The sequence below is a fragment of the Pungitius pungitius genome, chromosome 13 (assembly GCF_949316345.1).
Source record: "Pungitius pungitius chromosome 13, fPunPun2.1, whole genome shotgun sequence".
In the NCBI taxonomy this organism is placed as follows: Eukaryota; Metazoa; Chordata; class Actinopteri; order Perciformes; family Gasterosteidae; genus Pungitius; species Pungitius pungitius.
In genome coordinates, this window is record NC_084912.1 from 7705496 (window position 1) to 7841518 (window position 136023).

The 136023-nt window shown below is 43.5% G+C and overlaps 13 protein-coding genes and 1 long non-coding RNA gene across 17 annotated transcripts; 9 read left to right on the forward strand and 5 right to left on the reverse strand.

Annotated features, from left to right (window-relative positions):
* Window positions 1-6938: 6938 nt before the first annotated feature.
* Window positions 6939-10467, reverse strand: rps24 (ribosomal protein S24). 2 transcript variants are annotated; one of them, XM_037466357.2, is made up of 6 exons: window positions 10355-10467; window positions 9536-9601; window positions 9220-9429; window positions 8281-8394; window positions 7541-7561; window positions 6967-7015 (listed from the first exon to the last, which is right to left on the reverse strand). In XM_037466357.2, the coding sequence occupies exons 1-5, from the start codon at window positions 10355-10357 to the stop codon at window positions 7556-7558; spliced, it is 399 nt and encodes a 132-aa protein (XP_037322254.1). In that variant the 5' UTR covers window positions 10358-10467; the 3' UTR covers window positions 6967-7015; window positions 7541-7555. The 2 variants fall into 2 exon arrangements, with proteins under 2 accessions (XP_037322255.1, XP_037322254.1); XM_037466358.2 differs by lacking the exon at window positions 7541-7561 and having other exon boundaries at window positions 6939-7015; window positions 10355-10463.
* A 1707-nt stretch (window positions 10468-12174) lies between these two features.
* On the reverse strand, window positions 12175-15945 carry eif4ebp2 (eukaryotic translation initiation factor 4E binding protein 2). The gene is made up of 3 exons (XM_037465408.2): window positions 15621-15945; window positions 14110-14289; window positions 12175-13756 (listed from the first exon to the last, which is right to left on the reverse strand). The coding sequence occupies exons 1-3, from the start codon at window positions 15751-15753 to the stop codon at window positions 13725-13727; spliced, it is 345 nt and encodes a 114-aa protein (XP_037321305.1). The 5' UTR covers window positions 15754-15945; the 3' UTR covers window positions 12175-13724.
* A 3403-nt stretch (window positions 15946-19348) lies between these two features.
* ppa1b (inorganic pyrophosphatase 1b) lies at window positions 19349-22980 on the forward strand. Its single transcript, XM_037465407.2, has 11 exons — window positions 19349-19514; window positions 20406-20470; window positions 20874-20927; window positions 21135-21254; window positions 21387-21473; window positions 21644-21770; window positions 21861-21988; window positions 22120-22205; window positions 22307-22382; window positions 22492-22531; window positions 22632-22980. The coding sequence occupies exons 1-11, from the start codon at window positions 19454-19456 to the stop codon at window positions 22661-22663; spliced, it is 876 nt and encodes a 291-aa protein (XP_037321304.2). The 5' UTR covers window positions 19349-19453; the 3' UTR covers window positions 22664-22980.
* Window positions 22981-23588: 608 nt separating this feature from the next.
* On the forward strand, window positions 23589-27426 carry sar1ab (secretion associated, Ras related GTPase 1Ab). Its single transcript, XM_037465348.2, has 7 exons — window positions 23589-23723; window positions 24772-24833; window positions 25220-25339; window positions 25429-25494; window positions 25575-25678; window positions 25757-25888; window positions 26206-27426. Exons 2-7 carry the CDS (start codon window positions 24776-24778, stop codon window positions 26320-26322), a joined length of 597 nt encoding a protein of 198 aa, XP_037321245.1. The 5' UTR covers window positions 23589-23723; window positions 24772-24775; the 3' UTR covers window positions 26323-27426.
* A 127-nt stretch (window positions 27427-27553) lies between these two features.
* On the forward strand, window positions 27554-30639 carry tysnd1 (trypsin like peroxisomal matrix peptidase 1). Its single transcript, XM_037465344.2, has 4 exons — window positions 27554-29042; window positions 29596-29726; window positions 29848-30033; window positions 30227-30639. Exons 1-4 carry the CDS (start codon window positions 27973-27975, stop codon window positions 30427-30429), a joined length of 1590 nt encoding a protein of 529 aa, XP_037321241.2. The 5' UTR covers window positions 27554-27972; the 3' UTR covers window positions 30430-30639.
* A 1038-nt stretch (window positions 30640-31677) lies between these two features.
* Window positions 31678-53140, reverse strand: spock2 (SPARC (osteonectin), cwcv and kazal like domains proteoglycan 2). Its single transcript, XM_037465347.2, has 10 exons — window positions 52886-53140; window positions 42982-43027; window positions 37684-37798; window positions 37303-37408; window positions 35525-35633; window positions 35236-35370; window positions 34625-34843; window positions 34158-34220; window positions 33234-33365; window positions 31678-32662 (listed from the first exon to the last, which is right to left on the reverse strand). The coding sequence occupies exons 1-10, from the start codon at window positions 53075-53077 to the stop codon at window positions 32517-32519; spliced, it is 1263 nt and encodes a 420-aa protein (XP_037321244.2). The 5' UTR covers window positions 53078-53140; the 3' UTR covers window positions 31678-32516.
* Window positions 53141-58795: 5655 nt separating this feature from the next.
* On the forward strand, window positions 58796-60126 carry LOC119214213 (DNA damage-inducible transcript 4 protein-like). Its single transcript, XM_037465825.2, has 2 exons — window positions 58796-59058; window positions 59268-60126. Exons 1-2 carry the CDS (start codon window positions 58890-58892, stop codon window positions 59771-59773), a joined length of 675 nt encoding a protein of 224 aa, XP_037321722.1. The 5' UTR covers window positions 58796-58889; the 3' UTR covers window positions 59774-60126.
* Window positions 60127-60523: 397 nt separating this feature from the next.
* dnajb12a (DnaJ heat shock protein family (Hsp40) member B12a) lies at window positions 60524-64764 on the reverse strand. Its single transcript, XM_037466211.2, has 9 exons — window positions 64511-64764; window positions 63985-64165; window positions 63433-63578; window positions 63166-63336; window positions 62859-62938; window positions 62632-62741; window positions 62370-62542; window positions 62046-62188; window positions 60524-61153 (listed from the first exon to the last, which is right to left on the reverse strand). The coding sequence occupies exons 1-8, from the start codon at window positions 64641-64643 to the stop codon at window positions 62067-62069; spliced, it is 1116 nt and encodes a 371-aa protein (XP_037322108.1). The 5' UTR covers window positions 64644-64764; the 3' UTR covers window positions 60524-61153; window positions 62046-62066.
* A 52-nt stretch (window positions 64765-64816) lies between these two features.
* Window positions 64817-67349, forward strand: trmt2b (tRNA methyltransferase 2 homolog B). Its single transcript, XM_037466209.2, has 2 exons — window positions 64817-65789; window positions 66508-67349. Exons 1-2 carry the CDS (start codon window positions 64881-64883, stop codon window positions 67129-67131), a joined length of 1533 nt encoding a protein of 510 aa, XP_037322106.2. The 5' UTR covers window positions 64817-64880; the 3' UTR covers window positions 67132-67349.
* Window positions 67350-68694: 1345 nt separating this feature from the next.
* scdb (stearoyl-CoA desaturase b) lies at window positions 68695-75508 on the forward strand. The gene is made up of 6 exons (XM_037465418.2): window positions 68695-68852; window positions 69841-70091; window positions 70947-71077; window positions 71563-71768; window positions 72444-72676; window positions 73848-75508. Exons 2-6 carry the CDS (start codon window positions 69857-69859, stop codon window positions 74042-74044), a joined length of 1002 nt encoding a protein of 333 aa, XP_037321315.2. The 5' UTR covers window positions 68695-68852; window positions 69841-69856; the 3' UTR covers window positions 74045-75508.
* A 2489-nt stretch (window positions 75509-77997) lies between these two features.
* wnt8b (wingless-type MMTV integration site family, member 8b) lies at window positions 77998-83295 on the forward strand. The gene is made up of 6 exons (XM_037464770.2): window positions 77998-78187; window positions 79041-79074; window positions 79995-80133; window positions 80657-80782; window positions 80909-81051; window positions 82151-83295. Exons 1-6 carry the CDS (start codon window positions 78117-78119, stop codon window positions 82718-82720), a joined length of 1083 nt encoding a protein of 360 aa, XP_037320667.2. The 5' UTR covers window positions 77998-78116; the 3' UTR covers window positions 82721-83295.
* A 3919-nt stretch (window positions 83296-87214) lies between these two features.
* Window positions 87215-93467, forward strand: hif1an (hypoxia inducible factor 1 subunit alpha inhibitor). The gene is made up of 8 exons (XM_037465070.2): window positions 87215-87605; window positions 89307-89557; window positions 89979-90127; window positions 90219-90364; window positions 90711-90817; window positions 91072-91135; window positions 91243-91353; window positions 91646-93467. The coding sequence occupies exons 1-8, from the start codon at window positions 87426-87428 to the stop codon at window positions 91700-91702; spliced, it is 1065 nt and encodes a 354-aa protein (XP_037320967.2). The 5' UTR covers window positions 87215-87425; the 3' UTR covers window positions 91703-93467.
* A 115-nt stretch (window positions 93468-93582) lies between these two features.
* cuedc2 (CUE domain containing 2) lies at window positions 93583-97275 on the reverse strand. Of its 3 annotated transcripts, none has more exons than XM_037465072.2 (9): window positions 97104-97275; window positions 96355-96440; window positions 96107-96250; window positions 95956-96020; window positions 95625-95746; window positions 95303-95470; window positions 95158-95222; window positions 95011-95071; window positions 93583-94905 (listed from the first exon to the last, which is right to left on the reverse strand). In XM_037465072.2, the coding sequence occupies exons 2-9, from the start codon at window positions 96426-96428 to the stop codon at window positions 94759-94761; spliced, it is 846 nt and encodes a 281-aa protein (XP_037320969.1). In that variant the 5' UTR covers window positions 96429-96440; window positions 97104-97275; the 3' UTR covers window positions 93583-94758. The 3 variants fall into 3 exon arrangements, with proteins under 3 accessions (XP_037320969.1, XP_037320968.1, XP_037320970.1); XM_037465071.2 differs by having other exon boundaries at window positions 96355-96445; window positions 97104-97274; XM_037465073.2 differs by having other exon boundaries at window positions 95959-96020; window positions 96355-96445; window positions 97104-97271.
* Window positions 96452-107264, forward strand: LOC119213877 (uncharacterized). Its single transcript, XR_005119912.2, has 3 exons — window positions 96452-96778; window positions 103183-103314; window positions 106269-107264. It is a non-coding gene; the product is annotated as an uncharacterized LOC119213877 (long non-coding RNA).
* Window positions 107265-136023: the final 28759 nt, after the last annotated feature.

Below are 136023 nucleotides of genomic sequence, written 5' to 3' on the forward strand. Positions count from 1 at the left end.
AGCGCTTCATGAAGACAATTATGGCACTGTTCTAATGTGATGCCAGAGAGAGAGAGAGAGAGATCACTGTGTACTCATTACGACCTTTGTTGCCTTCAGTAACTGTGTTTACACATGACCTTGAGTAGAAATGATTACAGGCTTTCAGACTACTGAAGCAAGATGATTTTTAATCACAAAATCCACAAACTGATTTAGAAATACACACAGCTTCTGATTCTTGGAATCGTTTGTTGTGAGTCCCACGTGGCATCAATAAACCAGCGATTGAGCCTTTTTCGGTTAACTTTCCTGAACTGCTCTCTTCCTGTATCCATATTTCATAAGCACTCCTCACCGTTCATCCCCCCTGCTCCTCAATCCCAGCTCTATTTTGCGCGCGGTGCAGTTGACTGCACAACGGGGAGCAGCTAATATTCTGGGTTCCTCTTAATTATTAATGGGCTTCTCGACACGAAGCCTAATCCATCGACACAACTTGAAATACTGACACGAGGAGCGATCACTCCTTCTCAAGGGTAACCTTGAGATTGGAGGCTGACTCAATGTCACATGGTTTTACAGCGTCTCTGGAATTATGGTGATTGGCTGGCAGCCTATTTAAACAAGAAAATAAGAAAGAGAATATTTATTTTTGGGTTGTAAATTCATAACTTCAATGCTGACAAGAGGAAATCCTTTACTTAGATGACGTCTAACCTGTTTGTGATTCAAAGTAAATCTGAACACTGGGGTTCATGGTAGCTGGGTCCAGGTCACGTTTTGCCGGATAGTTATAGACACAAATATTGCAAACAAATTTTCACCTCTTAAGTTCATGCCTGTTAGCATGCTGACATTTTCTAATAAGTAAGAAACATTTAAAACCAAGGGCTGATGGGAATTCAGGTATTTTCTCATTAAATATTGGACAAATAAGTTTGGGGATCACCAAAGTCATCAAGAGAACGCCATTAATGTCCGTGCAAAATGTGCTGGCAAAGGGATATTTCAGTCTGCTGGTGTGCCTCAACACAAGTAAAAACAAGCTGTTCTGAGCAGCATTCAGGTGCTTTGCAATGAAATACAGTTCATTTCAATTAGAAACACTAGAAATATAAAACACAAAGAAAATGTAGAAAGGAATACGTATTCATATTTTAGCATTCACGCTTTGCACATTAACTGCTGGTGTGACATCAGCTTAACTCACATTGTCCACCACTGCCCCCCCCCCCCCCCGCCCCCCACCACCGTGTTGACTAATGGTCTTAGTGCTTAGACAGTGGAGGACACTGTGTCCTGATGGGCCCCCCGACATATCCTGGGACAGCGGTAAGGTCGGAGCCTATTGATTTCCAACACTGCTCAATAAGACAGCAGGCCGCTCGGTTCCAAGAGACACCACTACAGAGCCGGCCTCAGCTCGGTTTACACCGCCTGCTACAACCGCTTCGTGTCGGCGCTCTGTAATGAAAAAGCAATACGGGGGGGGGGGGGGGGATCTCTATATGATTGGCTTTCCGCCCGGATGCTTTCGTCCATTTTATCTCTCTGATCAGCAATCACCTTGAAGAAGAAAGGCGGCAGAAAGAGGAAAGCCCTCCATCGCGGCGGCGCGTGCTGCAGTGGAGCAGCCGGGGCTGCGGGCCTGTGTGTGAGGTACAGTAAAGGCGGGGGGGGGGGCAAAGTGGGGCACAGGGGGGAGGGTGGGGGGGTCTTTTTCTGTGCAGGGTGGAATTATATATCCTTTTAATCATGCTCCCCCACCCAGCAGCAGTTTAGGGCGAGAGTGACGGAGAGCCAACACGGAGCTAATTCCGCCCCTGTCACATCCGATCCGTCTCTTACCTCGCAAATGAGCAGCAGTAATGGCACTCGCCTGATGGCCCATGCTCATGCACATTTGCGGAGGGGGGGGGGGGGGGGGGGGGGGGGTTGGGGTAATGTTTGATAGAAATCAATCCGTGATAATATGGTGGATGGCAGCGGCGAGGTGATCTTGTGAAGACGGGATGTGTCCGGTGCCGTGGTTCTGGAGCCGGGGATGTCTATTTTGTATTTTGACTTCAGTTTGCAAATAATGTGATTTTTCCTTATGCTATTCATCAGTGCGACTTTCATATGATTGTGAATAATAAAAACTATTTATTGAATTGAATTGAAATGATTCTAATAAGCTTGTATTGTATGTTAAATGACGGTAAAAATGTGTTAATGGAGAACCTGGACAAGTCTCAAATCTGCCAAGCAATCGCACAGCGAACGAATAATCCATTTTAGAGGGCTAAACAGAAAACATACCCCATTATATTGGGTCAGCAGATGTAACCGTATCAGTACCATAGTGCAACCGCTATCCAAACTACCAGAAATGATGTGACCAATCACGATTCAGTACCACAGACAATCAGCAGGTCCTCCTAGAAAAAGTACATTAAAGATATCTTCTCCAGGCTGGCAGCATAAATGTCATTAAAAAATGCATTAAAATATGGCTTCATTTTACAAAATGCTTGACCTTGAAAAGCTAAGGCTGATATTTACAGCCACTTTCTCCACAAACAAATGTTTAGTCCGGTGCTGTGAGATTTATCCAGGCCTGTCAATGTGATAGACCACAAAATGTACCAGTGACTAAATGATCAAGGGAATATGAACAGGAATAATAGGATTTATGACTTCATAATGACTGGGACTTATTAAAAGACTGCTGAGCAAGTCTGCAACTTAAACAGGTCACATCAATTATTCCAACACGACCAGATATGACGATGATGAGTTGATGAGACGATCAATTTGACTTCTTCCCCATTCATTTCACATAGCTTCGTGTACTGTATGTGTAGATTTGTTGAGAGCCACTAACAACTCCACAAATTATGGATTTTTTCCAGCGACAGAACATATTAGGAGATCTGAGAGGCAATATGAGCAAATCTCCCTCTTTATTCACGCCGGTGCTGTTTAATGAATCACTGGGAGATTGCTCTCACTGTTGCCATTAATCAGAGCTTCTCCGTTGCTGATTGAAGAGGGTAATATTAACAGGAATACCAATGAGTGGAAGAGTGTGCACGGGCGGAATAAAACGGCAGAATAACTCAGCCTGCGTGCAGCCCAGACGCAAGCTTGTCCCATCCTTACAAGGAATTAGGCCCATTAGCATTTGCTCTGCTGCGAGACGGAGAACGCATGGAGTCTGGTGCATCAGGAGCCGCACGCTGCGACGCCAACACACCAAACACAAATTGTTTCATTGATTGAAAACTGAACCAGGCTTGAGGGAGCATTTGGTTCATAAATTGAATTTTATGTGTCAATGAATGCAGTTGATGTCTCTATACGATTGTGGGTTTGTGGGATGTCATTTCATCAGGATTCATATGGATGTTGTTTTTGGCCTTTGCAACAAACTGTGATTGATATTTGAAGAGGTGAGGGCCAAGAATAGTATGGGAACAGTTTTGGTATTTTGGGATATGTCCTTATTTGCTTTAAGAGTTGGATGAGAAATATTCTCACCTTTTCACCAGAAAGAAATTGAATATGCAAATGATTACAAAAGAATATTAAAATTATGTTCAGAATAGAGCAGGGCTACAAATGTATACATTTGCTATTAGAACAGGGATGGGGAGGGGAGGGGGGGGGATGTACTGCATCAGTTACCTAGCATTTGGTATAATTTAATTTAATCTGAAAGTTGATGGACTATGATGAATCGCCCCGAGAATGATGTGCATATAACAACATTTTTTGCACAAAGCTGATATCCTTTCTCTAAAACTCAAGGACACACACGTGCGCACACAATTCCTCAATGACTGCACACACACACACACACACACACACACAAACAGGCACACACCTCCCGGTCTGCAGAGTACAGCATGGCCATCACACAAAGCATTCCATCATACTGTCACTCACATCTGCTGCCCTTTCTCATTACCGCTGCCTCACAACTCTCCCTCTCTCCTTTCAGCTCCCCTCCGGGCCGAACCCCAGTCGTTTCTCTCCTCCTTCCAGAACCGTCCCCATTTCTTCTCCCCTCCCTTTCGCGCTATTCAAACGTCCTTTCCGTGCCAGCGAAAAAGACGAACCCGATTCCCGGGGACATGGATGGGGCGTGGAGGCCGCTGGGCCCGACACGCTCCCACACCGTGTCTGATGTCCTCCGAGCCTCGGACAGCACGTTAGCAGTCTGAAGGGAAAAAAAGGAAAAAGTGCTTGAGATGTGATTTTTTTTTTTTTTTGGCACGTGCACACTGGTCTGTGGAGACAGAGTCAGACAGCAGGTTGTCAGGTTTTCTTTTTTTTTTTACTCACCCATACCTGAACCTGTGTACATGAGTTAATGGAAAATACCATTTTAGCCTTCCTACAAATGCAGTATTTGCTGCAATCTCTGCACCCCCCCCCCCCTTCCAGAGAGGGATAAATGACAAAACCGTGTCTTGTCTGGTGATGCAAAGAGGATAATTAGGATTCACGAAACACAGTTTGTCCTCGAAAGCGAATCACTTCCCTGTTGCTCAGGGGGCTGCAGAGGCACAGATCATTTTATAAATCAGCACCTAGCAACTGGCAGATGGACTGAACTTAGTGCAGGCTGCCAAAGCCGATAGGACACTGCAGGACTGCAAAATGAGCTGTGATGATTCCCCTGCTGAGGCCAACAAGAGAGACGTACCTCATTAAGATGCATGGCATCCTCGAAAAAGCCCAGGCGCACTTTACAGCACCAAGTCGCTGCCATCGAAAAAACAGGGTGGAAAAAGCAAACACCAGCCAGGTCGGTAACAATAAACTCGAAAGTGCTAGAACATCAAATAGGAAATAGAAATGGAATGTATGCTGAATTGTTAAATAATATCCAGTGTTGGCCATTGGTAAACTGGTAAATAAATGGGAAAACAGCCATCAATATGAGCACGCACGTGGGAACCCATAATGCAACTCAGCCCTCTGCACTGGGAGAGGGAGAGGGAGAGAGGGAGAGAGAGAGAGAGAGAGAGAGCGAGAGAGAGAGAGAGACGGGTCATTAAAACCCCACCTGTTGCGCGGGTTTGCAAACATGTGTCGCTCACCATCTCTCATAAATCTGACAGAAGAAACGACACAAACGTCCTTTCTCCCGAAGGTGAATATGTTGCTTTATCATGTTGTATTGGCCATTGATTTCTTTAAGTTGTGTTCTTCCCAGACATTCTCCCAACAAAGAGCCTGCATTATCTTAAATTATTATGGCATCTTCCTTAAAAGAAACAGGAAAGAAGATTTTCACTCATCAAACAACGGAAAACGATTTGCACATCAGAGAAACGGAAGAAGAAGAGGAGGAGAGGGACAAAGACAGAGGCAGAGGCTCCTGGGACGGACCAAAAGGGGCCGTGGAGAGAGCAGCTTAATTTACCGGCACCATCTGCTACCGTGGCCCGGGTCGAAAGCTCCACTTATGTCAAACCTCCCACTACCGAACACCAGGGGAGCCGTGGGAGACCCCTGCTGCTGCTGCCTCCTCCTCGTCGGTCCCCTGCACAGGATACCTCCTCCACACCAACCCCCCCCCCCCACACACACACACACACACACACACACACTTTAAAGGAGATAAATGAATGTGCCGTTATCTGGGTCATGGAGGGGTTTGAGATTCTGTACAGGAGAAAATAAGGCATGAGTACTCGGGCAGCACCTTGTTAGAAGCACTTAAGTGTTCTCCAGGAAAATGAATTTTGCTTTCATTTATTCATGAATATATGAAAGCAGAGCGGCTTCATGCGAGGTCACTGTCCACCCAGTGGGGTCGCGGGGTCGAAATGATCTTCATGAACTGTTGGGTGTTTCATCGTAGCCGGCTGGCATCGATCGAAGCAAAGCCCAAAGGGAACGCTGGGTATAAATATAGGCCCCTCTGCTGGGGAAACAAGGGCCCACAATTCAAAATGTGTCAATGGGAGTGCCTCCAAGCCAATGTTCTTCCTAACGGAGGACTGTGCCGGTGTGAAGGGTCTGGCCTACATTCGAGACTTTGTGTAGGCATGGAAATGTCAAATTGCAGGGAAGACAATTGCATGTGTGCTGCATGAAGCTAAAGTGCAGAATCAAATAAAGAAATAGAAATTGAGTCAGAAGGGAACATTTTCAGCACTCTAGTGCGGCAGATTTGTTTTATAGAGCATGTACTTATTCGTCCTCACAGGGCTTCAGGGCAGACCTGCTCTCAGCTCCTGCATCCACAGCATGGAGGAAACTGATATCCATAAAAGAACAGGAGACGTGTGTATGGGGGGTGGGGGGCAGTTTACCCCCAGTTGTGCATTTTCATAAGTGAGGGGAGGCTCCATGTGGCCAGGTGAATTACTACAGTCTACTCCTGCACTACGTTGTCTGCCGTCATGCACCAACCACCAAGTCAAATTCCATGCATGTCTGACATATTATGGCAATAAACGATTCCTGATTCCTAATATTTAAATACAATTCAAACATCACTGAAGTATTCAGGTCAAAAGTTTCTGTACCTGATGAGACAAACTACCAATAAAAACATTCAAATTAAGTGTAGCTATGTACAGAATCCGGAGAAAGCCGCCAAGTGGTCAGCCTATGTTGAGGAAGACTACAACAATTAGAAGCACTTTATAAAACCAGTAACTCATTAAAAACCGTAAACTAAAGTTTGTTAAAAGTCAAATATGAACTAAAAAACAGAGGTACCCGAGGATAGACGACTTGCACCGACAAGCCAGTCTGGGTTTCTTACAAATGTAACACACGAATGTTGAGATCGAGTCACTGAGTCGGAAATAATGGGCGCCAAAATGACTTTACAGACACCATCAAATCCACAGACTAGATTTACAGCTGTAGGCCCTTAAGGATGCAAGCTCAACACACAAATATAGATATGTATATTATAGGATAAATGAATGAACCCAAAGATAGATTTTTTTTTCCCAAAGTTTATTTGATGACAATATACAAGAACATCTTGAGCACGGAGTCCCTCCCTGGTTGTCCGGTCTCACTGTGAGGAGGAAATAGCACAATTAATAACAGACATTTACTTACAACAAACCTACTACAAAACTTCCATAACAATGCAAGTAATATTAAGTTGAAGACCACACACACTGAGCGAGCAAACATAATTACATCATAGTCTCATTGTAAAACATGACTGGAGAAAGACATGTTCAGGAAAGAATTCTGGGAAAATTCACATATTGGCAGGCTTTTAGTTTAACAAAACCACACTCCACATTAAAAACCTAAGATCCACATGCTACTCAGGTTTTGCTTCTATTGATGAGATCTGAAGCATCAAAGCACTTGTGTGTGTGTTTAAATGTACATAAGATTTGACCAGGCCTAATGGAATGGCCCATCGTAGTGCTACAAAGGAAGGGCAGAGGGAAAAAAACCTATTAGCTGGGAGTTTGATAAGGCATGAGTAAGAGGTTGGGTAGGTAAGGCAAGACATGCATAGCTTAGGCCTTTCAGCATTCGATGTGCAACACAATGGCACACCATGCTTGTTCAGCTTCTATACCTGCACACTGACTGTTCACTTCTGCAAAAGAAATCCATGGGAAGCAAAATCAAGAGCAACAGATGGAAAAGGGTAAATGTTAAATAAAATTATAACATGAAATAGAAAAGATCTGAATTATTTGTCAGAGTATGAATGTTTGCGCCGTTGGTATTACAGATGCAGCCGTTCGTACAGCTGCGTGATGTCATTTGGGATCTATTCTAGCCAAGTTTAGAACAGCAACTTGGGCCATAAAGGGTATTAAACCACGAGTTTTCACAAACACTACGTTTTAAGTCATCTCTTTTGAGGCGATGGATCTCACATCAAAACAGTGTGTACAATACTATAGCGTTCAGGTTATGCTAGTAGTTATTAGTTTAAAGAGAAGGCTACGGCACAGGGTTGGGCATTAGGGCTTTGGCTCTCGTGTGGGTATGTGAGGGGGTAAAGGAAGGAGATTTCTACATAACTACTGGATTGTCTGCATACTACAGGTATCTATGCACAACCGTTACCTTCTACAGTTCCCAAAGAAAATGTCATACGTTCAGGAAGATGGAAAAGGAAATGAAGAGTAAGTATCGGGAGAAAAATAGCAAGGAATAAGAATATTTAACAAAATATCCTGGTTTTACCAGATTCATTTAGCAGTAGGTTCTATTTCCCCATAATATGCTCTCTGAGGACATCAACAGAGCAGACAGGAGATGCACACATTTAGTGACTGTTTAGAGTATGTCAAACGGTCACATTACCTTTTTGCCAGCAGCGCCCACACTGGCCTTCTTGGTGCCTCGTACTTTCTTCATTCTGTTCTTGCGTTCCTTGCGCTGTTTCCTTGAGGTCTTCTTTTTCTCATAGAGACCATGCTAAGGAACAAAAATGAACAGCGGGTTAATTTGACTTTACTTGGGCAATCATAACAGTGTGACGTTAAGAATATATTCAAATATCACATCACTTTTAAGTCGACGTAAAGTTTTCCCTCACATGCATTCATTTATTTATACTCTGCCTTTAAATAGTTCTACATTTTTGGAAGCAGTTGCCTGCTAAAAAGTTCCAGGGGAGTGACATGGGGTCACAGGGGGATGCAGAGGGACCGGGAATCAAACCACCAACATTGTGGTTTAAAGAACAACCTACTGAACTCCTGAGTCAAAACCACTGCTAATATTGCCAACCCATAGGATTAAGGTGGTGGCAGACAGACATTTTTAACAAAATAGGTGTACTGGATCATCACTGATGGTTAATCATGAGAAGTTGTGTGCTTTGTAATGATTATAATAATTAGGGGTCTATAATGGGCTTTGGCTGCTAACCCTAATAAAAATTAAATACAAATAAGCATACTCAAAAGGTAACCTGCCTTCAAATAACTGGCCTATTCCCACATTATTCACCATTGAATTGTAACAATAGTTATGGATATGCTATCTTTTCATACCATCGAGAGCTGATTCAACATGCTGTACATGCAAAACAGGGCATATTCAGGTGCTGACCCCTCTGAGGGGAGTTAAGAGCATCTGCAACACATGCAAAGACAGTCCAATAGTTTCCCATAAAACTGCCTTTGAGGTGCAAGATAATTCATCAGTTTAGATAAGCTGATTAGGCTATGCTTTGCGCAGTAGGACACTTGTCTGTCTCTTTGACCTCACATGGACTCAAAAAGGGACAATACTCACTCTGGCCAGTCTGTGTTTGGGCTCATTCTTCTTAGCGTAGTCTAGGGAATCGTACACCATTGCAAAGCCTGTTGTCTTGCCGCCACCGAACTGAGTCCTGAAGCCAAATGCGAACACGACATCAGGGGTGGTCTTGTACATCTTGGCGAGCTTCTCCCTGATTTCAGTCTTGGGGACTGTGGCTTTGCCAGGATGCAGGACATCGACGACCTAGAGAGAGGAAAAGGCGGCGAATACATGACTGCGTCACAGAAACTCATCTCATGGTGCCATCAACAAGGTAAGCAGTAGAAGTAAGAGTGTTCAAAACGCTTACCATTTGCTTCCTCTGAAGCAGCCGGTTCGTCATGAACTTGCGGGTCCTGACTGTCACTGTGTCATTCTGGAGGTGGGAGAAAACAGAAGATGATGCACATTAATGGACAATATTTCAACAACTAGTTACTTTACAGGCTAGAACTACTGATCAATAGAAACAACAACAAACAAGCCACGCCAGGCATTACATTGCATTTTGCCTCGCCAGGTTTCACTCAATGCTGTCACACTACCCTTTTTTCCTCAATCAACTAACCAGCTAATACAGCAACTATAAGCTAACCAGGAAATGCATAACGTTAAGCTCCCACGGCCTCAATTCAGTTTAATCTATAAACCACCGTGTGCAAGTTGACATAGCTTACTAATTCTACAGCAGTTTAATTTCCCCGTTCATGCAACATGAGGGCCTCGCCATTGCTACCGCTGTAGTGTATGCTAACGTGAGTCGCTAGGAGCTACACGTTGTTTAATTTAAATCTAATAACGGTCCGCATACGTTAGAGCGTCTTTTCAGCAGCCGTGTAGTTTAACTCGTATTCATTGCGAAAAAGAGGCCTTGAAAACAGAAAGGGGAAAGTATGTATTCCATCCGAAAGGAGGTAAATAAGACTCGATAGCGTCCTGGCGAGCAACTGGGTTAGCATTTGGATGCTGGCGCTTAATTTCATTTCAACTAGCGTCAAACCTCCTCAATATCGGGATTATACTTTAGTGCACACTTAAACCAACACTTATGGGGAATGTAATGGTTTAAGAACAACGGATGGCCTCGATGATAAACGGATTTTACTTAATATTTGACCACCAGACTCACCATCTTTGACGCCGGGCTCGCTCGGGGACGTAGAAAAGGAGGAAGGACCAGCAGGCGACCGGATTAATGCCTGCACAAAATCGATTAGGTACCTCCTTTTCTTGCCTGGTGTAAAAACGTAAACATAACGTTAATTTAAGAACTCCGCGGAATTGTTTTATTGTTTTTCTTATAGCAAGCGTAATATATAGCTCGTACATGTGATAGGATTTATACAACTTTATAAAGAAATAACTTATAGCGTTTGCGTATTTTAGCAAAACCGGATGCCTTTTTCCGCCCCCCAAACACTTTTTATTTCTGCGTTCATGCTGACAAATTAATGGAATACATGAAGTTCGAGATGAAAACACAACCTGGGTTATTTAGATGAGCAAATTGTAAACGTGTGAAAGTACTGTGGATATACACACATGTTCGGAAAACGTCAACTGCGGTTAATTTATTTTCCACCAGAGGTCAGTAGTGGACGTCTGAATAGTAGGAGTGCCATTCAGTTTGAATGATGAGGAAGCACGATGTCAATAACCACAGTATTCCTTATTAAGATAAGTAATCATGATAAAGTATGCGTTGTGCTTGTGTAAAAGCACAGCATTGTTTGAACGTGTATGTCTGCATGCACCTGGTATAGTGGTCCAGGGCCATGAGTTGATGTGGACCCTCACCTGTCACCCACTGTGCACGTACCCTGCAGCCTTCATGCTTCCGTGGACTATGAATGGCAGCTTTTTACTGTGCCTGGACATCCAGAAAACAACTTTATTATATTAGTTCATTCATTTGATTAAACACATTTTTATCTAGTGATTTGAAGACAAGATCAAATTTAGTTCTAAGTCTTAAAGAATCCTGCTAAATATATAAAACTATATATTGGCAAAAGGGCCCTTCTACGAGACAGTTGGTTTTGTCCTGCACTGTTTTAATGCATTGCAATTCTGCAATTAATCAAATTATCAAAAGAAGTAAATATTTAACTTGCACCATTTTATTATTTGATCAACTTTCACATAGGTTCAAAAGTTTTGCCGGTCGTAAGTTTTGTAATACCCAACTTTAAACAATCGTAACAACCTGAACAGTCTTTAACTTGCACATTTTTAGCCAATGTGCAGATTGTTGGTCTGCCTGACAAATACATTGCCTCTACAGTTAAATAAAGTGCTGTTAATAGAATCATGAATCAGTGCTGTAACAAAGTCTGTGTGAAGAGATTTTATTTGTAGTTTGCTAATGATTACTAGTGATGTGACATTTGTGATGTGGAAAGGACGATGTGGTTACAAAGAAAACATTGAGAAATATTGACACATGAGAATATTGGACGTCACATATTCATGTTAACTGATGCCCTCTATGTTCGTGTCACATTAAAAAGAATACCAAACGGATAATTAACAACACAACATCTTATTTACTTTGTTACGGAACTTTATTGATCTTTCAGCAACAGAGTCCACTGGCATTGGCGTTTCATTTAAAATAAGGTACTTGAAATAAGAGCAGAAAGTTACAGTAAGTTTTGTTGCAAATCTCCTTCAACACACAATGTTAAGCCCTCATTGCCAAACCAAACTGACTGGAAATAAATCTGCAATCTGAATTATGATGCTTTTGCTAAAATGTTCAACGCAAATTGGGTTGAAGCAACCCCTGAATGTAGTGTTCACAAAACGTGGCCAGAATAAAATACGAAGCCAAAAAGAAAAAGAAGCAAACCTTTGATAGACATCGTTTGAGCCAGTTACTGGTTCCCCTCGTACAGAGAAACTAGCTGGTGTTGTGAAGAATTTTGAGTAAAAAATGGAAACTTCCTGGTGATTTATTTTCCAAGTGAATAAATGTTACTTGGAAACAGTACAATTAACAGAAGGGACTGTGTCTATGATGGTGCAACACAAGCACACAAACAAATTGGATTGGAATTTAGACTAAATGAGCACAAAGTTATTTAAACCGTCTGAACTTCAGAATCCCCAAATGAAATGTGTGCTGCCACTCTCAACAAGAATAATAAAAAAATAAACGAATAAAACCTATTTGCTTTGCCAAATTGCCAAGAACAATGTTACCAGTTCAACGTCACAGTGAAAAAATAAACATCTGTTGGAAAATACAAATCGATGGCTAGGAACCTAATTGTAGTTACTGCATTTGATGTAAAGTAAGGCATGGACAGACGTGACACATTGGAGGAGTAGGGGGATGTCCGATGGGTCGAGGACACGGGGGACCTGATGTAAACAATGTCTTCTGGTTCTTTGACACTTCATCCAAAGGCTCGACATTGCTGATGCCCAAGTAATTAACCTCAATACCCAGACGTTGCGTAAAAAAAATAAGAATGCATATAAGACATCAGAGTATTTGTATAAAATCGTATTTTTCACCCGAAAAATGATATTGTGATATTAACCATTTCCAAAATCGAATTATTGATCTGGTCTGGATATTGAAAAAGACACCTGACAGATGTTTTGATCATGAACAAAAAGTGAGGAAAAGTGTATCGACTTTGTCAGCAGGAGGAACACAATTTCTATGAAGGTCACATTAGTGATATTGTTAAACTGTTCTGAAAGTGAATTGCCATTGAGAAGCTTGTTTTTTATATTACGAGGTTTATAATTAGATTCAAGTGATAGTAGGTAATAGTAGTCCTTAGATAAGACCGTAATTTGACAACTACAAAACTATCTAAAATGAACTGGAATAAGTTGATGAGACTCGCCGATGCTTTTGTTGGTAGTGGAAATTGAAATATTGGAATGGCATTTTCACCTAATTACAAAATGAAAACAAAATAAGTGCATCCCTTTGCATTCCATCACAGGAAACTAAACAGACACAACCATCAATTTTAGATTGTGGGGTTTTTCAAGTCCTTCAGAAAAAAAAGACAATATAATCCCTCAAACAACAAGCTGTAGAGGGTTCTCAAAACAAAACCAAAGACTGATGAATATCAAAGAGTTTGATTGATTCCAAGGCTAGTGCTTCCAATATTTTCTGTTTCATAGTGTGCTCTGCCTAACATCCCGACTCACAGAAAGCTGGAAGATCAGCGCTGCAATCTGCTAATTGGACAAAGTGTCTGGGTACAGAATATTCAGGCCGGCTTCCTCATTGTGTGGTTTGTACAGCGACTGGTAACCATGGAAATCGACACAAATAAACATCATTTCCAGAGTAGATGTATGCGTGATACGCGGAATCCCCGTGGTTTACAAACATTACATTCAGCTGCGGGACAGAGAGCTAACAAAGATGGCTGCCATGAGGGCTCACAACATGGGTTTCTACAAGCCAAGCCACTGGCACGTGGGATGCCAGGTCATTTGCTTCGTGCTGGTGGGTCTCCAGTCTGTTAGATGTCCATTTCAAACTGGGCATCATCCCCTTGAAAGGAAAACAAAGGCAACACGGTGTTGAGGCGGGTCTGGAACAGAGCCGAGTGGTTTAATGGCCGAGGCGGTTATTAAAGCTGCACTGTGTGATGCCCGTCTGCACGCTCCAAATAAGGAGCCTCTTTAACTGGGTGTGTATATATAACCTAAGTTTACATAATGTTTAGATCAAAACTCTGGGATTACCCATTAGACCTTTCAGTGGAATAATCATAGTACATCAACAGAGTAAGTGAGTGTGTGTGAGTGTCACATGATAGAGAGGAAAAGGGCTGGTGATGACAATACCAACAAAACACTCCCCGTTACATAAGAAGATCTCTTGATCCATATCGTAATTCTTACCGGTCGCGGGCTTGCCGTCATGTTTGTTGATGTGGTTGTTGGCTTCGTTCTTCTTGTTCTCTCTCAGGACATTTTGGCTCGTCACTCCAGGGATGACGGGCAGGTGAGCCGGGGGAGTCTGGGCAATGGGAGAATTACGCCTGTCAAGCAGGAACTTGCGATCATAGATGATTCGGGTCCCTGAAAAAACAAAACAAACCCCACATATACGATTCAGTTACTCGTTGTCTTTAGAGGGGGAAGTATGGAATGTGGGCCCTATAAAAAGGTGATAGGAGTCAACGCTGGCTTTCATGCAGAGGGTCCAAATCACAGCAGGGCTCTGATAATAAAAGCAAATAAATGAAATAAACCCCAAAGAATCGAAAGAAGAAAAAGGAAAAGTGAACAATAAAGAACTTGGACCATTCAGTCGAGTCCGTGACTCACACACTTTTAATTTAGCCTTCTAAGGAAACAAGCAAAACATCCAAACTGGTAAACTGCTTCATTTTGTTTCCTTTTCCACACTCCTCATAAGGTTGCTTTCTAGCATCACAGCACTTGTGTACTTATATTTATTATTTTTAATTTACAACTCCAACATAAACCAGTTCGGCTTTCACAGCGGGGAAAAAAGAAAAGCACAGGTTTAAGTATTAACAATGGCTCAGTTACAGAGGTTATTGCTATTATAATATAGCAATTACTTGGATTATAACAACCTGTTTGAAAGGTCAAAGTGTTTGCCGAAACCAAAGGTTGTTTAGGTTTTGCTTTGCTTCACACCTTTCTCGGGTTATTGCAATTGCTCCATGACCTAAGTTTAGAAACCACTGCTTTAGAAAATACTTATGATAATGAAACAGGGCTGTGTTTTTTCATATGAAAATTCCACTCCTGCTTCTCTGAAGTGCCGGTTTTTCACAGGTTTGTATCATGGTAAACTTAAAATTCTTTGATGTTTGCTCCGTGGTGCGCTGAGAACCGCAAGGTTGGTGGTTCGAATCCCGGCTGCTCCCGGGCCCCTGAGCAAGACACCAAATTGCTCCCCAGGCAAAATGTAACGCATGGGCTATAATGCAATGCAAGTCGCTTTGGATAAAAGCGTCAGTTAAATGACATGTCATGTAAATGTAATGGACATAAAATATTAAAAAACACTGTGTTCAAATCACCAGATGATGGGTTTACGGTTTGCTTTCTTGATTTATAGCACGTCCTCGTCTGAAAGGGACTTCGACACACTAGAATACCTCATATAGGGAATATAACTATACTGACATATTCATTATTGGCTTTAGGTTGCCGCACAATGCACTTATCAAAATCTCTGCGCTGCAAACCGGCCAATCGGATAGCCGCGAGGGAGAGCAGGAGGCGGGACTTCGCTTTGTTTTTGTTTTGATCGCGATGACACGGTAGGCCACGGTGACATAACACTGAGACGTTTCGGTGAGAATGCAAACATCTACGCCCTCCGTTTTTGTTTGTCAAATGGAAAAAAAAGAGACGGGTCGCCGTTGTCTTACCCCCGGGAGTGGTGGAGAATAAAGTGCCTCCGGGGGTGGTGCAATAGTCGTGAGGTAGCTGCGTTGTGTCGTTGATCAACACCGTCCTGCTCGGGATGGCCCTGCACTCGCTAAGCTGACGACTGGTCGACATTTTTCTGCGCCGGTGACGGAGACGAATCTAGCAGAAACGGAAAATGTTTGTTTGTTTTTCACCCCCGAAGGACGGTGCAAACCCCGGGGCCGAATCCCACTCTCTTTATCTTCCCTAAAAGCTTTCTGGTCTCTCCGGTCGTCCTCCCAGCCGTCAGCAGCGTCCCTCAGCAAAGGCAGGAAGCGCGGAAAGCAGTGGGCGGATATGACGTCTGCGGAGCATCAGCGCCGCTTTGGATCCCTCGATACATTCAGGACTGTATGCATATATAACATGACACATTACCAACAAAACACGTTGATGTTCCTTTGTTGCCACATATAGTGGGATATATACACTCACCGGCCACTTTATTAGGTACCCCATGCTAGTAACGGGTTGGACCCCCTTTTGCCTTCAGAACTGCCTCAATTCTTCGTGGCATAGATTCAACAAGGTGCTGGAAGCATTCCTCAGGGAGTTTGGTCCATATTGACATGATGGCATCACACAGTTGCCGCAGATTTGTCGGCTGCACATCCATGATGCGAATCTCCCGTTCCACCACATCCCAAAGATGCTCTATTGGATTGAGATCTGGTGATTGTGGAGGCCATTTGAGTACAGCGAACTCATTGTCATGTTCAAGAAACCAGTCTGAGATGATTCCAGCTTTATGACATGGCGCATTATCCTGCTGAAAGTAGCCATCAGAAGTTGGGTACATTGTGGTCATAAAGGGATGGACATGGTCAGCAACAATACTCAGGTAGGCTGTGGCGTTGCAACGATGCTCAATTGGTACCAAGGGGCCCAAAGAGTGCCAAGAAAATATTCCCCACACCATGACACCACCACCACCAGCCTGAACCGTTGATACAAGGCAGGATGGATCCATGCTTTCATGTTGTAGACGCCAAATTCTGACCCTACCATCCGAATGTCGCAGCAGAAATCGAGACTCATCAGACCAGGCAACGTTTTTCCAATCTTCTATTGTCCAATTTCGATGAGCTTGTGCAAATTGTAGCCTCAGTTTCCTGTTCTTAGCTGAAAGGAGTGGCACCCGGTGTGGTCTTCTGCTGCTGTAGCCCATCTGCCTCAAAGTTCAACGTACTGTGCGTTCAGAGATGCTCTTATGCCCACCTTGGTTGTAACGGGTGGTTATTTGAGTCACTGTTGCCCTTCTATCAGCTCGAACCAGTCTGGCCATTCTCCTCTGACCTCTGGCATCAACAAGGCATTTCCGCCCACAGAACTGCCGCTCACTGGATGTTTTTTCTTTTTCGGACCATTCTCTGTAAACCCTAGAGATGGTTGTGCGTGAAAATCCCAGTAGATTAGCAGTTTCTGAAATACTCAGACCAGCCCTTCTGGCACCAACAATCATGCCACGTTCAAAGTCACTCAAATCACCTTTCTTCCCCATACTGATGCTCGGTTTGAACTGCAGGAGATTGTCTTGACAATGTCTACATGCCTAAATGCACTGAGTTGCCGCCATGTGATTGGCTGCTTAGAAATTAAGTGTTAACGAGCAGTTGGACAGGTGTACCTAATAAAGTGGCCGGTGAGATATATATATATATATATAGACCAGGGCAAAGGGGGCACTGTATGCTCCTAAATGTAAACAGCATGTGTGCTGTGTTCCTATCTGTGCCATAAATAAAACGGAGGTGTTTTCCCGTACGTATAAGCCTGCCTGTGATTGCACAGCTTGACACAAGAAGCTGTTGCACTATTTTCTCTTGCAAGGAATAAAAAGAGAAAGATGACTTTGATTCAGAGACCTCAGTCTTTATTCCCGATTTCTGTGCAAATCTTAACCTCTGACTTGCCCCTAATAAACTTCAGAGAAAGTCATCTGGCAGAGTTTAGTTTTCCCGAGCACAACGTTCTTCGACATTGATGGATTTACTTTGATCCGACCTTTAAATCAACCTACAGTTGAGCAAAAAAGCTTTCACTCTCAACGCATTTAAGCACCTTGAGGGAGGAGCAGACCTCCTCTCTTTGACTGCCTCTCCTCCCAAAGAACATCGCCGACAGACCGAATTGTGGACTAACTGAATATTTCCTGCTTTCTCATGCCCCCCGGCACCTGTCGCTTAGAGAATATACAATGCAGAATATACAGGATATAGGGAAATATTCAAATTTAATCCAGGTTTGATGAAGAGACGGGTGAGTATTCAATTGGAAACAGGAAATGTCCACCCTATATTACGCTAAACACAACAGGTTTAACACAACAGGTTTATTTATAACACAATTAGAAAATTATGTCTTCAGCAAATGCAGGATTCCACATATCATATATATATCAACAATCAAATTAAACTTCATAAAAAACAGTCGACGGAGAAAACAAAGATCATCAAACAGATGATCACGTAATGGAATGACAACGATTGACTATTAAGGAAAAGATTTACTCTTTAATTTACATGTGAACAGTAACCCATGTTCAAACCCTGGATATTTTCCTGTTTTTCACTAGCAGGATGTTGCATGTCTGTAAACATGTCTGTAAACATGTCTGTAAACGTGTCTAAACATGCAACATTCTGTCCCAAACCCATCACATCGGCACAGGTAAAAGGAACGCCGCTGCACCTTCGGTTTAATACTTCGGTGGGGGACCGTCCGACGGGAGCGGGGAGCGGAGGCGCGCTCTGTGTCTGCTGGTGAGCGCGTGCTCTCCTGTGTACGCGCACGTGTCCGTGCCTGCGTCCGTCGGGGCGATAGTGAAAGAACGTGCAGACATTACATTACACCTGACGCTTTTATCCAAAGCGACTTACATTGCATTATAACCCATGTGTTACATTATTTTGCCAAGCGAGCATTTAGGGGTTAGGTGTCTTGCGGTACCGGTCCTAGATTAAATCACATTTTACTATACTGTCTCATATGAGATAAGATTATCCTTTATTAGTCGGGAAAGTTATATGATTTATAGCAGCGTAGATGTTAGAGCCTCGCCCCAAATGAAATGATGTGCAGCATACTGTAAAACACTACAACATACAATTATGTGTACCTTTAGCATCATTACTAAGCCATAAAGAACCCCCCTTACACCAAGAGTGACAAAATACAAATTCAGTAAGACTTCAACTTACTGCATTGAGGGCAGACAACTACTGTAAATGGGAAAATTATATCACTTTAAACTTTAATTGTAAACAATATTTAATTGGTTCTCTGTAGTTTCCAGGCGTGTATGCTGTATGGATTTCAGTGAAAAGCGAGTCCACACAAAGCACAATGTAACTACTGGAGATTTAAAGGTTTAAAGATAGTTATATCATAAAGATAAGATATAACATAGGTGACTGCTTGTCATTTCTTTTCATAAGCATATTTGCACATATTTTACTGTGGGAGTGCTTTCCAGTTTTATATGGTTTTATACAACATTTCATTTAAAGAAAAGACTCGGTCAGGAAATGTCAAAATATTTTCAGCACGTTGTACTATTAACCTGCAATACAACCTTAATATTTTTACAAACACTATACTTGATGACAGAGCACATTTTGGCACGTTCATATGCTAAGTGTTATAATTCCGATGGCTCCTGAAGGCATCAAAACAAAGAGCGCATGCGCCGCGCCCTTTCTTTCAACGCTACCCCATAGCGCGACCCACCATCCCGCACACACGGCTCTTTCCGCCCACCGACCACTTTCCTCCTTCAATCCATCACCCAAACATGAGCTTCACCGTGGAAGAAAGGGGAAACCTCAACTCCCTGAGCTACCGCCTGTTCTTCAGTAAGTAGAAACTGGGTTTCTGACATCGTTAGATACTTTGAGGTCTTTAGCACAAACCCCACCTACTAGCGGCGACCTCCCACGTGCCATTCATTCTGTTTTAGTGCCGATTTGTTTCATCCTGTCAGTGATAGTTTGGGGCTGTTTGTTCTTACACAAATCTCCACTAGTTGCGATAGCCGTAAAGTCTCTGTTTGAGCCCCTTTATGAGGCGCAGGCCAGTATTGGCGGTTCCTCCGGGGTTCCCGGTTATAAAAGCTCAGAGTTTCTGATTTAAAGTCTTTAAAATGTAATTCCTCTCCCATCTTCCTTACCTGGACTCTGGAGAAGGAAGTTGGCTATTTCGAGAAATCCCACAATGTGCTCGTACACGTCATCTGGCGTTAAAAGCACAAACGCGTGGAGTGGGTGCGGCAGCGCCCTCTCTGGTTACACGGTGTCAATGCACCGCCGTTCATTGATAAACACACGGCTGCCAGCTATGGCCGATTAGACCGACGCCCATGCTCACTTTAGTCTCACGTACAGATTATGGGTTACCACTTTCAGGATTTGTAGCTTCCTTCATAGTTTAAAATCAATCCTTTCAAAGATACTATCGTTTCACATTCTTCCCGTCTGTAATACTAGGAGTACTATCACAGATTTGGCATTGAGGCCCTGCCTCTATAGTTCCTTGAGCTAAAAGCGAAAGTAAGCCGTGAAGAACCCATGTACTCTGTTGGCTTCTGTTGCACATGACGGTCTCTGGCATGCTGATGAGAGACAGATGAGAGCCGCCTGTATGCCGCGTTTATTACATTACATTACTTGTCATTTAGCTGACGCTTTTATCCAAAGTGACTTACAATAAGTGCAGTTTATATGGTGTTCCTTCTGACTCTTTTACAGAGAATGATAAGGGAAAGTATGTCTCACCGTTCCATGACATACCAATATATGCTGATGAGAGTCAGGTACGTAGCATCTGTCCCCTTTAACCCAGTATATATTTATATACTCTATGTGTGCATTTAATTTGCTTACCCTTTTAAATAAATCACTGCTCGGGCTGGATTAACAAGAATCTGACAGTGGACTGGTTTAAAAAAGGAGTGATGTCATATTCTGTTTGCTATGGCAATGGCCTTTACTCTTTATTTTCTCAGTGCTGTGTCAATACCCTCTTGTGATTGCACTAGATTAAGTCTTATCTAATCTTTATGAAATAATTATCATACTAATGTCTTGACCAAAGCAATTTCAGTAAATTTCAGATTGTTGCACATTTTATAACCATTTCCTGTGTCATCTTCTGCCGTGTGCTATTTATTTTCAGAGCAGTTAAATATAATTATGACAGATTCTCATTTCTTACAGAACATCTTCCACATGGTTGTCGAAGTACCAAGGTGGACCAACGCAAAGATGGAGGTATGAGTTTCAGATTGGCCAATCTTTCAAGATTAAACATGCGATTTAAAAAATTAGTTTTTAAATGAACTAATTATATTATTATATTTAGTCATGCCATGTATTGTATTGGAACTACATTTAAATGTAAATCTTTAAATCTTTGGTTGGAATAAGACAAGAAATAAATGATGGTGTTTTTAATGGCAATACAATTCTATTTTTTAGATTGCTACAAAAGACCCCTTGAACCCAGTAAAGCAAGATGTGAAGAAAGGCAAGTTACGATTTGTTGCCAATGTTTTCCCACATAAAGGCTACATATGGAATTATGGAGCCATTCCTCAGGTTAGTTTTTTTTCCCAACTTGAATGCCCTTAGAAATTATAATTGTGATCAATCAATTTTGAAGCATTTCGAATGTACAACAGCAAATGTTTAATGTGACTTCATTCTGCTGGCGTGCTATGCTCTGTTCAGACATGGGAAGATCCCTCACACAAAGATGGAGACACCGGCTACTGCGGAGACAACGACCCCATTGATGTCTGTGAGATCGGCAGTAAGGTAAACCGCTAGCCGATGATGTTAGAGCCTCACTTCAATGTTCGTCTTCTTTTGTGAGGTCATTAAGCCACGGTGATTATCGATTTCATTGTTTTGTTTGTATGGATTTATTTAATTGAAGAAAGTCAACGGAAAAGAAAATGACCTGCAAGCTCAAATGTCCTGTCTAGGTTTGTTCCCGTGGGGATGTAATCAAAGTGAAGGTGCTCGGGGTCCTGGCCATGATCGATGAGGGCGAGACTGATTGGAAAGTGATAGCAATCAATGTAGAGGACGCTGAAGCCAACGACTTGAACAGTAAGAACCCTCATATTTGTGCCTCTGAGTGTTGTTGCCGTCCTGCATCGGTCGTACTGGACTGATGATGTTTCCCTCGTGTATGTTCAGACATCAGTGACGTCCAGCGCCTGAAACCTGGTTACCTGGAGTCCACGGTCGACTGGTTCAGGAGATATAAAGTGCCAGATGGGAAGCCAGAGAACCAGTTTGCTTTCAACTGCGAGTTCAAAGACAAGGTGTCCACCCTAACGCACCTTTTCACTGTATCAAATGGTTCTGGATTCATCTGGAACCTTGCTCTCTTTTTTTAATTTTAAACTGCTGACTGTACTTAACTGTTTATTTTTTATTTTATTTTATTTTTTAGGACTTTGCCATCAAAGTGATCAAGAACACTCACAACTTCTGGAAAGATCTAATTTCCCAGAAGTCCGAAGCTGGTGAACTAAACTGGTAAACACTGTTCTTACCAGTTTGACCACGGCTGAAAATACAACTGCTTTTTAGGACGCTTTATCTAAACATAAATTACTGTGTCTTATCATGCAATACAGCAAGAACACGTGTGTCTCGGCCAGTGACAGCCCTTACCACTGCTCAGCGGAGGAGGCTAAAGCTGTTGTCAGTGAAGTAAGTAAAGATTTTGTTGTTCCCTTTCTTCTTTTTTCAACACAACATCACTATGTCACTATGAAGCCCTTTTCCTGACGCATGACTGATGTTTCATTTTCATTTTTAGACTAGTCCTCCTGGAAACGAAGAACCCATCCCTTCATCAGGTAGACTTTCATAGAAATATTCTTGTCAGTATTATAATGATGGTTGTATATCTGCCAAACACGATTGATCTGATGCAAAATTTATGTTTTTCATTTGCAGTAGATAAATGGTTCTACTATGAGCGGAAGTAAACCAGGAGCGGATTGGAGCAGTGAAGCAGTGATCGCTCGTACTTGTAGATAGTGCAACCGATGTGAACTAATGGGGGGGGGCGGGATGTGGATGTTTGGGTCTGGGTTGCTGATACCCTGTAGATGGAGAGATAATGGTTGTGTGCTGTAGAAAATGAAGTAATTATGTCTTGACCAAATCAATTCTTTTATTTAATAAAAAATCTTTTAAGATGTTCTGTGATGAACAAATTAAAAGAACTATTCTTGTAGTTACTGGTATTAATCATGTATGAGAATGTGAACTGCTTAAATAAAGTTTCTCTGGTTAAATTATCATCAAAGTTTGTTTTTCAGTTTATTCTAAATAAATTAAAGGATATAAATTAGGATGCACTAGTTTTTCTACAGATTTTTGCTGTACATGCAACTTACATGCAACTAGTAGGGCAGTACATTTTTTCAAAAGTCTGCACATTTTTTGTAATTAGGCTGCTACCCAGTGTTTAGAATCCTACATTACTTTTCTAGTTTTTATATATTAACGGTTTTCACATTGCTCTTTGTGATATGTTACAATAAGTAATTCTGTGGTCTTTTTTGTGATTAACTTATACTATCAGGTCTATGCTCTTTTACTTTCTTTATTAATGTATCAGGCTAAATAAAGAAATTAAGTTATTGTAGCAAATATTTTTCCATAATATTTTAACTGGGGTAGGGGAGGATGTCTATATAAAATCTACTGACATCCCATTTTTGTTACCACATTAAAAAAAAGCATTTTTAATCGCAATTTAAAAAGTGCTTAAGAAATGTACATTTTAGGTGTAATGTGGCAGAAAATTAATGTATAAAATGTTTCTTGTTGTAAATTCCTGTTATAAAAGACAGCGCGAGCTCATGGTAATGTTTTAAGAAAAGCATTGCTGGCACGTGCGCACCCCCGTCTTTACACATGCCCGGCGCCTAGTGACGTATTTCCGGCTAACTGTCAAACCCGTGGGCTACATGACAGGGGACCGGACAGGTTGGACCGAAAAACCGACTGACGGCTACTTCATAAGTTCGACAGGCAAAGGTAATACTCCCAAATTGTATTTCGATTCGGCGTCTCTTTAGACTCCGCACTTTTCGGTTTAGTTTCCCGCTTTCCTTTCTGACGTTACGAAGGTTTAGTGTAGCGAGTCCTTCCAGATGTCTTTGCGCGCGTGCTGTTTACTAAACGTCTCGTTGTTTACAGTGTGACAGCTGATGTCGTCGCTGCTATAGCTTCATTTGACGTGACACGCCGTCGCAGTTATGGAGAAATCGCTCGCACAGACTTGACTTTGTCGGCCTTTTTTAAATGTTGTAATAACTGTTTTATTTGTTTGGGAATACTAAATGTTTTAAATATGCATAAACTACCCGGCGGGATTTCTGCCTGAACAGTACCGCGCTAATAACTCAAATAAACGCTACGTGCCAACAGACTTCATACTGTTGGATTTAAACGTCCTCCTTCATAAATGGGGTTCACAAATCACCCAATTCCGAAAATATTGTTTGATAAGTAATCAACAGTTGGATATCTTCCCCTAAGCCTTAGTCACTGAAGGCCTCACTATTCACTGCGACAAGCACATATGGAGGGACAGGTGTATATGTGTGTGTGTGGGGGGGGGGGAAACCAGAGGGTGACTGCCGAGATCAAGTGTCCTTGCCACAACCCGTCATAAAAATAGTCAAAGGAAGATCAGTGCAACTTAGTGGAACAGCTAAGGAACTAGCATCTAAAAAAAATCTTCTCAAGGCTGTTTGGTGTTTAGTTTTCCCTCTTTTCCTTTCATGCTTTAAAGCTTGAGTGATTACGCAGAGTTTATACATTCCAGCAGAGTAATCCAGGGTTGGGAACGATGATTAACAATGAGCTTCAGTGCCAGATTTGGTCCCTTTGCAAGGCTACATTAAATGCTATGCATAGCATGCTTATTTTCCACCTTACTGTGTCTTGACGGGCTGTGTTGCTTTCCTCATGGGTGCTTATGAGGGTAGAGGAGGCTTGTGAAGTTGTGACGTACACTGTAACTAACGTAACCACTGTCCTGGGCTGTGTTCTTTAATGTGCTAAAATATTTTGTTTCCAGAGAAATGTCGTTCATTTTTGACTGGATCTACAAGAGCTTCAGCAGTGTCCTGCAACTGTTAGGTAAAGTACTGTGCTCACTGTACATATAAATAATTTAGTGCAGCCAGAATGTTGATGCCGTGTAAAATGATTTGATCTCACTTACTCCAGCACAAATACTCAACTGCAGATATTCAATTTATGTTTTGGTATCATCTATTTCTAAAACTATATACATCGTTATAAAAATAAACCATATAAACACTTCAAAACACGGATACGGTTGAACTCCCATGCTATCCCTGGGTCAGAAAAAAAACATTGTTTATTATGACTGTGGGCCTCCCTTTCCTCCTCCCGCTCTTTATAATGACCTTCCAGACTGAGGTTAAACTTTTCTTTTTTTTACGCTGACCTAATTTGAAATAATTGTTTGTTTTATCTGTTTGTTTTTGTCCTCTCCTCAGGATTGTACAAGAAGAGTGGAAAGCTAGTGTTCCTCGGACTAGATAATGCTGGAAAAACGACACTCCTGCACATGCTCAAAGACGATCGGCTGGGACAACACGTGCCAACTCTACACCCAAGTACACGCAGCAATCTGACACCTTTTCATTTCTGCAGTCAGTTTTGTTTCATCACTCATCTAAAGTCAGTGCTTTTCCTTCGTCCTCAGCGTCTGAGGAGCTGACCATAGCTGGGATGACTTTTACAACGTTTGACCTTGGTGGTCATACACAAGGTATGCAATAAGTCAAAAATGCCGTTTGATGCACCGGTAGCTGTGTGTACATAAATGCTGAAATTGTGTTGCTCTCACAGCACGACGGATCTGGAAGAACTATCTCCCTGCGATTAACGGAATAGTCTACATGGTGGATTGTGCAGACCATGAGCGACTAGCAGAGGCAAAAGTCGAACTGGATGTAAGTCAATCATGTTGGTTTCACGACGTTCAAACCAGGTCTCCTTTAATGTGCGTTTGAAACCCTTTCTGTCTGCAGGCCTTGCTGACGGATGAAACCATCTCAAACGTCCCAGTCCTCATCCTGGGGAATAAGATAGACCGGCCTGAGGCCATCAGCGAGGATGGGCTCAGAGGGATGTTTGGCCTTCATGGACAGACCACTGGAAAGGTAATATACACACAAGTGGTTCAATGATTCCGATTGAATCCTTGTTTGAAAGAGGGAGAAACACAACATGTTTCCAATACCTTCTCTTTAATCTGATAAGAATAAGTAACACATTTGTGTTCATGCTGCCTGTGTGCTTCACAAATCTTTCAAGGCCAGATCAACCCTGCTTTCTCCTCGGAAGAAAAGGGATATTTTAAATTTTTTTATATGATTTAAGATACACAAGTTCCCCCGTCTATGGATAATTAGGGTTAATTGTTTGGGTTGGGAATTAATATCCGTGCTTATGTCTGTGTCTTTTTATTTGCTTTCAGGGCAAAGTGTCACTTAAGGAGCTGAATTTGAGGCCAATGGAGGTTTTCATGTGTAGTGTGCTAAAGAGACAAGGATATGGAGACGGCTTCCGCTGGCTTTCCCAGTACATTGACTGATCCTGTTCTTTTACCGACGCCATTTACAACGCTACTTGAACATGGATAGACATGTTCCTCAAAAAGAAACCACCCGCCACAGATATTCGTCAACTATACCACATTTAGGACTTTGTGCCAGCAGGAAATGAGTGCTTCGTGTTCAACTGATTTTTATTCTTCATGGAGTTCAAAGAAATCTATATTGTATCAATCATAGCACAGCGAGTCCAAGATTAAGTAATGAATTATCCGTCTGTATTGTTGAGATTACGTATGGAGGACAATCTTCACTGTGTGGTTTCCTCCTCAAGTTAAAGCCTTAAAGAATTCTGTCTGCCTATAGAACATGTCATCGCTGTGAACCAGTTTCTGACCCGGGTTTATTTTTAGCTGCTGGTGTAGACTTACAGTGAAGGTCAATTTGGTCAACATTTAGTGTTTGAGAGTGAATATTATAATTATTTTATGTATGCCCTACTTCTTTCAAAGTAGTGGAAATATTGAAAAAATATATATTTTTCACACATTAGGTGTTCTAGACAGTACTGAAGAGATTCTGTGCCATATTTAAGAAAGGTGTTATTACAGTAGGCTGCTACCTCCAAGACACTATCAGTTCTACTGATTTCATGTTGTTTCAATTGTTGGGAAGGGTTTACAACTGCAGGGCAAGTATATGAATGTGACCACAAGTGCATTAGCGGATATGTTTGCTGTGAAGCGCTTTATTTAATAGTACAGGACTGTAATTAATATTTAGTATATGGTAACTGCATAGGCACAGCCAGGTTATCTGACACTACTGGTTTTCAGGGTAGTGTATTGCTGTAAAACAACTTGAGTACTTTGTGATTAATGGCTGCTCAAACAAGCAGTGATATTAGGAGAGTACTTGGGTGTTGCTTACAAATAGGACACACAAAAGATATGCATACAATTACTTCTTAGAGCAATATCATACAATTTGTATATAAGCTCTTTATCTTTTACAATACAAATTTGGCCCGCTTTATGGTACATGAAGCTTTGTGCTCTGACGCAATGTATCTGTCACAAAGGGTATTGTTATTGTTATTAAGTGTGTAAAGTTAGAGCCTAATACATATTTTTGACAATCCTATATATCTTTGTCTTATCCAGTTTTGTGAATTGTTAAAGTGTGATGTAGAAAATTGAACATTGTTTAGCAATTTTGCTATTACACCAGAATGTGATATATAACTATAAACAGGAAACAACCGTTTCACCTTTAGTTAATTAAAAAGGTATGCTTTAGATTTTTTTCTCCCCAAAGGATTTCGAAAACAAACACCAAAAAGTAGACTACTATGCATGAGAGATGTATGTCCCCGCCTTCTCTTTTCCTATTGGCTCATGGTTTTACCATCGATTATTCAGACCAATCAAGCGTCGGTTCTGTGGACCAATGAGACTCAAACCGGAAGTAAAACGACAGAAGTCACGTTAGTAAACACTGCAGCGAGTTTATCAGAAATAGAAGGCAAGTTTACATTTTAATTGAGTTTGCCATTACGCATGTACAGTGTGACGTCATATCTAACCACTTGTCTCGATGCTGCTGATGTCAAACGATTCCCCAGCTTCTTCTACTTGATCAAACGTGTCATCGATTAACTTTGTTTAGCCAAGTGGTAAAAGTTCACATGCATGGAGGTGCGGGAGATAGAGAAGTGGTGCTGTGTCGTCCAGGTGCTCGACGCCTTTTCTTCGGAGAAACCCGCGAGCTGCAGCGGGGTCATCGTCCACCGTCAAACCGGAACAGTGATCTGCTCGGGCGTCCCGTTCGCCCGGTTCGCCACCGACAAACGGTCCCTCTCCTCGGACCACGGCTTCCTGTCGCCGCACAGCTTCAGCGACACACTCAAGATCCGCGTCAGCTTTCCCACCGAGCGAGATGCGTCCCCACCCTCCGCGTGCGAGACGTCACGGCACCGGGAGGTCACGGCCGAGCTGCTGATGCTGGTCAGCTGCCCAGAGTTCAAACGCGCTTTCCGGGCAGTTTTCCAAGAGACTGACAGGTGGCGTTTCCACGCGGACAAGGAGGAGGAGGAGGAGGAGGAGGACGATGAGCTGATGGGAGACGCTCTGTCCCTCAGCTGGTTCGCGGTCCTCAAGGCGAACGTGGGTGCAGCCGGTGGTCCCGACGCGGGAGGGGTCGTCGTACCCTGGCGCGGCGGCTCGTCGCTGCGCAAAGGCCTCCCGGTGGTGGCGTGCGGCTCGCCCTTCGGCTCCCTCTGCGTGGACCTCTTCGGCGCCAGCCTCAGCGCGGGCATCCTCAGCAACCTGTGCGGGGAGGGCAACGCGGTCATCCTCACGGACGCGCGGTGCTTGCCCGGCGCGGAGGGCGGCGGGTTGTTCGCGGCCGAAGCTCCGGACGACGCGCGTCTCCTCGGGCTGATCGTGTCCCCGTTCGGTTGGAAGGCGAACGAGTGGATCGGCCTCACGCTGGCCTGCTCGGTCGACGTCATCTTCAGGAGCGTCGCGCGCTGCCGCGGCGTCGGGGACCCACTGCGAGGCGTTTGGCCCGACCCGAGGGAGGCGGGTCCCCTCGCGGTTCCGTGCGGGACGAGAGGTGCGAGAGGCCCCGCTGTGTGCTTCGTGGACAGCGGGGCGTTCTGGGGCTCAGGGGTCGTCGTCGCCCCTCGGTTGGTGGTGACCTGCCGCCACGTCGTCAACGGGAGGTCAAAAGTCGGCCTGAAGTTCCACCACGGGGACAGGTGTGAGCACGAGTTACCTCCCTCAAAGTGTGGGCTTAAAAAAAATGATGAGGAATGGAACAGTTTCGCTGTTCAGGCCATGTGAAAAATCGTATCAGTCCTCATTTGTGAGCAAAAAAACACTATAAATAAAACCCAGAGGCCCATTTAAAGGCCCATCACACCCTCAATTCACCCACACAGGTGTTTTCACATGCCTGATTGAACTCTCAGGGCTGTGGGTACTGTGTATATTGATGTATCCCTCTTCTTCCACCGAACAAATCTCTTTTTATTTTAACTATTAATTCATCCACAAGTCTTCATTCAATATTTGGGGCTTCACCACATTTGTATTTCTGATTGGAACCTTCCTGCATACTGGTAACTTCTCAAAGTTAGAAGTCTCGTAACTTCTTCTAACTTTGTCAGATGTGGAAGTTAAAGCAGATGAAACATCTGGTGGGTTCTAGGTCTTTCAACATGGTCCTTTTGGCGTTCTGGGCCATTCTGATCACATTGTATTTTCAAACAATGCAGAATATATAATATGTGTTTGACTTTGGATTCACAGAGTCCAAGATGTCTCGGGTGATGTGCTGTTTGCTACCAATGCCGCATCCTCCTATGATTTGGCTTTGGTAAAGCTGAGGGACTCTGTCACAGAGGCTGTCGTCCCTTGCATGACTCAGAGTTACAATCCAGGTTTAATTTCAGTCTTGTTTAGTCAAAATTGTTTTTTTGGGGGGGGGTATCAGTTCTTTTACTCTACCCTGATTAAACTGTTATGCGATTGATGTTCCGCTTGGTTGGTCTGCCTATGCAGGCGAATCTGTACTGGTTGTGGGATACGGTGGCTTGGGTCGGAAATGTGGTCCGTCCCTGACCCGCGGTGTCCTCTCCAAAACCATCCGCTTCAACGACCAGCCTGTCATGCTTCAGACCACTTGTGCAGTACAAGCAGGAACCAGCGGGGGCGCTGTGGTGCGGACACGCACTGGAGAGCTGCTGGGTAAGAAATCCTGCAACAACAGAACCATGTACTCTTTTTGATCAGCGGGGGGCATACGATGACCGTAAACAAAACTATAGTGCAACGATGCACCCCTTTGCAATAACGAGTCAGCCATCCACACCGGGTGGCTCTTTCTGCGCTGCTGTATTTGAATTTTGGCAACTATGAGGTATTATTTTCTGTTTTGCAGGGATTGTGTCCAGCAACACGAGGGACTTTGCTGCCAAAGTGACCTACCCACACCTGAACTTTAGCATCCCAGTGGCTGTCTTCCAGAGATTGTTGCAGCGTTTTCACCAGACAAAGGACGTTAATGTGTTCAGCGTGTTGGATAGCACGGATAAAGAAGTCAGCAGAGTGTGGAGGCTGCAGAGCGCGCAAAGCAAACTATAAGACCCCTGCAGCTTGAGATATGCTGGAGAAACCAATATGGATTGTATGTATAATCATATGAAATACTATAAAATTAGTAATTTATTAGATTAATATCTAATGTTGATACTCTGTTATGCAGTATTGTTAAATATTGACGTTTAACTGACTTTAATACCAGCTCAGATTGTTTTATTAATTGTGTCAATAAGATGGTTCTTACTGGTGACATTTCAGTGTTCTCCGGGTGCATTTCTGTACACCACTACAATCCCAGATACATTTTTAACAATGGGCTGAATAAAGCAGGGTTAAATACCCATATTATTCCTGATGTAAATGCATAAAGAAGATAAAGAAATGGCAGAAAGGTTTCATCCACCATTCAAGCAATAGTTTAACAGTTACAATATGCAGAAATTACTTGATACTTTTATATGTGTGTTTTAATGGAAATCCGTTCCTGTTACATCTGGCTTGAATTCACCAAGCAGGCGGAATAATCAGCCCTGCTTGCTGATAGGCTGCTGAAAATGATTGGTCCCTTTGGGTCACCACGGACACGCTCAGTCAGTATCAGGTATTCACACATCTGTCGGCAGGCGCACCCACTCACAGCTAACACGTTTACGGTTTCACCCACTCAGACGTTACTGGTACCGATATCCATTATCACCAAAATGTGCCACTGAGAAATGACATTTCAGAGGATTGTTTACGGTCAGTTTTTACAATGTGAAGAACAGCTCTCTGGGCCGGAGATCCCAAGAATATTCATTTAGTGAAAAAGACGGTACGGTTTCTATTTCCCTGGTTCCCAGAATCAGTTTGCAGTTGAGATGCTTGAGCAATGTCCCAAGAGGAATGGGGAGCGTTCTCTACAGTGCTATATAAGTGCTGATATACAGACTATTTAATTTCTTCCTTTCCCACAGCTAAAAGCTACACTTCACTGCAGAGGGAGGTGACGATAAGACGTGCTCCTCAGAGGATAAATCACATAGAGAGATTGGTATCTTTCAAATAGCAGTTGTTAAGATGCGCTGTGACTATCTGTTATGATGTTTGTTATTAATATTCAACTTTCAAGTGTAGTTTGACTTAAATGAAAATGTTTACACACATAAACACACACACACACACACACACACACACACACAAACATACACTCACTTGTTCATATTTTTAGTCACCATCTGGAGAAGGGTAAACATGCTACACAACACCATTGCTCACGATTTCACACAAGGAATTGAAGGAGAACAAATGCAGAGTCTTAGATGTACGGTGGCCTGCTGGGCCACATAAACAAGTTTATTTTATTTCATGTTTTTCTTATTAAACACAATAATTGATCCACATTATGATACGACGTATACTTGTCAGCTAAGCAGTATATTCTGCTAGTCTTTCAAGGCATTGATAACAGGACAAATAGGTGACAATCTGTCTTCAAATGCACACATTATATACAAGCAAAAGAGTGATGCGTGATTAACTTTTTTTTTTTTCTTTCATCAAGTCACAAATGACTACTGTCACGTATGAGTCGGAGCAAATGACACGAAAAACAGTACAGTGAAAGGGTGCTTTTCAACATGCTAATGTGGCTTCCTCTCTTTATCGGCTGTTTCCTGCCTGAAATCAAAACTGGTTATCTAACTGGTGTTAATCCGCAGAAATAAAAGATGAAAGAGGCCAATTTGGAATATTGAAATGCACCCAGTCTTTCCACATTTTTCAATGCAAGCACATGACAAGCACCTGCAACTGCTTAAAGTCTCCATTATGCATCAGCTAAAAACTGCTCAAAGATAGTTCAAAGGACTTACAACAGAGAAGAACAAACATTCACAAGTATGGGGGACAAAAGTCTCTAAACCTAGAATTAATGGTGATTCGTCCCCTTCCCCTGCCTGTTTAAAGTACATCCTGTAACACTAAATACGCCCATAACAGATTCCCTCTTCCAACCCGTGTAACCCTCTCCCTTTCGCTTTTTCAAAACTAAGTGTTGAGTGTGAGAGCTTCAACGCGTCCATCTCCTTGCAGGATCTTTGTGTGTGTGTGTGTGTGTGTGGGGGGGGGGGGGGTCTTGGACTACACGTTTACCAGATGTAGCCCCCATCATCCACCTCCCCCACCTCTCCCTCTTCCTCTTCAGCCTCCTCTGCAGTCTCCTCAGCCTCTTTCTCCTCTTCATCTTCCCATCCAACCCCACTGCCAACATCACCTGAATATGCCATTTCATCATCTGTAGAGACGGGCAGAAAACATACGGGGGGGGGGGGGGGGGTGCGGGGAGATTTAATTATCCACTGTGGCGGTCGTGTTCATTGCAATAAATTGTGTCGGGCATGTCTTCCTCTCCACATTGATACAATTCTTTCAATTCATGAGAAAAGCCGACATCAATTCTAATACATTGAGTACATTTGTAAAAGGGGGGGCATGTGTTGCCAGAGGAGCCATTCTTATCATGAGCAAGTTTTAGTCCAGCCGGCCCTGATTTGTCTTGAAAGACTTTTCTCACAGCGACAAAGCGGCGCTTTAGAATGCAAATGACTGCAGACACATGAATGTGGCACTGGTCCCTGTAGTGAGCCATGACGCGTTGGGCCTCAGCCCTTTAACATAAAGAAAGCCTTGTGCAGAAGGAGTGTGGGGGCGCGGTAGAGAAGTGGGCCAACCCATAGCGGACATTTACAGCCTTTTTTCCTGCCACATTCAAGCTTTCAGTTTCGAATGATATTCTTATATTTATATATATATATATACATATATATATACTGTATATATATATAGACAACGTGTAGGGAACTTACCGCAGTCTGGCTTGCCACGCATCGTAGATCCAGACACTTTTCCTCCGTTTTGGTCAACACACCAGCACTCTCCCCTGTCACACTGCTGCTTCCTGTAGTAGCCGTCCTCGTCACAGCTTGGGATGAATCGACCTGGCGTTCACACGAAGGAGTCGGTATGGCAACGAAACACGCAGATGAACACATTGTGCGCGACGCCTCATCAGACACGGGGCAAGGTGAGAATGTAATGCATGCAGCATATGTGGCCGGCAATTCAATATTCCATGAATACAAATATGCTCACGGAGCAAGACGGGGGGAGTATGAAGTTGGGATATCGGGGGGTGTGTGAGTGTGTGTGTGTGTGTGTGTGTGTGAGTGGGTGTGAGAGGGAACAAGATTGGAAAGTTTTCAATTTCTGAACTGCCGCCTGCGTCCACACAGTGCAGAGAAAGCCAAGCACAACATACTGGAGGTGAATGTTTCACCATCCCGTAGGCTGTTGTTCTAAAGAAGAGACAAACCGTCGTACTCGTCAGAGGGGATGACGTCAAACATTTCAGAGAATAATGTAATAATATTAAGGATAGAAAATGCAGAAAACAGAACCGTCCCATCTTTCGAAGGAACATGTGAGCATCGGGCTGGCAGCCTGCTCCGTGTCCTTGGAGAGTCCTGACTCAGAGCCCAGCCCAAATCTGCAGTGCGCACACACACACACACACACACACACACGTTCACATATTCACCCGCTCACACATGCATGTAAGACACGCTGATGGCTGCTTTCCTTTGCCGTCTGTCAGTATCAAGTTCTAATCCACGAGACTGATCAAGGACTAATCCCCGCCTCCTGCTCGTCATCTGCTGGGTGAAATCCCTCGACCCAGGAAGACAGATCCAATGGTGATGAAATGTTTTAATGAGAAGTCAGATACATACCAAACTTCCTCTTGCCGCCGTCTAATACTTGGATCCTCTCGAGTACAGCCAGGCAAGGTGGCTCTAAAGAAGGACAAGAGAACAAAAACACACAATTGAAGTAGAATCTTCTAATCAAGAGTCTAATCAAGATTTCCGAATCACCTCGTGCAATTTTAAAATCAAACCAGGAACTGTAAGAACCAGGGGGCGAACCAGGCTGCCAACAAGCAGCAGAAAGGTTTTAAAGCTGCTCGTGGTGACCGTTTCACCCCTCAGGGGGGACGAGAGGACAAACAGTGATGGACAGAAAACGAGGAATAGCTGCACCTGTGGGGGGGGGGGGGGGGGGGCAGTTCAGCACCTTGAAGTTTGAATGCAAGGGGAATGTGTCGGCACACAGGCGCCTGACACGCACACAAACACACACACACCCACACAGACACACAAACGCTCTTTAAACCTCCCCTCCTCCCCAGTATACTCACTCTCTCTCCAGAAGCAGAGGCACCACTCGGCAGTGGAGACCTTGCCGTCCCTGTAGGAGTCACAGGAGTTGAAGAAGGGCCGGATGCACACCTCGTACTTGTCCAGGTTGATGGCGGCCAGCTCAGCCTGGTCCAGGTACAGGTCGCCGTTTGTGTCCAACTTGGAAAACATCCAGCCTATGGAGTCCTTACAGCTGGCCACCAGGCTCCTGTCCAGCACTGCAAACACACACAAACAAACATTTGGAGACAGCTGAACAGATGGAAAGTGAAACCAAGCCAGTGTGCTGAGAATTATCTCCTCTTCCAAATGCAAATCAGTTTCTTAATTATGTTCCTAGTTTGAACAAAAGAAAAAGTTTCAATTGGGAACAAGCGGCATCAACATTCCGGTGATGACTTGGTGTGTTTTGGTCCTGAGGCTTTTGCTTGGAGGCACAACATGTTATGACATGTTATCTTGATCTTTCAACCCTACAGTATGAAGAGTTTTCTCTCCATGTCCTTAACAAACAAGACTTGTTTATTGACTTTGACTTTTGTTGAGAATTCCGCCTGTAAATGTAGTATCTCCCTCTACACGAAGTCTGGATGTATTTATTAGGTCTCACCTGACGTAGAGCTGGCGGCGGGGTTTCTGGCCCCGGTCTTGCTATTGTTGTTCTGCTTGGCATTGATCTGCAGGAGCTGGAACCAGTCCCTCAGACGCTCTCCGAGATCCGCCAGATCCTGTCCAGTACAGCCCTCTGTGGAGGTCAGAGAGGGGTATTTAGTATGATAAATGTTGCACCCGCTCATGGATTCATAATTGGTGTGTGTGTGTGTGTGTGTAAAAGAGAGAGAAAGACAAACAGAATAAAAGACACGTAGATTGATTGTTTTGTATGTATTTAATCTCACCGTGTGCACTCTCCATGGATGTAGGGGCAGCAGTTGCACAAGGACAGAGACCCGAACACTTCAGGGTAAGATCCTTCCCTATAAGACATGCCTGCTGCTCCAGCTTGCACTACAACACAAACACACACAAATACACGCGCGCACAACACGCACACACAGGCGCCACGGGAGAAAGGGGACACAAAGGTGAAGTGAAATGAGTTATTGCCGCGAGATAGATCAAATATTTATGAGGGGACGGATTGTACGCCTTAATTCAAATGTGAGACTTGCTCCTGAATGTGCTTTACGACCTCTGCCTGCACAGAAGGTCAGGAATAATTACCCAAAAGACAACGCATAAATCACAAAACACACGGGTTACTGCCACCACAAGCCAGCCAGCAATCGGTCGCTCTGAGGCTTTGTATCTCCGCTCTTTGTCTCAGCTTCTCCCACGAGAGTCTCCCCGCTCTCCTCTGCTGTGAATGTGCGAGTTGGATGTCACAATTTATTTTAGCACGTGTAAAAAGCAAAAAGCTGAAGCTGTGAAGCAATGTACCGACACTCGACCAATTTATGAATGTCTGTTTCTTTTGGTTTAATTGCTGTTTTATGGGTGTCAAGACTGTTTTAGAAATTCTATATCACAACATATTTTATCATGAAGCACTCAGAGCACGTGTGATGCTGGAGCCACGGGTACGATATGTTCACTTCTTTATCGAGGCAGATGCTGTAAGACTCCACTGCCAATGCACCCTCCACCTCCACACAAGGGTTAGTTCCCTTTTTTTCCAGATCATTATTTTTCTTTTTCTGTATGTTAAGACATACAAGGCTGCAGCGCTTGTTTTACAAGAGGAACAAGCCGTAAAAACAGAATTGACATTTTAATAACTCGTGAAGTTTTATAGCGAGTGTTTTAGCAAACAGTTGTAAATCCAGAAAACAATGAAGACATTCTTTCAGAGTTGTACTTCTGGCCAGCTGGCGAAAGGAGGTCTAACATTTACGCTCCTTCTTAATTTGCGTTACGGTCCGACAGCTCCTGAGGCAAATATCTGTCTCTTTAGCCGCTAAATGCTTCTTTATGTTTCCCAGCTAGTTGCTAACTCGGTCTGTCTGGTTAGCGCTCGGCATGGATTCTAAAACTCCACAAATAACAGCTTCCATAAAGGACCATACAGTTGAATAAATACCCCCCTAAAGCAGTTTAAACATAAATATGACATTTGGTAGATTTCATAGCAGAGCTAGTGTATTAGACTGTGGTGATGTTCCCTGTTAAATTGACAACTGAGTGTTTACTAATATATATATATATATATATATATATATATATATATATATATATATATATATATATTATATAGCCATAATCATCAAAATGATATCAAATAAAGGCATGAAATATCTCACTTGTATGAGTATGATGTAATGAGTCTATACAATATATTAGTTTCACCTTTTAAGGTGAATTACTGAAAGTAATGAGCTTTTGCACGATATTCTAAGTCACCTGTATAGCAGTATTCAACAAAAATGGATAAAAAACGAAACAAAAACTAATTCAGTTAGTCTGACATTTAGTAATTCTAAACTAGCCATAACCCTGTCCATCTTTCATCTTTCTAGAGCACCTAGCACCTGAATTTCTATTTGCAAAGTGATATAATCACTTTTTCAAATCGCAATTTACTTGAAATCAATCAATTGGACCGCAAATCTTTGTAAAAAGATACATAGGACACATCATACTGAGCTATCCACCAGTGTGTGCGTGTGTTTGCGTGTACCTTGGAGGCGTAGCTGCGACCGTCTGATCCGCACACAGGCCCGGCGGAGGAGATGGGACACGGCTGACAGTTTCCATCAGGAGACCTGAGAGCCGGCTGCTTCAGTCTGCAGGACAGAGGACACGCAAACAACAAGTCACGCCGAGGCGCCGACCGCTGTGTTAATTCACCCGACAGACACAGCGTGCTCCCTCGGTGTCGTCTGAATGTATTAACGTGTCAGTTAACAGCGGGCGGTCGCGCCTCACTGGTGCACAAACGAGCTTTATTTTCGATCATCGCATCCCAAAAATCGGCACGAGCTGATCGTGAACTCGCTGGTGTTGACTTTCATTTTTTTAGTGTTATTTGGGAGTTGTCGCCCAGGGGCTGCACACTCACCTATGCTCGAGTTTCTTGCGGTTGACGCACACGGCTCTCTGGTCTCCCTGGGCGATGCACACCTTGTGTCGGCTGCACTTAACCTTTTGACAGGGGTCCTTGGTGGTGTCTACGTCTGGAGACACAATAGAAAACAAAATGTACAATGAAGTATAATCACTGCTTCGCTCTCTATTCTCTATATTTTGATTCTATTCTACATTCTCTGCTCATTATCTCTCCACTCCCAGTTTTGAATATCAAACCTCTTCGCCTCGATTTTCACCGCACAACTCGAGTCCTTCTAATGTATTAGAATCAACTGTTGGGCTTGCACTGTGACAAATATGTACTTTGAGTACTTTTCAATATAAGTATGTGTGTGCTGGAGTAGAGTGCAATTTCCACACCCCAGTGGAAGATTTCTTCTTCTCATTTTCTCGTTTCAATATGACGTTTTTATTACTTTTAATAGATGGCATGCTGAGACCAATAATTTTTGCAATGTCGGTTAAAGCCTGCACGGCTCGCTCACTCCGCCTTATCCATCCATCCGTCACACTGAGTGTCAGCACCCAACTCACCCTTATATGTCACAGATGTCTGTTCCTAGCATGCCCCCCCTGTGCCCGACCTAGATGTCACCCTCTATTCTCTTCAAATCCCCCCCGGGCCTTTATTCACCTACGCCATCCGTCAGCACAGTGCCCCGGGGCTCGAGGACAGCTACTGCAGGTTCCGTCTGCACGACGCCAGCGTTGGAATTCACCGCCTGCTCTTACTGCATGCTGTTTTACGCCAACATCAGAATTTTGCAGACAGGCTTTGGATCACCTCGCCTGTCCCCTCCGATGGCTGAATAGATTAATGCTGCCAACATCACGGGATTATTGAAGCAAACCGACAAGATATCTGATTCGAGAAGTAAATCCAAAACAATTCACGCCGCTGTGATGGCTGAGCTTGTTGTGTAACCGACTGACTGGTCTAACTGAAAAACAGTGAGGCTCGGAGGAATTAATGCCCAGATGCAGTCCTCATCCATTTAGACTGTCAACGATGTAGCCACACACACACACACGCACACGCTCACACATACACACTCTAATGCACACCAGTGCATCAGCAGAATCAGTGCAGCAGCAAATTAAACCCTCATGACACATCCTGACACAAAAGAGGACGAGGAGATTTAGGCACTAATGGGGAAAAAGCTCATTGAGTAGGGCGGTGATGTACACAAAACGATGTCTTTTGCAATCCATCCAATAAAGATGTAAAACAGTAAACTCAAGGATGGTGGAGGCGGGATGCAGAGCAGGCCGAGCAGATCATCCTGCCTTCTAATAGTAAACATTTGTAATTAAATCTTGTTGGTGGTGAGCGGCTACAATGCTGGCACGCCATTGTGTTGTGAGTACAGAAGCATAAGGTGGCTGCCTGAGCCTCATGTTAACTTAACAGGCTTCCGCGGATTAAAGCAGTGCCTGCAATGATGACGTTTCCATAGCAACAGGCTCTCCGCGGTCCGGGAATCATTTCTGGGTTGACTGTGATTTGCAGCTCAATCTGTTTTTTTTCTGAGAACTCGCTCCCTCTCCGTTCCTGAAATCCCTGTTGTGCGATCGTGTCTCTCGGTCCACCTTTTTCATTCCTTTGTCTCTTCAAATGAGACGGCACCCTCACGTTCTACCCGCTTGAGTATGATTATTTTCCTCATCACATCCATGTGTGTCTATTTAACTCCAGCACCTACCATTTTTACTTTTTGAAAGTCTCTCCTTTGGCATTAAACTAATGCCTGCAGCAGTAAAGCTCTCCTAATTAGGCTCCCCTGCTTCAGTCTAATACAATCCAGATTTGCCTGAAGTTTATCCCTGCAGATTGAGGATAACAGAAGCCGAGCTCAGGCCACATCCTCTTCATCAACCCTCTTATCTACTATTTAAACACTCAGTCGTTAACATCATTAGTGCTGTTTTGTAAGTAGCAGTGAAGCCAGGCATGGACTGTTAATGCAAAAATAGGCTTGAATTCCCACAGAAACTAAAGATGATCAGCAGGGGAAAAAAGTTCAAAACATAAACAGGCATTAATAGATTTTTTGGGCAGATCAACAAGCTGAAAAAGGGGCTTACTTGTAGCAGACATAGACAAATGTGCATTTTATGTTTGGCATGTTTCTGTCTACATAATGCATCCAAGTGCAATTGTGAATTCATTTTTAAAATCAGTTCCACCCACCTGAAAAATGTCAATGTGGATGCTAGAGAAATTCACCTCGTCAAGTGTTCATTAGACTCTTTAAGACACTTTCAACACTGATTTATCGCCAGCTTCAGGCATACCGGTATCATTATTAAGGATATAATTGAAAATCCGTACTGATTTAAAGCCCTAGAAAATAATAATTTAGCAAAATAGGTTTGTGTGTCTATTAAGAGTCCCGCATCCAGCTCCATGCTCACACATTCTGGCAAAGGATAGTTCTATTTGAGCTGAATCTAATCAGGTAATAAGATAGCATGTAACAGATAAATCGAAAAGTGAACCTATCCACTCTCACTGTGATTAAGGAAAAAGGTGATGCTATGTAAAATCAAAATAAATTATCATGCAACACCAAAACAAAGCCCTGTGGATTGTCTGAATACTACAAGAAAACCTTGTTTTGATAGAATAATAACTTTTATTGGATAATAATATATACTATAGTATTATCATACTTTTATGCATTTATGTGTTCATTTTACCTAGTTACTCTGTATAAACATCTGGGGGCCATAGACCCCTCTCTAGATCATTGTATGCAGGGTTTTGGATTTGATGGTAGCAGCCCCGGGCGGGAAGGGGTGACACTCGGCAAATGTGTGGCGTGTGAAGGTGAGAAAGGCAACCGTAGACCCCGGAGGATTGTGGTGGCTACTTATTTGTAAGTCTGTGTGTGTGTGTGTGTGTGTGAGAGAGGTCCAAGCAACGGTATCTATCAATAACCTCAATAGGAATTAAACCGTAGACCTTGTGAGTGTCGACTCAGCAAGTATTTTTCCTTTGTGTCTGCTATTGATCTGAATCCATAGAAGAAAGTGTCTACACCTTTCAACTGGCCTCTCTGGCTGACATTAGCTGGCTGTAATATATATATATAAATAAAATGTTCTTCTGTGTACTCTACACTTAAGTCATTCAGAAAATCCCCAAAATACAATCGTTCTCCTTTAGTGTTTATTTGGCATTAACAGGGAGGCTTTAATCAATTTAATCAGTTGCTGGGTTGAAGTAACCCTGACGTCTCTCTCACTCTGCACCCCGCCGGCTGAAGTGGAGTCCGCCACGACGGTGCCTGCATGCAAATGTCCACCTCAGTCCGCTGTCGGCTGACTGTCTGCTCGGAGTGTTGACAGTTCAAAAGCGCCGCGTGTCTCTCTTTTCCCGGCAGCGCAGCAGTCTGGGCTTCCTGGCTGCGACGTGAGTCTCACCCGAGCTCCGGAGCGGAGACGCTGCGCTGATGTCTCGGAGGGGACACGTTTCCTCTTTTAGCTCTTTTGCTTCATTAGGCCGGGGCATAAAGGAAGGAAGATCAATCGGGAAGGAGGGGGGATTGTACACTCATGTCAAAACTAAATAAAGGATAGATGAGGGGCTTTTCATGGTGGGAAATGAAAAGTGCCATTCATGTGACTACCCGAGGCAAGCATATAAAGCCTCGCTAAAGTGTCATCAAAGCGGAACAGTTGAACACCTATCATAGCAAAGAGCATGAACGTCGAGTAGGTTGATTAACGGGTGCTCCGTCATTGGTACACCTTCATTCATAAGGCCATCTGCTGCCAAGCTGCCTGTCTGTCTACACGTCGTGCACAAACGTGTTGGGCAATACTCCTTGCGTTCTCGGGACTTATTTGTGCTCCTCGTCCCAAATGCCAGAACGGAAAGGGGGAAAAAAGGGCTTTTATGTACTCTGCGCCCTCATGGTGGAATATGTCTCTCCATCTCTTACACTCGCTGCACCTCCCCAGTCTACAATGTCATCCCCACACGGACTTAAGAGTTGGCAGGAATCAAGGCAAATTAGGCCCCACTTCTGCCACTCTCTTCTTGTGCTTTTACTTCCCTCTATGGCCTTTCACTGGAACTCATAATTAGACCTTTATTAAGCCCTCGGAAATTGCGCTAATGGACTCTGCGATTCAGCCGACTTCATTTAAGCTGCAAATCAAGCGGCAGCGGTCGAGGACGCGACTCTGTCATGACTTCATCTTGCCCGAGGCTCAATTAAGTCGTTGAGCCAATGTTTGTAGCCTCTCCTCTGGGACGTATGTCAGCTCTCCTCAAGCAGATGAAACGCAGCGCTAATCCCTTTCAACCTCGTATCACCGAGGAACAACTGCGAGTGTGGAGAGCGGAGGTCCGACCCTGGGACACAAACGCAGCGCAGGCCAACGGCATTTCCTCTGAATTAATCACGAGGCTTTGCTTTCCCCCGCATCAACACGAGAGCGAGATGAGACATTTTCAGCGAGGAAGGATGGATTTGTCACATAAATTGCCAGATTGAATTTAGTACAGTTCTTTCTTTGAATCTTGGATCGATACATGCGGATATACTTGTGGAGGTACTATAAGCTTTGTGTGAACTTTAAGATCCCCGCAACATATTTTACATGAAAACCCACTGTGTCGCAGAGGAATACACGTTTATATATTAATGACAGCAGATGTTGTCTTTATATAGTGGGAGCACTGGTTTGTGCCCATCCCTTTGTCTACAGAGGAAGCATTATGGGTCGTGTGCAGCTCTTAGGTTGAATGAAAAATACAAATGTCCCTATTTTAATCGTGTGTCCCTTTGTCAATTGTTCATTTATCTCTTGGTCTAAATGTAACACTGGTCATTATAAAAGCATTGTTTATGCGTAATTTTCAGTAACGAGACCAATGTGGAGAGAAGTGAAGAGATGCCTTGTCTTCCTTTTCAAAACAAACGCAGCTATGGTCTAATTCATTCATGAGAACATTTAGCTGGCTTTATGTGAACATGCAGATCAACATCCAGCTAGTGATTGCCAGAGATTTTCTGATGGGTCAGCTGGAAGCTGGAGCGCTGGCAGCACTACTTTTTAGGGGCCCATCAAATTTAAAACAGAGGGTCTGACAACAGATGACAACAGAGTGAGTCATTGAAGAAGCTTCTGCACTTAAAACGTTCTCCACCAGGCTACACAACTGTGGATTTACATGAAAATGAAAATATTAAAGGGAATTCAAGGACTTCCCCAACCACAAAGTAAGAAAGAGATGAGATGGTGGGAGACTCACTGTCATTAGATCCTTGATTTTCATCCCCGGTACGGACATAATCATCCTGCAGAAAACATGAGGAAAACAATCATTTATCATCAGAACAACGGAATGAAAGCCTGAGTGCAGTGTGACTGATAGCACATCAACTCCCTGTCGAGCGGAGAAGTGATGTAGTTTACATTATAATTTATTTCACGGCGCACTGAGTATGTGTACATTAGTCTTGCAGCATTACAATAATACGACGAGTGACACAAGAAACAGATTACGACAAGATGCACACAAATGAGCTCAACAAACCTGCACTCAATGTATATGCATATGTATCTATATATACTGTATATACATAGTATATAGACATATGCAACCTTGCCACAAATGCACAAACACTTAAGAACATGAGTCATTCTAATTAAGATGACAAAGGACATTGGAACATTGGACTGGATTGAGGATTATAGATAAAGACACAGAAGCTGACAAGGAAATGAGTCATGAATGAAATAGACACATTTGCAAAGGCTGCTGGAGAAACTGTGTAGAAAATTGGGACAAAACTAACCTCTACCTCCTGGTGAAATGACAGCAGAAGGACAGAAAGGACAGATATTAGTGAAGAACATACTGTAGAAGTCATTTTAGACACAGAATATTACCCTGCTTTCAATGACAATGACAAGGTCGTATGTTCATTTTAAAGCTCAACTAAACAAGCAACAGCGTCAAAGTTGAAAAACATTCTCACTAATAAGTGAATGGTCACTTTTAATAGTTTCAATTGACCAGGACACAAAACTCTTATTTGTGCATCCAAATGCATGGCGTTACAATGGCAAGAAAATAAAAAGTAAAACAAGCATTCAAGAGAGCATTAAAATCCGCATTCATGATTGTATTTACTTGAAACATAAGCACATCCCACAGATGACGCAAAGGTTTCATGAGCATATTGCTGCTCCTGAAATAATAAACATGAGTCATTTTACGATATTTGCAATCAGCCGCCCCCCCTTTTCCTTGGAGATGACTCAGTCATCACCGTAAACATTTACTGTGCTGGAAGCGCGTGCCAAACAGCTCGCAGGGAGGCCGATAAATCCCGACACGACACATGATAAAAAAGGCCTTCGGGAAAGCCGGGACCTCCTTCCGCCATCCGCACACTTCCACTTCGCGGAGGTAGGCCACATATTTTCACCACCTCGGGACTTGAAAGAACTCTTTTTTTCGTCCTCTCATCCCGCCGATAACCCCTTGCAGTGAACCGTCCAGTGTCTGGATTTTCAAACTCAACGTGAGCTTCATGAATGATCGCCGGCTGTGTAGTTTAACCTTGCTGGGGCCCGGTGGACTCACGCCTTCTCGGGATAAGATCTTGCAGGGTTTACGTCCTTGCTGTTAGTCAGACGCCTCCGCCGTCTCCTTTATTGATGCTTCGGCTCCTGCATTATTTAAAAGCCTTTCGGTATCTGTGTGTCGGCCAGGGCCGGTGATGGAAGCGCCGTGCTGTTCTGACAGGACTGGAAATCAATGATTTCATAAAAGAGAGGCTGCAGAATACGCATTCGGGGGGAAATAAATTCTCCTGAGTACACAAGGAAAGTGAGTAAGAGTAGCAGAGCATGCTGACAAGTTTGGCAGGCGTGATACATCACTTGAAAATATCACTCACAAAGTAGAAAACAACAGACTTTTTTTTTCTTTACACGGACGTGATTAGGACGCAAGCTGAGAGCTGAAAACAGAGCTCAGCGATGTACCCGTTAACACCGGGGAGAGTTACCCCTCGACATGCCGCATGGCGGACGGTTCACTCTGACATCATTCATAATGACAGGTCACTACTGAAGCAAAAACAGTATGAAAAGTGAGGGATATCGTGCCCACAACAGGAATATGAGTATCCATCTGCTACTGTAGTGTGTGTGGGTGACTGACAGGTGTTTCTAGGTGAAAGTCTTCTACTGTCAGATGCATTCTGCGGTCACTGTGGTTATCCTGAGGGGTTTGTTGGCGTTGACAAGGACAGCGGAGTGCATCGGTGCCTCGTGGGTGACAAAGGACACGCTAATGACGCCGTCATGTGGAGATGTGTCTGCCAGATACAGGTTCAGACCTGACCTTTTCACACGGTTGACGTTAATAAAAAAAGAGTTGTGATCTCGCCGAGTGCTTTTCTCTCAGAGAGGGAGGAACAAGCAGCTTGGCAGATGCAGAGCGGAGTGAGCGGGTTGGGGTGTAGGGTTTCACCATGTCTTGGAAGATCCATTCACAGCATGGTACGTGAGAACCAATGTTTTGAACTGGATGCGGGCAGCCACTGGTAACCAGTGAGCCCAACCAGATAGAGCCCAATCCCTTATATATGTATATACCAATATTGGTTATCATACCAATATTGCAGCTATGTATATCCTGTATGTTTGTGTCTATAAATATACACATATGGTTTTGGTTGTCTGTTTCTTCATGAAAACCCCAAAAGTTTCATCACAGCCAGTCAGAGAGCTCAATGAGCTGCGTCACTCGGTTTTTTTGACACAATGCGATTTCTTACGCAGAATGAAACTGAGTGCCGCTCTACACTGAAGTTCCCCCTCAGTGTAATCTCCCCCCAGACTTAATTGAGGAACAGGCTGCATGCCCACCATATCTCCAAATGAATTCCAACCTCCTCCCAGTGGATGGTCCTCAGGTAAATGCAGGGGCCCTGAGAGGATTTCTCACTGAGATGAAAGGCATCCTTCGGCGGATCAGCAAGTAATACAACCTCTCAATGAGAACATAATCCATTTTTCTTAACACCGCACTGATGTTATGACACAAGCAAACTCTTTTCAACATTGTTTTAGTATAAAATGTATAAAAACCTTCAAATCCAATAAAACAGCTCAGAGTTAGCCTACAGCGGCGATGCCTCACGCAGCACCGTGTCACTTCCTCCCACCTCGACATTCACACTATCAGCTGCTGTTCACACAACCACTTAGCACTGGTTTACAGATCACATGAGACAAGCCTGAGATGAAACAAACCCCCTACAACAATATTCTCAGCCTGTATGTTCTCCTCTTATCTGCATGCACACGGGGCTGCAGGGCACCAGAAGCAAGAATGCTGATTCCCGTATTTCGCCCCTCACACGGGACTCTGAGCCGATGCTTAGAGATTGCAGAGGCAGAGCATCCGGCAATGAGAATATGGTTTTGCTTGTGCCTTATGTAAGAGAGCTGGGAGGACTGGAAAAGTACAATTTATATAATGTAACCACCCTTACACAGGAATGATGTTGTACCCAAGAAGTGTTTGGAATGAAAGGGAGTAACGGGTTACTGACTGCTCTTTCAAAATGTTCAAATTATATAAACCTGTTTGTTTAGAAGAAATACAAACACAAATTAGCCTCCTTTAAATAATAAAGAAAAACCCTTTGAATATAATATTAAACCAGTTTAACACACACATAACAGCCAGCCTACTTTACAAAAATGTGTGTTTGTCTACTAACTCATTGCTACTATCTGTTTCCATGAAATAAGAAATAATTGTCTTTATTTATAGATATTTCAAACATAGTGCTTAATCTTCAAAGGCTGTTTTTTGTATGGATAGTTTCACCTAAAATGTATTGAAATGAATCGGATTTCTGTTGAGTGGAATATTAATGTTACATAGATAGTTGAATGCAAAGATGGCCAATTGTTAAACAATGGATATAAGGAGCAAATATACTCGGTGGGTTTAATACAAGCAAATTTGAAGAATATTTTTCCATTACATTGATATCCTGATTTATTTCTGAATTGAGTTATCCTCTGTTTTTTGTGTTGTATCGGCAAAGCCGATATTTCTACTGCACGATATTTATAAAATGCAAATCCCACGTAAACCCACCATAATTTGGCACAAAGATTTTTTCCCACTGAGGATTTAATGATGGCAAGCTTGACTTCGTTATTATGGAGCCTTCCATTTCCTATTAATCCCAGAGTCTTCAAATATGATGTTAAACCACCAAACCAAAATCCAGCTTGTGGTCAGTTTTGTGTATTAAAATTAGATTTGTGTGATGAGAAAAGATTTGAAATTTAAACCCACCACTTCCATACGTGGATTGTCATATACTGCATGTGGAAAACATTAGATGCAGTATGTGACTGAATGCTTCAGTTTACAGATAGTTTCCCATTTCTATCACAAAACACACTATAACTATGAGCCTGTTGTCTGCACTGCACTTGTGCTCGCTGTTCCTTACATGAGTAATCTCTTTCATACTGAAGGAGTTGAACCAAGGGTACATTCACCTCTGCACGGAAGTGTGTGACACTTAAATAGAACAGATAATTATCTCTATTATTCCTTATCCCCTGTCTCGCCGAAGAAAGGCTCTTCGTGTACCCTCTTCATCCTCAAGTAGAAAATGAGGCCCGTCAGAAAGGCTTTGACATCAAAGGATGTGTAGAAGGTCAAATACAAAAGCTGGCTGAAAATTGCACTCAATTACGTAATCAGTGAATTGCTTGTTAGCTTCCCCCAAATACATGTGGAAAAGAATGTGCTGAAGTCAGTGAACTTGACAGAAAGTTTGATGCAAAGCTGGAACTTTCTTGTGTTGTCCATAAGGTTTTGTATGTTGTGTGCATAAAGCCATGCACACACAGACACACCTACAGCTGCAGCTTGAAAAAAGCGCACTTCGTCCACCAAGTCTCCGTGCACTTGTGCTAGCCCGGTACTCGATATCTATAAATAAAATCAGCTCTTCTGATTTCAGTGCCCTGCAGTGAATAAAAACACAGTCGGCAACTCACAGGAGAATCTCTTCCACACAGGGGAGGGGGAAACTTCAGACTTCAGCTGGACTCGAGAAGCACACATGCAACTATGGGAAATCAATGGAGTTGCCTTGGTAGGAGCAACAAGGAGGATGAGAATCAGCCAATGATTGGAGACGGGGGAGTCAAAAACAATGTAGTGCAATAAGAGAGTCTTAACCAGATCAGCAGGAACAAAGGACTGAAACCCGGCTCATCGAGTGGAAAAAAGGCCGACCGGCTCCTGTTGCCAGAGATGCACCTTTCTACTATATATAATTCACTAATAATAGATTCACATTACTGTATTTTTTTCTTCAATTATTATTGTTATTATATTATTATTATTATTTTGAACATGCTTGTAGAAGATGTATCGCTCTATCCCCTGTGCTCTCGTATGGCGGCTACAGCATCAGTGCAGAACGTTAGCACCCACCCTCCAGCTCCGCAAAAGGTTTACACTGTTTTGCCGTAGTTTTCACTCTTGGCGCTGTTAGCACCCTTATAAAACACATTGAGAGTTGCTGAGAGGCAATCCAAACGCTCCCAATCACACATCTTGTTTTTTCAAAGGCAATTATATATTTAAAAATAACAAACTTCTTCAAGTTACTTCAACACCTCCTTTGTTAGAGTATTTTCCAACACCTGCAAGCCATCCATTCAGGCACATGGAAGGGTTTACTCCCAGTAAACTTTTCATGCTAGCCTGACATGGTTGAGGTTGGAGCAGACAAACACACCTAATTCCCTTCTATTCTGTTTTTGCTCTTAGAAAGGATGGAAAATGATCAACATGGACAGCCCTCAAAGTATGTTTGATGTTGGTTCTGACACAACCAGGGCTTTTCCAAACAAGCCTCTCCCCTCCCGACACTGTGGGTTTGTGTGCATTCATCTGAATGTGGGTGCGTTTTTCTGTGTTGTGAGGTTTGATTACACTTCACACATCCTCAACCGGCCCACTCAATAGCTCTCAAGCGCGAGATCCAGTTTTGTGCTACTATCATTTGAACCACCTCTGACTTTCCCCTAATTCTCCTGCGCCTGAGCTCATCGCTGTGACTCAGTCCGGCTCAAGCTCAAAGCCCAAAGGAATATAGAAATTACGTTACATAATCTCATAAAGCACAGCGCAGTCTTGTAACAAGTTGGGTACGTTATCAATTGAGGCTTAATCCTAATGATAACCTACATGTAGAGTTACAAACTGGCCTGTTGTGTTTCTGAATTTAAGCATCAACACCATCCTAACAATTTCGGGGGAATTTCCTGCACATGCAGGTTTTCTGACTACAGGAGGTCATTGGAAGAATTCCACAAAGAGCTCATTACATGCGAATTCCTTGTTGTCTGGTGTTCTCTGCATCAAACACTCTGTTTGGCACACCGGTCGCTCCGAGAGGTCATGCGTGTGAGATGCTGGAATGGAGGCATTTCTAGCATCTGCAGCTATTGGTAACAGCTGCGTTCAGTCGTATGAAAAACTGCATCTGCTAAGAAATGTGATATTTATCACCTCTCTCCGCGACTCGGACAATCCGCTGCCTGTCTCCCTCTGCGGCACCTGTGCCCTTCAGCTGTGGCCATTGTGCTGCAGTGAGGAGCAGCTGTGGCCGTGCCGGCGTGGATGAAAAAGCTTCTCCCTCTATTCAATTACAGCCCACCTATAGTGCGCCCCAAAGCCCGGGCAACCGGGCCGACTCTCCCAAAACTGTTGGACGCGATCGAGATCCACCCGCTGACGCCAGCGCAGCTCCGGACGACGCCGGCGCCATTAATGAGTCTGGACTGTATGATAAGAGACGGGCTCGTGCCGAGATGGACTAATGGGTTTGCAATAAGATCTTATCGTCATTCGTAGCTTCGTCGCATCAGTGGCATTCTCCTCTAACATCACAGAGCGCGACTCAGCTTTAGGAAAGCCAGTCTGAGCACAAGGGTGCTGATGATCATTTACGGTTCATCTGGTCTTTAATGGATTACTGGGCACCAGTGCTGCATATGAATGTTTTTGTTCTTTAAAAAAGTGAATGTTTAACAGGTGCAGGCAGGACTGGCAGTGTGTGGTCCAGAGCTGCCTCGGAGGAGAAGCATGTGTTTCTTAAGATAAGGACTTACCAGGCACAGACAGGGGACTTGGTGGGAAGAGGAGAAAACAAAGAGAAATATTTACCAAAACTCACATCAATGAGCTCTTTATTTCATGCCAATGGGGGGGGGGGGATGCTTACGATAAACAGCTTCCTTCCAGGTGAGGTTGCAGTCCTAATCGTTATCCATTTGAGTTATATATCTGAGTTTATCTTGATTCGACAGGAATCCAACACCCCAGACCAATTTCATAGTTTGGTAGTCTCATGGATGCTACCGTAATTATAAGGGAAGTGAGCAAAAAAAAAACTAATTCACTGTTGATTTGCCTTTAGCAGACATACCAAATAGGATCAGCAATGCATAAAATGCATTAGTCTCCAGCCATTTAATCTCACACTGAAAATAGACCAGTCCTCGACTAGGATGATCCCCGTTGACATTTCATTTAGAGTCTCTGAATTTCTGTTTTTTTATTAACCGTCTTGAAAACGGAGCTTGGGTACGTAATGAACAACACAATCTATTTTTATTATTTAATATGTGCGATTTGTTTCTAAAACCGCATGTCTGCATCTTCGATTCATCCGTTATAGAGCTAGTCCATTATTGGAAGTCATTTCCTGGTTGGTTAGAATAATAGAGAGATTATAGTGTATTCCATGTTGTGCCTTTTAAATGTCAAATAACAGTGCTTCATATCTTCTAGTAATGCAGCAAATAACACCAAGTGTTTGGGTTGCAGACTTGCACTCAGTCACCACGGTACCCGGTTCCCCTGTTTTCCTTTTTTTTCTGAGGATTTGGTGCATTAGTGAAATGAAATGTTGAGTGCACCTGTCAGATTAAAGGATTGAAGGTATCCCATTCTATTAAGTGTTGACTGTAACTATTAAATCTAATCGCCTTGTCTTCCTGTGAAATAGATGGAATTGAAGTGTGGGAGCTATTTATATTGGAAGAGAAAGAGCCTCTTACACAGATTTTCTTTGACATTTCATAAGAGCATATTTACATTGCGTGTTCTGTGGCCTATGCGTTGTGTGTTTATGTGTGTGGTGGTTTGTGTGTTTGTGTACATGCAAAAGAGAGAATGAAAGAGGTCGTCTTTCATTCGGTGCAGCTTGGATTATTGCTTTCCAGTGTTGGATTAATATTCAACATCCAGCCCTCAGAGGACTGTGCAAATCAACATTAATTAGTGTCATCTGAATACGTATAACGATGTCATTGGCAGTACTTCATACATAAACCATGTAATTCCGTTCAATTCAGTTGAAGACGTTTGCAGTTTGATTTGGTATGAAGAAACGTAATGAAAGATGTTTCCTCTGATTCCATCCAGAAGCAGGACTGTTGAGGGAGATAGTCATCGAACCCTCAGCGTTGGATGCTCCATATCAACACTCAACGGCTGTTGCTACGGCAGCAAGCAGACATCAAAGGGGTTTCTATCTGCGATCCCCCCCCTGGGGAGATTCAGTGGTTTGCTACTCTGATGTTTCTCCTGTCATCATCACCACCACCACCAGAGACGCCACCACTCCCATCACGCCCCTGACACCCTGACAAAATCCCGCTTATGGCTCACACATAGAATATCCTCCTTGCCCACGCAGATGTGCACATTAAGAAAAAACCTCTGGGAATAATGAACATAAAAGAGTGTATGTGTTGCCCAGCAACCCCCCCCGGGGGGGATCAGAGCAAGTGATATCTTCATACTAGATGGCATCCCTTCAGGCAAACTGTTTAAATCTTGGGAGGCTTCTTGTGTGTGTCTGTTTTTTTATTCACTGTTGGGGGGATTTTGTTGGGCACAATCAATCACAATGCGCTGAATTCAGGGTGAAGTTGCCGCTCTAACGTTTTTGGATCAAAGCTGTGTAAATATGGAGCAGCATCCAGTGAGTTATAATCCCACAATAATTCTGACTAAATCTTTTCATGCCCACAATTTCATTACTTCCCTTAATACATTTTAGTGAGGACATTCTCCTTAAGTAATAACAGAGTGATCCGATTCCAGGAGGAGCGGCTGCCAATTTCCCCGCGTATTTACCTACCTACCGTGTTGAAAAGGACACCAAAGATACGATTGTTTTATTACCTGTAAAGGCTTCTGGTGAGCGTGCATTGTTCTGATTCAAGCTCCAGCCGAGGCCAGCTGCTCACATTCTCAATCTAATAATGACACCCACCACGTGATGGTAACCACCCTGGATCCATTAAAACCCAATTAACAGGAGTTCTAAGGAACATAGTCCAACTGCCCTATTGTCCAAATCCTGCTGGGGTCATTAGTTATCATTTCACAGAGCTCGCAGGCAAAATGATGTCCATACATTCGCAGACACAGCAATGTATCACTGTCCGCAGCCTGCAGGCTTTAATCAATCCGTGCAGCCCAGTTCAGTCTGTTCAGTGAGCAGAAATGCACATCAATCAATCCCCGCCTCTCTGCTTTACGTGCTTATTTCTCTTGTTCGCGAAATCTCCTGGGACACGTTCGGAAGCACATCTGTGGTGGCCCACATTGAGAGCAGTATGACGGAATAGGTCCCTACTGCTCCTGCTGTGCAGGTTGGACTTAAACATGAATCCCTTAATATCAACGAAAGGCCCATTGACTAAAAGTGGTAAGAGTGAAATCATCAAACGGGACAGTTTCCCTTTGGTATCCGATTCACATAAAATATACATTTTTGAAAAATTATTTAAAATCAAGGAATGTGTATATAGGCGAGAGGAAGATGTGAACACTTAAAACACAACAATGTGCTGTTTCCATCCTCCTAATACCGATCGTTCATTGGTTATAACTCATTTCTTTCTTTTTTAAACATTTGTTGGAAAGTGTTCATGTGTTTCTACGGTTTGGGACATGTCCCAACAACAAAACTAAGTGTGTGTGTGTGTGTGTGTATTACACAGGCTAACGAAGTGATAACGCTGTGTCTTCTACCGCATTAGCGCGCACCTCACGCTCCACACGCAGGACTTACATCTCTGAACCGATTCCAGTGCTTGATCTTGCGGCTGTACTGTGAAATGGTGGATAGCCATTGCTCGTCTTCCATGAAGTTCCCCGTTTTTTCCTCCTCTTTGACGCTCTTCACGTCGGCCTGGGAGGTGGACGCCGCGAACACCACCGCCAGCGGGACCAGAAGGCACGCGATATCCGTAAATCCCACCATGGCAGCGGACAAAAAGAAACACCTCGCGCACGGTCCGACTGTCGGCTTTCCTCTGCTGGGAGGGGGGGGGAGGATGCTGAGGGCCACCAGCTGATTAGCCTATGGGATGCTCCTTCTGCAGCTGAGAGGGAGGGAGAGAGAGAGAGAGAGGGAGGGAGGGAGGGAGAGAGAGAGAGAGAGAGAGAGAGAGAGGGAGAGAGAGGTGATGATAGTATTCGTGGTAAGTCCTGGGGTCGGTATTTGGCGTGTTTGTATGAATATGTCACGGATTTATCTGCATTTTAATGTGGTGGTTTAAAAGCGTGAGGCCCTGCACCCCCCACGCATGGTTTGCTTAGGTGGGACAGTTGGTTCGGTACAGAATGTAGGACCGTATGAGCTAAGAGACATTTACTGTTTCTCAGATTAATCATTTGGTCTTTAACCAAATTTTTAAAAATAATAAACATACTTTTTTATACAGGATTGTGTTAGCAATATGTCAATATGGGACTGTTAGCAATATGTCTCAGAGAAGAGCAAAAAAGCCCGTTATTTTCACTTCAAGATTGATTAAAACAATAAACCAATTGTGTTGATTACACTAATTTTCTGACATCAAACAATCGAGTCTCATTAAGAATATGGTAATTATGTTTTTTGTATTGATTATCATTTTATTTTGAATCACAATATTTTACTAATTTAAGGTCCACTTTCAGTCTTCATCTGGAAAGGACTTTGATGGTCGTGTGACCTGCTGTTCAGATTTCATCCATAGCAGCTGAATCATTTATGTTAATCCAAATATGCAGACTCCACTTTTGAGTGAAACTTCGACGTTTCATTCAAAAGTTGTCAATATCAGACGTAAAATGCAATACTATAATTTATTTATTACTGAGTTAAATCATTTCACTGCTTTAAATGACGGCATCTTTCAGAGATGCAATGCAGCCTCCTGTTGCAGGAAGAGACACTATGACAGCGCTGCATCCCAGAATCATACAGCAAGACTTCAAAACACTGGAAAAATGAAGTCTTTGCTGCCTCTTTGCCTCAGAATTCTTACTTGGATTGACACCGAGGCAACACAAAGAGGGGGGTTAGTAGATCAGTCTGCTCTGGGGCTCGGTTCTGCTGTGTGCAGATTGCCCGCAGATAATGGCATCGTTTCTGATACACAATACCGGGAAGCTCCTTTCAGCTCCATATAGTGGCGCGCTTACGCTATCTGACTGTATCTGCCCTGCCCGCTATATCGCTCCTTGCTACAGTCTCACTCGGCTCCCAGAGCGCCGTACTATATCACAGCTTGTAATTGAAATGCTGGATTAACTGATGCCATCTTTATTTCATCCTGGAGAGTGTCTTTGAGGCCCTCTTAATAAAAGCATGCCAGGCAGGAGACAGGGCGTCATCTAATCCCTCTGCTGAAAGCAATCAAGTTCACCGGTGAAGCTAAAGAGAGGGGAAGTTTTTCAAAATGAACACAATGTCAATATCAAATCTGTGTCTGTAAGCAACAAGGCAAATCTATATATTGAGTAAGGCGTAGATGTGACGCTCATTTGCAGCACACACTCAGATTGGGAAAAACAAAATATATGTGTACAAACAAAAAATCTGTATACTGCATGTCTTGTTTGAACTGGATTGTCCTCAGTTTGAACTCTCTGCTACCAAACAACATCACAGCGACATTCATACTGATGCGTTTTAACATGTCGCTCTGCAGCTGCTGCAATCAGCCCGCTTCATCTTCAGCGACAATAATCAAACCAAAAGCAATGAGTCAAATTCGGCCTTTTGATTAACATTGCCCATGCTTTGAGGCACACATTAGGTGGAAACCTTGAGGCGAGTCAGGCACAGGCCCGGTCGTGAACTAACAGCAAGATGTGATGTGACAATCATCCGGAGAGACAGGGGCAGAACGTGGCAGGCCAACAATGTGCAACTCATTTATTGGAGCAAGGTAAAGAGAAAAGGGGGCTGGGTAATCCTATAGAATCACAGAGCCATCGGGGGGGGGGGGTTCAGGTAATCCCTTCATAAAAGGCAGGGAGAATACGTCCCTGTCAGTCACGACAGGGCGGTTGCCCCAGGTCTGATGCTTTGTGAAGCCATCTCATTTTGTTGACAAGAAATGTGAAGATCAGACGCACAATGACAAAGAGACGTTGCCTGGCGCCTTGCATGCTGAGACATAAACTCATGCTTGGCACCCACGGGCCCATCATTGAGTCAAAATCAGTGGTAGAGATTGGGAAGTTGTCGCTTTGTGTTTAAGGAGAAATAGATACCGTAAAAGGAGTAGTTGGATTCAGCTGCTCTTCCCTCCTGTTTCCAACTGGCTGTTAGCGCCAACTTTGTATCCAGTTTAAAAATAGTGGTATTAACGTTCTCATCTAGCTATGAACGACATCCAGTACACACAAAAGCCTTGTTTAATTCCAAACCAAATACAAAAAGCCAAACATTGGCAGCATTGCTAAATAATGCACATGCTTCTAAAATGAGAGCTAGCGCCACTCAGGGACATGTCATGGCGAGAGTAGTCATAAATATTGATCAGGATCCTTTTCTCCGTCTTGATGTCATGTGGTTCATCATATGTGCATCGACTTTCTCCCTCCTGCACCTATCTCTGAGCAACGGAGCCCCGTGTGTGATGACATTCAATCAATATCAATGATAAGACATGATAACACAAACTCCAGACTGCAAATAATCCAGTTCCTTTGGGTGCTTTACGTCAAGTCAGTATTTAGAGAAGAGACAGAAGGGCCCGGTCCACCTAAATGGAACACAGCCATGAACAATAGTAGTAGCTACCCCTCTATTTACCCTGCATTCGCATGGCTGTATGGCTTCTGGGAAAAGGCCCTGTTTTTATATAAATTAAACGGCACTCCTGCCAATCTTCTCTGAATACTTACTTCAAAATGCTCTCAAAGAAGCTCTCAAAATGGCAGAATGATATTGCCTTTATTCAACATGGCCCTTGTCAGCAGCAGCTTGGACCCCTTCACTTCACAGTCTGCTGAGTGGGAGCTTGGTTTACTGTCAATGTGGAAGCCTGTTGGTCAAAAGAAAGGTAAGAAAGGGGAGGGGCCAGAGAAAGGGAGATAAGGGTTTTACCTGAGCCTTGTAACACTCATACTACCACGCTATTAAGTATTCACAATAAAAGTACTTCTCATAACAGTCTGTCAAATGCAAACATGCTACAATGGATGTTTTTTTGCAGGATACAAGCCAGTAGGTATTGTATTGTATGTCAGTTTTGACCCACAATCTTCCGACATATGTCTCGATTGTAATCATACCGCAACATACTTTGTAAAAGCAGGTATAGTTTGTACGAAAAGTTTAACAAAATATAGAATTTGGAGGTAATTTGTCTTAAAGGGCTTTTTGTTGTTGTTCAACCTTAGCTCATAAACCACATTGTTAATTGTTTTTTTAAAATCACGGTCAACCAGAAATGAACTAATTCTCCATGAATCCAGTATCCCCAAAAGTGATGTTTTTTTTTAAAATAGCGTGTAAAGCCTTCAAGATTTGTAGCTGTGTCTTAGCATAACACGCCAAACATCAGTTTCTCTGCCCCCCTTGAGGTCTGTTTCTGCTTCCTCCAGCAATAAATTAAAACCTAAATGGAACGCTGTACAAGCTCCACCCTCCGGCGACGCAATGAGTCCTGCACTTATCTGTAAGGATTTACAGATAAAAACCTGTAGGGATTTACAGATAAACACTTGTAAGGATTTACAGATAAACATGGCTCAGATGACACGTGAATTAGATGAAACATGCTTGAATATTCCTCATGAAGATGTAATGCTACTTTTATTATTAGATTTTACGTTCTTACCTCACTTTTCATGAACAATGATGAGTAATCATAAATAAAGCAACCATGATTATTACACTACAGCTCCGACCCTGCTCACAAATAGCATGCTGTTGCTATAGCTACAGCATGGCAAATACAATCTAGGGACCCTTTACCCCCTCCTGAATTAATTAACAATGTGAGCATGTTTAGGAGTCTGGAGGAGAGGGTTGTATCTGAGCTAAATCAAGTGTAAATATGCTGCATTCTCCATTGAAGTGCTTCATGATTGCTCCGGTTCCTTTCATACCAATTAGCGGAATAGTCCTTTGGAGGGAAACATATAGGACGGTTTTTCTTCGTGGTGCACTACTGAGTACCTCAGCTACAAGAAAGAAATCCATTCTCAACAAACCATTAGGTAGCTGATTTATTATATATGAATCACATAGCCCGAGGCTGGCTCAACTCACAGCTCTCTCGGGCATATCTGTAAAACACAATGCCTGTCAAGCTTTATTCCCTCTTATTCATTTGACTTTTCCCCCCCATGACATCATGTAAATAATGGCTTTTTTTACCCAATAGCGTACGTGGCACGGAAGCTTAAGCTTGGTTAAAAGACACATTTTTGTAGTCATGTGCAGTGCCACACTAGAGAAGCAGAATATACACACAGTTGTAACCATCAGAGTGCACATGCGCGTCAAAGATTGTGTGTTCGGGCACATTCTCTCAAAAACAAAAGGTGCACTCGGGCACGAACATTTAACATCCAGTCATGCACACAGATACTTTGGATTTGAACCTTCTTCATTCTCGGTTTTACAAGCGGTGCAAATGCGCCCCCCCTCTGAGAATGCAGTGTATTACACCAGTAAGGACAGACCCCCCCCCCCCCCCCTCCCAGGTCTAAACACAGTCAACTCAATGTGGCCTTAAAATATGAGCACATTCAAGGTACTGACTCCATCTGCAAATCTCCTCGCGTGTATCACAGTTCGTGTTCATTGTCTTCAGTGAGCGGCAGTAAATTCATGTTTATCTTTATATTTTAGTTTGCGTCATTGAGTTCCGTAAAAGTCCGACTCACAATCTCCACCAAACCACAGAATAAGCAATAATTCAGCTTTAGAAGACAAAGAGAGACCGTATATGCACTATCGATTTTACTAAGCACGCAAATGCAAAAGCAAGAAAAACACGTCAACACGTGGAGCAACGTATGATAAAAAAAAGTTAATGTCAATAATCTACATGTCTGTGTTCGTTATTGACTAATAAAACATGAATAGTTAAACGAATGCTACGAAAGGACATTGCAAGGCGCTGACTTCACTGACCTGCAACTCAAAAGAACTTTATTGAGTGTGGGTCGGTGTCGTAAAGAGGGTCTTTGAGGGACTCGCGAAGCGATTACAATGCATCGATTTACAAAATAAAAGGTCAGCGTGCATGTTTCCGATCAGTTACAGAAGACACGCCACATACGTGCTGTACGTGACAGCTTGAGCTGCAGGAAGGAAACTTTTCACCGCGGGTTCATCACCTTTTGTCCCCCAACTTTGAGGGTGTGTCATAATGTTATTCCTTTGGCATTTTGACCAAAGGGCGCTGATTGGTCCGTCGATTCGGATGTTTAATCCAAGATCTGAGTAAAACTACTTCAGAACAAGAAAAAAAAGTTACAAATATAAGTGTGGTTGGGGGTCGGGTGCCTGCTGGGTCATGTGGCTCATCCTGCCTCACCCCAGGGACCAGAAATGTTGCTAGACTAGATGAAGCGCTGAAGACGTGCGCTGAAACCTCATTGGTTGATAAACACAGAGGGCGGGGCCTCCCGCCCTGTGTATGTATATATAGAGCTTTGTTCCATTGTTGCAGTGTGTTTTCCAGTTGGTTTGACTCAAAAGTGGGGTCCCACCGTTGGGAAGATACCATAGCACTTATTTTTTTTTTAAACAATCAGATCTTTTCCCCCGTTTTAAACAAATGTCTTCTTCTTCCAATTCCTCCCTGGATGGCAGCTTTCCTCCTTCTCCAACGGGGGACCAGGGTGCAAAGCGACTGTCCTGGGGCAGGCTGCTGCAGAGGCTCAATGAGCTGAAGGGGATCAACCAGAGGATCACAGATGACCAACGGTGGAGCAGAAGGGAAACTGGTGAGCGCTGCAGGCTTTTGTATGACGGAGCTCCATTGTGTTCAGTTCAAGATGTCATTTTGGTTTTATTGCAGTTGACTTGAACTTCTACAAAATTATGGATTATGAGCCGACAAAGAGCGAGAGAGTTAAAAAAAAAGGCAGAGGCCTTAATTTGAGTAAGTCCAGCACTACCAGACGAGGCATTGACCTGTATTCTTTTGTTTTAGGGTCGGTGGCGGACGTGTCCTGGTCAGAATCAGACAGCAGTTTATTCTGTTACCCTCTGGAGGAAGCCCTGGCTGCCGACGTCGTGGCAACAATATCGCAGAGTCTCGCCGACGCCTGCCACGTCCTGGGCTGCTCCAAACTCATCTTACCCAACTTACTGCTGCACAACATCAGCCAGCAGCTGCTCCACCTGGCTGTCAGCGAACCCTGCGGCCTCAGGGGAGCAGTCATCGACCTGTGTGTGGACGGCGGGGGCCAGGGCCCCCTGTGCGCCGTGGACCAAATAGCAGTGGATGCCAGCCTGGTCTCCACCTTCCACGTGACCCTGGTGCTGAGGCTCGAGTCCGGTGGACTGTGGCCAAAGGTGCAGAGGCTCTTCAAGGGTCGCAAGTCACCAGAGACATCTGCAAGGCACCAGGGCACGCGGAGGATGAGTGAGAACTTCAGGGCCATCAAGAGGAAACTGTATTGCTCGGGGGCGCTGCTGATTGAGGAGTGTTGCTGACCAAGCGCCTCTGTGCACGACTAGCCGGGCTGAATTCACATGTTGGACTGTAGAAGGAGGCTGGTGGGTTTTAAGTTTTTAAATACAGTATCTTATGGGTTTCATATATGTCAAATACCACATTGTAACCACCAGGTGTACCGAGCTTTTCCTGGAAACCACTTATGACTCACGGCAGCTGCTCACCTGGATGCATGTGACGTGAAACAGCTTCGATTCATGTTTGATCATGTGTTCGTTTCTTTCCTATGATTGTAACCACAACCTCAAAGGAACAACTTACGTATTTGATAGTCAAATGTGACCTAAAACATGCGTTTTGTACTTGAACATATTCAAATAAATATTTTGTTAATGGCTCACTTGTTAGCAGTCAATTACTTCTTATGTCAATGAGTGCTTGTACATGTTTAACCAATAATGGGTCATTAGGGTTGGCAGCATCAGAACACATTGTTGTAACTGATGATCCTTTTACTTTTCATCTTTTGCACTTATCAGGTAAAAATGTGCGCAATACTTTGGTGCAAAACAAGTGACCTTCAGTTGCACTTTGTTTATTGCTGTTTTAAAATGTTCCTGCATGCTGGATTTTGATGGTAAACATAAAAGCCATTACACCTGCATCAGCAAGTTAGCAATGTCAGTATGGGCATGTTTGAATAGCTTAAAGCACCCGCTGCACACAGGTACCGACCACTAGCATGGCTGTAGACTTCTATGGCTTATTTTAAAGAAAAAACGCACTAGTTAACCATTGGACAAATTTAATTCAAAGAAAATTTCATACAATTTTAGCATGTTAATTTAATAAATATGGTTTACTTTTATTTGTGCAATGATTCTCAATACTTATGATCCAACAGGCTACAAGCGAATCCACAAAATAACATTAGAGTAAATGATATTAACTCCAATAAACCCTGCACTGTTAAAAGAAAATGAATATTTACATGGTTAAGAACTATAAAAATTACACACTTTCCTTGTGAGTGGCTCAGACATTTGTCTATGAGAAGGCCATGTGGTTTCTCAAAAATGATTAAGGAAAACAAAAAAGACTGGGACAGAGAAAACTAATCTTAGCAGCTTTGTTTACCGTTCAAACAGACAACTATGCTCTTACTCTCCACCGTGACGCCCAGCGGACTCTCACCATACTGAAGACACCAGAGTGAGAAAATGTCAGCAGGCAACGCAATGCTTCTCACAGTTCTACAGGAAGTCAATCTACAACAAGTAGCAGAGAGGTTCCCTGATCAGGTCTGCGGCCCACTGCACGTAAGGCATTTTTTATTCTCTTTGTTTGCTGCAGAAATACGCTCCAATTTCAGTGGGCTCCGACAGATTTCTTCTAATTAGATTCAAGTCCCGAGAAACCTGCAAAAACAGAAGAAAACAATCACTGATAGCTTTGCAGCTGTCACTACATGAGGTACACTCTGATTAGATTGCTTTACATGCAAAGATAACCAAAAACAACATCAAAAACACATCATTCATTATCACTTCCACGTTTTACACAATTTCAAACCTCTCACGCCTGCGTTCTTTTTCAAATAAAAACAATACTATAAAAACAATACCTTATATCCCATGTTCAAGACAGTTTAAAATCCGGTATCAAAAACAACTTGTAGAACCTTTGTTCAAGACAATAAATCAATGTGACTATTACATTGGCTATGATGGCTTATTTTTTTATATATATATTTTTTAAATCAATCCAAATTTTACTTATGGCAAAGCTGCTGTGAGCAGGACCTGCTATAAAAAAAATCTTTTTGTTGACGCTGTAAAGTGCTTGTAGAAAACACCGACATCTGAGACAACATAGCCAATTCTTAAAGATCAGGTGTCGGTCCTGCTTGCAACTGTATTACCACGAGTCAACAAGTAAAGGAACAGAGTCAATGCTCGCTGCAATTCATTACATACAGGAAGTAAGTCAGGCAAGTAGTCTCATTCAAATGAATGGCATGAGTAGCAAGTAAAGTTAGGATTCAAACCAAAAACCTTTGATATGTTTTGAAAACTGTCAACCATACTGAAGACTGTTTGAATGGGATTAAAAAACATCCTCTAGTTTTTCGCAGTTCATGCACAATATTTTTGGTTTCATATATGTTCTTCATCTTCACTGCTAAATTACTAGCATTGGGCAGCGGCTTTCAGGTAATCTATGTGTATGGCTTCTGTCCCTGTAAAATAAACTATAAATAAATACAGATACCATTATACTGTGAAGAGACTGATGGTAGTGTCAACTTACCCATGTGTGCACAAGTGGTTTCTAACCATCCAATAGAACCTGAATTTCAGATAGTCTGGAACAGCTGGGAGTCCCCATTCTCTGCGCCCTTTGGTACAACTCGGAATCCCCAAAGTAACGAGCACGGTACAGCAGGCCCTCCTCTGAAAGTACAACAGGAGTGGATGTCAGTACGCTACATCCACTCTTATCACTAGTTCAGTGCTAAAATGCTACATTGATCGATGCTCCAGCCACTCCGATGAGAGTGGCAGACATATAAAGTTGTACTGGTTAAATTAGATGTAACGGATTTATTGTTCTGGGGTGCAAGCCAAAACTTACTCTGCTGCTTCTCCTTCCAACAGTTGTTTCTGAGGTTGGAGATGTAGTCTTCTTCGACACTTCTCTCAACATTTTTCATGTTGTTTCCCGAGAATTCTTCATTGAAGCGATCTCCCACATAGAAAAGCACCTTCAGGTTTGATGTATGCCTTTTGTGAATATGTCCAGCTGATCTGATGTATAAAAAAGACATTATAGGAGGGAAAAAAGGTGAGACATGTCAGACAGCCTGAGAACGCTCTCCGAGTGGTGAAACACTTACGGACGGTAGCTAAGGCTGTAGGGAGGCTGGGTGACCATCATTTGGCTAAGAGCAGAAACAATGATGAGGATTAAGATGGGCATCAGCTGAACAAACAGAGCCAGACCTCCCTGTTCAGGGACAAATAAAAAAAAAAAATCATTTGATTATAGTTTCTTTGCAGAGCATCCAGTACATCAGCTGGTATCAAAAGCAAGTGTTAGTACAGGATTTTAAAGAGGACTTACATCTCTCTGCTGTTCTCGTCTTTCTGGCCTATTTTGGTGTGCAAAATGCATTCTTCCATTTCTGTAAACGTGTACGTTACCTGAAAAGAGCGTAAGAAAACACATACAGTAGCGTTGTAATGATTAAAGAGCAAAACTAAGTTCTGTTTTGCACTACTATCCACAAGAGGCTTTTTGCCTTGGAAGATGAAAAGCAAAGACAGTCTAATAAAATCAAGAGATTCACAACACGCAAAAACGCAAACATAATCAAAACTCCTATGCAGAACACATTGAAGAAGGCTGGCCTCATGTGCCCTCTACTTACTTGATGGGAAGCCTCCACCAAAGAACATGTTGAAGAGGTCCTCAGGTGAGATGTCGGCTTCAAAATCCCGGTGGTTTCTCTGCCTGGTTGGGTGTGATTGTTCCTCTCCATACTGGTCATACTGCCTTCGTTTGTCAGTATTACTCAGCAAAGCATAAGCATTGCCAATAGCTGAAAAGGCACAAAAAGGTCCCCATACGTTCACACTTAGTACGCTTATGTCGGTCACGTCTGTCAAAGGACGGCACTGAATTACGTCTATTTTACCTTTAAATGCATCCGTGGCTCCAGGCGCGTGATTTTTATCCGGATGAAATTTTAGAGCCAGCTTTCTGTAAGCTTTTTTAAGATCCTCCTCAGAGGCCGTCTTTTCAACCCCCAGAATTTGGTAATAATCTTTACAACTCTTAATCCTGTAGTATAAACACAAACAAAAGCAGAGAGTTAGGGGATTGAGGAGGAAGACATGTTAAAAAAACGTTAGAAAAAACATCTTACAAGACATGAAATACCTCACTATGGAAGCAGAAATGACACTTTTCATTGAATGAACATCAAGTATTTCTGAGAATGTGAATTGCTCTCCAAGGAAACTAAAGTCTCGCAGTGAACGATCACGCAATGGTGCTAAAATGCTTAGCTTTTTCAATGAAAAAATATCAAATTTGACTTTATCTAAAAGATCACATCAGTTTACCATATAATTGCCGTACCATTTTTGATTTACTGCTTATTTCTTCAGAGACCACATTCACTAGACCCAAAAAAGGTTCGATATGCTTTGTTATTGCTCAAACAAAAGAACACATGTGCAGCTACTTTTTGACAGCGTCGAGCTGATCGGCGGTGTATGGTTTTCCCGAGTCTGTGGCCCCTTGTGCGGACACATTGGGCTCCTCTCCGTGGCTGCTTCGGTGTCTCATTGTGGGTCCGTCTGCGTTCACAGGACCGCCATTCTCATCCGGAGGCTTTCCTTTCTGAGCTAGCAACTCCAATAAGTCTGTAAAGAAGGTTGAGTCGTGTCATTCGAGGCCATCACCTGAGTCTGGTTAATAATCAGATAACGTATTAGCATAGTGAGCTAACGTTTAGCACTGGAACGTTAGCGGCTAACGAGGATGTCAATAATGCAAATGCAACCTGCGAAGAAGGACAATTTAAGACATTCAGTAACCAAATACGTTGCCGGGGGGGGGGGGTGAAAAAACTACAAATACCAGTGTCGGCTTGGAGCAGCTGGTGTAACGTTAAGATGGTTATGCTAACGTTAGCTGATTTGGTTTTCTAGCAATGGCCCACCAAACGACGTTAAATCTCTAACGACACAGGTGTTTGTTCGACGTACTTTTTGCCTTGTCTGTCGGAAACAGCCGCTGTGCTTTCTCCAGGAACTTCCGGGCCTTGTCTGGCTGGTTGTTGCTCACTGAAATTAAGGCTATTTTAATGCACCGCTCCGCTTCGTCCTTGTTTGAGTCCATCTCGACACAGCGGAAGTGTTTACTTGCCCCTGGACGCACGGAGATGACGTGCAGAAGCTCTCGGGCTCTGAAATAACACGTCTTGACGGTTGAATGCAACTAACAGCATGGCGTTCGCACACCCGACTGAGAGGCTTTTTACACTCCGATGTTTGAATTGTCTGGTGTTCATTTGATATATATATATATATATATATATATATATATATATATATATATATATATATATATATATATATGAATATATTGCGGACACTAGCTAACGTTACTTTGGAAGTCGAAATGGCTTCACCAGCTTCACACAGCAGGTCAGTTATATTTGCCAAACGTAACATTCTGTATAACGTTGCAGTGAGGCAAGGCCGTCTGTTGTTTTCAACTAATGACACTATCTCAGATGGCCAGAGGAAACCATCCCCGGAGAAACGGTGGATGAAAAGTCAGAAGAACTCTCCCCGTAGTGATCACCTGTCCTGGGAGGAAAGGCTGGCCGATGTGGTCACCCCTCTGTGGAGGCTGAGTTATGAAGAGCAACTCGAGATCAAGCAAAAGCATCAGCAAAGGATACTCTCTCAGCTCGCCAGGCATCTCACAGGGGACCCACAAGGCTCACCTGTCAGGGGTAGACCTCCCTTCCCCGTCTTGCCTGTTCTGCCCTCGCCAGTCAGGGATGGCTACCGCAACAAGTCCACGTTTTCTGTTAACAGAGGAGTGGATGGAAACCCAAAGACAGTTGGTTTTTACGTGGGCACGGCCCGGAAGGGCGACATTGTCTGCGTCAACGGAGACCACCTGCTCAACATGCCGGAGAAGCACAAACTGGTAGCCCGGTGTTATCAGGACTTCCTCCGCCTCTCGCCTCTGGAGCCCTGCCTGCTGTTCCACAGCGGGGGTCACTGGAGAGAGGTCACAGCCAGGACCAACGCAGAGGGCCACACCATGGCCATAGTGTACTTTCATCCACAGGGGCTCACCCGAGAAGAGGTGGCGGCCCACAAGGCCGACCTGGTGGAATACTTTACGCTGGGGCCGGGGTCGGTCTGTCAGTTGGACTCGCTGTATTTCCAAGAGAGCGCCATGACTCGCTGCACTCACGAGGAATCCCCCTACCAGCTCCTGCATGGTCAGCCACACATATACGAAGAGGTAATATACACCATCGAGGGAAAATGTCAGTGTGCTCGAATGGGACTTTAGTATACAAAATACGTTGCAGCGTGGTGACCATGAAATTGCGTTCAAAGTACAGTAGAATTCTTCCTGTAATTTTTATTTTATTTTTTGTCCTTATTCAAATCTAGGTGCAAAATATAGCTTTCCCATTTCATGGCAATTACAAACCAATTAACACAGTAATTTGTTTCTAATTATGGTTTGATTTGATGACATCATTGGCAAGAAATGTTTCCCAAAATAAACCAATTCCTAACACTGTACTAGTTTGACTAAATTGATGAAGGACACATTAGCAGTGTAGGAGAAGTGTAACCAAAGGTTTTAAATGAAACTAGTCAAGTAAAAAGTGAAATACATCCCTCTAATTACTTTTTAATAAGTACCTAAACAGCTTTTGTTATGTACAGTACTTTGGTAACCGTACGTACATTCCACCACCACCATCTTCCAGACAGACCCGACTCATCTGGTAAATGACTGTCCACGTTGTCTCTTATGCAGAGCTTCTGTGACAGATCAGTCACACAGTTTACTCAAATCATAAACTGTGTTCACTGCCTTTGTTTAACATGACATTGACATGTCAATTACTTCGAAAATACTGCATTTGTTATGATAATAGACATAGGAATGCGGGCACCACAAAATCCATCAAGTTATAGGGGTTTTCTTTTTGTGTTCTTCACAGGTGCTGGGCTACAAATTCCGCATTTCTGCCGATGCCTTTTTCCAGGTAAACCGGGCTGCTGCTGAGGTGCTGTATACCACCGTGAGACACCTGTGCTTCCCTACCCCCGAGGATGGTGGAGGAACAACAAAACCCGGTGGCACTCTCCTGGATGTGTGCTGTGGGACGGGGGCCATCGGCATCACCATTTCTCCCAGAGTGGACCGAATTATTGGTATAGAGCTCATAGAACAGGCAGTGGAAGACGCTCGGCACAACGCAGCTCTAAATAAAGTACTGAACTGCGAGTTTGTCGCCGGGAAGGCGGAGGTCGTGCTTCCTGCCGCCATGTCCCAGTTGAGCGCCGCAGGTGGAGGCCCCCTTGCAGCTGTGGTGAACCCTGCTCGAGCTGGGCTGCATCACAGAGTGGTCCGAGCTTTGCGAAACCAGCCCGCCATCCGCAGGCTGGTCTACGTGTCCTGTAAGCCCGATGGGGAGGCCATGAGGAACTTCCGGGAGCTCTGCTGTGCTCCGGACCCCCGGAAGAAATTCTGGGGAGATGCGTTTTCACCAACTCTGGCTGTGCCTGTGGATATGTTCCCACATACTCCCCATTGTGAAGTGGTGCTTCTCTTTGAGAGGTAGCACGTGTAACCCGACAACAACTACATTATTTCAAAAACAAATTGGGCCTTAAATAATGATATATGCTAAATGACACCCGCGTTCACCCACACAGGCGTATTTTACATTTTTGTTTCAGTACCGTGGTCCTGTGAACACATGTTTTTTGAAAATCTTGTGATCAATCCTGTGAATAAAATGTCAGAAAATCGAGTACAAGGTGTTTTAAAGTTGCTTGTTTTTGACAGACCAACAATCCTGAACTTATACTTATAATATTTTTTTTCTATAATGCTGTTGAAGAGTTAATTCATTTGAGAAGTCAGTGAGCAAATGTTAATCCAGGTTGACTAATCTGCAATACTGTGTAAGCATTTGCAACTCTTTCCATTCAATATAAGCGTTTTGTTAATCTGGTTAGTTCATGGAGTTTAGTGACCTTGTGTGATACAATCTGACATATTGGGCTTCACTACAGCAGATTGACAAGGGGAAGGTGACATTTAGGGTTGAGTCAATGCATTGATCACACAGTGTGTAAACATTATATTAAGCTTCACAAAGTTATCATCTGCAGTTTGCATGAGCTATCACATTGGATTTCATTACAGTGGGTTAGATTTAATGGTGTGCAGCTTGTCGTGTTTCTCCTCGTCCACCTTGTAGTAGACGCACTTGAGCAGCAGATGGCGCCATTACAGCTTGTTTCGGAGGCATCCTTGAGAAGACGTTCCATTTATTCTGGTTCACTTGAGGTCAGTGAAATCATGAGTGTACAGTAGAGGTTACCAACGTTCATCCGAGATGGTACAATTGAAACAAGGCGGCCTTGGCTTTTGAATAGGGAGTTATTTTATCTGTTAAGTAACGGTATGATGATATTGGGTTAGCACAACGACTTGGAAAACCCCCCCAGCAACCCTGGCAAAGCACATTTATCGCACAATCTTCTCATATTTTACTAATTTATGCTTCGGTAAAAGAAAATAATTTGTTCACAATACATGTTCACATACGTGTTTTATTCACCAAAAGTACAAAGTTGAAAAAATATTATATAAATATAATAATCACATCTCTACTGCGAAGTTTCACCAAGCTGTCAAATTGATAAATCAAATTGTCAATAAGACGTTCTGTTCAGTCTTTGTGAGTCTTCACAGGAAAACTGTATTGTGTTTATACCAAAAGTTGGAAAATATTTGACCGGACTTCCCCTCCATTTCAGACCAGACTTTGAAATCGTTAACAGAGGCTTGCAAAACCAAATTTGCCTTTTCACTTGAAAAGGTGACATGCCAGTGGGGCCACAAGGTGCAGTCATACCAATGCAAATGCGTCCATGGGCAAAATGTCAGCGTCACTGGCGCATGACATAATGACATAATGCGAAAGAGTTGACCTGTGTTTACAACATCTTGCAACGTCTCATCTGATTGCAGGGCCATATTAAGATCAAAAGGTAGATATGACAGATATCGGCTATGGGGAAACATGTGAGACATTCGGATGGTGTCCCCCCCCCAAAAAAGGAGGGTGGTTTACATAATAAAACAGCCAATAGGGTATTTCACAGGCTGTGGCATCAATTCCCTCGTCGAGCAGTTCCTTTAAAAAGCACCACAGAAGCCGGCTGCAGCAGCGACGACTTCAGCCACCGGGGACCCACGCACCACCGAGTCGACTCTCGCGCTTCATCCTTTTTTTTTTCCCACCCCTCCTGCCTCTTCTTCCTCCGCACGGTGAGTACACCACACTTAGGCAGACACGGAAGACGGACACACTTGAACGGGCATTAACGGAGACACGACGAGTGTGTCACACGAAAATTGTAAGCGGTATTTGAGTTGTGGCGTCGTTTTTTTTTTAGCCTTTTTTTCCACCGCAGAAAATATTACGACACCGTAACTTAAAAAAAAAAAAATCCGATGAAAACGCTGCTGCGGCGCAACGTTTAACGCTCACGAAAGGGATCCTTGTTTTGTTCTCTCGTTGAACTTTTCATTCAAAGGATACGAGGCTGCCGCTAACGGCCAAACTTTGAGCAACACGCCCACCATTCGGCTAGCTAGCTAGCTATCCGGCTAGCTAGCTAGCTATCCAGCTAGCTTAGCCACCAGAAAAGTTTAGCCCAACCGCCCACAGGACGTGTAGTGTTATTGTATTCACTTGCGGTTCCCCCGTTGTAACCATGGGTGTTTTTTTTTCTTGCGGGGGGGGGGGGGCTATTTTAGATCACTGCTACACAAAAGGTTTAACGTTAGGTACAGGTGCAAAGTGGCATCTTCCGGTGTAACAATTGTGATGACGACGTTACCGGTTTCATGTGAAGAAGTGGCACCAGCCAGGAGGAGTGGCATGTTGCTTTCATGTGTCCATGCCCGCAGCTTTTTTTTCTCTCAAAATTCTGCGTACGACACCAATAAAAATGAGGGGGGGTGGCGGTGTGTGTGTGTGTGTGTGTGTGTGGGGGGGGGGGTGTTAAGGTGGTACCGATATTTTGGGTGACATCCGAGTTCCGAGCCGTCCAGGTCGCATCTGTCATAACCGGGTCAGAATAATCGCGTCAGCCGCTGCGCGCAGAGTTCCTCTTTCCGCGCACCGTGTGCGCAGCAAGCCGCCGTACCTTCCCCTGTTTCTGCATCCCGCCGTGCGCATTTAACTGAGAAACATCCCCCCCCCCCCTCCCCTCCGTTTTTTTTGTCTCCCTGCTGCGCACTACCGTTACAGAACCCCTTCAGCCAAGATGACTGAGACGGTAACCAGGACTCACTGCGATGCCACGCAACAGATCGCGGGGGCCATGGCAGACCGCTCGACGGTGGAGGATGTTTTTGACGTAACCTACAAAGAGAAAGATGGACCCAAGCCGCCGACCGCTCTGGTGTGGAGAAATATCGTGCTGATGTCCGTCCTTCATGCCGCCGCTCTTTACGGACTGGTTCTTCTTCCATCTGCGTCAGTTCCAACTCTTGCATGGAGTAAGTGTTTACTATGCTGCGGGAGGGTGTAGTATTTTATTGTGTCCTTTTTTTCCTTTTTTCTTTTTCAACCTCTGGGTCGCAGTAGAGAATTTGCTGATGTTGTCATTGCTAACTACAATACATGAGTCTGGGGGGGGGGCGACTGCTGCTGTTGTTGCTGTCATGCCTGTTGGGGAATGAGTCACTCTGGGATTTGTAAAATAAAAATCCCAATCTCCAGTTTTAACCTGCTTCTGAGGCCCTCAAACATGTGGCTGATGTGAGATGGTTGCACTTGTTGCAATGTTTTGACTGTTCAAAAATAGATGCATTTTTATTTCACTGGTGACACAAAACCGTTAGCTGCATAATTACAATTTGTCCCCCATAGATGCTATGTCTATTAATGCATTACTTGATTTTTTTTTTTTTTAACAGTATCAACTTTGTTTTCATTTTGGCACTGCATAATCCCCCTCCTATCTTTGCAATGCTGAGCTGCATGTTATTTCACCGGGGAAGACAAAGCACAATCACCATTCCCATAGACATCCCATTGTGAGCAGTGTGGCACCACAACAGAATGCTCTTTGGCAGTCCGAAGCCCCCGGGTCTCAAATCCTGGGCCGTCTTGTCTGGGCACCACATTGGAACACATTCAGCAGTTTAGAACAACAAACGTGTGAGGGCCAACCTGCGTGCTCCCACTGTCCCCATCTCCCCTCATAGATGACTTTTTTTTTTTTTTCTCTGAACAAAGAGGCCAGAGTGTAATGGAAAGAACATGGTGACTTTGACTCTGCTCTCACGGGTGTAAAATTAATCTTTGTGGTGGTGACTGTTTCAAAAATCTTTCTCTTTGCTTCCTTCCAGCTGCAGTGTGCTACTTGATCAGTGCCCTCGGTGTGACTGCGGGGGCACACAGATTATGGAGCCACAGATCCTACAAGGCCGCTTTCCCTCTGCGAGTCTTCCTCGCTCTCGCCAACTCCATGGCCTTTCAGGTAGGACGGGAACAAATTAAGATGTTATGTTGCACTTTTGTCGATCTCCAAAAGTGGAAATTTGGCGTTTGCAGAAGCGCAATGTTTCCATGTGTATTCATTGGCAGCTGATGCTTCATCTTCAAATCTCCCGTAACTCATAACTAATGAGGGGAAAATGGGTTGATCCAATTTGGACCCTTTTTAAAATCCGGTTATTGAAGGAAAAAAAACACCTGAACACAAAGTATTGCTGAAAGCCGATCATTTCTATATATCCTAAAAGATGCCAAATGGAGATCTTAAAGTTACTTCAAGGCTTAACATCCCGCTCGAACAATAATAAATGAGCAACAATGCTGGGCTTTCAGTAAGCAAGCAATCTGAGTGCCATGCATTTATTGTTTTGTTACCACTGTTATCTCTGGCCTTAATCTGATTATCTGAGGAAAAAACCATCCCTATCGGTTTGTGCCTCACCTAATCCTCTATCTCTGTGTGAGCAGAATGACATATACGAGTGGGCAAGGGACCACCGTGTCCACCACAAGTACTCTGAGACGGATGCAGACCCCCACAATGCCACGCGCGGCTTCTTCTTCTCCCACGTCGGTTGGCTGATGGTCCGCAAACATCCGGACGTCATTGAAAAGGGCAAAAAACTGGAGCTGTCGGACTTGAAGGCTGATAAAGTGGTTATGTTCCAGAGACGGTGAGCCAATGTTGCCAATAGTTTCTGTGGTAGTTTTTATTTTTTCATACTGCTCTCAGCTGTCTCTCTCAAAAGGGAGCTAAAAGACGCTGACTTAACATTTGGATTCTATAACTGAGATGCTATCAAAACTATAATCTTTGCTCTAGCTGCTCGACCATTGCTCTTATCTTATGTAAAGTAAATCACTGGGCGGGGCTATCTGATACAAGATTCAATAATTAGTGGAGTCCCCTTGTTTGTGTGTGTGTGTGTGTGTGTGCGCACGTGTTTGAGCGAACTGCCTGTGCAAATAAAGCAGGGATGTGGCACCATTAAAAGGAATTTCCCCTTTTGGCTCAGTCGGTGCAGCTTGTTGTTCGGATTATTTTGATCAGCATAACACCTGGTATCACAATCTGATACGCGGTGCATTTTGGACCACAGACCAAAACCCTTTTGGACCTTTGGGGCCCACCGTCAACACGCCAACTTTTCTGGCCACAGTCTCAGATTTTCCTTATTAATTAATTTCCTTTTAACATGTATGAGTAAAGTTTGGTAAATCACATGCAGTATTAATTCAACCGTTGTGTGTGTGTGCATATACATCAGCTACCCGAAAAAATTGTCATGCAATTTAATCTGTTTGTGTGAGAATGGATCCAAATGAGACCCGGTGTTCTTTAAATCCAGGCACTACAAGCTCTCCGTGGTGATCCTTTGCTTCCTCCTGCCCACCATTGTGCCCTGGTACTTCTGGGGGGAGTCCTTGACCGTGGGATACTTCGTCCCTGGGCTGCTAAGATACGCTGTGATGCTCAACGCCACCTGGCTGGTCAACAGCGCTGCGCACCTCTGGGGCAACAGGCCATATGACCAGACCATTAACCCAAGGGAAAATCGACTGGTGGCTTTCAGTGCCATAGGTAAGGAAACCACCTGTTTCTATGTGTCTACAGTAGTGTGTCACTGGGGGTTGCCTGATGGGCCGTGTTGAAAGCATGTCTCGTCAAGTCAGCTGCAGTGCGTTTGCTTTTTTTTTTTTTTTTTTTTTAAAGCAGATTCCGCCCGGCATCTGTAGTGGGTGGGTTTGCTAATCCAGCGCTCCATGTTTATTTTGGGCCGGTTTAAGCTTTTGAGCTGTGTATTTAAATGTTTGCTAAGAGATGAACACTGGGTTATTTCAGTGTCTTTGTCTTCCACGAGTCAAGACTTTTTTTATTTGTGGTGGCTGACACCGTGGGGGTGTGATGCTGCAAACAGCAAAGAGCATTGTTTTAGCAAAACTGCAACAAAGTCAACCGCTAACTAGCGATTGTACAGGAATACACAATTCTGGGAGAATTTTCTTTCAATTGGATATCCATGCATCATCGGCCGACCCATTTATCTTCGATGATTGTAATATATAGTTTGCTAGATTTTGTATTGCAAACTAAACGTTGACCTGAGAGCTAATGGAGGAATGATTTAATTGGAACAATTGGATTTTTCACCTTTTTTATAAAAAATGGTACCTTTCCTACTCTCCCGGAACAGCTGTCATAAATGCACTCTTATTAAATGGATGCCTAGAGACTGTTGCTTGGAAGCATTTTCCACCAAAGTTAACTTCTGATACAAAATTAAAATAAAGTCCTGGATTATTTACAGGTTTGAAGGACTGATGGATGCATTCTTTCCCAACAAGTTGTACAGAGTAACCGTATCGCATCAACACTTTAAGCTCATAAACTCTACTGCAATGCCCCATGAGATTCATTGGCGCCGTATCTCCTAAGGCTGCGGGCACACCCACACGGTTACCGTGGCAACCAAACTATGTGTCAATGATAACAGAGTCATTTGGCAAATTGGATAGACTGGTCTTTGGTGGCTCGTAAATTGCATCACATGTCTGTCGGCCTTTTAATATTTCCAAATCCCCGAAAAGCATACAAAATCAATTACGTGTTGTCAAAAGCTGTTTGTCACTGTGCTACAATCCTGTGATGTTTAAAAAAGAAAAACTCCATTAAATTGTTTTCGTGCAAATCTTCTTTCATCAATTTGTTGACCTTAAGCCCAACACTGAAGTCTTTCACTTTGGGTTTTCAGGGGAAGGCTTCCACAACTACCACCACACGTTCCCCTTCGACTACGCCACCAGTGAGTTTGGCTGCAAGCTGAACATCACCACCGCCTTCATAGACACCATGTGCTTCTTCGGACTGGCCAAGGACACCAAAAAGGTGTCGAAGGAAATCATCGCGGCGCGCAGGCAGCGAACGGGCGACAGCAACAAAAGTGGCTGAGTCCTCCCGGCTCTCTAACTGATACCTAATGTGTCGAACCAAGACAGAACGTAGCAGCAGGTATAGCAGCATTTCTGTGGCGGTTGGGGGTGATTACCATGCTTCTGAATATACAAGATAAACCTTCCTCCTGAGACTAATATTGGCTTTTGAGAGTTGTAGACTTCCCTTAAATGTGTGGGTCTCTTAAGTTTTTGAAGTGTCCTCACCAACTATTAGTCACAGCCAGTGGCTACATGTGCAAGCACAGCGTTTCACCATAATATATATAGATATATAAAAAAAGGCACAGAGAGAATAAAAAAAGCCTAATTGTGATTGAATGCTCTTTTGGCAGCAGTAGAACAACCAGAATCTGTGCAGTGATTACAGAATAATTGACTGAGTGTCTTAATTGTTAATGTGCTATTTATTAATCTTGGGCACTTTGAAAGCTTTATTGAAACTCCTAACATTGAGGTTTCTCTACAGGTGATACTGAGGGCCTTTTTGCTCTAACTTCTGTCAGTACTGCTTTGTCTCATTCCACAAGGGGTGCAGTGTCCTTGTATTTTTGTCTGTTATAAGCTAAGGTCCTCTATTTTTGGTAAGCTCGTAGTCTTACGAAATCATAAGCTGCTGTGGTCAAGGCCAACACCAAGACTGTCAACGCTCAATTGAACTGCCCTTTATTTATCATACCAGGGTGAATACAGTACAAATGTGTTATACTTTAGAATATTTTTACACCCACTGTCTTCAACTGTACAAGAGTGGTTCTCAATGAGGATAAAACTCTCTGGTGTAATGCATTGTATACCACTCGTTGAGTAGCGACGCAGACTCTGAATCAGACTGAAACCTAGAACCAGACTTCTCACTCAAACTGAAAAGATATATATTTGCATTTATTTTGTATTCATTTGAAATACACTCGGAGACAAGGTCTCTTAGAACTGGCTCATGAAGGAATTGCCTTGTGCTGTATGATATATATGGTTGAAACTTGTGTCAGGACTCTTGCCCGATTGCCTTATTTGGGTCGCACACCTGAGAAAAAGAAATTTAAAAAGTGCAAGTTATGAAAATAAATTAGGGTTCATCCCAGTTTTTGTCTGTCTCTTTATAAGGAACACTTCAATTTAAAATCGCTTATTTATAATGAACGAGGGACTATTCAAACTACATCAAATCTTAAAATTAACTGATTTAACATTTGCAAAACCAAACAAGATCCAAACTTGTTATTTCATTAATGAAAATGCTGTGATATTTGTCACACATACTCTTTTACAGAGCAACACTATGTTAACTCCTTGAAGTTAGATTGCCTTAAAAATGGCACTTTTTTTTTTTGAAAGTATATTTTTGCCCACTGTATGTACCGTAAATAAACCAAATTTTCTACTTGTGACATGTGTTTGCTGTTTTTGTTCAAATTCTGTAATGTTCCTCATTCGTATACTGAATAAAAGTATGACCATACCCTTTTTGTTACTCTTTCCTCAGTGCTTTGTGCATACTATATAGCCAATATTAAACTACACTAAAATTCCAAAACACTACTTGAGTTAAGTCGATGTCAAAATAATAAACTGGAAGAATCATATGATAAATAACCCACCCGAACAAGCGTGAACTCGAGTGGATGCTGGATCGTGTGAAAGGCTGTTTTCATTGAACTACGCACGCTACAGTGCATTGAAACTTCATCACGTGATTGAAATCCTTGCGATCTTTACAGTTTTCTCCAGTGATCCCTCAACATGAGTCAAACATCACTGAAATGTTGTATTCCCACCCTGTGATGGAACGTGCAGGTTAACCGCTTGCCCTCCGTATCTTCATCTCTGTCCTGATGGGGATCTACCTCCGCGGGTAGCGCGCACGCGCACACGCACGCACACAGCGCGGTCACACCTTCAAGGATTCCTGAGGACGGACCTTGGTGCTTCGTGTTGACAACAACCTGATTTGATCAGCAGCGGTGGAGCAAAACAACCTAATTTCCTCCCTCGGGTCTTCAATAAAGAAGATTTAGTTAATGTGATCAACACAACTTTTGGACCACGTCACGCCTCTGTGCACTGGCTCCCTCTGCTGGTGAGCCGCGTCATAGACGAAGACATGGCCGGACATGGCCAAACCTTTGGCGACGTGCGGAGAAGGCGATTTTTTTCCCCCCTCTCCTTTTGGCACAAAGTGCTGCAGTCCACACGTCCGAGTCCGGTCCAAGTGTTGTACAAGTGGTCCCTCCATTGATGACCTGCGACGCCCCGGCAGAGTGATCAACCTGTGTGCCCATTGGCTGCTGACTGTCAGCCCATCCTGTCTGCGCGGCATGTAACACCTACGTGTGGATCGCGGCTCATCACTGAGGGCAATCACGCAGTTTTCACCCCCTCCCGGACCTGGGCGTCACGTGGGGACGTGTTGCGTGGCCTTTCTGATGTCCTGGACGTGGTGTGATTCGCATCGGCCGCATTGTACACGCGCTTGCGTTATTCCCATCGGCGCCAATTAGACGCACATTTGCGACCAAGTGTGCGCGAAAGACACCAAAGGGCCGCTACTTTCACACTGAGCGACGAATGTGGACGTTTGCTGACACCTCTCTTTGTCTCCTGGGAAATGACTTGTTACAATAACACGCAGGCATGACTGCGCACTTTTGGTGACGCTTCGCGCGATCATTGATCTTGTATTAAAATGCCACAACAACAGGACGGATCCCGCTGTTGTCTAAATTTACTTGTCATTCCTTTGTGAATCGTAATCCAAAAACATCCCTCAGAAGTCCCCCCCCCCCCTCCTCCTCCCTCTCCCCTCTAAATCGCGTTTCTTTAATCCTAATTTGCACACAAGAAGTTTGCTAAAGGGCTGCCTGTGCCAAAGGAAAGGGTCCCAAGGGTCAGACGGGGTTATTTGGGAATTACCCTCCGTGCAGTGTTAGGTAGGGACTGTCTGGATTAGTGATGCAAATGCTCCATATCTGATCAATGTGGCCATAGGCCATCACCCCGCCACAACGCAGCCTGCATTTTGCGTCGAAGGAGTCTTAATCGGACAAACGCTCTGTTAAATTTACTCTAAACCAAAAATATGTGAAAAGTTGAAAAATTACAAACATGTTTGTAATTTTCAACTTTTCCACATAATGCATTATACATATATTTTGCATGAAAATGGCCATTATGTCTCATTAAAGTGCACAGTCCACTCGATGGATGATCCAGTATGACCCCGCGTGAGTAATATAATTCCATATTGTACGGAATGGGCCGCATCCGTCCGAAATAACGACATAAATACACACCGTGTCCCGTCCGACGTAGTTGTGCCAATGTAACTGCGCAGATGGTTGGAAAAACTAGAAACGGCTCCCGTCGATGGATATGACAAAAGCCCCCCCTTTAATCCCGTAGCAGTATTAAATCCTAAAAGAGATGCCATGTCTTAAAATAATAAAATGAGCCGGTTTGAGCCGCGTCGGATGAAACATTGGATGCTGCGTCGTCCCCCATGTGAGTAAAAGGTCTGTTTCAGGGTGATGATACACATTGATTCAATCACGCCTTTTGTCGTAGCCACAAATCACTTCCTCGAGAACAACCAGTATTTTTGTTGTTGTAACATATCAAACTAACACTTCGTTATCCGCAGACAATCAACGGCGCGGGTTGGATTGCTTTAAATAAACTCTTTTTTTTTCTTCTCCGGCCAAAACAATTTCGAGGGATCAGTGTTACACTTTTCCTATGGGATTAAAGAGATCTTCCTTGGCTCTTGAATGGAGGCAGGGAACCTACCGTTGCCCAGCCCTGAAGGCCCAGGGTGCCCTTTTGATCATTTCAGTCTCCCATCGGTGAAATACTTCTGATTGGCCAAGAGAGTAAGAAGGGGGAAAATCTTTAATTAAGCAGATAATCTCTTGTTGGGACGAGAGCAGCTCCATTTCAGAGCCCCCTCCTTGAATCTCGGAAGCCCACTGGAGAAGTTCCGTGTGCTGGTAGCTCAGTTTCCTCTCCATCGTCAGACTGTCTGCAGGCTTTGGACGGCTCGAGAGTCACCAGCAGCCCCGTCACCTGTCAGGATGTTCATGCATTTGGAGGCTTTCTATTACGTTTTCATTCTCCTGGCTCACATGAGGCCATACTGCTGCTGGTAAGTTCCAAATGAGCTTGAAATATTATCCAAAATACATTTTGCGTCCTGATGAGTTTATCCTCTCAAACAGTGCACGTTGCTGAAATATATGTAAAATAAGTTTATATGAAATAAAATTTATATGAATATTCTTCCCATTTAGTGACCTATAAAATCAATTAATCTAACAACTTTCAAAATGGAAATAAGGAAATGTGAATAATAGACTTGTTGGATTTTTTAAATGCATTTCACAAAAACTATTTTTTAATAATGCATTTTTTTACAAAATATTTATTAGGTATAAATAATGGTTTTATGTGGGGAATTAGTTTTTTACTAATGCTCCATCGATCAGTTTTAAACCTTTAGTTTTGGCCACTTTTGCCACGCTGTTGAATTCTAATCTGCATCCGACGGCTCAAGACAAAAATCCATTTATTATTTCATCCCACTTTGAACTGGACATGATGAATTAAACATATTCATTAATGACTTGAAAAATGTACTTGACATGTATGTATGTATGTATTTAGAGATTGAGAAACCCATGAAGATTTAAAATTGCGCTACTATCATTTCCAATGAATTCATTTCCAAAGGCATGAACACAAGTCAAAGAAGCTGGCAACCTCACCATTTTAAATAAACCACATATTTATTGCCACTCATTCTAAAGTCTTTCTTTCTCCACATATTATATATGAATATAAATATATATATTATTTGAGTCACTATTGAGTGGCTCGGTCTGGATGCCCGTGGTGTCACGCTTTAACATGTTACAAAGCGCACTAATGAGAGATGTTAGCAGAGGAATTTGGGAAGGACACTGAGCTTCCCTGAGTGAATAAGCTGTCTCCTTTTCCAGGTCAGTGAATAATTTCCTGATGACCGGACCCAAGGTAAGCCAACATTCGTTTGATCTTTTCTCCCTGTCCTTTTCCCCAAAAGAGAGACGGAGAGAAAACACGCTGCCGTCCGTGTGGTATCTGAACTCCAGTTATTGTACTTGTATCAATGGCACTTACGATATATCAGTGATATTCTTGGCCCTTTGTGTTTTTTACCCCCCCCCCCCTCCCCCCTCCATTCGTACACTTGACCTTATTCAGAGGCTCCGCGTATCCGCGGGTTTAATTTTTTAAGAGGCCCGGGCAGGCATTGCTGTAGTGGGTGGTCATCATTAGCACACCAGACCCCTGTGAAAGAGGTGGTACTCGGTCTCCCCAAAGGCCACTTGAGACATATTAGTTATATTATCGCTCACACAGTGTGAACGAGCTCACGGAGAGGCGGGCGAAAGCCAAGGACACGGTGTACTGGTTCAAGAGAGCTCAACCATTCAGCGCATTCACTGCGGGTTGGTAGAGTTTAAACAGTATAATAATGTTTTAATCAGTTCAACGTGTTTTTGTCACGGACAGCTGGCAATGAGTGTCCACGTGAAGGGCCACGTTGATGCGGTATCCACTTTGAAATTCTTTAGGGTGGAAAGTGGAAGGCCGCATTGAAGGATGAATCATTTGACCCTCCAGCAGGGAGATATCAACGTGAAAGAAAGGCACTCACGAGGCCCAAAAGTACTGATCATTTTCTTGGATCAGATCGTTCTTCCCTGACGACGGTGCCCATTACCAAATGAATATATATATATATATATATATATATATATATATATATACACGCATCAAACCGTGCCAGATGCTTCAAAAACCTCTCTTAGATATCCTTTCTGTCTTGGTGGAACAGATGAGGGATGCTCGTGCACCGTGTCTTGGGGGCTTAACATGTATCCCACCGTCTCCTCTCCCCGCTGCCGCAGGCGTACCTGATCTACTCCAGCAGCGTGGCAGCAGGAGCTCAGAGTGGCATAGAGGAGTGCAAATACCAGTTTGCATGGGACCGTTGGAACTGCCCCGAGAGGGCTCTGCAGCTGTCCACGCACAGCAGCCTGCGCAGCGGTGAGTCCTCAGAAACCATCTCCGCACTGCAGCTGGGCTCAGCCAGAACATTTCAGAGATGTTTCAAACGTGTTCCGTAATTGTACTCTTGTGTTTCAAATGTCTGTGTTGGAAGGGAGTTTTTTTTTCTTTTTTGGAAAATAGAGATGTTTGCTGGTTGGACACATTCATCACCCTTTGGGATAGTTACAGCCGGCACAGTCGCTAACCCCGAGCCAAAATAAACACACTAATCCATTTCCCAACATTGTCCCGAATTGCTGCTTCTCTTGGCAGCGACGCGGAGATCCAAGAGACAAAGACCCAAATGTGTTTGGCAATGGGACGTGAACTTCAGTTGAGAAATCCAGATACCATTATGTCTGGGTTTATGGGTCTGAGCAAAAATAAATTCTTAATATAAATACAAAAGTGACTCATTAATATGTTAAGTAATTCATAAATTAAAACAACTAAATGTAAATGCATTTGGGCAGATGGATCTGTGTTAGTTAGATGAGCTAATGATTCTCTCTGCTGACAGCCAATCGGGAGACTGCGTTCGTTCACGCCATCAGTTCCGCTGGAGTCATGTACACTTTAACCAGGAACTGCAGTCTCGGAGAATTTGACAACTGTGGCTGTGACGACAGCCGGAACGGACAACGAGGTCAGAGAAAAAGAGCAAACACGTGCATAACCTCCCGCTCTTGTATCACATGGCACAGATGTTTTAAACAGAGTACTTCTTCTTCTTCTTCTTCTTCTTCTTCCTTTTCTTCCTCGTTCCTCCCAGGTGGCCACGGTTGGCTCTGGGGAGGCTGCAGCGACAACGTGGGCTTCGGCGAGGCCATCTCCAAGCAGTTTGTTGACGCGCTGGAGACCGGACAGGATTCGCGGGCGGCCATGAACCTCCACAACAACGAGGCGGGCCGCAAGGTGCAGTGGCTGCTTCCAAGTTCCCTCCATCCGCTTTGCCCTGAGAGATGAGCCCCGGGCTATAAGTTGCAGCCCTTTACAGTACTTAAACTGGGTGGCGGCCCGCTGGATATTTTGGGGAGTGCTCGTGGCCCTCCGACTGATTGCACAGTGCAAAGCACCTTTTGAATCTTTCTCCCCCTGCTCAGAATTACACTGTCTGTGCCACCCAAGCATCCCTTTCACGCCGCTATAAGTGAGGTGCCACTCGTCCCCAATGATAACAGTGTGTTCGGTGTACCAGAAGGGCCTATTTACTAGTGCTGAATGCCCCCCTGTGACAATACCTCGACTAGAGAATCTCAGGATCACTGGTGCAAGCGTAATTAGAGATCCTGGGGAGCCAGACATTGCACAGCGTTCTGTATTATGCTGCTTTTTTTTAAATAAGTGTTTTTAGTTTTATTCTTGCAATAAGGATCCCACATTTATGTTGGTCTTTGTTTGGCCCCGAGGGAGTCTGAGGGGACCACAGGCGTGCAGCTGAAGTGCTCTTTGTTTACGGTGCCTTTGCTCCCCCCTGTCGGGCCCTAGGATCCCCATAGCACCTGGAGCATCATTGTAACAGAAATAAATGGGATAGAAAGAGAGAAGAAAACTCCCCTTTTCCATTCCTCCACTCAACAGGACTCTCCATTGGGTCTTCTCACACTAGAAAACATGTTGATAATGAACATGCTAAATAAATACTCCCATTTCTTCTGGGGGGACAATGGGACTCGATGTGAAACTTTGATCCAGCCGTACCTCAACAGAAAGTTCATCCCCTCCTCTCAAAAAGAAAACGTCCCCTTTCAAACGACAGCTGTTTTGTGTCGGGTAAAGTCAGGAAACTCGGAGGACGACAAAGGAACTCAGTTGTGCACCTTGAAGCTGTCACTTGGTCCTTTCAACGTATTCAGCCCTCCTTTTGCTGAACTGGAAAATGTAGAATAATTCAATCAGTTAATTTGACAACACGTCAATCAAGTGACATTTTACACGCAATTATTTGACACTGTTTTTCACACAGTAAGCTAAAATGAAAATACATTACAGTCTTTTTTTCTGCCGTCTCCAGGCCGTGAAGGGGACCATGCAGAAGACATGCAAGTGCCACGGGGTGTCAGGGAGCTGCACCACTCAGACCTGCTGGCTGCAGCTGCCAGAATTCCGGGAGGTGGGGAACTACCTGAAGGAGAAGTACCACAGGGCTCTGAAGGTGGACCTCCTGCGCGGAGCGGGGAACAGCGCGGCCAGCAGGGGGGCCATCGCCGAGACCTTCAGCTCCATCTCCCGCAAGGAGCTGGTCCACCTGGAGGACTCCCCCGATTACTGCCTGGAGAACCGCACGCTGGGCCTGCCGGGCACGGAGGGCCGAGAGTGCCTCAAGAAGGGCAAGAACCTGAGCAAGTGGGAGAAGCGGAGCTGCAAGAGGCTCTGCGGGGAGTGCGGGCTGGCGGTGGAGGAGCGCAAGGCCGAGATAGTGTCGAGCTGTAACTGCAAGTTCCACTGGTGCTGCACGGTAAAGTGCGAGCAGTGCAGGAAGACAGTGACCAAGTACTTTTGCGTAAAGAAGGGCGGTCAGAGGGGGAGGAACGAGAGCGCCGGTAGCCGGAGGAAGAACCTCAGACTGAGGAAGAAGCAGTGAGTCGTACTTGTACCGCCCCTCGTTGTCAAACGTGTAGAACGTTTTAAAGACAGTGGGACGTGCACAGAGCCGCGCCAGCGTTAGAGAGGTTTGTAGAGTTTTTGGTACAAAGGTATTTAAGATATATTTTTTATACGTTTCTTTTCACTGGGCCTTTCTCTGACTTCAAAGTTCTCCACAACACAATTTATTTATTTACATACATACATGTAAAGAAAAAAAGTTGTTATTAATACTTTTTTTTTGATGATCTGAGTGTTGAGAAATGGCAAAATTAGCTTTTAAAATCACAAGTTTTAGGAACCCTTTGGGTTGTCGTTGTATTGTTCAACCCTCACTGACAACTTTGAATTTATTTAGAAATACTTTTAGATTTTCGGGGTAAAGTCTCCTCTCATCTCGCTCACCCTGACCCTTGCTGCCCTCCTGCATGTATTTAATTGTACATAAATTGAAGCACTTTGTACTGTACATTGTTAATTTATTGCACAACCTTTCCCAGTCTTCTTGTTCTTATGTTAGTTGCCTCTGTTTTTTCTTTTCTTTTTTTGTATTGAATTGTAATAACAGAATAAAAAAAATCCAACAATCTTCATTGCCGCTCTTCCTTTCTTCGCTCCTCGAGGCGGATTTACCTGACGCTCTGCAGTAAACACAGCCTTCCTCTCACATTGTTCCCACCGGGGTCAGGGCACTCTGGGGCCGACCGGCAAGAATAGAAAAAACCTTCCAGCGCACTCTTCGTTCCATCACGCCCTTTCCCAATTTTGCCTCTACAAATACCTCCCCGTTCTTCCCCTCATCATGGTAATCCTCAAAGAGCCCCCTAACTCCCAAGCGCTTGGAAGTTTCTTTACTGTTTAATACTAGTTTAATTAACTTTGTCCAGACAGAGTAGGGCCTTGGGGGTGGAGGGCATGAGGCAAGTTGCCCTTAAAAAAAAAAAAAAAATCACCCCGCCTCTAATTTTGTATGCTAATCTCCTTTTTCACGCCGCGCCTCCTTAGGAGAGGGGGAAAGAAATGTTGGGAAAACTTTGGGTTGCTTGTGCGGGGCTTCCTGCGGCTGTTTTATTTCTGGGCCCACCTATTTGGATCCTTTCACTCCTCTAGGGCCTTCCTTTGCTCGATTTAACAATGAATGCAGAGCTAATCAGCTCTCTCGGAAATACACCACTGTCGAGGAAGGTAATCCCTCCTTCTCTGCTCTCAATGGGCTGTCGCCTTCTAAAGGACTTTGGGAAAAGGCTTTGCACTGATTCACACTGTTCTCTCAAAAGAAGTTAGTTCAAGTATTGTGCCCAAACAAGTGGGTTTTATAAACACATGCTTGCCAGGATACTCACCCCACCTGCGAGTAAGAAGCGCCGGGCCCAGGCCAACTAGCACATGGCAGCCGAGGCCGAGACCCTTCAGACGAGATGGGACATGAAAGAGGAGATTAGAGGTCCCATTGAGAGGGGGGAGTTCATTTCTGCACCTTCCTCCTTTTGCTCAATAAAGTGTCAAGGAAACACCTTGTTGACATCTTATTTACCGAATAATGATCATAATCAAACCCCCCCCCCCCCCCCCTGCGATGACCCCTGTGGCGGGGCTGGATTGCTCGGCCTGGCATGCAGCAAAACCCCTCTCACCAACAAAAGAAGCAGCATCCCGGCATACCAGGCGGCTCCGTGTGACTGTGCTGCATCAAAGGTGCTCATGCACAGGAACTTTAAATGTAATGCAAAGTCATAAATGAATGAATGGATTCTTTTTTTTTTAAAGTTTTGGGCTTTGTTTTCATTGCTGTCACGCACTGGCCCACCATCGGCCAGATAAAAGCATACGTCACACGATGGAAAGCCCCGCCGACGCGGTCAACCATTAACGTGGGGGAACAACGCGCTGAGTCGTTTCTTCTGATCAGCTGTTTTGGCACACCTGTGGGAACGTTCACGTAATCAGACAAGATCTGTCGTGCGTCGGCAGCCGGGAGGAAATCGCTCTAGTTGGCTGTATGTGAGGATAACACCACGAGAGGATGAGCCCTTCACATCTTCACATTAGCTTCAGCGATGCAGATAAAATGAATGCATAGATTGCAAAATTGCCACAACCCCCCCCCCCCCTATGGCGCTGCACTGTACTTCTCTGCTTGTCTTTAATCAGGTTGATGTTGGTGACGGAGTACTATAAGTAGACCACATGACTCACATAGGGAGCCAGAGGCCACAGTGGAGGCCAAAACCTGAGCAACACAGACACAAAAATCAGCATTCTCTCTGTCAATTGTATTACCTCGAATGAACGACCACACAAATGAGAAAACGGAAGGGAGGTGAACTGAATGAGACACACACACACACACACACATTATAATGGCGTGTGAAACAGCTCACAATGTTGATCGTGACACATACATTCCCAGAGAGTGACACGACCTCCGACCGCAGGGGTCTGAACTTCCGTCTCTTGGGCCGGGCCCCGCCACGTCCAATTTGCTGTAAGGTGGCGGAGGGCGGGGGGAACGCCGCAGAGGAAGGGTGGGGTTCTTAGCGGATGCTTTCTCACAAAGCTTCAATAATCAATTTGAAAGTAGGAACACCAAGAATGATTGATAGACATGTTTTTTAAGACCAGCACAAGGGAAAGGTAGAGGTGGAATGTGTTTTTGTTTAAATCAGTACTTTTGTGGCTCCGCAACACACCGCACACATCTAAATAATAGAGGGGTGATTGCTGTCAGGTAGCAAGTGATAATGCAATCATTAAAAAAAAAAAGATGGGAAAACGACTTATAATGCTTCAGAGAATCCTTGGCTAATAGGATTTATGGCTTAAGGGTTCTGGACCTACAACACCTAGAGGGGCGAGGGTCAATATGAATGTGAGAGAAAGCCAAATGAGTACAGATGAGTGGAGCGGGGAATTCTTTGAAAGCTCCTGAAACAAAACAACTTTGCAAATGAACTCCACCCTGTGTGAATATCGTGGCAGTTTGTTCGATTGCATTCGCCGTAAGCTCTCAAGAAACATTCAGAGGCCGACCACGAAGCCGTTTCACTGTAACGGCGTCTCCTCCAGAGAATCCTTGTTTTGACAGCCGTCCATCTGCCGGGGAGAAGGCGGCCGTGGTACATGTTTGTTGCTACCCAGCAGGGTTGAGATGCAAGCCCTTGCGGGGCTCTCACCGGGGTGGTCGATCTCCCGGTTCTATCTGCAAAGAATGGGGAGAGGGGAGCATCGGGGGGATCAGCTCAGCTCAGCTCACTGATCTGCACAGGAAACACAGAGCATGGGAACCCACCAGGGAGTCCCGCACCAGTCACTGCCGTGGAAACCTGCTGGTAAAGCCTGAATCAAGAGAAAACACGCAAGACGTGTCAGGTTTTTATACTGACACTTGGGGAGATGCTTTTGAGCAAAGATTCTGTCTTTTGGGGCTTTAAAAGGATCTGCGAAAAAAAAGGTTAAAAACAGGGATATGATCTCAGTGATTAACAGGATTTTCTCCATTGAGTTTAATTCAAGTTTGATATTTACAAAACGACATCAGCCGATCAGTCCAGTGAGCAAGAACTGTGTGCCCCGTTATCTAATGAAAAGGGATCAATGCAAACAAGCTGAGGCAATGATGACCGTAGTTCAATATTGGCTCAGGATTACAAAAGCGTTTGCTCAATTTTTCATATCTTCTCTGAGAGAGAGAAAGAGGGGGGAGAGGAAACAGGAGCAAGGAACCATTTTACAACTCAATTTATGTACAATTTCAATAATATATGCTCAATATTACTTTTTTTTTTGCATGATTGTAAGAATTACACAAAAAATATACTCAAAAGTAATCAAAGATCAAGCACTTATTATGTAGTTTATCCCTTAACAGTGTTGCACTTTGGTTGCACTTTTAGATTATTGTTAGTCAAGCTAGAACTGATTTGAGCAGCTTCATAAATTATTATTGGTATTGCTTCAATTTAGTGGACGAGAAGTAAACATACTAGTGGAAAAGTGACTTTAAAATCATTTTGATCATGCTCACCCAGAGTATAATGTTATGTGTCCCTTTTAACCGTTCAATGAAATTATATATTGTATAATTATTCTCCTATTATAATTATTGAAATAATTACAATTATGGTAAAAAGAATGTTAATTATTTTTTTATCTGCTATGCCTATTTTGTGGGATTAATAGCGGAACAAAATAGGTACTATATTCCTTCTGAAATATAGCCTGGATGGAAGTTGTAAAATATTTTTTTTACTTAGGGCAATTTATAAAAACTATTACATTTAAAGAGTCATTCAAATTAGTTTATCTTTGTCTACTTTTTCTGGAGATCAATTTTCTGAAGAAAAAAAAACGGCAAGAAAACCCTGTCCAACGGCTCCCTCTCGTGGGGACCGCGTGTCATTACAGGGTGAGCGTTTAGTCCTCCGACCCGCTAGGTGTCGCTGTCCGACATCCGGGGCCTTGACATTGTCCAAGTGTTGCCTTTCCGTTTGTTAGCTGGTGTCGTTTGTTTTCTGCCCCGTCAAACCGGTGTGTAAACACCGCGGAGCGGAGCCAGCGAGACGAGCCGCCGCTACTGGACCGCCACTATTACTGAATATTTATTGAATAACGGTGAATGGGAAAGCTCCTGTAACCGGAGGGGTCCAGAGGAAAGGCGGGTTATTTCGTCGTTGAGAAGACGGAGACGGCTATTCGGTGCGACCATGGCGGCGGTGACCGTTGTGGAGGCGGATCCGGCGGCGAGCGAAGGTGGCACCGACTTCATCGGGGTCCAGAACCCGGAGTGGGACGAGTCTCAGCTCCGAAAATATGCCTTCCCAACACAGCCTATTCCCAGACTGTCCCACACGGACCCCAGAGCAGAGATGCTAATACACAACGAGGTAAAGCCACTCGATTAGCTTGATAAAAAGTTGCCTACCACAATTTAAGGGATCTGAGATCTTTACAAGCACACACACACACACACACACACAAAGTGAAGTCCCTGTCCCATATTACAAGCAGGATGTGATCTTAAAGGGTTAGAAAATATGTTGATCATTTAGGAGGAGCACCCATGGAGTCGAACCAATAGGTCGTTTGACAGAACATTTGACCGTTGAATTGATAAAGTCATCTTTCAAGCAATTATTAACGACAATAAATGATGTCAAAGAGAGTAGAAGTCCTCACATTATAAAAAAGCTGCCAGATGGTAAATGTTTTGTAAAAGTTGTGAATTGGCTCGCTGTCATGATCTTTTCATGGTTTTGTGGATAACAGCTTAACTCTATTGTAAAACCCATTGGAGCTCGAGTCCAAGAGTAATTCAATCAACAATGTCACATCAGGGGGTTTGGTTTTGACCATCGGGTTAAAAACATCTGCATGAACCCCCTGTGGCCTACTCCGAAACACATCACGCTGCGGAGAGCATCTTTAGAAACCCTTTCCCTCGCCACGTTTTGGTGCAACTAACATCTTCCCTGATAGAGTTGATAGAGATAGATAGAGAGTGCACGCAGGAATAGTTTTCTTCCATCTTGTCAGATTTGACCTGATTCTCCGTCTCCTTGTCAGCTCTTGGGAAGTGTTTTTAAGGAATAGTAACATTCCTATCAAACTAACCCATACTTACACTTAAACTCCCTTACTTGCCGAAGATTAATTAAACAGCCATTTCATAAAGCACAAGGCACACTGCCCCTTTACAATGTTTCCCTTCTGCTCCAATCATTGTCAGGTCAAGAGGTCAAGTGCAGGGGAAAACATTTTGACACCCTTTCAATCAGGACGATTACTTGTTTGACATGTTAAAGAAAAGAATATTCATCCCAAGTGAGTTCAAAAGCCCCAACGCAGGCTGCTGATTAGATGACACCCCCCATTAAAGCCCTGTGTGGGTTTGTGTGTGGGAGTGGGAGTGGGACGGGGAGGGGGGGTCACACAAGTGAAAACACGCAAGACCCAGGCTGGACAACGACAATTAGATACATTATTTAACTCGTGCACGTGCACTCTGGAGAGATCTAGAAGGAGCGCTGGTGCAGAGCGTGGGGGGGAGGTGGGCGGGGTGCGGAGAGAGAGCGAGAGAGAGCGAGAGAGAGCGAGAGAGAGCGAGCGAGAGAGAGAGAGAGAGAGAGAGAGAGAGAGAGAGAGACGCGCCACGGGAGCGCGCTCTACGTTCAGTCAGTCACGTAGCCCTCGAGCTCCGCGTGTCCAAAGTGCTGCGCGGGCGCGTGTCGGGATTTCTGCTCCCTCCTTTTTTGTTGTTGCATGAAATACTAGGAAAAATATATTATATATGATGCGGTTTTTGTGTGTAAAAAAAAAAACGGACGCAAAACAGTTAATGTACAGTCATGTTTCCGTGTTTTTTTCCCCCTTAAAATAAATGTATATTTATCTTTATTTCACCTATTTGATGAACTTCATTAACAATAGTCTGTTTGGTGATACAGCTAAAATAAAAATAAAAACTTGCATAGTGCATTGTTCCATGGAGATTTGCTTGTTTTAGTGTTTGGGCAGGCTGGTTATATTGGATTTAATAAATATCAGTTTCTGTAATATGCCTTACAATGTTCTTTGTCTGTTTTCAGCAACCAGTGGTTTTAACAGACACAAGCCTTGTGTATCCAGCTCTTAAATGGGACATTGCATACCTCCAGGAGAACATTGGGAATGGAGACTTTTCTGTTTACACTGCAGAAAACCACAAGTTCCTCTACTATGACGAGAAAAAAATGGCCAATTTTGAGAACTTTGTCCCCAAGTCTAAACGAATGGAAATGAAATTCTCCGAATTTGTGGATAAAATGCATATAACGCAGGAAATGGGCGGAGAGGAGAGGTAAGAAGTATTTATAGGGACATTTGATTTGGAACAGGAATGTAATGCGAGCTATGTTCATAGCTCCGTCTGGGCTCAGTCCAAACAACAGTTACGGGTGACTAAGCACATACGCAGCATAAGGAGAGAGCCATATTACTATGACCTGAATTGACTTCACACACACACACACACAAAGTGAAGTCCCTGTTTGATTCACTCTCTTAATCTCTATGGATTCTGCTGTCAGCGTCATAACGTTCCTCCTGGGGTGGAGCAGTTATAAGCCTCCTGAAATAGAAATACAGTGTAAACAATGTTCTAACCTTGAAGAAACATTCAAAGCCAAAATGAGCTGCATCGAGAAATGTGTTCCGGTCTTGGGGAGGAAAACAAGGGTGCTCACACATTTTGCCGGGACTCTTTTCTCATGCATTTCAAGGGTGTATCTGCAGCAGACCCTAAATGACACGGTAGGGAAGAAGATCGTTGTCGACTTCCTCGGTTTCAACTGGAACTGGATCAACAAGCAGCAAGCCAAGAGGAACTGGGGACAGCTGACATCCAACCTGCTGTTGATAGGAATGGAGGGTAAGGGCTCCTCCTGAAGTCATCCACTGGGAAAGGGATGCCGTTTTTAAAGCTCCTGCCGTGTAACGTCGATCATTTTCTGTCGCCACAGGCAATGTGACACCGGCACATTACGACGAGCAGCAGAACTTCTTTGCACAGATTAAAGGCCATAAGAGGTGCATCCTCTTTCCTCCAGACCAGTTTGAGTGTCTCTATCCATATCCTGTGCACCACCCCTGTGACAGACAGAGCCAAGTAAGGGTTTAACAGACAGTATACAGTGATGTCCACACATTCCAAATGACTGTTAAGTGACTATGATTGAACATAGTCAATGGTGCTTCTATTAAGTCCAAAATTAACACAAAATAGAGGTTCCTTGCAGTAACTACAAATACATGTATTTTGAATAATGGATTAAGATTATCTGAAATGAGGACAGATATAAAAACTTCCACCTTAGTCTGAATTAGATTACTTAATTTAAAACAAACAAACGAAGGAAGGAATTTAATGCCTTTTACGTTTCAAAAAGCTGCAGCTACGAGGTTCAGTTTGTTCACGTTTTGTAACGAATTCTTTTGTTTCTTTTCATTTACAGGTTGATTTTGATAACCCTGATTACGAGAAATTTCCCAATTTTAAAAATATTGTTGGTTATGAGGCTGTTGTGGGCCCAGGAGACGTGCTCTACATCCCCATGTATTGGTAAGAGGTTCTTCTGTTTGGCATTACTTGCGTAGAACAGGATTATCTCCAGGGCATAGACCTTCTAGGGTGCATTTCACTCAGATGTTCTTTGATTTGACTGATCAACATGCTATTTGAAGGTATTTTTGTTATTAATTGAATGCGTCAAATCCACTAATTTACAGTTAGTACCGGGCATTGGTATTACTGCGTAAACCACTTTTAACTGGTAAGACAAAGTGCTTTGACTGATATTTCTCTCTTCTCCTCAGGTGGCACCACATTGAATCGCTGCTAAACGGTGGAGTGACCATCACCGTAAACTTCTGGTACAAAGTACGCACGCTCGGGTCTTCACAGCCGTTATTTTAATTCATTCATTAGCGTCGCCTCACCCTGTTACTTCATGTTCACTAACCTGTTAAGACTCTGTTTTCGATCAGGGCGCGTCCACACCCAAGAAGATAGAGTACCCGCTGCGAGCTCATCAAAAGGTGGCCATCATGAGAAATATTGAGAAAATGCTGGGAGAAGCCCTTGGAAACCCACATGAGGTAAACACACTTACTCTTCGTATTCGCCATACACGATGCAAATCCGTTCCTCTCCTCAGTTACACAAGTCCCACGGACGCTTCCTACTATACTAAATCACATCGACATTTAGGTCACCTGTTACATGGAATCCCCGGAGCATGCTGACCCTTCCAGCAACCCAATTACCGGGAATATTTATGGCGTACCTGATTTAGTACGAAGATCAAAGCAATCTGGGACAGCGGGTAAAAACGATGGGACGTGACTTGTGGCTGTGAAGTAACCGAAGAGTCCTTTTGTGTTCCTGTAGGTCGGACCTTTACTGAAGACCATGATCAGGGGGCGATATGAGCAGGATCTCAGTTAAAGCCTCACCTTTCAGACTCTTGATGCACGCTCTGATGTCGGAGCGCCGCGTCACACGTCGACACCGTTCTGCTTCGTGGTCGTTGCAAAAACGCAACAATCGGGGAAGAAACGTCCCGGCTCTCTGCTTGAAGAAGGTTTTTTTTTTTCTTTTTCTTGTCTTTGAGAAGAAAAGGCCTGATTTGGCTTTAGTCCAGGTGTATTTATGTGAATTAAGAGTTTTCTCTACATAATTCAAGCTAATAGGTATGTGGGTGCATTTGCTCACCCAGCAGTCGGAGATTGGTACCTCTTTGGAATTTTGACCACTAACGGAGGAGTTGAAGGGTATTACATATACAGGACACATCGGTTACATACAGAAGATCTCTCCAACACAGCTGTGTGTTGATTACTGAGTGATCATAATGTATTCTCCGCCTTCATCACAAAGACTGCTTTAAAACGGAGGCGGCGCAGACCTCTAAAGACGACCGGACTTTCAAGTGTCTCCAATATATCTATCCACGTCATCTGCATCATCTTCAGGACTATCTGCAATGGTTCGAGGGAGTGATCAATGCTCTGTTGCAAAGAGCAAAGTACAGGCCCGGTATCAAATTATTTAAAATCTGCAGCATAATATGATCAAAATATGAATGGCTGCTCATATACAGCTGAAGGAAAATGTGACTACTTGCAGCTTCATCGTTTAACTGAGTGTTGCTGCTTTGTGTTTATTTATGTTCTTGCTTATTTGATTTTTTTTTACTGAATGTGCTATTTTGTTCACCAGTAATAGGCAAGGGGGGCGGTGATAATGCCTTACATTCTGCCATCTCAGTTACAACCACAGTCAAGGTAAAGTAACAAAAACAGAGAGAAAGTGCTTTGGGAAACTGAAAAGAGAAATAACTGGTGGTTTGTAAAATATAGATTTAGGTTAAATCACTGAACGGCTGGGATGCTGTTGATGTACCATTGCAACTCAATGCACCATCTAGTGGTCAAGTTGTATAATGGTGTACATAAAATACAACTTTTTAATGTGCTGGAAGGCAGCAAATCATAGATAATTTAACGCTTCAATGGCTACAAAAGTTAAATGCCAGATGGAAACCTTGTACTTGGTGTTTTGATCAAAACTCCTCAGAGGCGCAGTTATTTTCACTTGCATGCAGCCACGATCTGAAGAACGTGGTGGTGTCAGTGTATTTCAGAACGGTTGTAAAGATGTACATTAAACAAAAGGGCAAGATGATTTCACATGTGCTGTATGTGCCAAACCGATGTGTACTAAACATATGGCGGGTACCTCCATACCCAGAAGGCTGAGTTTGCATGTGTCATCAGATGAATTGGTATAGGAATATCCAAGCTTTTATTTTTCCTTCAGGGTTTGTTATTAGGGTTGAACTTTTAAATTGTTGACATCATGTTTGTACTTCTCTAGACCATGATGGAACAGACAATTCCTCTGTAGAAAGACTTCTGGTATAAGACGGCTGTTTCTTCCCCCTCCTCCATTGCCAGGTTAGCTCCGTTTACGGCACGTTTGTGCCTCGCTTAACAATGGCATGGCACTTAAATGTTTTATTGACTTGATTTAAATTGTATGGTCTAAATGTTTTTCACTCTGGCCTTAAACAGCTTTAAACGGTGCGATTATCGAGGGTTCATAGAAATAGAGGCGTGTGTGTTTTAACTGATGGATTCCTGGTTTTTGTTTTAAACGAACAGTACATGCTCTCCTTTATCCTCTGATTAAAGTTTGTTTGCCAAGCTGTGATTTTTTTTTCTTTCTTCATAATCAAGGTTTGGAATCAAATATTTTGTGCTTTAAAAAAAAAAAAAAATAGCATCTTTCATAACATGAGTGAAAAATTCAAAGAATCCAACATGAAAGATCTACAAAAATGAGTGTTTACTACAAATTGTGCATCAGCGGTTTCTCAAAGCACAGGGTTAAAACTAAACAGCTTCACCTGGTAATTAACGACATTGATAATAGTTAGTAATATCTCTTCAACAGTTGAAAAACAAAAAAAACTTTTCGCCATCCAAAACAATTGCTTATAGTTTTTAAAGATGTATGCAAAGGGAAACACTTCTAAACCACAGTATATATTTGTTGGAAAAAAACACCTTCATCATAATATACAACAAATAAGAATCCAATTGTAATAGATTCCACAACTACAAGCAAAGCAAAATTCAAAACAGTAGTGAGATGAACAAGAACATGATATAGGACCACTTTGGTAACACTTTTATACATAGAGGCCCTGAAAGCACCTCTTCACAATAAATACATGATCAGAGACTTTGTAAATCTAAACATCTATATCAAAAATAAAGAGAACGCTGTGGGAATGAACTTGAAAATCAAGTTCAACTGCAGCATTTTTGCTCAACTTTTATGAGTCAACCAGTTATCCAATTTATCACGGCAAGAAATGGAGTGCTTTAATGGTACGTATTCTTGAGAACTTCATTTGTTGTGCTGAACAAAATCTTTTACTAATTAATTGATGGTTAGCCACAGGCAAACAAATCTCAATTCTGGATGATTTTGTGCCACGTCAGTTATGTTTCATTTAGATAAAGTGGTTTTCCATTTTAAAAATTCAAGAAAAATGTATAATATAAAACGCCAGAAGAATCTACCGCACCACGAGATTAACAGAAAGACCATTGATTCATCTGCACATCGTCATGATTATGATGAAATTCTCTTCATGATTAGGAAGATATTGTCTGTTGGGATATTAAAAGGAATATATAACGTATGACGTAAACCCAACCCGATGAACAACGGACACGCTGAGATGGCAAAAAGAGGCTGTTACAGAAACAAGGCTTCAACCACCTCACTAAAACATCACTAAATGTTGAAAGCTGTAAAGTGAACCAAACCTAATCCAATGATTTAACCAAGGCATGAGATGGTTATAACAAATAAGCCACTGACACTTAAAAATATGTTCCTTAACTAGGAAAAAAGAACCATTTAGGCCTTAATAAATAAAATAAAAGTGTAAACCATATTTTCAGTTTCTGCTCTCACAACGAGTGTCATCAATGGAATCTATACTTTCGTGCAGGCTTGAGGTTGACATACGTCTTTTTCAGGTCCTCTGCTTCCTCTTTCTTCACCAGCTGATATCGCTCTCCTTTTGTGGTTACCACCTGGTTACCGTGGTACCGAACAAGCTTCTTTGGAGGCTGTAAAAACCACACCAGAATCCAAGTTGTATTGCATGAAACACATAGAATGTACATATCGTGCATGATAGTATTTACATGGTGAATTGAGAGAGTATAGCTCACATCTTTGGGGGCGACAGGCCGGTGGGTTTTCTTGTCCTCCTCCCTATCTACCAGCATGTACCTATGGAAACAACAATAGTCATTCATGTGGAAACAACAAAGTGAGGCCAGCTGTGCTTTACCAGGACCAAAAGCAATCCCACTCACTTCTCAAGGATGCTCTCTTTAAGGTTCTTGTCTGCTCGCGAGGAAAGACTCTTCTCCTGGTTCACCTGAAGGCACAGGACACCATCAAATCAGACTGTAACGCACACACACACACAGATCATTTGTGTGCAGCAGTTAGACCCACGTTGTGGGGAGACGGGCTGAGTTGGACGTCGCCCTCGATGATAAGGCGCACGGCCTCCCCCATGTCTCCTTTGGCGATGGACAGGGCGCTGCGAGCCTCAGACAGACCACACTTGGGAAACATCTCTAGCAGGTGCTGCTCCTGGGACTCCCACTCGGACACTGGTAGCTGGACACATGCACGCTCGTAATTAGCTCGCACTTTGATTAATCTGAACTACGGCTGTCGCAGAAATGACACATGACCTGAATTCATTCAATCGTGGTAATTAAAATACTTAAAGAAAGGGCGTTTAAGTGCTGCTGTAGGCTGAAACGATTACCTTGGCAGTGGCGCCCTCTGATTGTGTTTTAAGGCACTGCGTTTTCCCTGGTGGCGGTTCGCAGGGCTGGGTGGTGAGTTTCAGGGCATTCCCTTCCGTCCTCGCCTTGGGCTCAACAGTTTCTTCAACAGTTCATAAGGAAGCATATCAGCACAGGGTCCTATACATACATTATATATACCTATTTAACGCGATGATCTACATGGAAAATGGGCAGCACAGCCCAATAAAGTACTAAAGTACTAAAATATGCTTTTGGTATCATTAAAAAGAAACCTTGTGGAAATAGCTAGAGTGACACAGTGTGCATGTGTTAGAGATAATTCATTACTACCTGAGGTCCGGGCGCTGGCTAGTTTGGATGCCAGATTGAACATCATCTCACAGACCTTGACGCTGGAAAATGAAGTTGTTTTTTTGTGATAACAACAAATTACTGTACAATCAGAACAGATGAAATTTGTTTTTTTGTGTATGTTTACCTATCAATTTCTGCAAATCCAGGTATGTAAGCTTCCAACATCTCGGCAAAGACCTCAACGTCAAAGTTCTCCTCCACACTGTGCTGAGAGCCGAGATCCTCCAGGACTCCGGTGATGTAAGACAGAAGAACATCGTCCAGGGTGCTGCATTGAGTTGTAAAAAAAAGAAGAAAGAATAAGGTTACTTTACAAAAAAGAGCGAACTGGAATCCATATGCAACGATGCTAAATGGTGAGGAATCACTGACCTGAGATCGGCATCCGGAATGTAAGCCTGGATGAAGTCCTGCAGCGCGCTGTGGATGATCTTGTGGAGGTCCATGGCGTTCTCCTGCTGTGCTGTGGAGAGGAAAAACGCGGCGTCTAAGCGTTGGACTTACGGTAGTTGACATCTACCGAATGCCGTGACCTAAATGACCTCATCGGGTTCAGACCCAACGTGGAAATGTTACAAAAGTGCTCGTTACGAAAGCTCGCTGGTAAAAAAAAAAAAAAAAAAAACGTGCTGCGGCGTCTCACGCTGACGCGGTGGGAGAGACTTTTACGACCTGAAGTTACATCAACTTCTCACAGTTAGTAGATTTCTTTTCTGCAAACATTCAGGTCCGGCAGTTTGTACAGATACAAACATAAAACTCGACGAGGGCGTAAAGGAAGTTAATTGATATTAAGGTAACGTCACAACAGCTGCACTGTACTTAATGTTGACGCTATCTGGTTATTAAAATAGCACTTTTCGCGCCACGTGCCGCTAATATGATATCCTTTCTGCCGGTAGTGTTGTTGCCTAACATTAGGAAGGTTATTGATCAACTAGCAGTAAGAGCTAGCTAGCGTAACGGTTTTTTAGGTTGTTAGCTAGCTAATGTTAGCACTAGCGTGGGTTTCCGTTAGCAAACAGCGGCTGCTGGCTAGCTAACGCGTCATGCCAAAACCATCTCCGTCAATGCGTCACAACAACTTTGACTTGGCTTAAAAAACCTGGGTCAAAACTTACGGCGGCAGGTGTTATGGGGACATGAAGCGAGGTGTTTTCCCCCACTGTATTTAGGGACGTACAGTGGTATCCGTGCTACTTGTTAGCGCGATTCAAAACATTGGTACGTCATTTCCGCTGATCGTACGCAGCGTGGCTGCATGCAGATGTGATGTTGTGACTGTCTAGTAGCCATGTGTGCAGAACGGCTCTAAATGTTTGACGCGGATCGGAAAAAAAGCTTCGCTGAGCCCTACAAGGAGGGCGTGCATACTTAAAAAGAGCCATAAGCCTACACCGGTTCAGCTGAGATTAAACACTGACGGATTTATAATGACGGATTTTAATCATTCAATCACTAGTCTATTAATTTCATTACCCACTAATCTAACTGGTCAAATACCTGTATGATTCCTGCAAGATTTATTCACAATTGAAGCATAATCCAGAAGAACTTTTTGAATTTGCTGATGAATAATTTTGGTACTGACCAATAATTTAATTCCGTTTCTAGAAAAAATGCCCAGACATTGCTTGTTCTCCAAGTAAGGATGTTCCGTTATGTGTTTTAAATCATTTCAAACTGAATCACGTTTGGTTTTGGAGCAATATGTTAAAATAGGTCTTTGAATCATTGATTGGTCCAAAAATTGACAAAAATGTAAAAAACAATCAACTAATTTGTTACTAATGAAAAATGCTATATATTAATATCAGATTAATTGAAAAATAAAGTAATTATTAAATGCTCTTCTAAATTCAATTTAAAGAAGTCTGTGAGCCATCACGACCACGGTTAGTAGCTTGAAAGCCATTTTCTCTTTGCCTTTATAATGTAATGTAATGTGGATATATTATAACATGAAAAGACAAATAGTAAAAAAGCGCCACAATACATTTTTACGGCAGTTCAATGCTGCATGAGAAACACATGTAGCTCTAATACGACCAACAGCTGTTCAAGGTTAAAAAAACAACTTTTGTAGAACATTAAAATCTTCTTAATGTATTTCAGCTGTCATCAAATTAAGGCTGTTGTGGCCAACATGTTTGAGCTAGATTCTTCCCTCAATAAAGAGGGAAGCTTTCTGTGAGCCTTCCTGTCTGAACATCACTCGAGCCTACATTGGGCCAGTAAACATTGTACTCTCACTCGGACATTATCTCATATCTTTTACCAGATCCATACATAGTTGATGATCAAGGTGTTATCTGAGGCAACATCAATGATGTCATCAGATCCTGCTCTCGGTTACCTCGGCCTGTGTTGGTATTATAGCAGATATGTAGCTGTGAATCATTAATGCCAATTCAATTGTCTCCCTACTCCCTTGGCAGTATCTCTCGGCGGGCTGTAGTATTTCACGGGGGAAATATGGTACACGGGGCGGATAAAACGAGCGAGAACAATTCTCAACTTGGCTGAACTCTGTTTCAACTCTGAGCTCATGGCTAGACAGCTGAGGTATCCGAGGAGAGCGCGCTGAATCTGCAGCTCAGGAGAGCTTCTGGGGTTTTCCCTGCAGACCCCACACAACACATACCGGCGCTTCAGGCAGTATTCGCTTACACTTTTCGTATCCAGAGCCAATTCTTGACTACACTGTCAAATTTAGCCCAAATCAATAGTTAATGATCCAAGGGCCACCCTGGTTCCTGTTTAATCATGTTTTTCATCTCCGCAAATGCAGAGTTCAGTGGTAAATATGAACTTGTGCTGACAGACCCACTGAAGCTGGAACAGAGCTCTTTTCTCTTTTTCCTTCTTCTTTTGAAAGGTTCCCCAAACAGAAGGTGGCAGCATTGAGTTATTGGTGACAGCAGGTGCTCAAGCACGTCCCTCAGAGATGGTTTGCCCTGGACTTCTTCCAGCAGAAACAGAACTCTAGAGCTCTGCTGTGAATATCAGCTCACGGCATCTCTCGGGGGTGAAAGACTCTTACTGAGGTTTTCAAAAGAGGTCAAAGCACACGGGCTGCGTGTGGAGCTCACCAATAACATTCTGGAGCGTGACTTTGGTTTTGTGCCAGGATCTCGTGTTTCTGTGGAAGTAGGTGGTTGATTTTGCCGATTGATCCGATCAGGGAGCAACAATTCGGATCGCAACAGTCGTTGATGTTTGGTACTTTTCAATGTCTTTTGGAGCAGAGGCTCCACGTCTTTGTGCACGCTGTGGTTAAGCAGTTCATGGCTTTGTGAAATTTTAATTCTCAATGAAAATAGGGGGGTTCTGAGGTGAATTTAGCTTCATTTAGAAAAACTCTTCTTTTGGGCCATTTGTTTTGGTCCCAAACCCTTTTAACTGTATTACATGAAACAATAAGTCTGAGAGACGGCCAGGCATTCGGCTGTATAATCATTGTATAACATAAACACGCGCAATACGTCAAAACATTGTATACAAATGTCATAAACCTTCAATTATAGCAAGGCATGTATTGGACCTTTAGCCTCAAGCAATGTTAATAATAGCAATTGCATTTCAGGGAGGCACAAACAATGTCTAGCAGGGTTGAGTTAAAACGTTTTTGACAGAAAAGCTTTGTGATTATTGTATGAATCAATGTGAGGGTAAAACATTTATAAATATATTCTTATAAAATGTGTTAACCCTTATTTTGAAATGAGCATATTTTGTCCAAAGCACAAACGAATTAGCAAATGAATGCTTTTCCTTCTGATTTTCAGCTGCTTCACAAAATGTCTAAGAGGTGTTTGATTCAAACATGGAAGAATTCATTTAAAAAAGCGTACAAAGTCATACATTGCACATTAATAAGTTAGAGGAGGACAAACCGTAATATGTGCTAATGGTATGTTTACACATTTCCGTTCCTATATGCCGGGGTACAATCAAGCATGTCATGCAACAATGTGGAGGCAGGGCACATAATGTGGATATTGTACTGGTGGCACAGATTTCCATTTTCACACAGACAATGGGGGCTGGGGGTTGGCGTCGGGGATGTCTGAGCGAGAAAGAGAGAAAAAAAAAAGATCACAATTCTCATCAGAGTCACCAAAACACTGAATGATTTCCTGCCAAATTAATTACCCTTTACCCAACTTTAGACAATAATCCTGGGAGCTGTCTGTCGAAGCAGTATTATTCTATTAGCGTTCCACTTGCAGTTCAGCCAGAGTGGCTTCATATTTAGATTTAATTGTATTTTCTTACTGAATGTGGAGCATTGCATCCACAATAGAAAGGCACAAAATTATCTGATCCTTTCAGTTGAATCACCTGTGATGGGATCTGCACATAATTTGGAGAGAGAATTTGTTAAAAATGTTAAACACTTAACATTTCTTTCTAAAGCGTTACAAAGGGTGCATTTACAGAGTGAATTCAAGCACATTACAGTTTAATTAATTGAAACTTTTACAATATAAGGCCTCTTTAACAATTATAACTCACCTCCAAATCCAATCTAAGACTTCATCATTTCACCTCTCTGCTTGGTCTTGAAGGTGTGATCCAAGGCGTCATTGTCTACATTAGCTCACCACAGTTAATACAGGATTTGTAAAGTCAAAGTTCGGATGTTGATAATAAAATTTGATCCGTATTGCTTTTTTTTTATTGTTGAAAATGTACAAAGAGCTGCAGGTTGATTTGAGTGATTTGAATGGGCCCCCGGTGCATGAGATGAGCTGGCTGGTTGTCCTGGTGTCCCGTGTCCTCCCGTCCGCCTCCGGGACGTCCACTGCCCCCTTTCCCCTCCACTCCAACTTTTCAGGAGCCTTGGACAGGACGTGTGGACCATGAGGCCTGCATCAATTGTCTCACACCAAATTGAACTATTTCATATTGAATCCAGAAAGAAATAGAGAAATATATATTTTGATGTATATGTCTCTAAAAGTGCACGGTGAACAATGTTTGATGTTTTACTCGCCGGTTTGCGGTAACAAAAGTTTTGTTAGGCGTCACGAGGCACAACAGATGGCTGCCGGCTTCGGCTCCTCTCAGGAAATGGGTCGGTCTCCCTTGTGTTGGTCCGCGTGTCTCTGTTCAGCAGTCGATAGGTTAACCTGCCCGTGGCATCCATCTTGTGTGGCCTCCCTCGCATTACCATTGATCTGAAGGAAATAAAGAGCACATGTGTTATTATATACAGCCCTGGAAAAACACCCTCTCACAGTGATTGAGTGAACAGGCCGAATGTGTGAAATATTGCCCCTGCGACGTATTCCGTCTTCCTGTCAATAGTGCAGCCTTTGCCCACGACCCGGATCAATAGGGACTTATCTTTTCATGATAACACATAACGATGTTGTCTGTTGTCTTTTTCAGATGTCGTGGTTCTATTTCTGTTCCTCCGCCCGTTCCTCTATTCCTCGTGTCTGGGCGTCCCTTTTGTAGCGGTCTCTTGTTGTTGTTGTTTTTTTGTTTTTTTTTATTCCTAAAGAGACAAATTTGGCGCGGGCCTGCTCGTCGGAGACATGGCAGTTACAAATTTACATGTTGGTTTTCTGGACGTTTCTCTGAAGCTTTTGGGGGTCTCTCATGTGTGAGACTGCTCAGCGGAGAGAAGACACCCCTCTGTAAAAACATCTGTTGTGGAAATGGCTGTCAAACTCCCTTTTGTGGGCTCCGTTTCTTCTTTGCGCAGAGAGTGTCATTTGTTTTGATCATTTATGTGGGTGAAAGCATAATGATAAAAAATCTGGTGAACGTACCCAAGCAGTCTACAGTTGGGCTGTTTATTTCTTTTTTTGTGATGGAGAGGGAACATACTTCTCCATTTTAGTGGCTTTGTCGTGTGCACATTGAAGCATGTCGTGAAACTGTGTTTTTCCATGTAAAACTAAACATCAAAATGCTGCGAGTGGTATGACAAAAGTTTTTAGAAAAATTTAGCAATTAAACATTTCAGTAAGCATACATTTCCTATACATTAGTGTACAGTGGAAAGCTGCTTAAAGATGATAACAAAGTCTATGCTTATTATTCATGATGTGGTGATTGTTATCATGTATGGATGAAGTCATTGGAAAAGATCTTTTAATTTAGAGGGATTTCATTTTGGAAAATGCAATTTCTCCTTTCCAACTCAATCTCATTCATTCTGTGTGATTACATAAGTGAATGAGGCAGTCGGTGTATTTTTAAAATAAAGCAAACAAGTAGAAAATAGCATTCATAAGTGATAAGGATAAGAGGTTGCGGTCTCGGCTGTTCTATCTATTGGCTACAAAAAGCTTTGTGTTGTGACTTTCTCTCAGCGAGGCCTTAGGGGAGGCGTTCTCACTGCCCCCCCCCCCCCCCCCCCCTACACAGGAAGTGTTTTTAGAGTACCTGTCCAGTGGTGCCACAAGGCACATCAGCTCCATGTACACCCAGGTCAGCTGCCATTTATCTCAGCCAGTCAAGATGCCCTCTCACTGCACAGTAGTATTGTTATTATCATTATTATTATTGTCATGAAGCAAATTCATTCTAAAAAAAATCCATTGCTTTGTATGAAAATCTTTTAAGAAACATTGCATAAGAACATATGAAAGATTTTAAGAAAGAGGTTTTGAGAAAAATCACTGCTTTGTTGAATGGTTGATGCTTATTAGGTAATTGTGACACTTAGATAATCCAGCCTGAACCTCAAAGTAACAAGTACAACATCTAGGCATGTAAGTTTGACAATGTCCTCCTCTAACAGCGTTACACTGTATTTCCTGTGAGCCCCAGGAGCCTGCTCTGAGATGTTTTCATGTGTTTTCAAGCACAGCGTCAATTTTCCTCCGTGTTAGACATGAGGCTTTTTCTTGAAGAGAATGTCACATGGCTTTACAGTGGGAATCTTGGTGTTATAGTAAGTCTTGAAGTTATGTCAATGATGTATCGTACCATAGTCAGTTGTTCTCTTTAGAAACGCGTTAATTACGTCAAAATAAATTATTAGTCTGTAGTCTATGAGAACTAGTTCCAAAGGTTGTAAAATACATTTACATTTGATATAATACATAAGAGCCAGATCCCTACATGATTAACAGCCTGCCTGCTTGTGAATGTCCTGCAGAACAGGTGAGGGTTTGAGCGGAGTGACACCTCATAAACTCGCTGATAACCTGCTCCTGTGTCTTCTTATCCGTCTTCCAGACAATCCCAGGTCCCTAAGCACGCTGTCGCTTCCCCTCGGGCCCATTATCAGATCCCCTCTGCAGGCAGCTGCAGTTATTGTGGAAGACTTTTATGGCGCCGTGATGTTTGTGGCAACACCAGCTTTTATGAGTGAGTACATTTGATCTTTTCTGTTGTTTTCCTGTTTTTTTTTTTTTACTGAAAAGCTTACTCCTAATTTTCTCTTTTTTCAACTGACATCTGACAAATCTTTATTGAGGTACTTAATAATTGACAACACACCTGACACGTGTGTGTGTGTGTGTGTGTTTTTTTAAAAACTAATTCAAGTTCTCAGTGGCTATTGTAGCTTGATAATAAAATTACGATAAAAAGAAAAAGGTCAAGATAAATTAACTACTATTGAAGAATTGAATGCTGAATTTAGTGTTGAGGTTATTTACAAATATGGCCTCATTAATCACCCCCTTTCAATCGTGTTGCAGCACTCTCACTGTCTGGTGCGAACGTGTTATCTCCCTCTGCCATTCATGTACACATTTATTACATTCCAAGTCTGTGGGATCAATCTTTTGGCCACCAGAGGAGCATAACTAATGGCAACATTAGAATGCCTTTGTGAGAGCGACTGGCCGGATGCGGGTTAACCAAGCAGGAAATAATCTAGGATTTTATATCCTGCATGAACAGCCATAGGATATGCTAAGAATAAATTAATCCCCCCCCCCACCCCCGCCCCATATCCCCTAACTTTTAGCAGTGAGGTTATCTTTCAACAGTTCCAGAGGGACACGCGGCTTGTTTGGCAGCTTTTTTTTTCTACTTGAAGGCCGGTTGGTTTTCTCCCCGTATGCACACATTTGGAATTTCTTGACAGATAATGACCGTCGTCATCGCTCAGCCAGGGTCAGACTATCTATTCTGTCGCTGACCGCGGGTCTAGACGACCCTTCCTCTGGAACGCTTTTTTTCCCTTTCCTTTTAAAGACCCACTTCTATTTTTCTGTTGTGCCCAAACAAGGATTTTATAAAATGGGTGACATCGCCACACAAGCTGTCTGCCGAATCCCCCTTAATTAAAGTGACGTTTAAAGCCTTCCTCAGACACTAATAAACCCCCTCTCCATTAAGATCCTCCTAATTACTGTGTGCAAAGGAAAGGGGGACACACACAGACAGACAGTGTGGAGGTAAGCCTGCTGGCATTTGGCCCCATAAGCTGAGCGCCACACAAAAGAAAATGTCCCCTGGGTTACCCATCCTACAAGAGAGAGTCCTTTTTTTTTTCTTCTTCTCCTCCAAGCCCTCTCCCCCCTCTCGTTGTTTTCTTCTTTATGAATGAAAGTATATGACATGTGGGGCTGGGAGTGTCCATTGATGGAGCCGGTGGAATGTGTGAATAAGGGGCTTTGAATGAGGCATGAATCACAGCCACCTGATTAGTCATTAAGTAGTCTTTTGACGTTACCATTGTTTAAATGTGCATGGTGGAAGTGAGAGTGCTGTCATCTATAAACACCCGTTCAGTCAAGTGAGGCTGATTAGGAAAGAGAGATATTTAGTGAAAATGGAGTGATGCGGGAAATCAGAACGCATTCGTTATCGAGTACTTATCCTGATGAAACTCTAGTACCAGCCGACAAATAAAAAGAAAATGACCGAATGTACATTTATTTATGAATCTTGCTGTTGGATTCTAGTCCCGTGTTCCAGCAGCTCAGCTTTATAGTGGCTTCAATTCATGCGGGGAGGAGGAATCGCATATTATTACACGTCACAGCGAGCCACAAGTCCAACAGCGTGTGGACAGTCACTACAGCTACGGTGGCACGGGCATGCCCAGAAAGGTTAAACGTGTTTGGTTCATGTCCTGGTCTGCAGATTAATGACATTAACGAAGTTTCCATTAGCCGTGCAACTGGGGGAGACATGGGCGTCCATGCGGAAAGCCACATGACCGAGGCAGAGATAAGAGAAAATGAAATACGTCTCGGTGCAGACAGGTGGGGCCAGGAAGTGCCACTCCAAATTAGCCGCAGGCCCAGTTTGTTGTTACTTCATTAACCCAGAAGCCCCGGGAAAACTAAAAAGAGGGGTCACAACCTCAAACAACGGGGAGGCCTGAAATCCGCAAAGAGAGGCTCCTTCTTTAGCTGGATGGAACTATTGACACAATAAAGACAAAGTGTTTACAGCGAAAGTCCAGTCAATATGACATTGTTACATTTTTAGTGTGCTTAATATTTGATCCATTTGGTTTGTGTTGGTATTATTTAATTATATCTGCTCCAGTCTCTGGTCGACCATTAAGAGTGGTCGCTGGTTGGTTTTTATGTTAATGATCAACTGCTCGTTTAAACATACTCCATCACTCCAGTCTTGGCCAACATATCATTGGAAAAGAGATCAAACAATCTGATATTTTGATGATTTAAAAGAAATGGTTAATCATTTAAAACACAACAATACACATTGTAAACATTATATTTAAGTTGTCTTATCTTCATATCACAACGTCCAATAGGTCGGTGAAATATGATGGCGTTATCGTTCTGACTCTTTGTCAGTGAACAAGCTGAATCGCTCAAACGAAACTGCCTGCTAAGAAACTCAAAAGATACACAAGACCATAGCACCAGGAGATGCGCTGCCAATGAAAAGAATCCAGGGTGTAATGGGGTCATCAATATTTGACATTGTGCCGTGCTTGTCCCTCTCGAGGACTCCGTGGAGGGGCACCTTGTTGTATAATGCCGTCCCTGTTGTTGTAAGTCGAGCTGCGCAGTGGCTCTTTATTTGCAGGCAGGGACTTTATTAGAGTGTTTGGTTACAGACCCTTGGAAGGAGGGTTATTGTGTTCTCACCCCTTCCCCGGCAAACATAGCTCTGCTGCTCTCTTGCTTTCCACACTGTTCACCAGAAACAGGCCGGATGGAGGCTGCAGCGTGTCAGTAGAAAGCTGAAGTTATCGTATTGCTTTAAGAAATCTTTTAGCCTTACGTCTCTATTTTCTTGAAAAGTAAACAAAATTTGTTGTTACTAATGTTTGTTTTTTCTTTCCATCTCTCTCTCTCTCTCTCTCTCTCTCTCTCTCTCTCTCTCAGACACATACACACCTATACCTGCTCAGCAACATGGATCAGCAGCAGCTGACTTGGCTAGAACGTCTGTGTCACCGGCAGACGCAGGCAGGGTCCAGCGAGTGTCTACTGAGGCTGCCGACACATCTGCCTGCTTGATTTCACCTGGTAACTGAGCATGTAGTATTTACTTCTCGGGTGAAATGCAATCAGCCGCTTGTAGCTGGCAAGGAAGCAACGAGCCTGCCATGAGGCGCAGCTTTTTCCCCCCCCATCTACTACATAATTATTGAAACCATCTTTACTTTCATACCTTCTATTTTTTTAAGTTTTCTGAAATTCTGCTATTATCATTTTATTCAAGAATAATAATAGAATAATAGTTGCAGCACCTAAACACGTAACAGAGCTCCATGGTGTACTTACAATTATTCTAATCCAATTTCCTCAACATTGAATATAATGATACAATGTTATAATACAATTGCAGTTCAAGGTATGCAAACAAAAACGGCTTAATGCAGGATGATTGAACGTAGAATGAAATGCATGTTCATTAGCTGTGTCATTGCTGACGAAACAGAACCTTGTGAATTCCTGGCGATAAACGTAGCAGTGAGACCGCTGAGGTTCCTACGGTAGAGTGCTCCCCTGTGCGCGTATAAACATTAACATCCTCGAGACAAGAGTCACCTCTCTAATCTGCCTGAAGAAGTGTGTGGTGAGAGGCCTTTTATCCCGCCTCGCTTTAGCCGGTTGCTCACAGAAGAGCCGTTTACCTCCACTAATGGAGAGTGAGTCTTTCACCGGGGCCTGTTTGCCTCTCAGCCCTCTGAAAGACACTTGGCCAGAGAGGAGACATTAGGAAAACTAGTTAATCTGGAGTATTCTGTCTGTGTCTACCCAGGGAGTGGACCCAGCTCCTTGGTGCCTCCTCAAGAGGCTTCTCCTCACTGCAGGTATAGAAGTGTTGGATCAGCACTTTAGGCGCTCTGGTGAAGACAAAGTGGTGAAACAAATCAGTGGTTAGCCTTTTTGGTCATTGTTTGAAGCTTTCAAATTATGTTGCTGATTTAAAAAAAATGTAATCACATAACATTTTGCCATTTATTACTATATCCTATTATAAAAGTTACATGGCAAATCCGATTATTTCAAACAGGACTTTTCCTGCTCAGCTGTAGGAATTCTAACATCATGGTAAATGTTGTAAATGTAAACAGTGACTGTGCCAACATGTCAGCGTTTTGCAGTTATGAAGTTAACCGTCCTAATTTTAGCGTGTTAAAACTTTCTTATTAACAATAAACAGAAAGTTCAGTTAATGCTAATGGGAATGTCATGGAATAGGTTTTGCAGTTCGGAATTCAACCTGATGATGGCGCTGCATGAAAAGTTGAGGGATTATCAGAGTTAATACAGAATGTCCTGATGGGGTCTTGCAACAGACTGATATTGACCACGTTATTTAGAAATTAAATATTTAAATCATGTTAGTAATACACGCAAGATAATATTGTATAAGTAATTCAGTAGATATCGAGTGAGTAGTGTGTCGTGAATTCTTAAGTCCAATTGGTTACAATCTGATATGGGGGTGAATGGGCGAATGACATGTAGTGTAAAAAAGTGCTTTGAATGTTTGGAAGACTAAAATAGCGCTATACAAGCACAAATCCATTTCCCAAAGTTTTGCATGAACGCACAAAACACAGGTGTCATACTAAACAAATCCTGCAAAATCAAGCGAGTGACAAAACAAATGCATTCTCTTCTTCTTTGGTGCTCAATACTCACTGTAGCCTGTATAGAGAAAGCAAATTATTGATTTTTAGAGCAACGGGCAATAAAAGCCTGAGTCTCCCCTAAAATGGGCTGAGAAAACCGAGAGAACAGAAGCCCTACTACAATCACAACCAAGTCACTGTTAACTTACCTTTGTTTGTGAAAGTGGAGGCCTTTAACTCCCAGACACTCCGTCTTTACCTATCGTTTATGGAGCAATCCCACTGTGTCAGGAGCGCTGGAACAAGGTCATCAGTGGCTGCAACCAGAGTGACCTGCTGTTAAAGACGGGACAAATAAACACAGGAAGAACTCTGGAGAATGGGGCTAATCAGGGACGCACAATGGCAGGTGGCTGGCAGGTTAGGATGAGAGAAGAAAAAAAGCTGTGTACGGTGTGTGTTGGGGAGCAGATGATTGAATGGGGGGAAAAAAAAAACATTTCAATGAAATTGGGCATCGCAACAAAATGGTTCAGTAGGCAAAGTCAAAAGTACCCAACAAAATGCTCGCACAAATGTGGCCACAGAGCATGCATGCATGTAAAACAAAGACACGCACACACGCTTGTGTCTCAGTGGGTACGACAGATGCCGTATGGACTCTTGTATTGTCAGCTGTAAAGGAGGGCCCCCCCCCCCCCGAGGGTCTCTGCGGTCTGACAGTACACCAGGGATCAGCTGTGTGACACAGTGACACCAATCCCCTCATGTCACACACGACCCTGTCCCAACACCGCCGCGTCCCTGCGAGTGTGTATGAACGTGCGTTGTGGGGGTTTTCGGCAGATATCTTCATGTCCGTAATATGACGTCGTCTTCCCAGTGTCTGACGCGATGATATCCCCTTTTTTCCATTGCTTTGACATGTAAAGGTGTTTTATCATAAGGTTCCACCCGGCCTTGTTGGGGATGGTTGGTGTGTGTGCTGTGGCTTGTACTGCTCATGTTTGGCCAGTTGAGGCCATGCTTTCCTCAGGGTAAGCCAACATGCACTGTCCCACTGGTCCACATCTTTCCTTGCAGACCAATCATCCTGCGTTCTGTACGACTTGGGCAGCAGTGGAAAGTACAAATGTGTACGTCATTTCTTTGTAGAATGTGTTTTTTTGGCAACATATAGCTGTTGTTTTTTATTAGAAAATAAGACGCTTGCCACACTGCTTTTTGCAGGTTGGCTTTAATCAAAGAAATTCCCGAAGTTACTCAATTCTTTTATTCCCTAAGAAAGAATCATTCAATAACAGCAGGTTACGGCATGTTGTTTCTTAACTTTTAACCTCTAAGTGGCCATTTAAGTTGCCATTTAAGTGGACTAAGATATGTTTGATAGAGCAATTTGAAATTCCTTCAAAGCATTATGAACCAAACAAATAGGTTGTTCCACCATGTGCCATTCTGGTCAGCCTCTGTCCAGGTGCGGACGTTCTCCTCTGAAATCCCCCGTGAGCCTGTCAAATAAGTAAAGCCAGGGAGATGTGTGGCCCGTGAAAGGGATATGCTCACCCTGCAGTTGGCGCAGAGACGCTCCTTTGTTTCCTGGCATGTCTCACATACTTTCAGAGCCCAGATAAGCCCCAGCGCCATGAAACACTGCTTTATGTTTGGCCTCGGCAACGCACCAGGGAGGGCAGAGTGGACTCGGAGGAGAGACCAGTCCGTGAGCAGGTAATATGTCCTCACTGTCGCACCTTATTAAAGGGACACACACATAGATATGAGCCCACCTCTGTCGCCCTGCTGCAAAAATACTGAAATAATAATCAAACCCAACCCAAGTTGAATTGTTCTTCCCTCTAACTCCTTCCCTGTCACTCATGTTTCTGTTATTTCCTTTCCTCTCTGAAGAGAAGGGGGGAGCAAAGGGGGCCGTTTTTGGTGGTGGTGGGTGGGGTTGGAGCGTAGGGAGGTGGGGGCTTGGCTGTTTCCTGAAATCGGATTAGCAGCTACTCTACACTTAGATTGCAGGAACTGGGGCTTTAAGTTTAGCCCAGCTCAAGACCACCCAATAGGTAAACAGGTACATTACTGTGGAGCCAAAATGAAAGTGAAGGTGAGGGGATCCAGGATAAAAAAAAAAACTCATTGAGAGATGGATACAGAGTGAGTGAAATAAATACGGGACTAGCCTGCAGGCTGGTGAAAGTAGACTCCTTCGTCTGGGTAATCTGAAATTAATTCCAACAAAATGCCAGAGGATAGGGTGAAAATTTAAAAAAACTGCAATGAAACAAACAAAAAAGTAAAAATACCACGACTAACTTTTCCCAATTTATTCCAAACTACCAATTTGTGAACTTCCTCCTTTTTGAACCAACTCTCTGAACCTTCACAAAAGACCCACGTATCTCGCTCGCAGCCCTCCCCGCTCTCCGAGATATCTAAACCTCACACTGTCATGCTGCTGCCACTGCATCCCGCATAAAAAAGAAAACCTCCCGAAAATTAGTTTTTTGGCAAACGGCTCGCAAACACATTCTCCTGTCTGCTGCAAGCCACCGAGGCTTTGTTAGGCAGGCCTGCTCTGAGCCCACAGCCTTCAAGACCCCCATTATGCAGCAGGACTCAGCGGGGCAGAAAGAGCAGGAGTGTTTTCGCCAGTCATGTGGGCATACAGGCATTATACACTCTTCAGTGCCACTGTAGATATTTTGTGAGTCTAACAAACAGAGGGGAGGCCTGCAAAGGCTGCAAGAAGTTTTGATAATTGGGAGTTATATAAGTTCCCAAATCCTCACAGGAGGATTTTAAGTTCCTACGCCCCCCCCCCCCCCATTGTGTGTTTTGAAAAGCTGCGTGCGAAGGCCCCACTGCGAAAGGTGACAAATACTTTGAGAAGAATAGTTGTGTAAAAGGTTAAAGGAATACAGTCAAGTGCTCATGAAGAAGAGTCTCTAATTGCCTATTTTGCTTACACGTTGCCGAGCTGTGTTTTACTAATTAAATAACAGCTCTTGCTTTGTGCACTCACCTCACGCATTTGTGTTTGTGCGTCTTTGTTGTGGCTTTTGTGTGCGTGTGTGTCCACTTTGGCTTACTGTAAAAAAATAAAAAAAGGTTGGTTGGTTAGAGGCGTGTGTAAAGATGCACAGATGCACATATCTGCTGCAGCTGGCCCAAAGGGGCCGAAGTTTAATCAGTGACGGACAAACCGAGGGCTCCCTGCGTCTCCAACATCGCTGCTTCTGGGGGCCCCCCCCCAGTGCAGAGCAGGCGGGCTGAGCAGCTCTGATCAGCAGTGTTGTGTTATTCTTTTATTTATTTTTTTTCTCCCACAGAATCACACTGGGGAACGTGTGTGTGTGTTTGAGATGCAGGGATGCATGGTGCTAACCCTCCCCTGAGTAGTAATGCATGAACTGTTAGCAAAACATTGTTGCTGCTGCTGCTGTTGCCTTCTATGTTAATAAGACGTGCATTGAGGTAGGGAGTGTGGGGGGGGGGCGTGCTGCGCGCAGATGTAATTCAAGGTTGACATCACAGAATTCACAATGCATCTATGGTGAATGTTGGGGGGGGGGATCCTGCATTTGGGAAACTCATTGTTGGAGTTTCAAAGTCAATAAGACGCCCACGGAGATGAAGATTTCACATCCTGCCAGTGAGGAGAAATTATGACAAAAAGTATTTCTAGTTTCATGTTTAATTCTCAAAGAGGGTATTGTGGGAGCGAAAAGCCCCGGAAGCTCATTACAGCTGCCCTGTATTTGTAATCGGTGTGTCTTTTATGCAGCACCTCAAGGCTGTCAAGCTTCTCGCTGCCATGCCACTCAGCTCTCTGTGTTGTAGAGAGAAGAGTTCAGGATTTCTAAATGTATTTATGAATGCATGATTTTGTGAAAGTGTATACTTGGATCGCCCCCCCCCACCTGCCCTCTAATAACTGGTGTGTGTGTGTGTGTGTGTGTGTGTGTGTGTGCGGGTGTGTGTGTATTTGTTTGTGTGCCTGTGTAAAGCTGAGACTCGCTGGGGCACTGAGGCGAAACTTGGCCCCAGTCAGGCCAGTGTGCAGAGGGCAGAGACCAAAAAGCCTCCAGCCATGCTGTCTCTTGCTCTCTCTCTCTCTCTCTCTCTCTCTCTCCCTCCACCACTGGTATATGGAAATAGGTGAGTATCTATTTTGTATGCAACACTCAGGGAAAACTTTTTTCTTCTCTTCTGTAAACGCACATGCGGTACATTTGACTTACGGCCGGCTGAAAACGACCCCATCAACATTGTGGATTATTTGCTAAGATTTGTCAATTCCATTAAATCTAACTGCAAAAGGCAGCGTCCCCTCGACGGTTACAGATCACTGCAGGACGTGATATTTTGGTCTTACACAGGTAAGTTTAGGTAAAAATAACACGGTAATCATTTTGTTAACCTAAGGGGAAACATTCTCATCATGGCCACTGGGTTAAGATTGGGGATCAAGAGCCGTCTCGGGTAAAGGAAAGCAACGCAGGCAGGAAGGTAACGGGGAGGGAAGAGTTCAAAGTCCAAAGTGTCGTTGACCAATTCGCTAAACCCTGACTTCTCTCTTCTTCTCTCGTCATTTTTCCTCCTTTTCTCCTAATGAACGAGTCTCAATTCCTACGGCCTCTAGAGGGTTTTGAATTTTTGCTTTTGGACATTTGCTCAAACGGCTGATGTCAATTCTTTGGAGCAGAGTCTCTTTTTTTCTTTTATCTTCTCAGTGATTATCCTCACTTCTCATTTTCCTTCCTTCCTCTCAGGACCCTTCAGTGGCCTAAAGAGGGAAACCAGCATGGAGCCGTGGGCCACTGGTTAAGCATTTTCATGCAAGATTTGAAATCAGATTATAGATGGGCCTGCTCAATTGACTTAATGGATTTGAAGATACGAGATCCTATTAATAAAGGAATAAAGGAGTTTAGAGGAGTGGGGCGCATTTGCCCCCGAGGCTGCGGCCCAGTAGTGGGACTGGAAGGCTAATCTGCCATGGAAATTAAATCCTGCCTCTATCCACTGGATCCCCTAATGTCCTCCATTACACACCTTTTATTTGTCGTGGGCTGATATTGCAAACAGATATGGCTCCAGCAACAGTCAGGGACATCAGACTGTTATGGATCTGATTATTGAGGAAGACTGAATTTTCTCATCCCGGCAAAGTACACTTTGCCTCAGAGGAACCAGCTATGGGAATATCCCTAAATGGCCTTAAGATTGGGACTGACAGTTGTTTTTTGTGTCCCCTCTTAAAGACTCCGCCTTCATGAGTTCCAAGCAGGATTATGATGCATTCGAGACCGAGAGGTTTAATCAGTGAGAGCAGCGGCAGTATTTGGGCCATAACAGAGCTTACCTCACCGTTTTTTCTCTTTTGTCTTAACGAGGTTGCACTTTGCTTCATTCCAAGTCCACCTTTCACACTCTGTTCCTGTCGGGTTTGTCAAAGGTAGCTGTAAAAACACATGTGTCACACATGCTAATCCGATTTGCGCCGGGATCATGACGAGGATTAGGCTCCACGTTATTATACTCCACGTACAGTGGCCACAAAGCTGTGAAACTTTCAGTGTTCTTTCTGCTTTCCAGCAGCAAAGTTCACCTTCCTCTCAGTGGTTTCCCTTTCTCTGAGTAGGATTTAATGCTGAACAGGGCTGGGAGAAGAAAAATCCTAAGAACTCTTGCATAAGTAGCTTATGAGGCTTTTTCTTTGAATAATCGCCGCAAATGAGTAGATGAAATGCAGGCTCAAGTGTTTGTTTTTGCATTGGCTAGTTGGTGGGAAAGTCTGCTTTCTGTGCTTTAAATGCTGTGAGTCGATGCGACTGATTCCTTCGGTCATTGAGTTCAAAGCAGCTGGAAGTAAAGACCAGTTTATTTAAGCGAGTGCACAAGTGAGTATCTATATGAAAGTGAGTAATCTAAATGAAAATTCACTTTAAATTCTAACAACTAAAAGAGAATCTGGCCCTTGTGTTTCCCCTGCATAGTAAGAACAATGTCCCCCTCCTTCTATTGGCCCCTTTATCAGTGTCGGAGGGACGTTGTTTCTCTCTCATCACAAATGAGAAAAACACAACTATAATGAACGCTTGCCTTCTTCGCCATGTAATAAGCGTTTGACTGTTTGACCAATCACTGCAAGAGAAACTCCTTCTGCAGGGTAAACATAAACTATATATAGAATATATCCCGTGTCTTTTGATATCAACATCCTGCCAAATAAAAACAAATATCCACCTTTCAAACAAAGGTATGCCTGGGAGTGTGGACCTCATTTCAAGCACAATTAACTTGAAATGGAGTGCTGCAAGATCAATAGTCCCCAGTTGATCCAGAGGGAGCTGTCAGTCTATGGAAATGGCACACATATGGTAATATCCCCAGCTTAACAACAACTTAGAGGATTTACTGTTGCTGTTTCCAGACCCACATGAATAACAAACAGTGGGCCACCCCCTGGGAACCATTTTGTTTTATCCCAGCTTCAATTAATCTTTAAGGAGGAGGATACCATTTGAGAGAAGTGGCAGGGGGGATATGAAGAGGGCGTTTGTAGATATGAGAGGTATAGTGCAAATTATGAAAATCCCAACCAGACGATCCACCCGCAAATTCAATGATGTGTGCGTTCCAGTGTGGTCTTCACCCCAACAAGCCTTTCATCATCGCTCTTTGCCTCTCCCTCCGTCGCATAAACGCCGACGCATAAAGTGTGTTTGCACTTTCATTTTCTAATCAGAACACTTTTGTCTCAGTGAGAGCCGACCTATTGACAGGCACGCAGACATTAGCAGGATTATATGACTTCTTACACTGTCGAGTGTGATGAGATCGTAGGAGATGTGTATGGATTTCACCTCCTGCTGACTGCACTCCTCTGCTCGCAGCCTCGGGCGCCAGAAACCTGTGGCATAAAAGACGAGGCATAAAAGAAGATGAGAGCGAGGATTGCCCTGGCAAGCGTGGTACTTATGCGCTCCAGTGTGATGTCATTAAGTCAGATATGTTTAGCAGAGTCAGGTGCGGGCGTATAGGCAACGCGTTGTCACCCCGAGAGAGCGACTGGGTTGTCGGGTCAATCGAAATTGATTTACTTCGACTCTACGATTGATGAAGTCCGCTCAGGTTAAACTGCAGGGATCTCGATTGGACGACGTGCACTTTGGGGGGAGTCGCTGTTGGAATTGACTCCCGTGCGCCGCCCTCGGCTCAAGCCAGGTGGGAAATTGAGTTACGAAGCGCGCCGTGAGAGGGATAGATGACCTCTGTGACAGTCATACCGCGTGCGCGTGGCCTACACGACTCCAGCTGAAGACAGTCAGTCAGTTGATTGAACTGAAGAGGAGGCTACGGTAAAAACTAAAAAGAAAATCCATATTACTCCTTCATTTTCTTGTAGTCTTGCAGCAGGTTGAGTCCTCCTGAGAGAGGGGGAGAGCACCAGAGCATCGGCAGCATTCGAAACGACGGGTTGGGTCCTGCTATTGGCGAATCGCAGCACCCCCCCCCCCACACCTGCTCCTCCAGGAAGGAATGTCGTAGGAGACGTGTGACAGGGACAGAGGCAATTCCCTGTCCTGTCCAGGGAGTGCGTTAAACTAAATTTAAATTGCTACTATGATTTCATCGCTCGCCCCTCGATGAAGGAGAGGTGATGTTGGTAAAGAAATGAATAGATGAAAGAAAGGAAAAAAAAGAGGGGGAACCTCAGCCCTCAGGGGCCGGTGGCTCTTCCTGACTCCGGCTTTTATCATGTAAATAAGGCAAATGGGACGGGGTTAGGGGGGGGGGGGGACAATTCCCCGGCCGCCACTTGAGCCAAATACAACTTTCCTGCGCTTCAGGCCTACAATGAGGAATGTATTTGGAGGCCTCAGTTTTAATTTAACAAGAGTGGCAGCTGAGGGGGCACCGGGGACCTCATCTCGTGACTGCTGCGATGGCTCAGGGTGGAAGGAGGGGAAAACCTTCAGCCCCACAGCGCCGTCCCCGTCTTGTGGGTTTTGTGTGTGTTTTGTGCGCTGCAGCTGGCTGTTGCACTCGCTCCGTAGCACCTCTTCGGTTTCCCGGGGAGGCAACACGCTTCTTGCTCCACGGTAACATTTGATTCATTACGATCCGAAACAGCACATCAGTTCGCTTATTATGTCTTAAAAAAAATCCTCCCAGCGTCCCAAAGAGCAAGCGGGGGGAAAAAAAAAACCCCACCAAAGAGGCGCTGCCTTGAAATTGACAGCTGTTATTGTGCTGTGCCATCTGGTGCGTTTGCCAGGGAACAGAAAAGGGTTAATATTCTATGATGTGTGGTAGCAGTGGCACAGCCTCTTCTGCACAGCCAGAGAGGGATACCGGGTGCCAGGAGTCTGTGCACCCGATGGAGAGAAACCCTCAGCATTAGCTCGGCATCAAATCAACCAATGTGGCTAATTTAATGGGTCAAATACGGTTGGGAAGGTGCCAAAAAAACAGACGCACCAGCAGAATCTCTTAACAGGGTGGAGAATCACAAAGAGGAGCTACCGCACCGCTTGGCACCATGCAGCTTTTTAATCGTAACCCTCCACAACATGAGCAAAGCAACCCGGCAATGTCTATTCTCCTTTTTTGATTTCCCTGCGTTTGTGTTCAGTTTGGGCCTATTTGTGTCCCTGTGCGTTTGTGTGCAAGTAAGTAAGTATGTTTTTTCTTCTTTTTTTTTTTGCTGTGCTGGAGCTGTCATTATTCATTGACCACAGATGTAAATGGATCCAAACAAAGGGACGCGCGTGCTGTGGGTAGCGATCGCCCCTGGAGAGGACGGGGCCTGCTGAAATTAATAGGCCTCCCGTGGCTAAATAAGCAATGGCTAAATAAACCTAAATGTCCCCCAATCATATGACAGACAGGGCCCAAGAATCCGAACAGCAGGTAGTTATTATATGAATTGCTGGAGAGGGACATATTGCAGACCTAACATGCCACATCAAAACCATCTAACTTCACTGGATTTGAATTATTATGCGTGCATTTCAGTGAAGGAAACACAACTAATGTGCTGCATAATGTTTCCTGCTATTTTTGCTTTTTGTTCTTACATATCACAACTAATTATTGCACATCTTATATGCCTTGCCGTTTCCATTCAACTAAGGTTGTTAAACTTTTTTCAGGGAAGAGAAGCAAAAATGGCACATATGTTCATTCATATGCCCGAACCCCAAATGTTGAAGAAAAAAAGCACTTATGGGTATAAATATGCTCCTTAGCTGGAAGACACACTTCTTTGAGCCATCGGCTCATTTCTAATTCTGAGGGCTGGTTCACAAAATGGTCCAACATTTAAAGGGACTGGCAGGGGGTAAATTAGTGCTCCGAGATGAATTATCATACAATTAAGGACCCCAGAATGTGCCAAAATACAAAAAAAACACAATATGGATGAAAGACCTACTTCTCCCAAAATCATGCGAGACGGATCAGTGTCCCGTCTCATTTAAAGGAACAGGCTTTGACTTTCTAGCCCATTTACACTGATGCTTGTTTGCTCATCCTGTGTTCAGCAATGCACAACTCCACATCCTTTCTAAAAAGCCAGCTAACTCTAATTCTACAATATCTTGCAATATTTAGTGAAGTGGTCATGGGATTCCTAAAGACACAATTATTCATATGCCAATAATATGAACTTAAATATTACTTTTTCGTTTTTCATTACACGTGTACCTCATACTGATGCTCAGTGTCTTTCCTCCTGGCTTCTATGTGGCAATGAAGGTGGCTGCATTGGGGATCTGAGCCGTGTGGAATGATGGGACTGCTGAGCTGGTCAATAATCTATTACGGCCCTCAGCAGAGTGACAAATGTCTGTCAGAGAAATAGGCCGAGAGAGGTCAGACGGGCTACTGACCTCCACCCCGCCGCAGCCGCCGCGCACAGATAGAGCCCGCTAACACACACGATAGTGGCAGTTGACGTTTTTTGGGGGGGGGGCGGGGGGGGAATACAACCTACATACAGATTTTTTTCTTTAAATGTAAGTTTTCAGTTGTTTCAGTAAACCTCAACATCCAACTCAGCGTCACTGCACGGTTCAACACATTCCAATTTTAAAATGAGGCTTTAAAATTCATGAACTTGTTTTACATTCTTTTGCCGGAGGGTGCAAGGGACTTAAATAACAAAAACTATTCACTAATTTTGCACCCATTGCAACTCATTCCATACAGGAATAGGTGAAAAATCAAATGAAATACAAAAAGCTATCCCTGGCATCGTGTTTCCCTGGTGTGCTAATCTGTACATTTACATCATAGCTTGGCTCCATACGTCCGGTGAAGCCTTTTTTGAGACACTACAACACATAGTCAGATTTGAACATATCAACTGAACACAAGTTATCATCTGGTTCCTATAAATACCATTATTCCAGCCATAAGCATAACCCAGATGATATTGCGATTAGTTAGTTAGCTGGTGTCTCTAAATCCAGGGAAGACATTTTGTAGCTATTATGTTTCCACATTAGTAGTGCTTGTGACAAGAAAACTGAGCTTCATGTGTCAAATTACTTTATATAACCATAAAAATATCTTCATGAATTAAAAAAAACAACGTTTGAGATTTTTAATCCAGAAAGCCGATTTCAATTTTATTTCCGCCACTTCAGTCCCACACAACCATCAACGAAACAATAAATAATGCATAAAATAAAAGAAGGATTCGCCTCCAGAAAAGTGAGATCTTTTTACATCTGCCCTTTTAATAGAGCTCCTATATTCTGTGATGTAGAATACTTGATTATATACATTACTTGCATCCAATCACATAACTATTGAAAAATAGTTATAGGACACCTCCTTCGGTCTGGCTGTTGCTCCTTCATTACGAGTTGATTGGCACGTTACGGCATAAATCCTCAACTGACTGTTATGACGCTGAAACGTCAATTTCACTGGTGCTTATTGGACTTATGTGGTGTCTCATATTCTGGTTTGAAAACCTGAACACTTACCTCCAGGTTTCGTTATCACCATTTGTCATGTTTGTAATTCAGTCAATTCATGTTGCCGATCAGAAACACTGTTGTTCCATGAAACATGGAATTCAAAGATGTGCACAACAAGCTTTCTCCTCTCATGTAAATGAAACAACCTGCTTATGATCAACACAGAAATAAGAGTCGAAAGCGGGATGTTAATGTGCATGTATATGTAAATGTGCCAAGTGATAACATTGGAGGTTCCGTGACTGTACAATAGATTAAATCATAATCCAGTATTAACTCTCTTTGCAGCTGAATATACAGTACGTGGCAAATGAGCTTACAAGATACCCTTTTGGCCAAGTAGGTATCAATTGAGGCAGGGATGTGAATGCGGCCTGCGTGTGTCATCGTGCCTGAAGCTTAACAGTATTGAGGATTACCCCGGATACCGACAGTTTAAGATGTTTTCTTTTGGTTTGCTGGTTGAATTTGTTTTGCTCTTTCACAAGTTGTGCTTCATATCACATCACATTGTACACGAGGAAAGGGTCAGCTTCCGTGACTCATCAAAGTCAGATCCTGGGTATTGGTTCGGTGCTGCTGCTGAATAAAGTCTCCCTTACAGCCTTCTGGAGGAGTCCGTGCTCTCGTGTATTGGCAGCCCTGCGTCCGTGTTATAATGATAGGAATGGACGTACACCATTTAAGTATCAAATCAATAGCAAATTAAATTTTTTAGCAGTGCAAGCTACACTCAGAATCACCTGTAATTATCTTTGACAGACTGGTTACGCTGCTCTCGTGTCACTTTGCTCCCAATACACACACCACCGAGATCTGCTCACAGCATTTTGCCAGTTATAAGTCGTATCTAATTAAAACTGTGCAATTTCTCTTATAGTTTCTTTTTTCATGGATCATCAGCATATTTCTTTTGTGCGCCTTAATGTGACTGTACTTTATGGGTGCAGAAAAATGACAGGTAGTGTTCAAGCACTTCCTGAACACCTGAAGTAGGTTAAGCCTGCTGGTGTGGTTTTAGAAATTGGGCTGGGACCTGACTTAGATAAAAACATGACGACCCACAGGCGCTTTTAAAATGAATAGTGTGTCCTCGGAGCCTTTCGTTTCCCCCCAGCTTCCTACATTTGTCATCTTCATATGAATAAACAGGCCTATTTAATCTCTCTGCAGTTCCGTGGGAATTTGTGGCAGACGAAAGCCTAAAAGCACGCTGTGTGTAGCCTACAAACACGCATGTTCTGTCCTGTTTCCTTTGAATGGTTATCAACAAAATCTCCTTTGCAAATGAACTGCAGGGAGATGCAGTGCCCGATCCGTCACTCTCTGAATTTATGTGTAAACTTTTGACAGTGTTTTGGAATAGATTAGACCTCTACACGTGATCAGGAACACAATATTCGTAACTTAAACCTCACTTTATAGCAGTGGCTTATGAGAATAAAAAGGCCTTTGACGTCCACCTAAGAGAAACCAGGCAACTGCAGATGTTTTGACGCTGACCCGACAGACCCCCTCTGCTCACCTCTTCAACGCATCAACTGTTGATCAAGTGGAAATGAACGACATGCCGCGCTGGAAATCTGCACATTGGCTCTGCCTTTTTTTTTAATAGACTTACACTTCATTTGGCCTCTAAGGCCTGTGAAGTCTCCCCTGGGAAGGCCTGAGGCAAAGACTCCCCCCCCCCCCCCCCCCCCCCTCTTCCCACACATACACACGCGCACATACACACCAACACACATATACACCACCACAAATGCATGCACATACAGAGAGCCAAAAGGAGGTATGCCAGAGGGAGAGACCTGGCGGGAGAAAAAAAAAGAGGAAACCGAACGAATGGGTCATTTCTGGCAAAAGAAAGATGGGTGGGGGGAGGGGGGGAGACACAAATGGAGACAGAAACAGACAAAGAGACAATGGTGAATAAAGGAGAAAACACAGAGCGAGCTTGCTCTCCATGTCGGGCAGCCGCGACAAACCCTGATTAGACCGTCGCTGCGCAGGGAGGGAGGGAGGGAGGTGAGGGCTAAACAATGCGACCCGCTTTCCCCTTTATAACAACAGACCTTCCTGTCTGACCCGCTAACCTCTGTCACCGGCAATACGTGTCACCGCCGCGACGACACCCTGTCAGACCCTCCGTCTCTCCTTCCCCCGCCTCCCTCCCCTCCCTCCAACCTCGAGGCCTCCAGTCCAACCTTGTCAGCTGATGAACCCCAAATTATTCAGTTTTCGGTAGAGCAGGTGTGATAAGGGAAGATCTTATGTTGAAGGTCCTACGTTTGACTTTGACTGGTACGATTTTAATTTTTTTTTAAGCAAAAGATGCCAACCTCTGGTTGTGGCTTATCAATTGTGAACATCTGCTGCTTATGTCCGAGTTGTATCATTGTATTTTGAAAAGTTTAATTTGTCGATTTGATGTTTGCAGTCCTGAAAGTGTTTTGTGTTCACTGGCTCTGTCTGACAACATAAAAATGTAAAAGATAAAATGTTTTTTTGACGAGGGGATTTTATTTCCATGGCATTTTCACAACTGCATGCTCTGCTTTCCCGTTTTGCTATCAAGTGTTTGTGTGTGAAGGTCAGGACTGTGATACTGGAGACATGTGTACCCTAAAAGTGATTTAGGCTCAGTGCAATGGTTACGTTTGAAAAATAGCACTGGAACACAAAATTTGACGAAGATCCAGATCTTTTCAACCATAACCAAGACTTCATTTGTTGCGAGTAGCCTACATCTTTTCAAAGAAACCTCCCCAGATAACGTAGTCATTTACACCGGTTCGTTTTGAATTCAGTTTAATCCAACAGATGCTTACAGAAGAGTTAAAAATCTGCTGCAAAATGGCATCCCTCTATCGGAAGCTAACAGTTAACGATTAAAGCGATTCTCCAGTTAAACCACTTCTAATTAGTTTTTCCCATCCCCCCCCTACCCCCCCTACCCCCCCTCGCACCCCTAAACTCTCCATCTGGTGTATTGGAGCTCTTGATAGTGAAATCCACTTCTAGGAAGAGGGGCCGCTGTAAAGCTCACTCTCTCTCTCTCTCTCTTTTTTTTTTTTTTTTTTACCACAGGCTAGTTTGAAGTCATCTTTTGTCTGGCGAGGGGGGGGGGGGGGGTTATTGTCTACATATTAAGTGCGGTTCTGTAAGGGTTTCAGCAGCATCTTGACTCCCCTAAGCTGAGGAGCAGCTGAGGTTAAGTGGTCTCCTCACTCGTGGCACCCATCTTCTTCTCCACCGAGACAGCTGGGGACCAGACCGTTGCCATAGATACACTCTCCACCCCCAATCGACTGCTCATTTGACGTTAACACACACACACATAGATACACACACACACATTCATACTGTGTACAGTATCAGTAAATAGAGATCTATCTTTTTCTGGCCTCCGCCTTTATAATCTCCTTCCTAAGCAACTAAACTAAAAAATGAACACTGAACAACATGAATACGGAATCCTTTCATGCTCTCTAAGGTTTAATTGTTATCTATTAGAACTGAATATGAAAAATGGAAAGTCAGTTTTCGGAACAGCAGAAATAAATCTGTCACTGTACATGACTGCATTTCGGTTTGTTTTGCTCAAATTGCGGAACTTTTCACGTAAGGTGGAAGAATCCCAAGAGATAAACCAGTGATCGGGAAAATAATTTCAAATATTATTTTCCAATAACACACTCCACAGGGCAACTTCTTGTGTGCCAGGACACAAACCACACGGATCTATGCAGGAACTTCCCTGAGTGATAACAGTTCTGTTTGAAAATGTATAAATACCAAGGGATCATTCGTTGTTGATGGTATCACACTTCATGGTTGTTTTGATGTGTATCGAGTTCATGCCATCAGTATAACTGTAGTGAGCGATAAAGTGACCCCAGATGTAACCGCCATTAGATGAGGTATCGAGATTGGTTTAATTCAAACTAAGAAACACACTTTTAGTTGCTGCTGTAGGTTTTATTGGCCCCAAAACACTAAGATAAGATAGCAAGGAAGGTATCTGCAAAGCCTAATCAGGTGGATGTATGGACCAATGAATGCCTGTTAAATCAGCGGTACGATAAGCTTGCACCCAGCTCTGTAATCTACAAATGTGCTATCTTTGTATCATATTTTGGTCTTCACTGAACCTGCAGTAGAACTTTTCTTCTAAATGAATCTTTTTTTTAGGGTGGATACCAACTGATTGCTATATACACATGTCCTGGTATTACCTTGGGAAAATGCATAATATTTGTTTTTGCTTGCACTAAATGATTGTGTTCATTCAAAAGCAAGCAGCTTTTGGGGTTCATAGCAGATTGTTACAATCAGTCCACATTTACACAAAAAATGCATAATTTCTACCTAATTCTCAAACCTTTTTCAACACACTGAAAACATTTGCAATGATACATTTCTATAGAACAATTCAATCCTTTGATCTCCAATATAATGTTGTATTATGTTAACAAGTGCAATATGTTTAACAGGTATTTCATTTTGACTTGAAATCTATTTGAAATCTAATTTCATCTAAAAATGTGAAAACCCCATTCCCTCTGCAGTAGTAGTAATTCCAGCTCAGGTGGAGCTGCTGGATCCCGACGCCGCTGTGATGGACGCCTCTGCAGGTGCGTGCTGTTTAGTCACCAGCAGCGCTGTCCTGCGTGACCACGGTCCAGGGTCAAACTCTAAGGAGGAGGCCCCACCTAGGACCCCCGGACCAGCCGGTTGAGATTAGGGGACATTTGTTCCACAATATTGCTGCCTCCTGGTTTCCTGAGGCTGCCGCGTTTGCACAGAAGGTGCAGGCAGATATTTGGGACGCGGCCAAAGCCTTTCTCTGCTAGCGGGCCACCTCGCGAGAGCTGCAGGTGCTGAGCAGGACTCCCCGCTGCTCCTTAGTGTGCTCTGCGACCCTGCAGGCTGATGGAACAAATGCTGGTGTGGGGAAAATAAACTTATCTCATTTGGATGACAACACGTAGCCTCTGGTTACTATGCTGAGATGCACCCGTTTTGAAGCGAGTGGGAAAGGGTCAGCGGCTCGTTTTGCACCGTGAAGCAGAGAGAGCAGTTATTCCTCTTTGCTTTTTTTTTTTTTAAAACCATATTAACACAATGTGTTGTTACTGATTGCTAATGCAGGAATGATTGTCCCTTGCACTTTGGGAGCCTTTGGAGGGTAACTGGGAATTGCGGAGCTATTCTCTGTGGAGGGGCTCTCTTCTGGCTGACCTGGCCCTGACCCCGGAGGTGAACCCCATCACACAGAGGTGTTAGCGTGCCACCCAGCGTGATGGATCACCCCTCAGATCCCTGTGATCTAACAATCGCAGCCAATCATCAGGGGCTCTCAATGTTACTATAATGATCGGCAATGATTCAGGCCCGTGGTATTCAGATGATGGATGGAGGCTAATGCCGGGGGCCCTGAGAGAGGGCGAGTCAAGCTGGATATAGCCAGGACTCAACTGTCTATTGACAGCGTCGGTAGGATAGGTAGTTGTTCACATCTTTATCATAATGAAGTGGAGATACTTAACCCTGGAGTACGTTGGGGTCTCTTGATGCCTTAACACTGATGTTTAAGGTGACCCCCCTTAGGGAGACGCCCACACATTGGCTAGCCCCTTTTGCCAGATGATATGCTAATTTTTTGTGACCTTAGATTGAGCTGGGTTACTCCCACCTCTACGGGGGAAAAAAAGAGGATGATGAGCTGAGCACAGGATACAGGGGGATTGAGATCATATTTACATCTCTTTAACTTGTATTTCATCTTGATCTCGGTTAGCGAGTCATTAAGTAGGAACAGGATTCTCATGCTTTGTAACTGAACTACATGCATTTTTCCATTAGATTCCTTTCTAATTTGTCAAAAAATCAAAAATAACAGGAACAATAATGTGTATCCTACAAGCTCCATTTGTGTGGAAAAAGATGTCTAGCAATAAAATGTTTGATGCGGGGTTTTGTACTGTATCTATATAATACATGCAGCGTCTATGTCTGGCCTTGGATTTGGGTAAAGGCTGTCACAAGCTCACATGAGTGCATGCATCACGGAGCAGGGGTACTCACCCAAACCCCACCCAAAAAACCCGCTCCCCCGGTGCGGGGAATTACCGGGCCTCTCCCAGCTCCTGGTAACCCCTTCATTATCCACACACCAATGGGTCCGGATCAGATTGAGCCTTTCTGCAGGGGGGGGAAGAAATGGAAATTGGGAGGCAGGGTGTGCAGTCCATGCATCTGAACAATGACTCAATGTTTCAGAAATGGCCTCATGGATGGAAAGTGATAGGATTCAGTTGTGCAGCTTGGTCTGCGGCAGGCTTCCTTGTTTTAATTCGGTCATTTGTGGGAATCTGATAATGGTTCCTCTGAAACTTTGGCTTCAGAATTGCTTCACAGATAAAAAAATAAAATGAAAAGATTAGACGCTGTATTTTGTTTTCTCCGTGACCTTTGAGGTCCATGCTCAGGACCTCTCTGTCTCCATCTCCTTTTCTCTCTCTATGTCCTCCGTTCGTTTTTTTTTTTTTAAATTAACCTTCTAATGGACCTCATCTGTCCAGAGGGAGCCTATTAACTAAAGCCTCTCTCTCATCCAAGGTGATGACCACAGAGGGCTGCAGGCTCCACCCACACAAACCTGTCCCTCACTGCCCATCAAACCAACAGCCTCACACATCAGGAAAGAAAGATCTAACGTGGAGAAAACCAAGAGGTGACAAAAGTATTTCATTATATATATATTTAATTACCTACCGGCCCTTTTCCGGAGTATTAAAGCGCTTTAATTGCTTTATCACCTGGGCCTTGTGAGCGCAGCAGCCCAGCAATCAGCTTGATTTGTTTTAAATGAGCTGCCATGGGATGAGGTGGAAGCGTGATGCTCTCTATCTGCGCTGCAGCACCTACAGGTGAAGTGCTGGACTGAAGGTGTGTGGAGTAAGGCTCCTAAATGCGAAATTCAATGACTGTAAATGAATGGAAATCCACGGTGTCAGGCCAATTCTTCTGGCCAAAACAGACTTCAAGAAACACTTGAATGGGCCCCTCTTTTTTTGGACGGAGGGGTTTTAACCAACAAACTCCCTCAGGATGTGGCGGTAGTCTTGGGATTTGAACACCGGTGTTACTGATGCAATTAGCATATTCCTGTATTAAAGGAGGGAAGCGTGACAGTGTTTTCCAAGATGTCAGTATGTATCATTAAAAGGCATATTTTAATTAGGGACATGTTAGTTCGTTACACTAAATGGATTAACATTGCTTGTCAGGGGTAGAGATATGTTTTACATTTAAGTCCACTGGGGAACAAGGTCTCAATTTAACAAGACGTCTTAAGTTGAGATGGGTCTTGTTAGTGGGGATTCAGAAATGGCACTTGGACAGTTTAATATTTTAAATATGTGTGAAGATGTTGTATTTCTGGCTGTTAGTGTGTAACTGAGTGTTAGTCAATTATTATATTGTAAAAGTTTGCAGGCTGTGATCTGGAAACAATGCACTCAAAGGGCAGACAGTTTTCCATCCAGAAAATTATTAACAAAGACTTCAACTCAAACTTTTACATTATAATTCTCAATACAAATGATCCCAAAATGTCCCCTTAGAAAATATTTAGAGATTTCAAAGTGTGTAGCTTAACAGCACACATTGTGACGATGCCGCAAGTAAAGGTTCTGCATGACCGTTTGGATCAAAGAGTGGTTATCTCTGCTATTGAGCTGTTCTCACCTCTGTCTTCTCTCATTATGGGGTGGACGAGAAGAATTTCCCTCCATTAATTAAAACTCAATTCCCAGGTCAGCCTATTCGCGCAGCTCTTAACAAGCAGTTTGGAAATAAGTAAAAATAAAAACAAAACAAGCATCTTCTGAATGTCATAGATGCCGAGAATGGATTTCTTCCCTGTCAGGAAGTACTGCTTGGCCAGAGGTTCTACTAAATTAGATTCACTTTGTGTGTGCAGTCAGCAATCAGTCAGCAAAGTCAAGCTGAACTGGTTGTGAAGTAAGCACATATTCGTATAAATGGACTTTTCTTCCCGCGGTGAATGAAATAATCCCCTCTCCAATCACAGCGGATCGCTCTACTTACATCAACAGACGCGTTAATTCCATCAGTCCATAAACAGCTTCCCAGAGTTTCCATAAAGAGCGCGTTAAAGGATTTGGAGACTATCCAAAGAGTAGTTATTGCGATTTAAATCACGCAGCTGAGTTTTTGCATTTCTTACACACTTGCTGTGTTAACAACACACTGCTAGGATTATATCTCTGGGATTTGCAGGAAAGGGGCATAAACAAGTTTCTTTCTTTTTTTAAGTGCCACATTTTGTGCTGTAGACATAAAAAAAGGAAAAACCACTAAAAGATGGGATTAATTCCAGCTTGTAAAAATGTAAATATAACGTCAAATTCTTTCTGCAAATTGCTGAATTCTAAAATCCGACGAACGGCAGAACTTCCAAAACTCTGCGTTCTGTGCCATTTTCCACGAGTAAAAGACCATCTTCAGTAGAATATCATCACTCCATTCCTCTGACTGTCACTTAGCCCTGTCTAGGTGTAATGTGCTGCCCTACTTTGCCAGTTCTTGATTAAAATGTTGACTTTTTGCTGGGTAATAACCTGATTAATGTAATTGAATGTAAAAGGGCGTAGCTCAGCAGCACGGCTGATCACTGGAGATGGATTAGGAGAGAAGGCTTTCAAATTGAATACAGTTCTCCCTCCTCAGCTTGTTAATTGTGCCGTTTACCACTACCTGAGTCAGTGACCACTGCTATTTAGTCTCTCTAATGATGATGCACAGTCCGACCCAACCACAGATAATTAAAAAAGCCTTACCCACACCAGCCCCCCCCCCCCCCCGCCTCTCTCCATCTTCAGTTTGGTGTTGCATTGACAAGGCGCACTAGGGCCAGATATTGAGCTGTCGAGTCGCGTCTGCAGAACCGCGCAGTCTTCTGAATGCTGTTGTTATGTTTTTGTTCGAGAGGGAAAACATAGATCCTTGGTAAGGCTGTGATTGAAAGCTGAAAAAAAAAAACATTAACAGAAAAGAATTGTCCTTAAACTTTAGAAATCATTGCGATCAAGTTGGATGTCTTAAAGAGATTTTTTACGGATTTTCCAATGATCTGTAAAGTTCATAATCTTTATCTGGGTAAAATGGTGACTTTTGTCATGGAAAGTCACGTAAAATAGTGAACAGGCCCAAATGAATCTGGGTCAGAGGTGTCTTTGTTTTGCTGTGCTGAGCTTGCACACTTTGTAAACTATAAGTCGCGTTCGGAGTCACTACAAGCAGCACGCTCACATGGGTTTCTAGTTGGCGGGGACAGGTGACATTTTTATTTGTGCATGAAGTACTTAACCTCATTGTCACGGCCAGGCAGGGAGAACAAGTACAAGCTCGTTTCGTCTTTGCACGGTGTTGGTTTTTCGGTCTGATTTTTTTACTTCTTTTGAAAGAACACAGTGGGGAAGAAATTGGACGACGCTAAATGCTCGATGGCTTTTCAGTATGTGATCTTTCTAACGAGCACCACCCATTGTGACTATATGTTTAAGGCTTTAAATAAAGATTATGATCCCTATGGTAAATCTACAGATAATTGTTGTATTTTATTCATTATTATCATTAGTTTAATTTACAGTGAAACAGCAATTTCTCACATTTCTGAAGCAGGCACTAGTACATTATTGGTCTTTTATAGGTTAAAGAATTGCTTTATTAGACTATTATATAGCTCTAGATTAATATTCTGTCGATCAAGTAATTGTTTCAACTCTATTTTATCCTCAGTTGAATAGATCAAAAGTTATTGTATAATTTCATATGAGCAGTATATTCATAGTATTGTTTGGGATGGGACAGTTAAATTACTGCCATATCTATTTAGTTTTTTAGGTTAAAATTACAAATACAGAGCTGGTTAAAGCAGGTTTCAGTCCGTGTTCACATTAACGTGAAATAACATCTCGATCTAAAATGTGATAAATATTAAAAAGATTTATTCACATATAAAAGCAACGTGTGTCTTTTCTACACATTCAATTTTATTACAAAAATTACTGAATAGCACATCCTATAGAAAATGATTCAATGTGTTCAACTGTTGACTTTTTCTAACAATATGTATTTTTTGATTAATCTTTTAAATCGTACCCTGTTGCAGCAGCTCCAGATGAGAGGCTTTTTAAGAGGTCTGAGAGGAAGTAAAGCAGTCTGTGAATTTACTCAGCTTGCAGTCTGGAGCAAGTGCGGAAATAATTAGGGGAGAGAAATCTTTGGCTTGTGCAAACTTCTTTCCACCACTGCAGAACAAAATAATAAAGAGAATGTGTGCGAGACAAAGGCAAGAGACCCCTACGGTGCCGGGGTCTCTGCTTCCTGTCAGGAGTATTCCTGCGGGGTTTCACATGACAAAACGTAGAAAGTTGTTTTGTCCCCGTGTCTGTCACGATACACCCTCATAACCGCAGCTGTGTGTTTGTGTGCATTATTCGCGTGTGAACGTGTGTGCATGCTTATTTGTGCACTTGCACATGTGTGTAGGTGCGTGTGTGTGTGTGTGTGTGTGGCTGTGCTTTCTTTTTCGTGCTGGCATGTTGTCTCGCTGTCTTCCCTGTCAGCTCATAGCCTGGCACCTGCTCTCATGTTCCTAATTAGTCTCATTTAATTAATTATATTCTACAGCACATCTCCTCTCTGTTCATATGCACTGACTGTCTTTCTGTTGCTTTCACTCCGGTCCTTCTACTCCTCTAATTTCTCATATATCTTTCTGTCTTTCCGTGTTGTCTGTTGTCTTACCGTAGTGGGGGGAGTTAGGCCAAGAGGAAGAGCAGGTTGTGTTAAGGTAGCAGCTGTCTTCTGGGTGACTCAAGCTCTCTCTCAAAAAATAAACGCATTGTATTTTTTTTTTTTCAAAAATAATAACTTTTTTTTAACACCCTCCAAATAAAGTGCTAAATGAGCGTTTTTACCTGCGAGACACGTTGACAAACCAGCTGACTCACAGACAGAATCCCTGCAGTAAGCTGCAGGAAAACCAGTCAAGTTTCCGGTGACAGTTGGCCTAAGCACCTCTTTCTTCTCTGTTAGCTTTTCTGTTCCATTTGTCAGGTTCACTCGGCTTGTATGCCAGCGTTGTCTATTAGGCGTGTTTTCACTGAGCTTAGCGCTACAGTAAAACACTGAATTGAGACGAATGAGAGAAGGAGGAATGGAGTTTATTAGCCCTGGAGTAATTACTCATCATTTGCCTCCCCCCAAAAATGTAAGTCAATAATAAGGACTAAAAGTCAGGCTTCAAAAACACTACAATATCTGACACTAAAACCATCAAGCACTAATCCTAAAGTCACCTTTGTGTTACACGGGTTGTGATAATTCCTTAAAACCAGGTGACGCTACGACGGGGGCATCCAAGCTACACGAGCACATCGATGAACGACAGTGGAAACGGCGTTGAATTTCACTTCCTGAGGTCCGAGGAGCCGGTCAGCCAGTCGCAGGCAGCTTCCCCGCTGCCCCTCATGCCATGTCTTCCGCTCGGGGACCCTGGGCTCAGAGAAAAGATGGCGTTAATAATTCAGAGCCTCGATGAACGCCACCAAACACCGCCACAAAAGGCAAGATCAAACCTTTTGGCAGAGCCGGCGCCCCGCAGCGGGTCGATATTGTTTCCCTGCGTAGCGCGCGGTACGTTGACCATATGGACATCCTAATCACTCGTGGGGTGAATCAGCAGATTCTTGATCTGGGGCCCAAAATCACACGGCACCTTAATTAGCCGGTGTTGATATCGCCCTTCACAGGGCTAATTTGCCCTCGCCAACAAAACAGCTTCTGGCAAGCACGGTTCTGTTGGATTTTGTTCGACGACGCTAAGCAAACGGAGATGGAGCGCTTGAGGTGAGAAATATTTGGGACAGGTAGCTCCACTTGGCAAAGCATTTCGTTTTCACCAACAGCGAGTTCACACTGAATCACGTACCAACAGGCAATTATGAGGAAATAAGCGGCAGTTTGTCTCGGTTATACCCTGAATAATAATCTACGTCCGTCATTCACTTATTCAAAACTTTGTGTATTTCCAATGACGTGCGGTTCTCAATACGGTGTAGATAATTGCTGCCCTCCTCGGGAGGCGCATCGCCACCAACGAAAGCACCGAGTTGAAAAGGTCAGACGTGTTCTGCACCCCAGCTCCAAAGTGGTTTATTAGCATCCCAACGACATATTCAGCAGATCGCCTGAGACATAATTACCTGGATACGGTACAGATGAACACTGTATTTAGGGGAGAAGGCGAGGTCGGTTGGGTATTGGCTTTGTCTCCATTAACCTGGAGCGCGGTGTTAAAGGATCTGTTTGTGGAGAGAAAATGACAGGGAGTCGAGGCTGACGAGGCTGGACTGAGACAGTTAAAGGCCCCTCGCTGCATAGGATAATTAATAAATAAAATACCAGGGGAGCCCCTGCCATGCCTTCGTCTATGACAGGGGCTGTCTCCAGTGCGCTAAAGCATTAAATGACCAATTTCTGTCAGACTAACTTCCACCACGCTTTCTCTCCCTCTCCTTTTCTTTCTCCCCCACTCTTTGGCTTGCCCTCTCGTCTCCACTACGCTCACCCCTCTCTCCCTCTCTCCCTCCCTCCCTCCCTCCCTCCCTCTCTCTCTCCCTCGTTTCCTCGTTTTCCTGAAGTGGGGCTACTTTGCTCTCTTTGCACTGAGTTTTTCAGCGACTGATGGCTCTAGTTCATTTCTGCTGAATTAATTGGTCCCTGAATGAATTCTGTTGACAGGGCAATTCATCATGTGTTTGGCCTGACAGTGACTGGGTGTTGGGTGGAGGAGGGGGCGGAGGCGTCAGGGAGTGAGTGTGTGTGTGTTGGGGGTGAAGCGGTGTGGGGAGCCAGTCAGAGGTGGTGGGGGTTGGTGGACTCCCACTTTGCCTCTTCGCCTTCTTCTTCTTCCTCCATCCTGCCGGAAGCTGCAGAAGGCGGGATGCTGGATGCTCTTGTTGCAGTTGGGACACAAGCGAATCATCCCCCCCCCCCCCCCCCCCCCCCCCTAAGGCTGGGCTTCTGTCAGACAGAAGGCCCTCTCTCAGCTGAAGGGAGCACTCAGGTCAGTGCTACCATATTTTACACACTTCCTCCCCAATCCCAAATCCCTCCCCACCGCTTGATGTCCACACACAAGCGCCGAAGCCCTTTCAGAGACTGACGTAATCAGGTAGCAAGAAATATTTAGTGCTTAATTACACAATGTGTGGCACAAAGGCCATTCAAAATGATAATTTAGCTCCTGAAGGGAAACCGCTCTGCACTGCTGACTGATCTAACTGGGATGGAAATGGTCTAATAGCATATAGTTGGCAGACGAGAAACACAGCAATTGCATTTCACCAGACAGCGCTCAGACTTTTCATTTATTCTAATTGCGAACTATGCCACAGTGCAGCCTGCACGCAGAGCCCGAGCACCCTTTGAGCTTGAACGCGGTGGAAACCTCTTTAGGGCGCGTTGAGTCAATCAATGCTCACTCATTACAAACATCACAAAAGCCATGTTCTTGTCGCCTGGATGGTCTCACTCTGCGACAGCGAAAATAGCCTCGTAATCATCGTTCTGTCAGGATCAGAATCATCAGAGGCCGGGCTTGAGCTGTCTGATTCCCCGGCCACGATGGAATCATTTTAGTATGAAATAATGATTTATCTCCACAAGGACGTCATCTATTCCGATGACACACACACACTTGCTTCATGATGGTCATCTACAGTTTATCAGAGACATATTCTCTTTCAAGGTAAAAAGAACAGGAGAAATAACTCTCTTCAGCACAAAGTGGCGTCAAATCATTGAGTCAGCCTTCCCGAGTGCTTTAGTGCTCCCTCTTCTCAACACAAATCCATTTGGGATTAACAGAGTTAACGAAGGCGCCGTTGTGAACAATACTGCACCCGTGTAGCCACTAATTAAAGCCGCTTCTAATGAGGGCTCGTTGATTGACACAGCGGCGTTGGCCTCTCCCCTCGCCGGCATCAACTGTGACAGCCACATGATGAGGCTGATGACAGGCTCCCATGCAGGCGGATGACAGGACGTCACTGCTGGACCTCGTCACACCTCCACATTCAGAAAGCTGCTCTCCGCTTATCTCGTGGATGTTTACACAAAGACAAATCATTATGTATTGAATTCTAGTCTGTTTTTTTTTTTTTGTACTTTGATGATGTTAATTAAATGTTTGAGGAAACACCCCTCTGGTAAAGAGTAGTACAACAATCTATAAATGCTTGGAAGTAGAAATACAGTTAAAGTACAAAAACTTGACTGCTCAAAATCATATATGACGTTATTTGTTTGTTTTTTAATGCATCCATGCAAGTAGCATTGTACTATTGTGGTTAGTAATGACTTTATAAACTGCAGCAATATAAGAAAAAATAGAAATCTAAGTTTTGCTTCTCATAATTTAAGGAATTATGTTAATTAATTAATAATTTTTCCTGCTTTTTACATCATCTCAAATGCTGATAATTTGACTTCATTCAATCTATTGGAAGCTGCAGGGAAATTATTTTAAAGTTTGTGGAGTAGATAAAGGACATGAACTCTCCACCAGTGATTCAATCTGCAATCTTATTTAAGATGCTTTTAAAACATACAGATCAATATAATTCAGAGTCCATCTCCAATGGGCTTATTTCACTGTATACATTATCAGTGACAGACATGAATCACGCCAAAGAGGCCTAGCTGTAGGGCATCACCAAGCCAAGTCGACAATGAGGGTGAAGTGTTTGAGTAAATCTTGAGCGAGGCCCACTGGCCCCCGTGGCAGGGCCTCTCCCTCTGTGAAGGGTTTGAGAAGCCCCGAGGATGACAGGTGCTTTTCGTAATGCCTAACTGATGAGAGCCAATCAGTGCTCCCCGTTCTGCTGGTGTGTGTCTCCTCTCCTGTTGTTGTCATCTGGCCCGCGAAAGTAAAGATGAGCTTGACTGACAGATGCATCCGGGTTCACAGTTTATTGGTTTCTACGAGGGAGCCAGATATGCCAATTTAAACAGGGTTGTGACAAAAAAAAGTTCCCATCTAAATGGAATAATTTTACCACTGGGAATTCTCAGCTGGGAAAGAAAGGAGTGTGTGTGTGTGTGTCTGTCTTTTTATATTTTAACAAGGCCTGAATGACAAACACGTAGGACAGTAAGGGGGCTGACAGAAACAGTAGCTTTTGATGCTTCACAGGGGATCCATGAAATAAACAATAGAGCAGAGAAAGCAGGGAAATTGAATTGAATTACAACAATTGTGTGTTTCAGGGTGCAGGGAGGAGGTGAAGCAGTATCAGTGTGGTATGGCAGGATGAGGCCAACGCATCATAAAATTCAGTTCAGAAGCCCAATTCTCCCGCTGCTGTGTTTCCCATCTCTCTCCCGTGGTCATTTCAAACTTTCGCTCTTTCTAACTCTGTGCTGCGCGCACACATCTTATAGCTGTTGTTTTCATCGTGGGCTCGTAGCGTTTCTGATTTCTACGTCGATTGCGTGTTTCGTACTTGAGAGCCGTGACCCCCGTCTGAGTGCCTTCTGTGGTCCTCCCCGCTCCTAGAAACCAAACATCAATACACCCAGAGCGGCAGCGCTCCTCGGGAACCTTGAACCCTTCATCTTTTTTTCTTTTCTTATGGGGTTAATAATGAGGAGACAAAGAGTCAACGACTGACATAAAAAAAAGAATTTATTTCTCATGTGCACAGAAAGAATCGGAACAGAACAATGATTGAGGCCACGAGTCTTTCCGTATGGATTTTCATCAGAAATCCTGTTTACGTCCATGACACATCTCCTGTATCATCTTTACAACAGCAGGAGGCCCATGTTCCTTCAGAGGTGCCCCGTTTCCTCAAGCGAAGACTTTGCCTGAATAGCAGTGGCTCGCACACCGCGCCGGTGTTTTTTTGTTTGTTTTGGGATTCGTCGAGCTACACGCAGACAGAATTAGTCTAATCTGAAGTGCAAATGCCGGAGGATAGCTTCTCCTAAAGAGCAGGACTGCAGTCTTTTCTTCTGTTATCTGACGCCCCCATCTCAACAGTTAACCCTGGTACCAGATGATGTATTTGCCCGAGTGGAATTTAGGTAAACCTCGTCTTGGATGCCTTACGCTAAAGAGTGAGTGGAAGGGTAATGAGTGAGGATGTGTTTCTATACATGGAGGCACGGACAACGGTAATTTGGAATAACATAATGATCACAACATCTACTTACAGCAAACAGGACAATATCTTTGATTGTTGCCAATGACGCCAGTTTGATCACATCTTATTTCGGAGGGGGGGGGGGGATTGTGGCACAAAAGTGGAATGAGAGAGAAACCACCGGAGGTCTTTTGTAATTGTTACCGTGTATGCTGTTCTCCCAAGGGGATTATTTAATCTGAGTTCAACAACAAAAGATGATACAGAAAGCCATTTAACTCATTGCATAGTGACATAAAACATCATCATGACATTGTCATGATAAACAAAATAAAATGACAAAGACAACCTATGTGATGTTAGTATCTGAAACCTGCTGACAGCATATGCAGCCGCAGGTCATACAGTAGTTGTGCCTTTCTTTCAGAGCACAACATTACATTACGACACAAATGTAATGTTTTCTTCAGTCCGTATATCTACAAAGGGAGCCAGTACTTTAGTATGATACTGCCAGTGTGTGTGTGTGTGTGTGTGTGATATTATTTACAGAGAAGAATTGTCCTCACATTATTCACAAATGATTCTACAAAGCAGCATTTTGATGCAACTGATGGAGTATTGAGTCACTGAATTTCACCTTTTTTGTTTACAGTCATATGCATCATGTTTGTTTCGCCGGTTGAACTGTGACGACACACACGTTTAGTGTTGACTAGTTATTTAAAAGATAATACTGCTTTATTTATGCATACATATACTGTAAATAAAATATTAAATATCAAACTAAGTCTTTGGCAGATGT

What these genes read in the sequence shown, in the direction of transcription:
- rps24 (XM_037466357.2), bottom strand. An exon ending in TGCTTCAGAGGAAGCAAATG is followed by an intron (nt 9,430 to 9,535) that starts GTAAGCGTTTTG and finishes TCCTCTCTCTAG; the next exon opens with GTCGTCGATGTCCTGCATCC. An exon ending in CCAAACACAGACTGGCCAGA is followed by an intron (nt 8,395 to 9,219) that starts GTGAGTATTGTC and finishes TTTGTTCCTTAG; the next exon opens with CATGGTCTCTATGAGAAAAA.
- eif4ebp2 (XM_037465408.2), bottom strand. Translation starts at nt 15,753, where the DNA reads ATGTCGACCAGTCGTCAGCTTAGCGAGTGCAGGGCCATCCCGAGCAGG. An exon ending in ATTCTCCACCACTCCCGGGG is followed by an intron (nt 14,290 to 15,620) that starts GTAAGACAACGG and finishes TTGTTTTTTCAG; the next exon opens with GGACCCGAATCATCTATGAT. An exon ending in TGACGGCAAGCCCGCGACCG is followed by an intron (nt 13,757 to 14,109) that starts GTAAGAATTACG and finishes TTTCCTTTCAAG; the next exon opens with GGGATGATGCCCAGTTTGAA.
- ppa1b (XM_037465407.2), top strand. Translation starts at nt 19,454, where the DNA reads ATGAGCTTCACCGTGGAAGAAAGGGGAAACCTCAACTCCCTGAGCTAC. An exon ending in TATATGCTGATGAGAGTCAG is followed by an intron (nt 20,471 to 20,873) that starts GTACGTAGCATC and finishes CATTTCTTACAG; the next exon opens with AACATCTTCCACATGGTTGT. An exon ending in AGAACCCATCCCTTCATCAG is followed by an intron (nt 22,532 to 22,631) that starts GTAGACTTTCAT and finishes TTTCATTTGCAG; the next exon opens with TAGATAAATGGTTCTACTAT.
- sar1ab (XM_037465348.2), top strand. Translation starts at nt 24,776, where the DNA reads ATGTCGTTCATTTTTGACTGGATCTACAAGAGCTTCAGCAGTGTCCTG. An exon ending in CAGTGTCCTGCAACTGTTAG is followed by an intron (nt 24,834 to 25,219) that starts GTAAAGTACTGT and finishes TCCTCTCCTCAG; the next exon opens with GATTGTACAAGAAGAGTGGA. An exon ending in ATGGACAGACCACTGGAAAG is followed by an intron (nt 25,889 to 26,205) that starts GTAATATACACA and finishes ATTTGCTTTCAG; the next exon opens with GGCAAAGTGTCACTTAAGGA.
- tysnd1 (XM_037465344.2), top strand. Translation starts at nt 27,973, where the DNA reads ATGGAGGTGCGGGAGATAGAGAAGTGGTGCTGTGTCGTCCAGGTGCTC. An exon ending in AAGTTCCACCACGGGGACAG is followed by an intron (nt 29,043 to 29,595) that starts GTGTGAGCACGA and finishes TTGGATTCACAG; the next exon opens with AGTCCAAGATGTCTCGGGTG. An exon ending in GACTCAGAGTTACAATCCAG is followed by an intron (nt 29,727 to 29,847) that starts GTTTAATTTCAG and finishes CTGCCTATGCAG; the next exon opens with GCGAATCTGTACTGGTTGTG.
- spock2 (XM_037465347.2), bottom strand. Translation starts at nt 53,077, where the DNA reads ATGGTGGGATTTACGGATATCGCGTGCCTTCTGGTCCCGCTGGCGGTG. An exon ending in ACTGGAATCGGTTCAGAGAT is followed by an intron (nt 43,028 to 52,885) that starts GTAAGTCCTGCG and finishes TGTTTTCTGCAG; the next exon opens with GATGATTATGTCCGTACCGG. An exon ending in ATCCATGGAGAGTGCACACG is followed by an intron (nt 35,371 to 35,524) that starts GTGAGATTAAAT and finishes TGACCTCCACAG; the next exon opens with AGGGCTGTACTGGACAGGAT.
- LOC119214213 (XM_037465825.2), top strand. Translation starts at nt 58,890, where the DNA reads ATGTCTTCTTCTTCCAATTCCTCCCTGGATGGCAGCTTTCCTCCTTCT. An exon ending in GTGGAGCAGAAGGGAAACTG is followed by an intron (nt 59,059 to 59,267) that starts GTGAGCGCTGCA and finishes CTTTTGTTTTAG; the next exon opens with GGTCGGTGGCGGACGTGTCC.
- dnajb12a (XM_037466211.2), bottom strand. Translation starts at nt 64,643, where the DNA reads ATGGACTCAAACAAGGACGAAGCGGAGCGGTGCATTAAAATAGCCTTA. An exon ending in TCCGACAGACAAGGCAAAAA is followed by an intron (nt 64,166 to 64,510) that starts GTACGTCGAACA and finishes CCTTCTTTACAG; the next exon opens with ACTTATTGGAGTTGCTAGCT. An exon ending in GACGAGAACAGCAGAGAGAT is followed by an intron (nt 62,742 to 62,858) that starts GTAAGTCCTCTT and finishes GTCCCTGAACAG; the next exon opens with GGAGGTCTGGCTCTGTTTGT.
- trmt2b (XM_037466209.2), top strand. Translation starts at nt 64,881, where the DNA reads ATGAATATATTGCGGACACTAGCTAACGTTACTTTGGAAGTCGAAATG. An exon ending in AGCCACACATATACGAAGAG is followed by an intron (nt 65,790 to 66,507) that starts GTAATATACACC and finishes TGTTCTTCACAG; the next exon opens with GTGCTGGGCTACAAATTCCG.
- scdb (XM_037465418.2), top strand. Translation starts at nt 69,857, where the DNA reads ATGACTGAGACGGTAACCAGGACTCACTGCGATGCCACGCAACAGATC. An exon ending in AGTTCCAACTCTTGCATGGA is followed by an intron (nt 70,092 to 70,946) that starts GTAAGTGTTTAC and finishes GCTTCCTTCCAG; the next exon opens with CTGCAGTGTGCTACTTGATC. An exon ending in GTGGTTATGTTCCAGAGACG is followed by an intron (nt 71,769 to 72,443) that starts GTGAGCCAATGT and finishes CTTTAAATCCAG; the next exon opens with GCACTACAAGCTCTCCGTGG.
- wnt8b (XM_037464770.2), top strand. Translation starts at nt 78,117, where the DNA reads ATGTTCATGCATTTGGAGGCTTTCTATTACGTTTTCATTCTCCTGGCT. An exon ending in GCACAGCAGCCTGCGCAGCG is followed by an intron (nt 80,134 to 80,656) that starts GTGAGTCCTCAG and finishes CTCTGCTGACAG; the next exon opens with CCAATCGGGAGACTGCGTTC. An exon ending in CAGCCGGAACGGACAACGAG is followed by an intron (nt 80,783 to 80,908) that starts GTCAGAGAAAAA and finishes CGTTCCTCCCAG; the next exon opens with GTGGCCACGGTTGGCTCTGG.
- hif1an (XM_037465070.2), top strand. Translation starts at nt 87,426, where the DNA reads ATGGCGGCGGTGACCGTTGTGGAGGCGGATCCGGCGGCGAGCGAAGGT. An exon ending in GAAATGGGCGGAGAGGAGAG is followed by an intron (nt 89,558 to 89,978) that starts GTAAGAAGTATT and finishes ATGCATTTCAAG; the next exon opens with GGTGTATCTGCAGCAGACCC. An exon ending in CCTGTGACAGACAGAGCCAA is followed by an intron (nt 90,365 to 90,710) that starts GTAAGGGTTTAA and finishes TTTCATTTACAG; the next exon opens with GTTGATTTTGATAACCCTGA.
- cuedc2 (XM_037465072.2), bottom strand. Translation starts at nt 96,428, where the DNA reads ATGGACCTCCACAAGATCATCCACAGCGCGCTGCAGGACTTCATCCAG. An exon ending in TCAGCCCGTCTCCCCACAAC is followed by an intron (nt 95,223 to 95,302) that starts GTGGGTCTAACT and finishes CTGTGCCTTCAG; the next exon opens with GTGAACCAGGAGAAGAGTCT. An exon ending in GGCCTGTCGCCCCCAAAGAT is followed by an intron (nt 94,906 to 95,010) that starts GTGAGCTATACT and finishes TGGTTTTTACAG; the next exon opens with CCTCCAAAGAAGCTTGTTCG.